This window comes from Astatotilapia calliptera, chromosome 12, assembly GCF_964374335.1.
Source record: "Astatotilapia calliptera chromosome 12, fAstCal68.1, whole genome shotgun sequence".
Taxonomy (NCBI): Eukaryota; Metazoa; Chordata; class Actinopteri; order Cichliformes; family Cichlidae; genus Astatotilapia; species Astatotilapia calliptera.
The window spans coordinates 4,402,256-4,505,242 of record NC_137433.1 but is presented as its reverse complement, the minus strand read 5'-3'; the positions used below and the strand labels follow the sequence as shown (position 1 = coordinate 4,505,242).

The 102,987-nt window shown below is 41.7% G+C and overlaps 9 protein-coding genes and 2 long non-coding RNA genes across 16 annotated transcripts; 7 read left to right on the top strand and 4 right to left on the bottom strand.

Moving 5' to 3' along the window:
• Window positions 1–2,744: 2,744 nt before the first annotated feature.
• crybb2 (crystallin, beta B2) lies at window positions 2,745–4,480 on the top strand. Of its 2 annotated transcripts, none has more exons than XM_026186464.2 (6): window positions 2,745–2,877; window positions 3,116–3,199; window positions 3,353–3,471; window positions 3,661–3,793; window positions 3,887–4,029; window positions 4,142–4,480. In XM_026186464.2, exons 2-6 carry the CDS (start codon window positions 3,137–3,139, stop codon window positions 4,308–4,310), a joined length of 627 nt encoding a protein of 208 aa, XP_026042249.1. In that variant the 5' UTR covers window positions 2,745–2,877; window positions 3,116–3,136; the 3' UTR covers window positions 4,311–4,480. The 2 variants fall into 2 exon arrangements, with proteins under 2 accessions (XP_026042249.1, XP_026042250.1); XM_026186465.2 differs by having other exon boundaries at window positions 2,859–2,882.
• Window positions 4,481–4,666: 186 nt separating this feature from the next.
• On the top strand, window positions 4,667–6,855 carry ctu1 (cytosolic thiouridylase subunit 1 homolog (S. pombe)). The gene is made up of 3 exons (XM_026186463.2): window positions 4,667–4,825; window positions 5,356–5,856; window positions 5,959–6,855. Exons 2-3 carry the CDS (start codon window positions 5,361–5,363, stop codon window positions 6,492–6,494), a joined length of 1,032 nt encoding a protein of 343 aa, XP_026042248.1. The 5' UTR covers window positions 4,667–4,825; window positions 5,356–5,360; the 3' UTR covers window positions 6,495–6,855.
• A 269-nt stretch (window positions 6,856–7,124) lies between these two features.
• Window positions 7,125–27,035, top strand: LOC113033101 (uncharacterized). Of its 2 annotated transcripts, XM_026186459.2 has the most exons (14): window positions 7,125–7,287; window positions 20,582–20,790; window positions 20,917–21,002; window positions 21,108–21,247; window positions 21,323–21,503; window positions 22,323–22,437; window positions 22,557–23,828; window positions 24,613–24,879; window positions 24,999–25,406; window positions 25,534–25,695; window positions 25,793–25,966; window positions 26,043–26,124; window positions 26,220–26,368; window positions 26,468–27,035. In XM_026186459.2, the coding sequence occupies exons 1-14, from the start codon at window positions 7,275–7,277 to the stop codon at window positions 26,732–26,734; spliced, it is 3,525 nt and encodes a 1,174-aa protein (XP_026042244.2). In that variant the 5' UTR covers window positions 7,125–7,274; the 3' UTR covers window positions 26,735–27,035. The 2 variants fall into 2 exon arrangements, with proteins under 2 accessions (XP_026042244.2, XP_026042243.2); XM_026186458.2 differs by lacking the exon at window positions 7,125–7,287 and having other exon boundaries at window positions 20,560–20,790.
• A 2,389-nt stretch (window positions 27,036–29,424) lies between these two features.
• rnf181 (ring finger protein 181) lies at window positions 29,425–31,753 on the top strand. Its single transcript, XM_026186467.2, has 6 exons — window positions 29,425–29,554; window positions 30,249–30,350; window positions 30,434–30,570; window positions 30,702–30,817; window positions 30,916–30,990; window positions 31,087–31,753. The coding sequence occupies exons 1-6, from the start codon at window positions 29,526–29,528 to the stop codon at window positions 31,144–31,146; spliced, it is 519 nt and encodes a 172-aa protein (XP_026042252.1). The 5' UTR covers window positions 29,425–29,525; the 3' UTR covers window positions 31,147–31,753.
• Window positions 31,754–35,668: 3,915 nt separating this feature from the next.
• On the bottom strand, window positions 35,669–45,569 carry LOC113034225 (transmembrane protein 150A). Of its 2 annotated transcripts, none has more exons than XM_026188624.2 (8): window positions 45,439–45,569; window positions 43,321–43,591; window positions 43,113–43,160; window positions 42,897–42,983; window positions 42,042–42,109; window positions 40,458–40,585; window positions 39,390–39,567; window positions 35,669–36,343 (listed from the first exon to the last, which is right to left on the bottom strand). In XM_026188624.2, the coding sequence occupies exons 2-8, from the start codon at window positions 43,383–43,385 to the stop codon at window positions 36,045–36,047; spliced, it is 873 nt and encodes a 290-aa protein (XP_026044409.1). In that variant the 5' UTR covers window positions 43,386–43,591; window positions 45,439–45,569; the 3' UTR covers window positions 35,669–36,044. The 2 variants fall into 2 exon arrangements, with proteins under 2 accessions (XP_026044409.1, XP_080164864.1); XM_080308738.1 differs by lacking the exon at window positions 45,439–45,569 and adding an exon at window positions 44,998–45,246.
• A 349-nt stretch (window positions 45,570–45,918) lies between these two features.
• Window positions 45,919–46,900, top strand: LOC145432136 (uncharacterized). Its single transcript, XR_013912414.1, has 2 exons — window positions 45,919–45,984; window positions 46,113–46,900. It is a non-coding gene; the product is annotated as an uncharacterized LOC145432136 (long non-coding RNA).
• A 7,189-nt stretch (window positions 46,901–54,089) lies between these two features.
• LOC113032924 (potassium voltage-gated channel subfamily V member 2-like) lies at window positions 54,090–58,429 on the top strand. Of its 2 annotated transcripts, none has more exons than XR_013912413.1 (2): window positions 54,090–55,683; window positions 57,105–57,192. XR_013912413.1 is itself a non-coding variant. In XM_026186059.2 (2 exons), the coding sequence occupies exons 1-2, from the start codon at window positions 54,256–54,258 to the stop codon at window positions 57,369–57,371; spliced, it is 1,602 nt and encodes a 533-aa protein (XP_026041844.1). In that variant the 5' UTR covers window positions 54,100–54,255; the 3' UTR covers window positions 57,372–58,429. The 2 variants fall into 2 exon arrangements, 1 of the variants encoding a protein (XP_026041844.1); XM_026186059.2 differs by having other exon boundaries at window positions 54,100–55,590; window positions 57,105–58,429.
• A 7,454-nt stretch (window positions 58,430–65,883) lies between these two features.
• On the top strand, window positions 65,884–67,724 carry LOC113033838 (purpurin-like). The gene is made up of 6 exons (XM_026187972.2): window positions 65,884–66,017; window positions 66,205–66,319; window positions 66,682–66,818; window positions 66,910–67,022; window positions 67,105–67,317; window positions 67,427–67,724. Exons 2-6 carry the CDS (start codon window positions 66,206–66,208, stop codon window positions 67,435–67,437), a joined length of 588 nt encoding a protein of 195 aa, XP_026043757.1. The 5' UTR covers window positions 65,884–66,017; window position 66,205; the 3' UTR covers window positions 67,438–67,724.
• Window positions 67,725–68,466: 742 nt separating this feature from the next.
• Window positions 68,467–75,632, bottom strand: idua (alpha-L-iduronidase). Its single transcript, XM_026187971.2, has 14 exons — window positions 75,284–75,632; window positions 74,292–74,432; window positions 74,037–74,119; window positions 72,748–72,855; window positions 72,325–72,420; window positions 71,715–71,917; window positions 71,348–71,527; window positions 70,740–70,956; window positions 70,428–70,637; window positions 70,203–70,324; window positions 69,381–69,506; window positions 69,004–69,080; window positions 68,775–68,875; window positions 68,467–68,682 (listed from the first exon to the last, which is right to left on the bottom strand). The coding sequence occupies exons 1-14, from the start codon at window positions 75,421–75,423 to the stop codon at window positions 68,582–68,584; spliced, it is 1,905 nt and encodes a 634-aa protein (XP_026043756.2). The 5' UTR covers window positions 75,424–75,632; the 3' UTR covers window positions 68,467–68,581.
• A 2,367-nt stretch (window positions 75,633–77,999) lies between these two features.
• Window positions 78,000–92,583, bottom strand: LOC113033497 (poly [ADP-ribose] polymerase tankyrase-1). Of its 2 annotated transcripts, XM_026187337.2 has the most exons (28): window positions 91,793–92,583; window positions 91,015–91,239; window positions 88,681–88,776; window positions 88,518–88,554; window positions 88,201–88,276; window positions 86,768–86,788; window positions 85,155–85,249; window positions 85,009–85,075; window positions 84,571–84,757; window positions 84,318–84,439; window positions 84,079–84,170; window positions 83,677–83,755; window positions 83,415–83,586; window positions 83,217–83,296; window positions 82,885–83,030; window positions 82,550–82,715; window positions 82,211–82,430; window positions 81,797–81,906; window positions 81,405–81,593; window positions 81,020–81,266; window positions 80,777–80,859; window positions 80,533–80,653; window positions 80,338–80,435; window positions 80,123–80,197; window positions 79,809–79,914; window positions 79,516–79,702; window positions 79,266–79,422; window positions 78,000–79,180 (listed from the first exon to the last, which is right to left on the bottom strand). In XM_026187337.2, the coding sequence occupies exons 1-28, from the start codon at window positions 92,241–92,243 to the stop codon at window positions 79,094–79,096; spliced, it is 3,792 nt and encodes a 1,263-aa protein (XP_026043122.2). In that variant the 5' UTR covers window positions 92,244–92,583; the 3' UTR covers window positions 78,000–79,093. The 2 variants fall into 2 exon arrangements, with proteins under 2 accessions (XP_026043122.2, XP_026043123.2); XM_026187338.2 differs by lacking the exon at window positions 86,768–86,788.
• A 1,930-nt stretch (window positions 92,584–94,513) lies between these two features.
• LOC145432134 (uncharacterized) lies at window positions 94,514–95,339 on the bottom strand. Its single transcript, XR_013912412.1, has 4 exons — window positions 95,106–95,339; window positions 94,934–94,994; window positions 94,752–94,832; window positions 94,514–94,668 (listed from the first exon to the last, which is right to left on the bottom strand). It is a non-coding gene; the product is annotated as an uncharacterized LOC145432134 (long non-coding RNA).
• Between the last annotated feature and the right edge of the window lie 7,648 nt (window positions 95,340–102,987).

Sequence of the window (102,987 nt, the reverse complement as noted above, 5' to 3'; positions counted from 1 at the left end):
AATGAGCCACAAACAACCTCACTGTTGTCAGAAAGCAAGCAATTTTACTCAAGGATTTGTCAATCCTGTGAGTGTGCAACCGGATATTGAGCCCAGATTTACTGCCCATAATCGCATGAAAAACAAATTAACTATTGATTAGTCATACAATCATTTCCTGAGTGTACTTGACTACACTTGACTACATCAAGTGTAGTCAAGTGAACATAACATCCCAACAAAACAGTCGCAGTCAGCATGTCTTTAATCGACAAAGTCGTTGACTGTTTCTCAGACGGACCATCTGGCTCATAAAAGCAGCCAGTCACTGGATTTGATTGCAGGACTCCTTCGGTTCTAATGATTGGATGTAACCGTGTTACATTATCTGTCTGTGTAATGTGTTCCCTGAAAGAGTCGTGTTTGTGTTTTGGAAATACAAGTCGTATACAATATTTTCAAGGGTGGAACGTTTGTACAGCATACATCTTTATTGACTTTGAATATATTCCATCCACTTTGTGCAATGTACCAGTACCACTGGCAGCAGAGTCATGCTGTACCACAGGATGATGCTATCACCATGCTTGACTTTGGGTAGAGCATTTGAAAGACTGACTTTTGCTCCCATAACCATACCTTTTGTTATTGTGGCAGAAAAGCTCTCTGTCTTTGTCTTGACTGACCATAAAACTTCCAGAAGGCATTTAGTTTGTACATTTGGGCAGCTGCAAATTACAGTTGAGCTTGATGGTGTTGATTTTGGAGCAGGGCCTTCTTCTTTGGTTGGTTACCACTCAGTCCATGGCGAGGTAAAACTGGCTTCCTGTAGACAGTGACGCTGGGGTTTCAGCAGTTTCCGGTTCATGACAGATTTGATCCTTTGTGGTTTCTGAATTGTTCTAGGCCATTGTGAACAATTTCCTCTCATCTGAGGGTGACAGTTTGGGTGTTCTTTCAGACCTTGGCAAAGTGGTGTCACACCTGATTAACTGTTAGCTCCAAGAGATCTTCCCAGCTTGTGTAAATCTAGCTTTCTTTCTTAGATCTTCACTGAGCTCCTTGGACTTTTCCATTGTTCTGAGCATTGTCAGTCCAATGAGTGCTGTCAAATAAATCCTTTTTATGTTGGCAAAGACAATTTGCATACAGATGAGGACAGAATTATTTGCCACACAGTACAGAAAAAGTCTGGCAGAAGTAGGAACCAAACAATTTCAAAGACTCTGGAAAGAAAACTATCGAAGATGTACCTAAAAACCCCAGAACAACTGCCAAGACTCTAGTGAATGACTTAGCCAAACCAGCAATTGTACTCTGAAAGAGGGCAATCACTAGAAGCCTGCACAGGAATGGACTGCAACGTTATGGACCAAGAAAAACTCCACATATAGTGTCAAAGTTCCCAAGTCCTAATTCGAGACACCATCAAAGCTGGTTGAGAACAACAGGGCTAAAGTCCTGTGGGACCAGCAGCTGCTGGTCAACCAACCAGACACAGTGGTGGTTAATAAAAAGCAGAAGACTGCAGTTGTGATAGATGTTGCAATCACAGCAGACAAGAACATCAGGAAGAAGCAGCATGAGGGAGCAACAGGAGCAGAATTGGAAGGTAAATTCTAAAATGGTCCAAAATGTTCCTGGTAACAGGAGCATTGGGAGCTGTAACAACAATACTAAAAGAGTGACTTCAACAGATTTCACGCACAACAACAGAGGTCTCTCTCAGTAGGGAACTTATAAGCAATTCAAATTCAATTTCTTCTTCTTTATTCTTGGACACTAATAAAGTTGCTTAGAATGATTCGCAGTTCAAAATAATCCTTATTTATCATATACCGTGTCTTGGTTCAGCCTCATATGTCCCTTTAAGGTCCCTGAAAAGCTGCAGCTTGGTATTGTAATTCTGCAAAGGCTCTTGGCCACCGCTGAAACAGACCATCAGGCAACACCACAAAACCTCAAACCCAAAAATCTCAGCTCCAGTTCATCTGTTGTCCGTGGTGATGCATGCACATTATGATCTCATTAAAATGTTTCCTTTTAGCAACACTAACAATAAAAAGATCACCTCGATAGCATGATGCTTCATTTCAAGCATCCATTTGAAATCCTACTGTGGTGAAAGTACCGATCTTAATGATAATAATAACAAACACACCTAATAAGAGCACATTTTTAGTAGGAAATCACTCTAGTTTCATCTGAATCACTGTGAACAATATAAAGTAGATGTAAAAAAATAAATAAATACGAGTATAGAGTATAAATAGAAGTGTCTAAAAACTTTGTCCCAAAGTATAAAAATGTTAAAGATGGATTGTTATGGAGCTGTTTTATTGCTCCCAGTAGATGGTCAGCAGGTTTAAGTCATAAATCCATTCTTTAGAGCTGCTGTCTTTCTTTGCAGCCAGCAGCATTACCATCTGCCTTTATTTGATTTGATTTTTTAACACCATACAGTAAAAAAATAAAATAAAATCAACTCAAACATATGGAAATGTTCAGCAGCATCTCTTCTGTTATTCACATCCCTCCAGCACGGTAAAACCCATCTTTTACCGTCCTTCTCTCTCTCACTCTCCCTGCTCATTGTAGGTGTGGGTCTCTTGGCACTGTTTGTGCTGAATCATGAGGACATCAAACAATGACTGGCTGGACAAAACTGACAACTAATGAAATAACTTTGTGGGAGTGTGACACTCTGGGGTGGGGTGGGGTGGGGTTGGGTGGGGGTGCACAGTGACCCCTGATTTCATTCTGCTGGGCCTATGGCAGGCCGATCTGCCGGCCAGCTTGGACACTCTCGGTGCTGTTGGCAAAGTTTCCACCCCTGGGCGTCCCGTATATATTGAGCTCATTGTGCCATCACAAACACACTGGCACAGACAGGTACTGGTAAGGTGATCATGTCCGTCACGCTGTATTTTATAAAAAATTTTTTAATATATATATTTATCAGTATTTGTCTTCTTTTTGCCACTGTAATTTAGGTTAAATCTTAGAAACTTAGAACAATAACAGCAAACAGAATCAATCAACAGCTTCTCAGATTTTAGAAAAAGCTACCAAAAAAAAAAATTACAGAAATACCTCAAAATTATTCAGAATTATACTTTTACCTGTTTCTTTTCAGCATCATCCTTATCCATTCAATATGGCCACAGACCACCAGAGTCCTGCATCCAAGCAGCAGCAGCCAGGCACCAGTGCGTTTAAGGTGAGGGAGGACAGGCGCACACTGGCAGCGAGACCAGTTCACATAAGTTCACATGAAATCTGTGCACTCCGTATTTGCAATTGTTTATCTTCCAAAAAAACACAACTCCTTTCAAGAGCTAAAAAAGAAGAAGAAATTTTTCCTCTTTTCCAGCTGGTTATCTATGAGCAGGAAAACTTCCAGGGACGCTGCCATGAGCTGACTGGTCCCTGTAACAACCTTCAGGAAGCAGGCGTGGAGAAAGTGGGCTCCATACTGGTGCTGTGTGGACCGTGAGTGTGGGTCAGAGACAGACAGAGAAAACTAGCAAATGACCAAAAAAAGAGGGAATGGAATAGAGAAAAGCAATCAAATTTAATGTGTGATAAGCAGACAACCAACCATCTTTCCAGCTGAGCCCCTGCATCAATCACAGCCCCATTTGTTGTTGTGGTTGTTGTTGTTGTTTTCTGTCTTCTCAGATGGGTGGGATATGAGCAGGCCAACTGTAAGGGGGAGCAGTATGTGTTTGAGAAGGGCGAGTATCCTCGCTGGGATTCCTGGACCAACAGCAGGCGTAGTGACACCATTGTTGCATTCCGCCCCATTAAAGTGGTAAGAGAGATTTACAAATTTATACCTCCATCCCATAATCAGCTGCTTCACATCTCACCCTTGGCTTGATTTTTTTTTCTTCTGATTCATCAGGACAGCCAGGAGCACAAGATTGTCCTTTACGAAAACCCCAGCTTTGCAGGGAAGAAGATAGAAATCATAGATGATGATGTCCCCAGCTTTCACGCACACGGCTACCAGGAGAAGGTCTCTTCTGTTCGGGTCCAGAGTGGCACGTGAGTCCATCCTCTCAGCAGGTGCTGTATATCATAGAAATAGCTGCCACATGCCCTTTGACCTCTAATTGGCTAACATTTGTTTCCCCTCTCTTTGCTTGTGGTGCACCAGCTGGGTGGGCTACCAGTATCCAGGCTACAGAGGCTATCAGTACCTGTTTGAGAAGGGGGAGTACAAGGACACCACTGATTTCGGAGCCCAGATCCCTCAGATCCAATCAGTCCGGCGCATCAGAGACATGCAGTGGCATCAGAGGGGTGCCTTTCATCCCGTCAACTAAGCTTGTGACTCTCTCCTGTCAGGAATCCTGACCTCAGCATCCTCTGCTCCCTTTCTGGCAACAAACCCTTTGACCTTCATTTACCACCACCATGCAGCATTTTGATATCAGCTGAGGCAGTAGTAACAATCTTTGAAGCAAACTAATAAATCCTCATTGCTTACATTTGACTCAATCATGGGATTGTCTTCTGTTTTTCCCCTCCACACAAGTCCTTCAGACTGCAACACCTGAAAAACAGACACCACCAATGCATCTAAACTGTGCTTAAACCACCAGAGTATATATGGGTATTGTGAAGGCATTACATGGGTTGGTTTGTGCACTGGCCCACTCCGACCAATAGGCTGCGCTGTAGGGTGTTTACTGGAGACGTCACTTCCTGTTGTCCCAGTAAAGAAGAGGCAACATTACAAGATGAAAAATATTCTCCTGCTTTAGCGTGCTAACGGTTTAATTTTTAAAAGCTATTATAGTAACTGCATATATTATCCCCACATTCCCCGGATACTTTGGTAAGAAAATGTTACAGCTCACGAGTTAGCTTAGCTTAGCTAGCTAATGTTAGACCACGTTTAGGTTTTGTATGTGTTGTACTACTCTTAAATGTGGCATGTCTTGAAAATATAGCCTGATAATCCACTAATATGACTGAAGTTGTGACTAAGTTATCCGCTTATTTCTTTGATTGAAGTAACGGGGTGTTTTATCGACTTTTATTTCGATAAAAATGAAGCTAATGTAGTAAGAATCCAGCGTATGAAGTAAAGTTTCTTATTCTTCAGGGCTGACATCTCACCTACCTGGCTATGTAAGGAGCTGTAAAAGTGTTTTTAAAGCACTTACTAGACCATTAGACTAAAGCCAAACTTTAAATTGGGATTTTCAGGTTACAAAACGAACATGATAAAGATCACTTTAAGGAGATCAGCAACGAAGAAGTTGAGCTTTGTAGATTTGTATGGCTTTGACATGAAATATTTAAAGTATTTGTTATATTAATTTTGGACATTATTGTTCTTTTAATAAACCACCTTTCCAACAGTCAAGATGCCTGTCCAGTGTAGCAGCTGCTCTGAAAAGCGTGCCGTGCTTAAACGTCCAAAAACCGGCCACTCTCTGTGTAAGGAGTGCTTCTTCTGGGCCTTTGAAGAGGAGATTCATCAGACCATAGTGTCAGCAAAGCTGTTCAAAACCGGGGAGTCTGTGGGAATCGCTGCCTCCGGGGGAAAAGATTCCACTGTGCTTGCACATGTAATGAAGGTCCTGAATGAGCGATACAGCTACGGCCTTGAGCTCATGCTTCTCTCGGTGGATGAGGGAATCACGGGTTATCGAGATGACTCCTTGGAGACTGTGAAGAGGAACCAGCAACAGTATGAGCTGCCTCTGAAGATTGTGTCCTATGAGGAGCTGTATGGCTGGACAATGGATGCTATAGTGAAGCAGGTTGGGCTGAAAAATAACTGCACCTTCTGTGGCGTGTTCAGGAGGCAGGCGTTGGACAGAGGAGCCATCATGCTTAAAGTGGACAAGATATGTACAGGTAGATTCAAATGACTGAAAATGTGAGCAGTGTTAGCTTTAATGTGTTGTTTTGAATAACGAGATGTCTCTGTTTTGTTTTCTTTTTTTCCCCTCTGCACAGGTCACAATGCTGATGATGTGGCAGAAACTGTTTTGATGAACGTCTTGCGAGGGGACATAGCTCGGCTGCGCCGCTGCACCACCATCTCAACGGACAGCGAGAACGAAGGGGTCGTGCCACGCTGCAAGCCCCTTAAATACGCTTATGAAAAAGAGATTGTTCTGTATGCTTACTTCAAGAAATTAGACTACTTTTCTACTGAGTGTATCTACTCTCCTAATGCTTACCGTGGCTATGCAAGAACCTATTTAAAGGATCTGGAGAGTGTGAGGCCCAGTTCGATCATGGACGTTATTCACTCCGGTGAGAACCTGTCTGTGCGCGAGGGGGTAAAGATGCCTGTCCAGGGAACCTGCAGCCGGTGTGGCTACATCTCCAGTCAGAAACTGTGTAAGGCATGTGTGCTGTTGGAGGGGCTGAACCGAGGTCTGCCAAAGCTGGGAATAGGCAAACATCACCGCTTCCATGATAAAATCCTCTCCCAGCAGCCTCTTACAGAGGAGGAGGAGAGAAAGCTGAAAGCAGTAGACTTTTGAATCATAAATAATGTTTTTTTTTTCTTTAGAATAAATGACATTTGTTGTCTTTTATAGGAGAGCGATCAAATCTTATCTTTCCATTTCATATCATTGAAGTATTTATTGACTGTTTATATGGAATTTTAATTTGAAATGCTATGTAGACTTTTTACACTTTATACAAAAGAGTGTGACCAGCTGCTTTTGTTGTCATTTGCCATCTAAAAAAAGACATTTGAAGGTGCATTTACTTTATTTTTGTATGTCCCAGTGTACCAACCTTTGGGGAAGGGTCTGATAACAGTTATGGTCATACTTCAAAGTATTTTATGATCTATAATAAATGCATTGATCTTTATCTTCAAACTTGTCCCAAAAACTTGAGTATGCAGTCTGATTTGTTGTGCCTTTCATGATTCTAATGGTATAAAGTTTATTCTTCTCTGAGGTTATGTGAACAGATATGCACTACATGATCTAGAAGGTTTATAAAAAAATCACGGTTGCTTATACAGCCATGACATTATTTGGATATTTGGAGATATTTATTTTAAACGTGTAATTCCGGTGTTTGGCCGCTAGATGTCCCTCATCACCGCCATTCAGTCGGCGCGCGCCCTGGAAAAGTACACACAGTGGTACACACAAACTGCCGCGCGTTCACGAGAGCCATCCTGACTGACCAACTTCCAGGGCAGCAGTGCTGGTGAAGTTTGAAGGGGGAAAAGTCAGATTTCACAAACCATCCGGAAGGTCGCCAAACAAAAAACTGACGCAGTCCACAACTAGGCAGCAGCTATGGACGATTTAGGTAAGTTATGAGGTTTTTTTTTTTCCCCATATGTGGGTTTTCTGCCCCCAGTTTGGAGCGGATAGCAGGGTGGAGGGGTAGTCAACGTTACGAAGAGATTTTATGCTGGCTGTTTGTCCAATGTAGCTTTCTTATCCAGGGAAACTTGCGAATACCTGACAGAAATGTTACAGTGACGAGCGAAAGAGTGAATGTTGTACCGACTTGACTTTCTCCTCACACTGTTGTAAAATAAGCAGCCTAGTAGGTTAGCAGCTGGACATCGCTAGCCTTTAACTCTACCTACTTTTTAACTCTCCCTCTCCGAGGTGAAGCGAACGTCTCTGGCAATACCACGCCGCCCTGCTCGTCTAAATCAAGGTCTTTTTTATCAGTATGTGTGCCGGAGGGAGGAGTTATTTAATGACATTTTGACATTAAGCCTTAACATTACCTTCTCAACTTTTGCCCCAAGGCTACTCATTCCAGCTTTGAAGTGGTAGAGTCAACAGGCCTCCCTGTACAATGTGTGCTCAGCCCTGGCCTGGCTGACTTCTAGTGATCCTCCAGTGTGACAAACTTAACTTGCAGGGATGTATAATTACTTGGTATACTGGTACACTTTATCGTTTTATATCAAAAACTAAAAACTGAGGTATAGGAAGCGGAAAGATCAGGTCTGAAAACTGTTTGATTAGACATGTGCAAGTTGAGAAATGCTGTAAGAGTTGGACAATCAGTACATCTTTAGGGATCTCCTGATTGGGAAATTCTGTGCTGATACTGATAATGAGCTCATATTCAAACATGTGTTTATTTACCTAGCAAACAAACCTTCATCATAAGAAATAACTCTGTGCTGATGGAGACTTTAAACTGTCTTTAAACATTTGTCACACACCAGATCAAACTGGCCTCTACCATTAGGCCGATATCTTGATGTATCCCTGACAATTTTGCACAGGAAAATATACAACATGTTTGTTAATGGCCGAATGTCATTTTCTCTTAGCTGCTTCACATGTCTGTCATGACTCTTTGTGCATTTTCTGTTTTTGTTTTGTGTTGGGAGACACTGTCTCTTAATAGAGACTGTAACTTGTAGCTGAGGCTTTTTTCAGTGTCTGTTAATATAACTGTTATTTCTGGACTGGTGTGGCATCCCCTTGTATTACTAATTTGATCATCACAAGTCATGAAAAAACAGTGATGTCATCAGATAGCTTGTGGATGACTTTAACTGGTTAATTTTATTTCTTTTAATAATTTAATCAGTTTTATGAATCCTTTCATCGGTACTACAGGTTTTATCTGCCTTTTATCAACGCCAGTTCTCCTGACGTTACCAGCGTCATCTTTTTTTTTTTTCTTGTTCTACTTTGGCCCCACTTTTAACCTTTGACACGCAACGTCTGAGTTTCTAATTATGTTACACTTTTAGCAGCTGGCAGGTTTCTATATTTGCATTACTAATTCAGTACTTGTGAAAAACTTGTTTCACCAGTCAAATATCTGTAGGAATCTTCTGATCTCTGAAAGTAGACCAGCAGTGAAATGGATTTGCGAATTGTTTAAGTGTAGAGATGATGGGCCGCATTTCCCATTTGTCTGTTGTGAGAATACCTCAAGGAGCCATTAGACACTCTCGCTGCCTTATGAGGCTGAAAGGATTGATTGTTGGTTGAGAGGGAGCCTGTAGGCTCGCTGAAGGGCTGACGGAGGGGGCGAGGCTGCTGAGGAATTTCGACCATCACTTTCTGACACGGTCCAAGGCCGAAAACTCTCTGGGTCACGACTCGCCTCCTGTCACTACTATCTGAGAGAGGGATGTTGGTTTCACACGTGTCTCATTAGAATATGGGTACCCTAGTAATTGCAGGCACTGTTTAAAAAATTTGACCTTTGGGGTCAATCGCAGTCATCCCACATCCTCCCTAAATACACAAAAACAAGTCAGTGTAAATATTTTTAAATATCACATCACTGAGGTTTACTCTACTGCTATTTACCTGCACCTGCAGGTCCTGATATTCAGGGTCACTGTTTGAATACTATGTTTGTGTATAGTGATCTGGTGTTGCTCACTGCTCGAGGTAGAGAATTCCATCAACGGATTGTAAGCATTCTTCCCATTTGTTCCTCTGAGTCAGATTTTTCCAGAGGACCTGCTTGATCTGTGAGTTAGCACAGATCATACAGCACAAACTAGAGATGGGATCACAACAACCATGAGGCCAAAGATTTCCCGGACTACACCCATAATGGAAAATGTTGTTTATACACCAGATGTAGATCCTTAAGGGGAGTTACAAATACATTAACAATGCAAAAGGCTGTGTGACGGGGGCGTAAACACACATAAACACCTGCCAGGGTGTTCATAGCCATCTCGGTTGTAATTACTGCTGGAGTAGGTGAATCAGGGGTCGTGTTTGGCCATGATAACAGACAAACACAGTCATACTGTTGTGGCTGGTTACCAGGTGGCAGCCAGGCTTAGCCTTCACTTCTGATGTGGCCAAGGGGGCGGCGACTCATGCAGATGTGGCTCTTAAACCACATGTGACGTAGTGTCCTCTCTGTTGGCTCTGTTGTGCTGCATTTCATGTTTGTGGGGTGTGTGCAGCTAACATTCAGCTCTCTGTGAATTCCTGACGATTGTGTGACATTCAGGCACACTGACCTCACTCAGTGAGCTGAAAACCCCCTGTTCCACCTCTGCATGTTAAGAATGCGCATACTGACCTAATACGCACGCATGCAGTATGCTCAATGGTCACAAACAAAGTGAGAATAATATTGAGTAACAGAATGTACTTTTTGCTTGCAGTTTCCCATTGAATGGTTTCTTTGTTAATTACTAGAGAATCAAACTGAAAGATTAGTGACTGGACACAGAAGGGAACTTCTCCTATATACTGCATTCTTGTTAAATATATTATTTCAAAGTACAACAGAAACTATAATTCCAAGGGCCTAAAGGCAGCTTCTTCATTTTTAGACTTTGTTTTGCAAAATCTAGGGTCACTCCCCAAAGCTGTTAGTACTCATCATAGCTTTTTTGAATATATGTCCACTTACTCAAATTGAAACCAAACTAATGTTGGCAACCAGGATCAGTAGGAGTCCTTTTGTTTGTTCGTCCACAGATAATGTCAGTATGTGTACACTCCCATATAAAACCTTGTTTTCTTAATCCAGGGCTGACCAAGTAAAACATTGACGCAGTTTCTTATGATTCTAATTTTCATTTACAGGTCCTTCTAGTAAAGCTTAATAATATTTAACTTTTAAAAAAACAACACTTTTTTTTAAATTTCCAAGAGATCACTTCATCCCCTGTGTAAAGCTTTTCAGTTCAGTTTTACTTTATTTACATAACGGCAAGTTACAACAGCAGTCACCTGAAGGAGCTTTATATTGTAAGATAAAGACCTACGGTGATACAAAGAAACCCCCAAATATCAAATGACTCCCTATGAGCAAGCGCTGGGAGACAGAGAGACGATCCAGCAGGACCAGGCTCTGGGAGGGGCAGCCATGTGCTGCGAGCACGTTCATGGAGACGGGAGGAAGACGGGACCAAAGACGGACTTCTTGAGGCATCGCATCCTGAAATCCCAGCTTGTGCTGATTGATCAGTTCAGTCCTTGGAAAAACTGCAAGACTGGTTACATAATGTATAGGTCTTGAGGTTTTGTAGACATGACAAATAACTGTGTGATGTTACCTTGTCTACCATTTTTCATATGTAAGACCATGTGACGAAGGCCCCAGTCACACAGTCCACAACTGGTCAGTAGGTGAAGGATTCCTCTGAAGTGATTGATTGAATGACTGATTGATAATAGACAACTGAAGTAGGCAGCTGTAGAAACCAGGGATTCTACTGGTATTTCTCTGAAATCCACCTGAAGGATGCCTGCGTAATCCGCACCTTGCAAAAATAAAGTCACTGTTTGTAACAAGCCAAAGAGAGACTTATGAGAGAAGTTTCTCTGTTACACAGTGCACAACACTTTCTTGCAACGATGTTACTATTTTTGAAACTGCTTACTTCATTCCTCCACAAATTTGAGAACCAAGTTGAACTTCTTTAACCTTACTGTGGCGGTGGAGCAGTTTTCTTTGTTTTTGTGTGTGGTTTATTTTTCCTTTTGTTTTTTGTTTTTAAATGCACGGTCTATAGTTTAGCCATGTAGCTTAAGGTAATGCTTAAAAAAAAGCTAGTTGCGGTGAGGGTACCACAACAGTACTGAAGGTGACATACAGGAACATACATCTAGTCCTTGCTTCACATTTTTCTCAATTACTCTGTGACCTCAGTAAACACTTTCCTGATGTCTTTGTGGCCTAATTGCCACTTTCAAGTCATGTTGAATAAAAAAAAGAAGCCTAATGTGTTCATGATTAGAGTAAGAAAGGAGAATTATGCAGGATATGCTTATTGGCTCAGTGTGTGAGTTACATGTCCGTTCCCACTGAGCATGTGGTTTCACTGTCAGATCCAACTCATCACAACCTATTTCAAAACACACAAGATGGAGCTGACAAAAACACTCATTCAGAGGCTTCATAGCAGGACTTGACTTGACATCAAGTGACTGTTGACTTGTCTTCATTGGTGCCCCGTATAATCCAGAATCAAATTTGATTTTTCTTCTTTCCCAATGTTGCCAAGTGCTTGCTCATAGGGGGTCGTCAGATTGTTGGGGTTTTCTATATATTATTGTAGGGCCTTAACCTTCCAATGTAAAGTGACTTGAGGTTACTGTTGTTGTGATTTGGTGCTGTATAAAAAAATAGAATTGAATAAGTCACAGAGAGACAGCGGTTTTCTATAGGAAACCAAAGCTTTGGGTTTTGTAACTTTGAAGATCGTCTACATGCGTGAAAAGCCATGTGAAAACTTAAATGAAAGGGGAAAGCCCTCAGAGCATTATATGGCCACTTTAAAGGAAGGATAAACATGGGCTATCTTTGCAAAGAAGCTGCAGAGGAGAGGTGCTCTTTATTGCTTAAAGGCAGACTTTAAAAAAGTGGGAGCCACTCGGCTTCGTTTCGCAGACATAATGAGGGCCATGTGGTTGCTCTGTGGAATGAAACACAGCGACACCTTATAAGAATGCCTTTGGTAAACACACAGTAGTCCTGTAAGATTTACTGTAACAATAACTGTTGATCACCTTGAAGAGGAAACGTCTTATTCTTGAGACAATCATAGGATGAGATGTGAGGCAGCTGTCTTAAATGTTTACAGCGTTTACGCAGCATACCAAAAACTCTTAGGTCTTTAGTGGTTTCTGTGTCCTAGTAATTCCACAGCAGAGTTAATGTTACCAGACTAGCTATCATCACCCCTTGAGAGCTGCAAGGTTGGTGCATACCATCCCTAACCAGTGGGCTTGCCTGCTAGGCTAGAGAGAAGCTCCCGACTGTAAATCAGCCTTGTTCCCGAGCTCCACACCCATCCTGTTCTGGGTCTGGGGAAGAGCTGCGTGGCTGACCTCATCGCTTGGGCAACAGAGCCTGCCCCACATCCTCAGGAAACAGAGGAGAAAAACAATGAGCAGAGTCAGCACTGGGGGCAGCTGGGGGGCCTTCAGTCTGTGATCCTGCTGCTCGAACAGCCTTTCCACTATTAAATGCTGTTGTACGATACTGTTCTTTCCACTCACAGCAGCCTTCAGTCCCTTCCTCTTCCCTCCCTGCCATACTGTTTCCATGCCTTCACTGTTCCCCACTCTTGTAACTTCTCTCGGAGAATAATGCTGATTATTTTCCTAACAGGTCTGGGTAATGTAGTGGGATTCTGCTGTATTCTTCCAACATTACTGAAGCCGGGGACCTCCGGGGCATATCGGGGGTTTCCTGGCTTTGGAAAAAATGGGCCTTTTGGGGGTGGCAGCGCACCTAGGAATAATTGATCTGTCTATAGTAAAGGCAAAGAGCTTCTACTGCCTTATGTAAGGGAAGCGGGTGCATTTTTCTGTTATTCCTGCCTATGTGATCAACAAAAATGTATTTTCTACTTAAGTAAATGAAATCCCAGCTAAAAAAATATTACTGTCCTGTTGTTATTCCTTTGGGGGGATAAGCTTGCTTATTCAGGGGTTAGCTGTCAGTAAGTCTCTGGAGAGGGGAATGTGTTTCCTTAAGCGGAGCAGGGAATCTCACTTCTTTTCTAAAGAGTAATTATGCTGTCATTACGTTTTGTTTTAGTCCATATTTTGTTACTAAGACTGAAACAAACACTGATACTCTGACGGTGACAAAATGATTTCCAGCTTTCTTGGTTCCAAACTAAGAGCTGCAGTCTGTAGTAAACATGCTGCCTTCAGCAAATGTCGACACATGAGTTTGAGAGCTGCTCAAACCTGATGAAGTGAAGAGGTGTTGGCAAAGAAGGAAAAGACGACGTGTAGCATAATAATAATGATGATGATGATGATAATTTGAGTTCTATAAATGCTGTGTCATTTATATACAAGCTGTTCTTGTATGAACTGATAAGATTATCAGTAAATTGTAGTCAATTTTCTTTATATCTCTGCTGGGACTCTTTTCTTTGAACTGCTATTTTTCTCCATTCAGTAGTTTTTCTTTAAAACTTGATCTTTTTTCTTTCTTTTTTTTTTTTTGCACATTTCCTTTTTTCTCCACTTCTCCAGTGAGTGTCTGAGTTTCATGGTTTCATCGTCATCAGGGTTTTCCCTGCATGCAAAATCGTCACAATTGTACAGTTTGAAAACATGAACCTCTATATGCACAGTTTTAGGAATATGGTCCCAGATCAGGTGATGTGGAGACGCTTCACCTACTGAAGCTTAAACCAGAGTGTGTCAGAGTTTCACTAGTGTTTGTGATTTTAAAAAACTGATATGAGGCTCAGCTCAACAGTTCTGTCTCATGTAGACATTTAAAGTGAAATACATCATAACATTTAGAGTAACTTTACTGCTGTAATTATTACTTTTACAGCTAAGTTTAATTTAATTTTTTTTTATTAGTTATAAATGTTATTAAAAAACTAGTGTGAATGAAACGGTAGTAGGATTATATTCATACACAAAAGCTGACTTGCAACTACAACTTGATTATATGGGAAGATGAGAAAACCACCAAGTGTACATATGAGGTTAAAGTAATATAATAATTACTTATTCACAAAAATTCAGTTGGAACAGGTGGTACACTTTCCATATTTAAATAATTGTTCACATTATGACACTTTCTTTTGTCCCAACTGTACATTCTTAGTGTTTAACTCAAAGCATTAAGCCCTGTTAGTTTGAAGCTTGGGTGACTGGTTTCAGTCGGTGTTTAAGAGGGACAAGACGGTCTTTCTTTGACCGTTCTTCTCATCCTACCCAATTACACTCTTATAGCACAAAAGGCTGCTCACTGACATGCAATTTATCTACATTCATGGCTATGAATGTGTCCTCAGTGACTGGGGTGTTACATCAGTCTCCACATGGTGCCATGTCATCTGATTTACTGGTCTGTGGGGAAGTTCTTTTATTTTGGTTTGGCGTTCCCTCCAAGAGGAGTGTCATCTTTCGGATATGGGATTGCTTGGCAGGATATTTTTAGATAGTAATCACCCTACAATGCTTTAGTCATTCTGATCCATTCATTCATCCATTGTCTGTTTGGGATCGTGTGTTGTACTGTATAGACAGGGTGCGAGCCCCTGCAAGGTTTGACCTTTATTTTTCCCCTGGTCCACTATTTAATCAAGTTTGCTTTTGGTCCATTTTCTTTCATTCTCACCCACATTCCCGCTCTGTGGTTTCTACACAGCCTTCCTTGTCTGTCTCGCTGGCATCTAACCCTCCACCCCCTCTCCGTGGCCCCTGCCTGTCTTGTTTGATATAAATATCATGTTGGGTTGGCCTGATGGGGTAGGGTTTCACCCTGGGATTGTGGCCAGTTCTGCTCTTTTGCTCCCTGGCTATAAACAGGTGAGCTGTAGACCTCAGCGGCCCATCACCATTGCCCACATGTTAATAAAAAACATTAGGCAGCCTTGGTTTCCACCCTGCATGGTACTCTGTGGGCAATGGGCAGTAGAAATTTTGACATCTCCCTTATCCTGGAATTCAAGGCATGCTGCAGTTAGTGGAATCCATCCTGTAATTGTCAACACATTATTTCATTTTCTGTACTGACAGATGGTGTTTTGTATCGGAGCACATTCTTCACAGGCTCACTACCTAGGATCCCGCAGCATTGAAGGAATGTCCTGCTTAAGTAGCTTTGATCACAAAGCGTCATTTAGATTCCAGTTGAGACTGGTTGGGTTTTTAAAATGAGTTTTCATTGGATTAGGGTGACTGTATGCTCCTGTTCCTGAGCCACCTTCTCTGCCTGCGTCCCTGCCTGATCTGCTTGCTTTTTGCCAAGTGGACAGAGGAATGTGTGGAATTCCCCCTGCACCTTCACTCCCATCTGATAAACACAGCAGGACGATGGCATGGCTTTGGGTGGGTGGATAGGGGTGCAGACAAGACTGTACATGCGCCCACTGCCACAAGAATGTGTACAGTGTCCACATGACTTCAGTTGTTTGTTGAACATAATAAAGATTAGTTGGCACAGTGTGGCCGCAGTTGAATCCCCTGAAAGCGCTGCTGTTGGTTTAAATCAGCACATTGTACGAGTGAAGCAGTTGGTGCACGTTACACCTCTGTCCTGCTTTCTTTTCAGGTTGCACACTGGTGTATCGCTGCTTTAATCATTCTCATCTATTCAGAGACATGAAGCAGGCAAACCTAATACCTGCAGAGCAACAGGTAAAACACGATATGCTGTATAATAAATTGCCTGAGCCTCTTTCTTCTCCATCTTCTTTGTGAGAGAGGAGTAATGACATGGTTTAATCTTTAAACTGTTGGATGTCGAACCTGTTTCTGTATTCACTGTGAAACACAGCGTTTAAATCATAGCTCACGACTTTTGCAGACACCCTTTTAGATGACAGCTTCATTCTCCAGATCTTGCACAATGGACCATTGAGTCAGGATGCTGTTAGAGCAGAATTGGACTTTGTCCATTGTGGCTCCTACCCCCTGTCTGGAATGGAAAAGATTAGCCTGTTGCTTGGCTTACAGTGCATGTTTGGATTCTCGGTGTTTCTAACTCTTTGTGGACTTAAGTTTTCTGAGGCTGGCGAAGGCTTGTTGTCTGTCCTCATGACAGTCAATGCTGCCCTCGTCAGGGAAATGAGGAGCAGCAAGCAAGTTTAACTCCCATTTTCATTCTTTCTCCTTTTATGAGCTGCAGTAACAGACATCAGAGATGTGCTTACAGGCCACCCACTGAGAATGATGTGTGTGGATTACAGGCTGCTTAGTCAAAAGCCACAAAAGGATGTGTGATGGAAATTTTGGATTTTCTTTCCTAATGTCCTGTTTTCACTGTCAGAGCAAATTTAAGGTACTTTTCTTTTCCTCAGACATACTTTCTACTTCTACTCTGTAACATGTCAGATGGAAATATTGTTTACTTCCCTAGAATGATCTCACATCTATTGTTACTTATTGTTTACAAATTCAAGTTTTTAACCTAAAGCACATAAATGTTTCGTGTCAAAAATTCTTCTCTAGCAGTTTATATAAACTGTCAACTGTTTTTTGTAAATGTTTTAAATTACAGGCATCAGAATATTTACAAACCAAACAACAGATTAAAAGAGAAGATAAATAGTTGAGATTATTCTATAATATAAATAATTGTTAACTTGAATCTAAAACAGAATCATTCTGTCAGTCAGTTTACTAGGCAATCGTTTTTGCTCTGGTTTCTGGCTATACTGGTTTCACAGAATAACATATTATGAAAATTTGACTGGTATAATAAAATGTACATTTATGTTTAAGTACAGCTGCATGGAGGTTCTTACCTGCAGAACTCCATTCCCCTAGTGACTATCTGCTGGACTGTTTCCCTGGCTATGCACACAAACACATATGCAATGGAGAAAACATCAGACAGAAGTGATATGAAAACACTGGTCTGTGTCCATGGCCAAAAAGAAGAAAAAATGTGATTTATTGGGACTGATTGCTTGAGGATGTGTATAATAAATCTGATATCAAAGCAGCTTTATAAATAATGAAAGACATTCGATATGTTTGCCCATGTTCTGTAACACCATCTGTCTGTGTAGTTAGAGGAAGTCTGTGTCCCACTTATAGCGTTAATCCATAATGTTAAAAAAAAAACTTCTTCTTCTTCTTCTTTTGTTTTTTTTTTTGTTTTGTTTTTTTAAATAGCCATCATGACTTGTACTATCCAAAAAGTGTCTACATTATGGCAACGGCTATACCTATATTTTCTGACAGTAACCTGTGACCTACATGCAACCACACACATGCACTGAACTCTGTCATATGAAAGAAACACAAACTTATCAGATCTAGAGTAGCTATGATACGTTGCATATATGGATAGGAGCAGTCTAGCTGAGCTGCTGTGCCTATTTTTCCTTTATGGGTGTAACAAGTTTGGAACTGGGACCAAAATGACAACACGAGGAGCATGCTACTCAGGTGCAAACATTTAGCATAACCCCAGTTCTTTGAAAAGCAAATGAGGGTTGAAAGAGAACTGTGTATCATTAAGGCCCATGCATCATAATAATGGAGTTTATATGTTATCCAGTCTGTGACTAATCGATAGGTTTTTAAAAAATGAATGCTCCCTTGTAAAGAGCAATAGAGGTATTAACCAGCCTCAGGTTTTAGAGAATCGTTATACCCTGTAGTTTCCTGAAAAGATACTACTGTACTGATAATTGAACTAGTGTCACATTCAGAAAACAAACTCTGATGTATCAATATTGGCTTATCACAGTAAAATGTACTAAAATGTATTTCCTATTATGGATACTCTGTGTATATTTATCCTGGAGATCATGGTCCTGTGTCAGGCATACATGTGTAGTATCACCAGCTGGGAAAAGGAATAATAAGTGCAGAGTTGCTGTGAAAGGAGTTGTCTTATAAACTTGGCTCAGAGGGCCTGAGGCAGCATGGCTGCCCTCTCTGTCAAGGCTGTGAAGAACTTTCTAGGAATACATGGCCATAATTAGTAACCTAAGGCATTTATTTATTCATTTATTTTGATTTGAAAGGCTCTAAGCTGCTGCTTCATGAGAAATGTAGATCAGTACCTAAATGCGCTATATTTCACATGACTCACCTTTGTCCCAAAACACAGTTGTGGTATTCTTTTTTTAATCTAGCGGCTTTGTTTCATGAGTGACAAAGTCAACTTCAGTGAGACCTTGCTCAGCATGTCAGCACCAGGTGCAGATTATTTTGGGCTGGTCATGATATTTCAGCACATTTGCACAGACATGGGCTACTCACAGAGCTTCCCGCTTTAAATAGATTAGAGCTCCCATGTGGTTTATGTCAAACTTTTCAGGGCTTGTGGCAGTGTCTGTGGATTGAGGGCTGTGATGAAGGGTTGAGAGAGAGTATATATGAAATTTGAAAGATGGAGACAGGTGTGAGTTTTCTTTTTGCGATATAGACCGCTCTGTTGCTAGAAGATGTACAAGATTTAAACTTTTGTCACACATTATTCTTGCTCTTGACCAAACACCTGTGAAGCTCAGATCTGTTGGTCATATTTTGTTAATGCATTCTCTCTCTCAAAGTTCATTTCAGCGTTTGTGTTGAGATAAGAGGGCACTGAGAGGATACTGTTTGGCCCTTAAACCACTCCCCCATTAGACTGGCAGCCTGTTATCGCTTCACGCTGCTCACACTCACACATTGGCACCCACACAGTCACAGTCCTTCATGAAGGATATTACAGATACAGGTGGAAAGAATGTAAGTACAGATACTGAACTTTGTCAGGATTTCAAAACTATATGGTTGTGTTGCATGTATGCGTTTCTCTCTGTGTTTGTGTATTTTATGCTGGAGGTTTCTCCATTGACTTCATTCGGGATGAAGTTGGGATTTAGTGGTGGAATATTTTGAGAATTTGAATTATTTTGTAAAATATAAACTTTTAGGAAGTTTTCCAGAATCATATGTAATCAGATGAATCTTGTTTCTTAACTTCTTTAACATTTTTTTTTAACTTGTCAGCTCTCAAATACTTTAGAGTTAGATATTTTCCCTTTGGTTGCTCTAAACAGGCGCAAGTTTTAATCCTATCTCACCAGTGACTTGGTTTGATGTTAAGAGATTAAAATATAAACTCAGAAGAGGCAGGAAATAAAACTTAACAAATCCAAATCTAGAGAGCCAGTCTGTGCTAGACAGACAGGTGGTAAGAGCTCCCTGTTTCCTGGATATTTGGACAGTTTTCCATCCTGCCTTTCAAAGATATTATTCTTTGTAACAGGGCCAAGCCTCTGTAGTGTAACACTATGCAGCCAGGGATTGCGGTCTATTCTAGACATGCTGCAGATGGATGGATTGTGTGATGTAAGAGTCTATTTTGTTCCTGCGTTCCACCAAACACTCGCCAGGGTAACACTGTACCCCCTCAACCCTGGACCGGATTCAGAAACATTTTCTGTCTCTCTGCTTCTTTGTTTTATCAGTCTGTCTCACGAAGTTCACACTCAGGCTCTTGAAACTAAGACTAATCATAGACATGAACTGGATGCATGGCACACGGAGCTGACAGATCAAATGCATGGTTGCTCTCATTGACTTCAAGTTTGTATCTTAATGTGGACTGTGGGAAAAACACATTGCCAGTTTCTGGGGGATGTTTTATGATTTAGAAATTGGGTGTAGGTGTTGTAGTGTGCCATGCTGTGGTGGTCACATTTGGCCATGTACCCACCACAGCATGGATGACCTGTGAGGAGAAACCAGTTTTGTTAACAGGCTGGAATGAAGGGCTCAGACTCGCTGGCATTGTCTGTTACAGCCTGACGCCAACATCAGTAGTGACCTCAGAGCGCCCATCCATCCGTCTGTCCACCCATTTTGTTAACCAGTTATTCAGCAAGAGCTGCAAGGGCTTACAAGGATAACACACTATATCATCCACAGCTAAGGCCAGTATAAAATCACCGGTTACTCTGATATTCTCTGAGCTGTGGGAGGAAACCTACACAGACACTGGGAGATTATATTTGCTCTTCACACAGAAGGGAGATCCCACTGAAGGTGTGATTGGTTTTTATGTTTGCAGGCTAAAACGTCTTGGAAAAAGACCTTTAGAATTTGTTTACCTTAGACAAATAGATCTATTCTGATTGTTGTTTTGGTTGGACAGATCATTTTTTATGTTCTCACTGTGCCTTGAAACATGAATGAATTGCATCTTTCAGACGCGTTGCTGGCAGACCTGGAATCTACTACATCCCACATCTCAAAGCGACCTGTATTCTTGCCCGACGAGACGCCCTACTCCATCCCTACAGGAGGACAGCCCTACCAAGATGTTACACTTCCACCTCCGGTCCCTCCTCCACCTTCAGCTGAAGCTCTGAACGGGTCCCTGAGAGATCAGCCTGATTCCCACCACTCCTCTCAGCAGGTAGATCTCTGCAATGTTTGTGATCTGATCTCACTTAGTATATCAGACTCTTCAAATGAGAAACAGTAAATGTTACATTAATTAAAAAAAAACCTCAGCAGTTACTGGTTGGTGTATTCTCTGCAGTCACTGGGTTCGGCACAGAAGAGCTCATGGTCAAGGGACAGTAGCAGTTCTCCATTATCTCACATTGAAGAGGACCACGTTTACAGGTAACTTCCACACACTCAGGATGTTGTGTATATAAACCTGATTGCGTCATCTGGCATTTTCTTTAACTTTTAGTTTCTTTCGGTAAGTTATCTCTGTCTCTTTAGTTTCCCAAACAAACAGAAGACATCAGATTCCTCTACAACAGCCATGACTTCTGCGTTGGGCAGTAATCTGTCAGAGCTTGACAGGCTTCTGCTGGAACTTAATGCTGTGCAACAGAGCTCCCCTTCATTTCCCACTACAGGTAGAGACAAAGGCTTCAGATTTATCGGTTCTAATGGGATTGAGCATCATTAGTTTCAATGTTATGTGTCCACAGAGGAGGCAGCTCCTCCCTTGCCATCCTGCAGCATCACTCACTACGAGAACGGCGGCACACCTGACATCTTGGTAAGCCCACCACCTCAGGAGAAACCAAAGAGGAATGGGAGGATGGAGGACGCCCGACCTACTGTGGAAAGTCTGCTGGATGAGCTGGAAGGCTCGGTGCCTTCACCCAGGTATCGCCACTACAGCTGGGGTCTAACTTGGCATTAAAGTCCCCTCTAATCAGTGTTGCAGACTTTGTTCCTTTTTGTTTTGTGTTTGATTCACTATACTAGTTCAGAGTTGGACACTAAAAACGGTCTTTATATTCTTCAGCAGAAAGTTTCTGAGACCTGGCAGAGTAGACCTGTGTGTTCATTTGCAGTTCTGTATTTTTATCCCTAGACTCTACTAGAATAGCTTTGCATGATTTGCAGATTAAATTAATCCTAATATATCTGATACAGAGTCTTTGTGTAGCCCCTTCAGTTCATCCACTGTCTCAAGATATTTGAGGGAGAGAACTAAAATGTCCTACACAATGACAAAATGACATTTTGTCATTGTGTAGGACTTAAGAGTAGAAAAAATATTTGCAGATGTTGGGCTCTTTTTTTGTGTGCAATTTCTCCCCTCATGCGACCTTATTGAAAAGGATTCCAGAAAAGTTCCACACAGGGAGGTATATATACTTAAAATGTATGTGAGAGTGTTGATATTGGGTCTGGTATGAGCAAATGGAAACATCTGAGGTTTCTGAATGTGTATTAGCATTTACAGCTTCTTAACAAATACATGCATTTTCCATGCGCAGTAAAAGATTAAGTAAGTTTACAGCAGCATTAAATGGTAGCTGTATTGCTTTGTGTGACTGAGACATTGTGGAGCAACACAGCACCTGTTTTGCTTTGATAATTAGAAATCATCAACTTACACAATTTTGAGCTTCACTATTAAAAACAAAAGTCAGTGTTTGCATGGATTTAATAATCACAATGACTTGTGTTTTCCAGCCCCCCCACTCGTCACAGTGACTTGGACACATCCTCTCAACAGCAGGCCAGAATTTCAGCTTCCTGTGCCACCAGAGAGCTCGATGAGTTGATGGCCTCTTTGTCTGACTTCAAGGTATGAGGGAGCATTGGAAAGGCTTTATTTAAACAACAAATCCCAAGCTTCTCCTGTCATGTTCTTCATGATTGCCTTCTTCTTCTTCTTCTCTCACTTGTGCTTCTCTGTTCCTCTAGCCTAGCTCTTTAGGCTCTCTGCTTGAACCAGCAGGAGCATCTTCCAGCTCTTGCCACACTCCAATGTCCTCTTCCATTTCCCCCATGGCTTCTCCTTCCTTGAGTCTGTCTCATCCGTCTGCCTGTGCCTCTCCTCTCTTCTCTTTACCTGCTGGGCTAGAGCTACATATAGATGAGGATGGAGGAGATGGTGGCATGTTGAGACCCCACCCTAGCCATCTCTCTCCACACAGTCCTACATCCTCATATTCTGCAACCAGTGAGCTAGACCTGGACTCTGTCATAGATGTCTCTGCCATCATGCTATCATCTCAAACCAAGTCTCTGCTAGTCCTCTCTCAGTCTGCTTCCTCGAACTCCAACCTGCTAAGAAGTAGCCCAAGTCCTTCCAATACCACTACCCCTTCACTTACCTCAGTTATCACTGTCCTGGATCACAAGTCCTCCAAGTCCCCAAGTCCATCTGTAGAACGGGTCTCACCCTCAGCTTCTGGAGGTAAATCCTCCTGTGCTCCTGAGAGTGTAAGCAAGGGTTCTCCTTGTTTTTATGATCTCGATGTCAGTTTCTCCTCTTCGTCTTTACCTACAACCCAAAACTTCACCCCTCAGGTCTCAGCCCCCTCACCCCTCCCCGTTTTTGTCTCTCTGTCTTCACCTTCAAAAACATCCTCACCATCTCCAGTCTTGCCACTAATAGTCTCTTCTCCAATGGCCTTTAATAACCACAACAGACAGTTGCTGGAGACACCACCTGCAACCCATACAACCACCAACTTCACTGTACAGCAACCCCCTGTGGTAGAGCCATCCCTGGATGAGGCACTAGACAAGCTTCTAGCAATGAGTTTTTCACAAAATCACACAATGGCGAATGTGGATGGACCTCAGCTGAAGAATGATGCAGAGTGTCTTGGCAGAGGAATGCAGGAGGTGCACGAGGAGCTCATCCTACCCTTGGACAGAAGCAGCGTCCAGCCAGACACTTTCACCAACACTTTTACAGACGATTCAGTGGACGGAGGCACAGATGGGAATGGAGACCTGGACTGGGCAGACGAAGAGCTGTCCATGTCCTTACATGACGGTCTGGATGGCACCATGACCCCTTACACTGAGAGGCTCTATACAGATGGCAGCATGACCCCACTGACAGAGGCCAGCTGGATGGATGAGTCCATGACCCCATCATCATGCCCCGGGACCCCTGACGTCACCCTGGACCTGCCCCTGCTTCAGACTCCCACTATAGACAGAGTCTCAGCGTCTGGACATGTACGCTTCGCCGGCCCTGCCTGATTTTAAAATGTTGTTTTGCTAGCTAATGAGACTGATGCGCCTTTAAATCCCAGCCTCTGCTGCAAGGGTTTATCTTGCATGTTTTTTGAAAAACTAAAACATGGCATCTAATATTTTATCTGCTATTTTGACCACTACTATGATCCTTACATCAGATACGATTATGATTGACTTGTTAGCTTTCAGTATCATCAGGGCTGTGATTGGCTTGAGCTCGATTCTTTTCATCCCTGTAAACAGACCTTGGAGGAGACGCGCCCAGTTACTTTAGCCAGGCAAATAAACCAGGCAGAAAAACGCTAAATTTTTAAGCTTTGATCGATATGTAGAAACTACATGTATTTATTTAGAAGAAAATGCCTTGTAAGGAAGAGGCTGAAGGAGTTGAAGCAAGCTAATTAATAGATTTTGCTTGGAAACTACTCTTACAACTAACCTGCTGTTTGGCAGCACCACCACTCTGCATGGCACCACTGCATTTGTGTGAAGGACCAAACTGAGACCTGATGTTTATGTGGCTGCTTGAGAAACTGAAGGATGAGAGTTAGATCATCGATAGCAGTGGCTTCTGCTGAAAGCATGCATGAAGTTCCTAATATGGGACTCCGAGCTCGTGACCACTGCTTTGCCGGCACGTCAGTGACTTTAAAACGGCTGGTGTGACTGACCTGCTGCCTCAGTGCTCTGCTGTAAGTGCTTGAGCTTGTAAATTGGAGTGGACATATGATAAGGTGTTCGCTCCCTCCCTCCCTGCTCTTAGATAAAATCAGTTATTAGGCGCACTAAGGAGACTCCCAATGTGCACCCCATGTACCGAGAGGCTCACCTGCGCAGGAAGATGGGACCCATCATTGTAAACAAGAACTCTTCCCAGGACCGTCTCATAGAAGAGCTTCAGGGTAAGCTTGGGATCGGCCGCTCAGAACGGAGGCGCAAACAGTCCGATGATTGGCTGACGGAGGGTGTCATCGTCACGTCCAAACCTCAGCGATATCGTCCCGATGGGGCGGGCAGTGAGGTCGACAAGGTTGGCTTCAGTGTGCTTGACAGTTTCCACAAATTCTCCTTTCGCAATTATTTCACTTTTTGTTTCCCTTTTCTGCACATTTCCTGTCTCCTTCCTTCTGTTTTTCCTCTTTTCTTCAGATCATAATTCCCCCCGAGTCTCCTGTCCCTGTGAGGAAGGTGCTGCCACCTCCCTCTCCCCCTACCCCTCGTCGCCCCCCTGTCATAGAAGAACCTAAGCGACCCCTCCCTGTACAGCACCCCCCTGTCCCAATACCACCCCCACCTCCTCCACCTCCTTCACCACCTCCACAACGTACCCACCACATTCACGAACCAGTTCCTGCTCCACCTCGGCAGTTCATAAAAGCCTCACCTCCACCGGCTCCAGTTCAGAACCCTTCTACGCCTAAACCAGAGCCGCCTCCTCCTGTCCTAAAAACCCCAACCCAGCCACCAACAGTGGACTCGGTTCCCCCAGTTGCACCCAAAGTCCTGGTCTCTGTAGGCTGCCAAACTGAGTATGACCCCATCTTCCCTCCAATGCAGGCATGAACCCCTCCCTCTTTTATTCCTTCTGTTTTTCACACTTATTTTAAAGTTAAGTAACCCTAAACTTAAATATTTTTGTTACATTTCAACAGTAAATAACTATTTTCATACTGAACCATTTCAGATTATGGCCCAAGGGAAGGGTGGTGTCTCCGGTGGACCCCCGACACAGGTCAACAAGCTGGACAACATGCTTGGCAGCCTGCAGTCTGACCTCAACAAACTGGGCGTGCAGACAGTCGCTAAAGGAGTTTGCGGAGCCTGCTGTAAGCCGATTGTGGGACAGGTGAGATGGTTCGGTTAAGGTAATCTTTTGTCTGTAACATAAATAGATGTTTTCTAATCATGCTTTGGTTATCTGTTTTTTGTCAATTATTTTTTAGGTGGTGACCGCCATGGGCCGCACATGGCACCCCGAACACTTTGTGTGCACACACTGTCAAGAGGAAATCGGCTCCAGGAACTTTTTTGAACGTGAAGGACAGCCCTACTGTGAGAAGGATTACCACAATCTGTTCTCTCCGCGGTGCTACTACTGCAACGGGCCCATACTGGATGTGAGTCACTGCTCTCCACACATGTGGTCTCTGCTGTAGACGTGTCAGCCTATAAATGTCTTCAATGTCCATTCAGAAAGTTGTGACGGCGCTGGATAGGACATGGCATCCCGAACACTTCTTCTGCGCTCAGTGTGGCTCTTTCTTTGGCCCTGAGGGTAAAGTGATACAAGTATATGTTTTGAATCATACTGCTTAGCAGTTTCTCTCTACTTTAGAGTGGATATAATCTCTTGTCTCGTTCTACTTTCAGGTTTTCATGAAAAGGATGGAAAGGCATACTGCAGGAAAGATTACTTTGACATGTTTGCACCGAAATGCGGCGGCTGTGCCAGAGCCATTCTGGAAAATTACATCTCAGCTCTGAACTGTCTTTGGCATCCCGAGTGTTTTGTTTGCAGGGTTAGTGTTATGCTTTAGTCAGGAACTTTTCTATAATAGTTTGCATGCCTTGTAAGAAAAAGAGTACTAAAATAATAACATGTGTGTGTGTTTCTGCAGGAGTGCTTCACCCCATTTGTGAATGGAAGCTTTTTTGAGCACGATGGCCAACCCTACTGTGAAGTGCACTACCACGAGCGCCGCGGCTCCCTCTGCTCCGGCTGCCAGAAGCCCATCACGGGGCGCTGCATCACAGCCATGTCCAAGAAGTTTCACCCGGAGCATTTTGTCTGTGCCTTCTGCCTGAAACAGCTCAACAAAGGCACCTTTAAAGAGCAAAACGACAAACCCTACTGCCACGGCTGCTTCATCAAGCTGTTCAGTTAGAGAGTTAGGGGGAACGTTTAACACTGGCACACTTGGGTCAGGGCTAAAATGAGAGTCTGAAGCATTTCTAGCACAGGGAGAGTGAGAACGGGTTTAGTTTGTATCGCAGGAAGCCGTCTCTGGATGATGGCGTTGGAAGTGTGTATGGGCTAAGTATGTGCATGTGGTTGAAGCGGTGTGCTGCTTCGGCCAGACTAAATGTTTTTCATGTCATTCAGAATTATTATTATTTTTAGATTGACAGCAGTTTATTTGTGAAGCTTTTTATGTGTTGTGAGCGGGTGACTATATCGGATGAAGGTATATTCGGTCTTTAAAGGAAAATCTTTTTCCCCCCCCCTCCAAGACAGCAACTTTTCTCCCAGTCTACTTAGATGTGCTGAAACAAGCAGCTGTCTTGTTTGTTTTGAGTGTGTATGTATGTGTATGTGTGTAACCCTCAAATCGTTTTATTTTTTATCTTTTTAGAAGGTGATAAATTGTTACTAAGCACACTGAAACTCTGATCTATGAAATGCTCGGTGTGTGGTAAAGTTACTCACTGGTTGAGTGCGTCATTTTAGAAATCAAAACAATGAACATATGGCAGGGAACAGGTGACCTGTTGTTTTTACACAATATAAACTTTTTTTTAACAAATGATCAGGATAAAAGGCCTTTTACGTTCTCTCCTCCCTAGTATAAAGTCAGATAAGGCACATCTTTATATAACTGATAGAGTTGTGTTTTATGGTGAAATGCATCTTTAGTGTCCCTTGACCAGAAACCCCTTTCTAGTATGTCATATTTTAATTAAAGGTGCATACTGTGTTACAAAGCAGTCAAGGGCAAACTGAGCATGGATTAATATTTGACTCAGCAGTCACTGCGGTGTTCACTCTTCATTACATGTGCTGCCAAATCATTCCTTTTGGTTCCTCTGAATTAAAGCGAGTCTAAAAGCAGTTTGTTGGATTTGCCTCGTACAGTAAAGTGAAGCTGCACAGAGATATTGGGTGTACAGTGTTTTTGTGCTACACTACCCTTACTGTTTCTGAGTACATCCTGAGAATTTTTGTTGTTGTTTTTTGTACATGTCCAATGCAGCTACATTGTAAGCATGTACATGTGTTTAATAACCACTCGTTAAAAGAAGGAAAGGGCTGCTTGGAAGGCATAGCGGAGATATTTGGATGTCTTTGCTGATATTACTGTATCGAGAAGCTGATGAATGTTTGTTTTTGAGAGAATGCAAACCGTACACACAATTTGCCTGTGATATTCCGATAACTATGCAACTGTGGATTAACAGCTTTGTATTTCAGCATCAGCATCTATTTCTTAGGCTGTCTGTGCCATTGTATCATGTCTAATAACACTGGCAAATTCAGCAAAAAATACTGAGAGCAGGTCAAGAGTCCGCTGTTCTGTTTTCATGTTATTAGTCTGTGAGTTTGTAAAAATGAGAGCCTGGTGGTCTGCTAGAATAACTGGTAGGACTAGGATGACTTGTCTCCCTCAGCGTCTGAGTAGCATCTACTGTATGACCACCAGGTTGGGGTTCTGTACATGGTTATTCATACACAGCAGACAGATTTGGCTTTTTGTCTTGTTCAGGGAATTCTAGAGCCTTAATTCTTTTTTTTCTCTCACTGTATTTAAGATATCCTGTAACAGTCGTCTTTTCAAAATGACTTTCGTAGAGGTTATTTAACCAAAGCCATACCTTCTTTCAGTTTTTCTTGTCTGTTCACTTTGTTTTTTCTTTTCACTTTGAATGTCAATAGATACAAATAGTGAGATTCCTCTGTTCTAGCCTGATTATGCCAATAAATTCAGTTTTGGTATCAAAATGTCATCCAAGGGTCTAATTTATGCTAAGCTTTTACTTTGTGTGCAGCTGTTACCCTTAAGCTTTGCAATTTCCAATGCTATAATTTTATTCTCAGCTTCTAGAGAAGCTTTGCATGATTCACAGGTAAAAATGACCCTTATTTATTTTGGTACAGTCCCTCAGAGCATCCACTGTCTTACACAAGCTGTTTTAGCTTTCTAGTCCTTCCCTTTAAGCTAGCCATCTTCTGATTGGCTGAATAGTGCAGACAAAAGGTTTAAAGAGAAGATGAGTGTGGCTTTACTAAGGATACCTGCTCTCACTAAAATCATCAAAAACACTCAGAGATTGTTTGTACACGCGACGACTTCATTATGTAAAGTTTAATTCATCACAGTTACATGGATAATATAAAATAAGGAAAATCATCATAGGTCCACTTTAATCAGACATTAGTCCAGCTGTAGAGCACCTCTTTCAGGATGAGGTAAGAGCCCTCTTCTTCTGCTTATCCACTTCAGGGTCACAGCTGGGTGATAGGCAGAGTACATCCTGGAGAGGTCACAGAGCTAATGCATAGATTATTCATGCTCACGTTTACGCCTTCAGCAAATATAAAATCACCAATGGGGATCAAGACACGCAGGAACAGTGGATTCAAACCCACAACCTTCACAGCACCCTGCTGTCCCTACTCACTATGATAAGTTAGCCCTTTTTATTTAAGAAATTCTACAGAGTCTAGGCAGAAGGCCCGTATTATTCATAACCTTCAGATAAGAAAAATGATGAATAAATGATTCGTTTTCGTACAGAAACCCTTTGAAAGTTCAGTGTTTGGGAACGTCTTTCACCGGTTGTGGGCGCTAGTGAGACATTTTGCACGCTTACGTAGACAAACAAAACAGAAGACGAGGAAAACCAAACCTCGACTGTGATTGGACGAGGAGTCACGTGGCTATCTTCGTACCCGGAAAGATGACAAATGTTTCTTTGCAAGATTTCAGGTGAGTCGACCAAATTTATCAGGTTTAGAATAGTTTTAAGACAACAAATTCTTTTTGTATCTTATGATTGTACAAAGCTCGTGTAAGGGTTGGTGTTTACGGTAGTTCCGTGTGGAGGCTATTTGTAATGTGGAAGAGCCTTTGAGCCATTGTTGGTCGTTAACGTCGAAGCGGCTGGCTCACTGTTTACACAGTTCGGCTGGAAAACGCTTTTTGCGATGGTCTCAGTTTTATATTTTGAAGTTTTATTTATATCCTTAATACGTGAACAGAATTTGCTAAAGTTGAGCGCTTTTCTCTTTTGTTTTCACGAAATAAAGCAAGTAGCGCAGGTCGATGGTATCTGCGCTGGCTCGTGTTGTTGTTGTTATCTGCCCCCCTCCCCCTCTATTGTGTTCCCAAGAAAAGCCTGTATTGTAAAACATGACTGGACTATCTTTCAGATCCCCATCACACTCTCTTTGAATGTTTATCCAGAACAAAACTGTTACAAAACAACATCAGTCCCTGCCATCAAGGCAGCACATATATCTGCTTTTGCAGTATGATTGGCATAGCTGTGTTTCTCGTACTTTCCTGCACGGTGCTCACTCACCAATCGCATTCCTCAGCTTTTCACTTTCACTGTCTGTTGTAGAGCCAAGCTCTCGTTCAGCACGTCTCATTCATGCCTGATTTCTTTTGTTGTGAACAGGACGTACTGGGCGGAAATGGCATCCTACTTTGATGAACACAACTGCGAGCCCACCGACCCCGAGGAGCAGTACCGCCAGAATGCTCTCCTTGAGATGGCCAGGTGAGGGCTAGCAAACAGAGAGGCTTTATTCTCATGTGTGCAGTGCTCTGACTGACTGTTGGTGCCTGCGTTGGTGTTTACAGGTATTTGATACAGGGCTTGGACTGGATTGATGCACGCTATGCTGGCATGTCAAGCTGGGACCAGAGGCTTCCTCCTCCGGCTGCCAAAACTGCCGTTCAGACCCTCACTGTGATCGTTATAACTGCTGAACAAGCAGGTAGACAGAACCATGAGAATTAACTGCCCTGACATTTAGGTTGATGATCAGCCCATGATCTATGTAAAATCTACGTAAGCGTGCATATCACCTGAGATTTTGATGTGGCTTTTTGTTTTTCGTTCTCACAGGCAGAGGTCTCAAGTGTCCTGTGTGTCTGCTGGAGTTTGAGGAGCAGCAAACGGCTCGAGAAATGCCTTGCAAACACCTTTTCCACTCAGGATGTATACTGCCATGGTTGGACAAGGTAACGCTCCCGTGTTTGTGCTTCTCTTTGAAATAGAAAACACACGAGCGTGACCTCTTACAAATCCTTTTTGCTTCTTTGTCGTCTTTAAACTTTAGACCAACTCCTGTCCGCTCTGCCGACTTGAATTACCCACCGATAATGCAGACTACGAGCAGTTTAAAAAAGACAAGGTGGGTGTGTTTGAGTGTGTCCTAACGTTTAACCGTACATTTATCGTGGCATTAGCTCTATATTGTTGTTTTTTTATTTATTTTTCTGATCTGCAGGAGAGAAGGAAACAGAGCGAGCATCGGCTGGAGGGCCTGCATGGAGCCATGTACACATGACGCTGCAGTGCTGTTGGGCAAGGTTGTGGCACGTTGACATTTTAGTTTAATGAAAGCTTGAGAAGTGCATAAAGCTGCATTCGCACACCATTTCAAACAGAGTGTAGTTTCACGCTCAAGGATGGGGAAACAGTGTGAAATATTTGGCAAAATATCAGCAAATCCTACATAAATTGTAATAATGAAAAAATGCACCACAGTAAAAAAAACACATCGGGTTATCTGGAATGACTTAATGTCGGGCAATCGGGATGACTGTCGAGGATTAATGTAAACAGGCTCCTGTTCTCCCCACTCTGTTGACGTGGTGTGAATGCAGTGGAAGCAACAAGGTCATTAAACATTTAAAATGCTCTTTTTCTCACTAGCTAGGACCATTATACTTCCACATCCTGTTGCCAGCAGAGCGCTCTCAGACACAGCAGCTGCTTTTTCCTTTCCTTTAAAAAAAACAAACAAAACAACAACTTTGTAGGCTATAAATGGACAAAATCTGTTCGTCTGTATTTGTTCAACGACCATGAAGTTATGATTTGTAATTTATGATTTTAAGATCTGTCTGCTGCTGTTCTTACTTCTTCATAAAAATAAAAATTGAAAAAATTGATTTTATTTTGTTTTTTTTAATCAAAAGCTTAATTTTAAAAGAATCGCCAACAAGCTTAGCGGACGTCAAATTCTGGGTTGCCCATTGTTCACTGATAAATGCCCGCACCTTTCAAACTCCATGTTCGCAGTAGAGAACGGGCTTTTTTGTACATTTGCGGTCTCAGCAGATTTTTCTGTCTGTTCCTCATGCTGAGTAATTTGATCTGTAATTGGGAAGATTTGTGGAGTTCCCCTTCAGCTGGTCCCATGATGTTTTGATTTTAGAAAAAACACTGGCTGTCCTGTAGCCTATCTGGAGCGAATATTAATAACACAATCTGCACAGAATTGGTTTTAATGCTCCTGAATCATATGACAATCTTCAAACTGCGTCCACGTCACAGTGATAATCTGGGAAACATTTAAACAGGCTTTTTCTTTTCTTTTTTAACCAATTATGAAGCTATTTGTGTCAGCTGCTCTGTCCAAAGTTGTTTCTATTTATGCTTGCAAATAAGTAGCTGGCCCTTTTTTAAAAACGTTAGAACGTATAGAACACTAACCATAGTTAGAGTGATGCTGTTATTATCTAACAAGTACGGCGTGCTATGATTAGGAAGCCATGTTGGTCTTTGTTTTAAAGTTTTAAATTGTGAGGTCGGTGTATGTACAAGTATTTCCTGTGAGCCAAAAGCTCAGACTGCTCTAAACACCATCTCAGACAAAAGGATCAGTGAACTCATGGAGTGCTGAGAAGTTCATCAGCTGTCCATATGTCCCTCCACTATTAGCAAGTACACAGTGACGTAATGAGTCTTAGACTGGCGGTCAGACTTTAGTGACATGAGATGAATGTGTCGTGGATATGACGGACTTAAAGCTTCTCTAACTTTTCATTGGTTTGTGCATCCAAGCAATGACAAAACTCTTCACTGTCTTTCTGCACTTTATACATTACAGTAACCTGTGAATTATGATGGATCATGAGCCAGCTGAGCTACTACGTCACTGACGTTCTGGTTTTACTCTTGGCTCGGTATGACAAAGAGAACAGATCTCATTACAGTCATCTCGATCACAGCTATGTGAAGACAGAAGCCCCACCCACCTGCTGTCCGAATATCTGTTTGCGAGGGGCAGCCAATCAGAAGACAGTTGCCTTGATGAAAGGCAATCTAAAACTGCTTGTTTCAGATGGTAAATAAAGCTCGTGTCATTATCTCATGAGTCTTGGCTGTATCAAAGCTCATTATGAGATATATAAGGCTTTGAGCTGTAAATCAAGCAAAGCCACTCTATAAAGGCCATTACACACCAAATGTGTTACAACACGATGCATTTTGTGAGAAATTCATCCTTAGGGAAAAAAAAAAAAAAAAAAAAAAAAATGAGAAGGGAGAGAAATGATTTGAGAGTCAACTGACCAGGAACAGTGTCTGTGTATATTCAGTAACTGTGCACAATTTGGGTTACAAGCTCTTTTGCCAAATGCAAAAAAAAAAAAAAAAAAAAAAAAGCAATAACTGCCACAAATTCATTCAGCATTTGGTGTGAACGGCCGCATTAAAGAACAGGCGAGTCCTAAAAATATTCCACCTGACAGTTTCCACAGTGTGACGCACCCAAGACCAAAAGTGAAATGAAAATAGAAGCTGATTTGTAGAGTTGAACTAATTTTGCCGTTTATATAATGTTGTAGTTTACACATTCACCCAACAAGAGCCCCGGTCTGATCCCAGGAGGAGATCTGAATTCCTTCGGGGTTGTGTCAGGAAGGCCATCCCACACAGAAGAAATATAATCTTCTAAATCAAAGACACAGCAGCTGAAAGTAACGTTGAGGAAACAAAGGGAAATCTGTGCGTTTAAAATAGTCCATGAAAGCCACGTGCTAATAATTTATCATTTTTATTTCATATTTGAATATAAATCTCTGTCAAATGAAAATACCTAAATGATAGACAAAAATCATACATATTTACAGAATTTATAAAAAAAACAAACAATTTGTGTTGACTTGATTTCAGGGATTTGTCAGACTCCGTGATTACCATTCATTTACATACTCTTCAAATTCAAAAGAAAAACAGGACCAGTAAAGTTTTTCTGTGTTGCTAAAGTTCAAGACGTACAGTTCAGGCGGCTTTTTGTAATACAGTGTTCCTACACAAACAACCCAATGATCTGACTGCTTATTGAAGTGCACATTTGGATAGAAAGAAAAGAAAACAAAACAAAAAACAAACTAATGAAATCCACTAATTTAATATTTGGCCTGTGGAAGATGGCATTATGGTATAGATGCTGTAACAGAATAATCCCAACCCCAATGTGAGGACTCAAACAAGCTGCCATTGGGAGTCAAACTGCATGACTCAGTAACAGTATGGCGAAACAGGTTACAGGTGAACACATGAGAAGAAAGAAAAAAAAAAAATAAAAGTACAAGATGTAATGCTAAAACGGAAAAGACACAAAAAAATTAACTCAACCTGGAGTAGATTTTAGTCTTTTTGGCAAGTTTTGCAGGACAAACAGGATTGACAAAACAGACACATGATTGTGCATCCTGTGTAACTGCATCCACTGTGCCGTTACACAGGATGCTGACACTTTTTAGGACAGACACTTGCAGACAGAGTCGCACACTGCCCACTCGCCATCACATTAAATACCTCAAACGCTGCCAGATGGAAAATGTTTCACAACTGTATTCTGTACCAGAAGCTTTCACCTTCTAGTAACATCCAACTGACAAAAAAATAAAATGAAAAATAAAATAAAAAATAAGAGAGGTAGGTGACCTTTTTTAAAAAAAAAAAAAATAATAATAATAATAATATTGCTGGCATCCAGTGTTTCAGACAGTTTAAAATGACTCAACACTATGCAGAGGGCAGAATACTGTGCATCTGTGAAACACACCTCACTCACTCCAACATAAAGAAATGTAACCTAAACAGGCGGCATTAGCCAGCTGCAGTTTGACCAGTGGTGATGTGTGGCAGTCTGGTGTTGAGCTACTACAAAGATAACAACTTAAGAGAAATTGGCAACACAATTTAAAACAAAAACGCATCACATAAAGCACTTTGACACCAGTCTACAGCCTGTATCATATGTACCTCTCCTGTGAATAAATCACACTACCTCGGGCTTCACATCACTTCTTACTGAAACAAAACGCTGGTCTATGAACTCAAATAAGGCTTCCAAGGGTCCAGCTTGGAATCAATGTGCGAACAAGAACCCTCAAACGCCAAAGTCGATTCTTGTTTTATCATAAAATGGGCTTTAAATATCTGTCAGAAGCAAAGAGAGGGTTTGCGTTAAACTCATTATCACATGACTGATGGCAGTTATTGCGTGGACATCGGTGAAATAAAGGGTGACATGAAATGTTAGCATTTCAAAGAAACTGTCAACACATTTATGGAACGACATACAGGAGATGACGATTATCAGCTAAGGGTGATTGATTCATTTCCATGCTGCTGTCACACGAGGGACGCAGGCCCAACATACACATTTACACGTTTTTTTTTTTTTAAATTATTTAAAAACTACCTTCACCATCTGCATTCAAATTATCTGTGCAACCAAACCAAAGGCAGGTGCGATAATTAATTTATGCCTGATTGATTAAAAAAAGCTTGTGCGCTCTCAAACTGTAAAACATAACTATTCATTTCTCAGACATTCAGTGGTTCCTACCTACTACACAAACTCAGAAATCAAACATGAAATGCTCTTCTGTTAAAAGAAAAAGACAGAAAGAAAGAAAAGCGTGCCATGCAGAGAAGCAAAAAGCCGAAGCAGGTCGGCCACGCAAGGTTTTGTGTAGGAGTCTGGGGAGAAGGAGAAAACCATCAAGAGATCAGCTATGCAGAGTAAAAAATAAAATAAAATAAACGTCTTGATGCATCCTCAATCATCCAGGAAAGTAAATCTCCAAAAGTTGATTCTGTTCATCTGGACTTTGCTACGGCCAGATGAACAGAATCAACTTTTGGAGAAAGTAAAATAAAAAATAAAAACTTCTCTCCCAGTCAGGCAACACTCTACCTAATGCAGAAGTGCCCAGATCAACAGCCTCCGAGGAACATTCATGGCTCCAAACTTTCAACAACACTACAGGAAACAACTGCAGCAGGTCACGCCAACAGTGGAGATTTAAAAACAAAAACAGGTTGAGGATATCCAAACGCCTCCTCTTCCTCCACGTGCTGCCTCTGTCAGCTTGGCTTCCTGTGGGAGCCCGTGAAGCACCTCTGCGGTGATGTTTCAGACCTTTCGGCTGGGCTGCACAGCTACAACATGGCTGTGCTCTCTGGGGTACAGTTGAGATGTGTCGATGTGCTGCTTCCCCCAGGGGACTTGAGGCCTTTGGTTGCCCCTCCTAATGTTGAGCCCTGGCCCCTGGAACCCATGATCACCCCTGAGCCGTGGTGGCTCTGCTGCAAGCCTGCCATCATGGTCTCACTGGTGACTGTGCCAAACTCATAGGTGAAGGTCCCGTAGAAAACCAGGATGTCCACCGTGAAGACCCACTCGCAGATGGCTGCGGCGTGCTGCAGGGTAAAGCTCTCGTGAATGAAGAAGATGCCGCCTTGGAGGACAAGTTAAGGATGACAAACGGCTCTTGTAGAGAGAACAGAGCATTTATCCTCACTGAAGCAGACAGAACATTCAAATCTCTACCAAACAGATGGACTTAAAGTATTAAATGATTGGTGTCTTCATTTTTTCTTCACCCACAGTAGGCTTACTTATAATGACCAATGTTCCCTCCAATATTTCATGTATCTGAGTGAACACACAAACTCCCTGAGTGTCCCTTGGACCACTGTGAGCAATAGCACACGTGTGCACTGTGGTCATGCCAGCATCGAATCAAAGTTACATGGTTTATTAAAATAATCAAATTACAGCATTTACACTTATGTTAGACAACGTTATTTAACTGCTTTAGCCCACTTACAATGAAATTAAAAAAAAAAAAAATCTTGTTCATGACCTGTGTAGGATGTTAACACTATTGAAGTAAAAATAACTTTAACTCCAATTTTGAAAACAACTTTTTAAAATTTTTTTAAATAAAACTCTTGACTTGTATTATGAGTATGAGTCTGTGGTCTGGGAGAGAGTCTGTAACTCTGTCTGCAAAATACAGCATATAAAGACCAATGATGGGCAATTAATTATATAGTTACTTCTTCAAAAAAGTAACTGAGTTATGCAAACAAAGTTTTTTGCAGCTGTTTACCTAAAAATGCAGCCAAGGCGTTTTTTAATTAAACATTTCAAACTATTTACAGAACAATCAGCTGTTCTGCATCAAATCTGATGCCACACAAATTATTTGTGCCGCTGCAAAAAATAATTTCTGTCCACTATGAGATAAAGGAGAACAACGGCCTGATACCTGCAGGCCTGACAACAGGAGATGTATCACTGCTGTAACACCTGTAACATTCAGCAGTCGCCTCATTGTTCTGACACACACAACTATTGACTACACTACACACTAACTACACACTAACTACACACTAACTACACCTAAACTTCGCAAATCTCTCACATCTCAAAACACGCCGTCACTCCTAAAACTTCCCCCCTTCCTAAACAACTAAATGCTATGTTGCTATATCGTTTTTTGATTGGTCGACACGGTACATTTTTCCACCAATAGGAAAGGGTGGGGTTTTTTTGGTGTTTTTGCTCACAGGCTTTTGAGTGTTTTCCTTATAAAACGCAGTTTTTACCGTTTCTTCCCACAGTAAATATAAACAACGACAGTATTCAGGAAGAAAAACAAACATTGCATCTATTTTTATCATAACTCTGGTTTTACACAGAGTTAAAAACTGTTATAAAGTCCACACTTTTTCCGTCAATTGTTCCGTCTGTCCTGCTCCAATGGTTGTGCACGTTGTCATTAACGTGGCTTCACTCCACATCAGCCACGCCGCTTTGCTAGCTAAAACACCGGTGTCGGCACATAAGGACGCTGTCATAGCCTGTCAGCCACGTTGATTAGCTGCGTGTATACGAATGTGAATCACATTATTGGCTGGACTATGGGATCAGGTGGCATCTTCTAATCCAGTCGTTCCCATTTTTTTTTTGCCAGGCCCCCCCTTTGTTTTACAAGAAAAATATTCGCCCCCCCCCTCCCAGCGCGCGCACATGCACGTGCAAACACATCCTTTAACCACACACCCATATTTTGCTCCATTGCAGTTTATTTCACATCTCAAACATTTAGTAAACAATTAACTAAATACAAGTAATCTGCAATAAATTACAGGTAGTAAGAAAATAAACTCTTTCACGCTACGTCCGCACCTACACGGGTATTTTGCAAACGCAGCTGTTTCTATGTGTTTGGACCTTTCGTCCACATGTAAACGGCGTTTCGAATCACCGAAAACAGATTTTTTTTTTTAAACTAATTTTTTGCGTTTAGTGTGGACGAGGAATACAGAGTTGGTCAGGCAACGTCAAAGGTATGAGCCTTTTTCACGTTGCGCTGTGCGCCATGTTATTGTTTACATGAGATGAATTGCAGAATGGCAGATAGTCAGATTAACAGTATTTTGTCTCTATCTGCAGGTTTACACGCTTACATACACACATGCAGTTAATGTCCCTCTGTTTACAAAGGCAGAGGCGTCACGGTGTAATTATTTTTCGTGTAGTTGTTTTTTTCCTGTGTAATAATGTTCAACATTGCTATCAATACATTTTTCAAAAAATGCCTCTCTGTGCAAAATGGGTTTAAAAACATAAACAACTGGGATACTGTTTGTCCGTGATTTGGAGAGCCCAGCGCTGCTCCCAATGAAGGGAAAACCTACCGCGGCACTTGTGCAGGTGAAGCCAAAGGGCAGATTTGCTTCACCATATTTTCTAGTCTTTGGCTTTGAATGAAGTTGGTTTGGAAACATATTCAGCGATGCTTCATCTCCTGATTTGCATTTGTGTGGGCGCCCCGTCAAAAACCTGTCCATTATGCTAGCAGTGTCCAAGCGGGTTTTTTTTGTTTTGTTTTTTCCTTTTCATACCGCGCCCCCCCTGCAATGGCTCTGCGCCCCCATACTTTGGGAAGGTCTGTTCTAATCCCATACGGGAGCAGCCGGTCACTTACTGACTAAACAATTCTGTTTTGCAGTGTCAAAGTTTTAATTTTAATTCAGGTTAGATTTTTTTTTTCTGTGCGCAGAGACCGTGCCAGCAGTGCGCACACGTGCAGCTTAGAGGATTGATGAGGACGGAGCTGAACGGTTCTAATTTCTGTTGCCAATCAGCCAATGAGTAGGCAGGTAGGCAGTTTGACATCAAAGGCTATTTTTCTTATTTAGTTCATAGATTGTTCCTGTCCCAGGTGAGGTGGCGAGAAAAGCAGGTTACACCCTGCTCAGGTCACCACGAGGTCCAACTGGAGCAAGAGCATCCATGGAGCACACAAAGGCCTCGTCTAAGTTTGAACCCAGGACGGTCTTACTGTAAGGCACAGAGCCACCATGCCTTTAAATGACAAAATCATCAGTGTGGCTTTAAAGGAACTGAAAAAAAGCTTATAAGAGCTGAAACCACATTCATACGTTTATCTGCATAATAACAAGGATCTCACTCCAGTAAGGAAAGGATACTGAAGACGAGGGAGATCATGGCTCCCAGTGCCAGAGCCACTCGGAAATGAGCCATCCAGTAGTCGAGGGCCGTGACAGCCAGACGGTAGGTCAACACACACTGCAGGCACACAAACAGCAGCCCTGCTGGAAAGGCCACACCCGCTCCCACATAGTGAAGAGATTTGGCATGATCAACCTGTCAGATGGAAACAATGTCAGAAGAGCCGTTTGAACTGTGACATCCACGAGGTCTTCACTTATTGTGATCAGCATCACTATAAAATGAAAATAAAAATAGAATGCAATGATTTGCAAGTCTCATAAGCTCATTTTATTCACAACACTGAAACATCAAATGTTTTTAGAAATTAAGGTCATTTTAAATTTGATGGCAGCAACATGTGAGTAAACACATAGCCGTCTTCTCTGGCTAAAGATGATATAAAATTGACCCTGGTAACAAAAAATGCTCTGTGGTCAGACAAACTGACGACAATCCAGCTTATCAGCAGCACTCAGTTCAAAAGTCTGCATCTAGATTGTATTGAGGCACATCAGTGCCTGTGAAATAAACAGCTTGTACAAACAGAAAGATCCCATCAATACTGAATGATATGTACACTGGTTTTAGAGAAACTTATCCTCCCATTCAGGCGATGGCTTTTGTTTTGTTTATTTTAAAAGAGAAGGCCATGCAAATTTGAGCAGAGACTGTTAAACCATCGACTGCAGCCATTTTTACATGAGAACAGAAGAATGTAGGTGCTGAACTGGCCTGCTTGCAGTCCAGACCCTTCAACTAAAAAACATCCGACGGATCATGAAACAGAAGAAAAATCTATTTCAGACAAGAATGAGAGAATACTGCTGTTCAAGTTCAGCAGCTGCTCTCCTCGGTTCTCAGATATTTACAGACTATCGTGGAAAAACACGAGGGCGCTTTTGCGCGCCACATTCAAATGAGCAAATATGGGTTTTTTCTTAAAAGTGGTACATTTTCTCATTTTAAACATTAGATGGGTTTCTATTGTGAATAAAAACAGGTTTATGATATCTGCCAATCATTATATTCCTTTCTTTACTTACCTGAAAGTTGCCCACCATGACAAGACCAATGGCATTGGTGCAGCCAGACACCAGAGCGCTGGTGTTGACCCAGCATCTGTGGCTGTGTTCGATCACTTGGGCGTAGCGCAAAAAGCACACCATCACAACTGTTGGAAACAAATTTAACAAGTATTAATAATCTATAATCTTTTTGATTTGAAATTGGAACGAAGCGGTCTTAGTATGAAAAGTATGCTTTTGTTTTCCTAATTTTTTAGAATAAACTTGAACGCCTGAGATTTGGACACTCGCTGTTCTGCATCATGAGAAAGGCAGCTGGGAAGTAGCTTCACGCATTCTTCCAAAGGTTAGACTATGTGATTCATGTAACTGCTGCCCTAGACAGGATGCTGGCTTTCAAATACTGACATCTCTGCTTGCATAAGGGTCAATTTTCTCAGCAGGCTTAAAAACCCAGGTTGCAAGTCAGTAAAACAGAGCCCAACATCACAAGCTACCAACAGGAAGGAATTGGAGGGTCTAAAACGGCTTCTGGTCTACTGAGGAATTGCAGAAATGCATTATTTACTAAAAATGCAAGGAAACAAAATAAAACCATGACAGCTGGAATATAAAGGAAAGACATATGAGAAGTAAAGGTGACGTGAATAATGAAGTAGAGCTGCAGGAGAGAAGCAATCAAGCAGCTGTGGGAAAACTGGGACAGAAGTGAGTGGTGATAAAACGAGAGAGGGGGAGGAGAAGGAATGGAGGAAAGCCACAGAAGGTGAATGAAGGGGAAGGGACAGAGGGGGAAGGAAAGCTGTATTCATTATTGATTAGAGAGCACAGGCTATTTCCAGCCCCTGCATAACTCTTGTGGCTAACGTCTGTGCCTGTGGGAAACTGTGGAGAATTAATAAAATATACAGAGTGGACTGTGGAGACAGTGTTGAGATGAAAGGTGTCTACTGCCTAATTTTGTTTAACAAACAGAAGCCAACAGGCTTTTCACTCAAGTGTTGGTAATGAATATAAAGACAGATTAGAGATTTAACCAGTCCACCTTTTATTCCTTATGAAATGACCCCACACCTTTCTTCTGTGTGTCATTTAAGATGCTCTTAAATGTTTTAAGACACTAAAGACTAAAAAAATAAAATAAAAAAAATACACCAAGTCATACTTTGGTAATCAATTACAGAGGGTATCATTCTTGCTAGTCGAATAAGTTTGATGTTCTTACAGATGATTATCTCAGTTTAACATTAAGACTTGAAACAGAAAGTAGCTTAAAATGATTATGTAATCATTACAACAACAAAAAAAGGAAGTGTTAAAATGTCAACTGGTAGTTTTACAGGAAGTAAAACTTGGGTACAGTCGCTTCCTGGTGTCTTCAATTGGTGATACATTGGCTAACACTAGTACATAAACACTAAAACCCTGTCGTTGGGTGTTGCTAAAACTTAACATAACAATAGAACATAAAACATAATGAGGAACAGATTTTCCCCATTGTTTACAGACTACATGTCACACTCAGCCAACTCACTGCAAGCTACATCGACATCTATTCACACTGTAAAGATATGCATGCATACTGCGTTTAGTTAGGCTTACCCATGAAGGCTCCAACATTGCCTATCAGGCTGAACAGACAGCTTTCAGGAGGGTAGGAGCCACATTTACTGTGAAGACAAGATATAGACAGTATTTACAAAGACACACACACACAACAAAAATTACATAAATTATTCTAATTTCTGAAACGCCAAAGATGGCAGCTGTCCTGCCTCTACCCTTAAAGAGCAAATCAACAATGTAATGAACTGAAAAACATGAGTTAATCATGTTGTTGCAGTGTCACATACTGAGATTCAAAACTAAACCGTTCTCAAACCACTCGATATACTAAAAACATGGAAAAGTGTACTTATTGTTTTTTGTTAACTGCATCCATTTGTTCAATGATCTGGTGTGAGAAGGAGGAAACACTGTCTTAAGCAGTTATTTATAAGACTAGCCATGGCCCCTTCCCCATTCATTTAGATAGGATCTTTAAGATAAATGCCCAAATAACTTCCCTGAGGTGATGACAAGATGGCTGCTGAATAGTGAGACTTACTTTAAAAGGACTACGCATGTATTTTACCTGACACTGTTTAACAGTATGCTTCTGCCAAGGGAAGCTTCTCTAATAAATTCAAGTATGACACCAAATGTCGGCTTACACGGCCTGAAACTTAGATGAGAAATCATCTAAACGTACGGACTGCAAAAACTTGTTTGGAGTGATTAGTTTTTACAAGAGCGCTATTGTACTCGCCTGTGGTAAGTGCTGTATTTGCAAATTAAACAAATGCAATTTATGCAAAACGATGACATAATAAGATGATAATTCATGCTTCGAGGCCTTTGCTAACACAAAATAGCTTTTGTACTCTGAAACAAAGACATTAAGTGTAGCAAAGGGACCTGATGAGGGGGATGTCCTGGATGGTGCAGCATGACTTCGGGAAGCCTGGCCGGGGCAGCTCTTCTATGCATGTTACATTGTAAGACCTGTAGGAGTGACACAAAAAGCTCTGTTTATTCCCTGCTCATAGCTATGGAGTTAGCTCTGGTTTATTTTTGTAACCCATTAGATATTTTAGCCCATTTCATCACCTTCATAGAAGAAAAATCACATACCAGTTCTCCACAGGACACACATGGTGATTCATCACAGCCATGGCATACCTGTAGAGTAAAAAACCCACCATAATTTAAAGAAAGAAACAAATCCCCAATGACAAAAGCCCATTTGCTCCGTCCTTTCCCACAAACCCTTCAATTAATCGACCCATCATGTAACACATTTAAATGTGACAGCATACAAGACCCAGGCACTGTGACTCACACTATCCATATTCCTGTGATGGAGAAGGCAGACAAGCTGACAGGTAGTACAATCCAGGCAGTCATTGGGCTGGCAGTGAGCAACCTTTGTCCCAAGCATGGGGTGAGAGGGCGACTTTGGGCTGGAGCGGCAACGGATCAGGTTGGGGGTGGGTGGGGTGTGGGGGCACTAACACACAGGGAGACACACGGGGGAAAGGGGGGCATGAGAGGGCAAAAGGGGGAATGGCACAGCTCTTCTGCTCCACACGTTCCTGCAAACAGCAGCAACCCTAAAGAAGGTGAGGAGTAGAAGGACAATTTTATTAAACAGATGAAGCATTCAGATAGATTTTTTACAGACACATCTTCAGTGTTATATCATCTGGAAAAATCTTGCCTTGGCATGCATATCACAGAAAAAAAAAAGCTCAGTTCCCTCACATGCTCTGTTAATGGTTGCATTTTAAGACATAAATGCAAGCGGCCAACTGTTAAGTACATACACACTGTGCTTGTGTGGCACGAGGGACAAAATAAGCAGTGACTGTGCGTACTCTTATAGTAACTTGAAGGTCCCCAGCATGCTGATAAGAAAGAAAGAAAAAAGACAAAACAAAACAAAGGAGGATGGCCAGCCTATCAAACTCTTTTAGGGACTCTTAGATTCTTGATGAACCTCAGCGCAAAATAAAGTTTACATGCAAGACTGTTCCATTTACAGTAAACAAAACACACATTCAGCAATAAAACCTCACTGCATTCACTAAATATCTTCCGTAAGACTGCCCTATGTCACCATTACCAATGTCCATTTGTAACGGCATCTGTTCCCCACATGACGCAAAAACTGACTGCACCTCTAGAAAAGAAATGAGCAGCAACATGAAGCTGTTAAACTGTCTGGGAAAGGTGTACCCAGGGATAGCTCAGTAGGTAGAGTGGTTGCCCCATGATCGGAAGGTCGGGGGTTCGATTCCCCTTAACAGCTACCCTGAGGTACCCCTGAGCAAGGTACCGTCCCTACACACTGCTCCCCGGGCGCCCAATGGCTGCCCACTGCTTCACTGAGTGAATGGGTTAAATGCAGAGAGCAATTTCCCCACGGGGCTCAATAAAGTACAATAATGTACACACTTTCTTCTTCTTCTTCTTCTTTTGAGAATGTAGACTTGGTCAAGGTCAGCTGTGTGGTGGAGGAAAGCATGCCCCAACACAGATGTGTATCACTTTACACAGGGTACAGTTACAAGTGTGCCCTTAGCTCAGAGGGACTATACAGTGGCATTAGATGGAGTAGAAGCTCTTGTACCCAAAGAAGGGTTGAACCCACAAATGAAGCAGTGTTAAAATTATTGTTCTTTTTCTACTATGTAATGTAACAACAACAACAACAACAACAATAATAATAAAACTTCCCACAGTGACTACACCCTACCATTTGCAATTACAAAACTCTACAACTTAAAAAAATAAATTAAAAAAAATCCCAAATCACTCATTTAGGTTTCCTATCTTTTAGCATTTGCCAAACACAACTTGCCTGTTTGTTTGACGAGACCAATTGGCTTCACAACATACATACTTACTCATACAAGTAATTTTAATTATGAAAAACTACTAAAAGTTAGCATTTATAAATGTAACATCGTAAAATATGCTGTAATGAAGAGGATGACTGGCCTTTTATTATTCTTACCTCGCCTCTACGGAGAAGGACTTTAGCATACTGAACAGAACCGTCTATGTAAAGGAAATGCCCCCCTTACCGCCCGCAGCCACTCACAGCAAATATTCGCCACTGTACTTATAAAAGGCAAAATACAACCGTGACAGTATGTTTTTTGCGAACAGCCAACAACACTAACTTTTCCACTGTCTACTCCGGCCAACCAAAGGCAGTAAGATCCCGGAGCACGGCAGCCTTCTTTGCAAACCGCGGAAATCCAACCGTTAGCCTCGCTAGCTTCAGCCTAGCTAGCTAGTTAGCTCGCACTTTACCAGTTCGTTTGACTTGACACCTGCACGCATCTCGGTTTCCGCTAACCCCAGCGATAAGCTCCGAAACAAGAAAAAATTAAAGACTGAGAACATCTGTGGTAACTGGACAGCTATAGTGCAAAAATTAGTTTACACCTACCTTCCACCTGCTATGCCCACCACAGACCTCAACAACCTTGGTTTCCCTTTAAAAAAACAGCGTTTTCTTAGCAAACGAGGTAATTGCTTAAATAAGTTCCGGTTGGGCGTTTCAAAATAATATATAGTGGCCGTTGCTGTTAGAGTTTCCTTAAGAATAAATAAATTATCAAATAATTTAGTTTATCTTTATAACAATAACTATTTCATTGGTAATAAAATACAGAAGATGCTCTGCACCGCTAAGAAAATAAAAAATATATATATATATAAATCACCACCTCCGTTTAATGCACATCTCCTCAGTTTGCCAATCAAGCCCGGAAGTCACACCTTTGGGGCCAGCCGACAGAAACCTTTTTACATGTAAGCCGATTTTGCATAAAAATATTAATTAGACCTTCAGTCTTCATTTTTTTTGTCTGCATATTGGAAATAAAACACTTTTATTTTCTTACAATCATATAATCTTTTATTCTAGTGTAACTAACTTGACAGAGCTCACAGTGCTGTCAGGCCCCACTGTGCGACCCCGCTGTAGTTTTTGGTGAGGTGGTTAAGTAACAAACGTGATTTGAATGTGTTCAGAAACGTAAGCTGATCAAAATTTATGTGTGCTTTGTTTCTAAAATAATATTGACTCATTGTAGTTTCTTCTTCTTCTCTTTTTCAAAGTTTCTACCACAAGAACTCATCTCTAACAAGTGATGGATTTGGCCATAGGGGAAAAGGGAATACCATAAATGATGAGTTGCCAGCCTGATACAGAACAAGCTGAAACTTAAGCACATAAATGGTGTTCAACCTACATGTCAGGACAGCCCTCCAATAATCAGTCAACAACCCTGGCAATATAAGAGCAGTGTAATTCACTTGTGTGTCTCAGCAGCGAAAGCACACGTGTAATTAATAAGTAGAATTAGCTCTGACAAGCTGTCTCAAGAAGATGGAAGTAGTATTTTGAGGAGCTGATGAATGAAGAAAATTCATCAGAGGACAGATGGAGAAAAATGAGTGAATCAGGAAGTTTCACACATGTCAAGACAAAGCAGTTGGTCCACACGACATATCTGTGGAGATAGTGAGATGCCCAGGAGTGAGGGCAGTGGACTTTTTACCTCAGTCTTGGAGAGTGAGAGGATGCCTGAGGAATGCACAAGTTAACCATTATTTTCCTGTGATTGCATTTGAGTATCACTGATAATCTAATCTATTCCTAATCGGTATCTACTCAGTATTTTTTACTGACGAACACAGAAAAGTGGTGTTACTAATAACATTACTGATGACTTGATTCTGTCACACACAAGCAATCAGATCTCAAAGTCGAAGCGCCATTAATTTGATTATTCTGTTTCCTATTGTGATGTGTTAAATTGTCTCTGAAAATGATGTATTGTTGGGAATCATTGCAATAATTCTTTCAAGGCTTCAAACCAGAAAATAAAAATATCTGAAATATCTCCAAAGCTACTTCATGAATACTAGAGGTAAAATAACCTGTGCACAGCAGAAGCGGGAGAAGCCAGTCATCTAAATGTAAAAAATAAAAATTCTTAGTAAAAAGCAACATTTAGCAGAGCACTCTGCCCCCTTCCCCCATACTACACAATGTAAAACAGATAAATAAATATTTTGATGGGGTTTTGTTGTTGTTCCGTTTTGTTTTCTTTTTTATTTGAGGCAGCAACAAAATCTAACTCTTTTTAACAAACTGGAATATGAACATGTGTACAATTCACACATGCAAGTGAGAAAATAAGATTAGGTTGTTGTACCTCACTGTACCTAAAAAAAAATATTGACACCAAAACTGACACTGCGAAAAAGGTATACCATAAAGTATAATCTGCTGTGGAGTTTGCAGATTGCAAAGTTGTTCACTTTGAAATTATGTAATAACACCTTCAAAGGTCAAACGCCAGCATTTACTGTGGCTGAACAATCTGTGTTTGAATTTAAATAACAAGGAATGTATATGACCGGAGGCTTTAAAAAAGCTACAGGGCAGATTAAAACCTGCATTCTTGCTCTGCTAAACAGCTTTAAAGGGACTAAATATGATCTTGTGGACATTTGTGATTGACAACAAAGCATAGGCTTTGGGGTGTGGGGGGTCATATTAATCCCCAGATTTGCAAGTAAAAAGTTGTTTTGTTTTAGCATCTTGTATCATGAACTGGATCAATAGGGAGATTCAGCTGTAAATGAAAAGTACAAAGAAGTATGACCGATTATGTTTGCTAGCTATGTTTGTCACTATGTTGGACAACTTTAATTTAAATTCTTTCCATTTAAATCCTTTTGGATCTTTATCACATTTATTCTGAAATATTAAATTCTATGACAATCCATCATTTTTAATCACCACATTGTAAGTTAGAAATTTCAGCAATACTGTAAAAGAGGACTCACTACGGCCACACGTGATATTTACAGGAAAGACATTTGGATTTATTCAGCAGACAGTTGCATAAATGGTTTTGTGATAAAATCACTGAAAGATATATATATATATCAGAATCAGAATCAGAATCAGAAAGGGTTTTATTGCCAAATGTTGAGCGGGTTTACAACATTAGGAAATTGCTGCGGTGCTTCAGTGCAAACATACTGTCATAAATTACGCTTAAATAGACATGAAAATAAAAATGAGAATAAGAATTAAAAGTGCTAAGTAGATAGATAGATATATACATGATATATACATGAGTGCAGGTGGTGATCAGTGCCAAACATGGAATGATGCAGTGAACACAGCGTAGGGTCATGTGTTAGTGGTGGGAACAGTCATACGGTTATTGTTCATGTGTCCAACAGCAGAGGGGAAGAAACTGTTCTTATGGCGAGAGGTTCTGGTGCGAATGGACCGGAGCCTCCTGCCTAATAACAGATATGATTCAATGCAGAGAGGTCTGTTAATACATAGTGAGTGAGAAAGGTGACTGGAAAGGAAAAACTCAATGCATCATGGGAATCCCCCGGCAGCCTACGTCTATTGCAGCATAACTAAGGGAGGATTCAGGGTCACCTGGTCCAGCCCTAACTATATGCTTTAGCAAAAAGGAAAGTTTTAAGCCTAATCTTAAAAGTAGAGATAGTGTCTGTCTCCTGAATCCAAACTGGAAGCTGGTTCCACAGAAGAGGGGCCTGAAAACTGAAGGCTCTGCCTCCCATTCTACTTTTAAATACTCTAGGAACAACAAGTAGGCCTGCAGAGCGAGAGCGAAGTGCTCTAATAGGGTGATATGGTACTACAAGGTCATTAAGATAAGATGGGGCCTGATTATTTAAGACCTTGTATGTGAGGAGCAGGATTTTGAATTCAATTCTGGGCGATCGTGGCTCAAGAGTTGGGCGTTCGCCTTGTAATCAGAAGGTTGCCGGTTCGAGCCCCGGCTTGGACAGTCTTGGTCGTTGTGTCCTTGGGCAAGACACTTCACCCGTTGCCTACTGGTGGTGGTCAGAGGGCCCGGTGGCGCCAGTGTCCGGCAGCCTCGCCTCTGTCAGTGCGCCCCAGGGTGGCTGTGGCTACAATGTAGCTGCCATCACCAGTGTGTGAATGGGTGGATGACTGGATATGTAAAGCGCTTTGGGGTCCTTAGGGACTAGTAAAGCGCTATATAAATACAGGCCATTTACCATTTAACAGGAAGCCAATGAAGGGAAGCCAAAACAGGAGAAATCTGCTCTCTCTTTCTAGTCCCTGTCAGGACTCTTGCTGCAGCATTTTGGATTAGCTGAAGTCTTTTCAGTGCGTTTTTTGGACTTCCTGATAATAATGAATTACAGTAGTCCAGCCTGGAAGTAATAAATGCATGAACTAGTTTTTCAGCGTCACTCTGAGACAGGATATTTCTAATTTTAGAGATGTTGCGCAAATGGAAGAACGCAGTCTTACATATTTGTTTAATATGTGCATTGAAGGACATGTCCGGGTCAAAAATGACTCCAAGGTTCCTCACAGCGTTACTGGAGGCCAAGGTAATGCCATCCAGAGTAAGAATCTGGTTAGATACTGTTAGGTATTTTAGTACCATGGTAGCATTTACTGGATATTGTTTTATAGTGACATTATGCAGGAAAACTCTGTCATTCAATAAGGCCCCTTTGTTTTAGTTATTTTTCTCTTTGACCCAAGAATTGATGTGTGAGAATCACAGGCTGGTACAAGGTTGAAATACCACAGAGATCACTCCCTCAGCTACATTAGTTTCTTAATCTTTTAGACGCCTGTTGAAGGCCAAATGGTTTGTTTCAGATTTCACTAATGAAAGAACTCTTTGTTTTGTGCCTTGAAAATATGTCGCTGAGATAATCACAATTGTAGCTGAACTAATAAACTACACAAAGGATGCTTCTTCACCCAAGGGCAGGAAGACGCTCCCTTATCTTGGTCTGTACTGGTTTAAACTGATAATCTGCTGTCTCATGAATTTTACCCTCTATATAAACTGTTGTACTTGTGAATAAAGTTGAGTCAATTTGGGAAGACAATCTGAAGCAGTCTCTGTTTTCTTGTTCTCCCAAGCTGCTCCCGAGCTCGTACTAACACGCTGAATGGCATGCTTGAATATTGCTTGAGAATATATTTGACTGTGTTACAGACTAAGGGACATTCTCTGCTGATAGGTGAAGGTACATTCTCTGCTGATAGACGTCCACGCCTCGAAGGAAGTCGATCCACGGATTAGGCCTTGGAAACCGTTTCCTTCAGATACCATATTTCTAAGATTTTCAGGGCCGAGTACAATAACCTCAGTTTTATCTGAATTAAGAAGCAGAAAGTTAGCGGCCATCCAGGTCTTTATGTCTTTAAGACATTCCTGCAGTTTAACTCATTGGTGTGTGTTATCTGGCTTCATGGACAGATAGAGCTGGGTGTCATCAGCATAGCAGTGAAAATGTATGCTATGTCTTCTAATGATGCTGCCTAAGGGAAGCATGTATAATGTAAACAGAATTGGTCCTAGCACTGAACCCTGTGGAACTCCATAATTAACCTCAGTGTGTGAAGAGGACTCTCCATTTACATGCACAAACTGGAGTCTATTAGATAGATATGATACAAACCACTGCAGTGCAGTACCTGTAATACCTACAGCATGTTCTAATCGCTCTAATAGGATATTATGGTTGACAGTATCGAACGCTGCACTGAGGTCTAGCAGGACAAGCACAGAGATGAGTCCACTGTCAGAGGCCATAAGAAGATCATTTGTAACCTTCACTAAAGCTGTTTCTGTGCTGTGATGAGCTCTGAAACCTGACTGAAACTCTTCAAATAAACCATTCCTCTGCAGATGATCTGTTAGCTGTTTGACAACTACTCTTTCAAGGATTTTTGATATGAAAGGAAGGTTGGAGATTGGCCTATAATTAGCTAAGACTGCTGGGTCTAGAGATGGCTTTTTGAGTAAAGGTTTAACTACAGCCAGCTTGAAGGCCTGTGGTACATAGCTGATTATTAGAGATAGGTTGATCATATTTAAGATTGAAGAATTAATTAATGGCAGGACTTCTTTGAGCAGTTTTGTAGGAATGGGGTCTAAAAGACACGTTGATGGTTTGGAGGAAGTAATTATTGAAGTTAACTGGGGGTGATGGGGGTGTCAGTCAGGATGATGGGGGGGAGTGGAGCTGTGTGCTTCCTGAAGTCCACAATAATCTCCACTGTCTTCTGGGCATTCAGCACCAGGTTGTTGTGGCTGCACCAGGACACCAGACGTTCAACCTCCCTCCTGTAGGCAGACTCATCCCCGTCCGAGATGAGTCCAATAACGGTGGTGTCATCTGCAAACTTGATTATCTTGACAGACTGGTGGGTGGAGGTGCAGCAGTTAGTATACAGGGAGAAGAGCAGAGGAGAAAGAACACAACCCTGAGGGGAGCCGGTGCTGATGGTCCGGGAGTGACTCGGTCTGTAGGTAGGTAATGTTTGTCACCATGTCAGAGTAAAGGTCATAGTAAAAATTAACCACATTATTTCCTCCTTAAAAGGCAAGAGCTGCCTCTCATTTCTTTATGTTTTGCTGGGAAAATGAGAAAGAGGTGCAGGGATTTATTGAAACATGCAAACACACATCAAAATACAGCAGATAAGACAAAAACAGTTTGTGGAATTCTAGCAAGCTTGAAAGTCAATAATTGGCATGGCCACCTTTATTCTTCAACACAGCCTGAACTCTCCTGTGAAAGCTTTCTTATAGTTTCTTTAAGTACTCTTTAGGGCTAGTTCTCCAGGCTTCTTAAAGGATATTAGAAATGTTTTTCCTTGGATGTTGGTTGCCTTTTGTTCTCTTCTTTCTCAAGATGATCCTATCACAATGATCTCAGTCTCAAATCACGGCAGAGCTGTGTTTTACAGATTCCTGTTGACACTCACCGTTGTACCTCTCTGCTGAACTGCACTGTACATACTGACAACAATTTGCACCAAGGACATGACTTTCAGATAATGTTAATCAATGCTCAACAAATTATGTGCTATTGCAACAATTTAAAATGAGTTTTCTGTTGAGTTGTCTCGTATGTGTAGACACATTATTGGTTTATCCCTCGAATTGGGTGCCTTTCATATACTTAAGCACACAGCCCCACTCCCCCCATCATCCTGACTGACACCCCCATCACCTCTGTGGACTCATTCCGCTTCCTGGGTACCACCATCACCCAGGACCTGAAGTGGGAGCCCACCATCACCTCCGTCATTAAGAAAGCCCAGCAGAGGATGTACTTCCTGAGGCAGCTGAAGAAATTCAACCTGCCAACACGGACGATGATGCAATTCTACACTGCAATCATCGAGTCTATCCTCACCTCCTCCATCACCGTGTGGTACGCTGGAGCCACTATCAGGGACAAACAGAGACTGCAGCGTGTTGTGCGCTCTGCTGAGAAGGTGATTGGCTGCAGACTCCCATCTCTGCAGGACCTGTACACCTCCAGGACATTGCGGCGTGCAGCTCGGATCTCAGCTGACCCTTCTCACCCTGGACACAGTCTGTTTGACCTGCTCCCCTCAGGCAGGAGGCTCCGGTCCATTCGCACCAGAACCTCTCGCCATAAGAACAGTTTCTTCCCCTCTGCTGTTGGACTCATGAACAATAACCGTATGACTGTTCCCACCACTAACACATGACCCTACGCTGTGTTCACTGCATCATTCCATGTTTGGCACTGATCACCACCTGCACTCGTGTAAATGGTAAATGGCCTGTATTTATATAGCGCTTTACTAGTCCCTAAGGACCCCAAAGCGCTTTACATATCCAGTCATCCACCCATTCACACACATATTCACACACTGGTGATGGCAAGCTACATTGTAGCCACAGCCACCCTGGGGCGCACTGACAGAGGCGAGGCTGCCGGACACTGGCGCCACCGGGCCCTCTGACCACCACCAGTAGGCAACGGGTGAAGTGTCTTGCCCAAGGACACAACGACCGAGACTGTCCGAGCCGGGGCTCGAACCGGCAACCTTCTGATTACAAGGCGAACTCCCAACTCTTGAGCCCCTCGTGTATATACCTATCTACTTAGCACTTTTAATTCTTATTCTTATTTTTATTTTCATGTCTATTTAAGCGTAATTTATGACAGTATGTTTGCACTGAAGCACCGCAGCAATTTCCTAATGTTGTAAACCTGCTCAACATTTGGCAATAAAACCAATTCTGATTCTGATTCTGATTCTTAAATGATTCACAGATGTGAAGTGGCTTAACAAACAACAAAAAACATTGTTCTGAAAATGTATCATATGGAAAATGTTCTTTTCCTTTCTCTTCCACTTGATGTGACCCTACAGTTTGCATCGTCATCCCAGTTTACCCCTTGTTCTAATGACACATTATACTAATAAGGCTATCTTAAGTCTGAAAGTGGTATTTAAGTGTCACTTATTTAATGACTTCAGTCCTTAATTGATTTAACCCTCATGTGGTGGCTGGCAGCAGGAAGGTAAATAAAGGGTTGACATACTTTATGGCTCTTGTAATAAGCCAATAGTCTTGCAGAATGCCGTCATTGGTCAGCAGGACAATAATCTGATATCCAATAAGAGGATTCAATGGCAATCAAAGTCATGTTGGAGACACTTGTTTCTTCTGAGTAGAAATTTTCAGCCTGCTATTTGCTTATGTGAATGTGTCACAGCGTTGCTGCTGATGCTTGTCTGCTGCTTTAACATTAAAACCACATGTTTTAATGTTAAGGGCATGCAACCTTGATTCACTTCACTTCTGAGGAACGCCCCCACCCCCTCCCAGTCAGGAAGTAGGCTAATGCTTAAAACCTTTATCCTCTTTTATGTATGCACTAGCCTTCCTTTGTTTCCCTTTGCTATAGGAAACCAATACAAAAACATCTCACAAATAATTTGAAGTGAACTTTTAACAACACTTCTACTAGAAATCTACAGTTTTTCCTGTATTAAAGTAGTGTAGTTTTATTCAGACAGCATGCAAGTAACAAAGGTATACAGTAGTATTTCCCACACATAGCCTTCAGGTATAACTTCTTGAGTAAGGGATTTCAAAACACATTTTATATAAAACGAGATGTATTCTTATTGGTCATCTGTTCAGATATTCTACACAGCCAACATCATGTCACCAGGCAGCTCAGTAGAGGATAATGGTATTTATATGTCCTGTAAGCATGCGGATCCTCTCAGTCAGCAACATTAACAGGGCCATGAGGCATCCTGCTTGTGTCCTCCACTCTTAGGTAAAGGGGGTATTAGACTCCAGTAATGCTGGTCAGTCTGGCTGCTCTGTGTGTTGTGTAGTTTTTGAGGGTGGAGCACAGGAAGATGGGGAGCACCAGGAAGGTGGACAGCATACCGAACAGGAGACAGAGTCTCTTCCCCAACTACAAAGTCACAGATTCTGATCTTAATCGAAGACCTTCTGAGATCGTTTACCCACTAGCAAAGGAAAGCTGCGTGAAAACGTGGAACTCTCTGCAGGAGCTCAGCAGGGACATCTACGACATTTATGCAGAGTATGAGGACGAAGAGGATGACAGTACTCCATACGGCTTCACCAAGCACATTTCCCCCTCCAAGAAGAACTATGTGATCAATATTAATGTAGGAGGGAAGCCCTACAAGATAGCCTACAAGATGGCAGCGAAGTACCCCAAGACCAGGATAGGGAGACTGGCCACGTACACAGACCACAACATGAAGCTGGACCTGTGTGATGACTACATAGTGACCAGCAACGAGTACTTCTTTGACAGGGACCCAGATGTCTTTCACAGCATCTTCAACTTCTACAGGACGGGAGTGCTCTGGATCAAGGACGAGCTGTGTCCCCGCAACTTTCTGGAGGAGATCAACTACTGGGGCGTGAGGATCAAGACCACCCACCGCTGCTGCCGCATCGCCTTCGAGGAGAGGCAGGACGAGCTCAACGACCAGCTGAAAATCCAGAGGGAGCTGGAGGCAGAGATAGAGATAGAGGAGAACGAGGAGCTGTTCCACGACATGTTCATGGGCCAGATGCGGCGAGCCATCTGGAATTTGATGGAGAAGCCTTTTTCATCTGTGCAGGCCAAGCTGATGGCTGTGGCCTCCAGTTTGTTTGTCCTGATCTCCCTGGTGGCCATGACCCTCAACACGGTACAGGAGATGCAGTACAGAACTGCTTCAGGTCACCTCAGCGGCAAGACATACTGGGAGTGCGTGGAGTCCATGTGCATCACCTTCTTCACCATGGAATACCTGCTGCGTCTCATATCCACACCCGACCTCAGTTCCTTCAGCAGGAGCGTGCTCAACACCGTGGACCTAATCGCAATCCTGCCTCAGTATCTGCAGTGCATTCTGGAGATCTTTGACAGCCAGGATAATTACGTGAAGCATGAGGCTGACATGCAGGCGGTGGGGCAGGTGGGAAAGCTGGGGCAAGTGTTGAGGATCATGAGACTGATGCGGATCTTTCGGATCTTGAAGCTGGCGCGTCACTCCACGGGTCTGCGGGCGTTTGGCTTCACCCTGCGACAGTGCTACCAGCAAGTGGGCTGCCTCTTCCTCTTCATCGCCATGGGCATTTTCAGCTTTTCTGCTATGGTTTATACCGTGGAGCACGACATGCCACACACAAACTTCACCAGCATTCCTCATGCATGGTGGTGGGCAGCTGTAAGTGCATGTTTGTATTGAGGGGTATAATGAAGAATGACTACAGTATGAAGTAATAACAGAAAGGGTAGCAAATATAAACTTTATCATAAAGTAAGTATTAATGCGTCCTGTCCTTGAGTAACTCGTGTCTCAGTGCAACATTATTAGATTACACTGGGCAATACCACCTTACAAAACAAATGAGGTCAGCTCTGATTAAGGACATGTCTCCCTGCGCTTCCTAGGAATTGTGTATTGAATATTTTGTGGGGCACCTTGTCAAGTTTTAGAGGGTGGAACAGTCATAACTCCAGTAGTGTCTGTGCTGGAGTTTAAGAGGTTAACATCTTGATTCACAGAGTCTGCCTGCCACCATGAATAAACCCATTAACAGATCCTTTCCCTCCCTCCCCTAAACCAGGTGGTAGAATCTTACATCTAATCCAAAGGAAAGAAACAATAATCCTCTGAATGATAGTCATGTTTATAGAACTCTGAATGCTGCTCAAGGCTACCGACTCCCATTGCATTAATGTAAATTCACATACAGTGAGTCATCGAACCACCTACTTCTAAGACAGTTTACCTGCAGTCTGGTGGCAGGATACCTTATGAAAACTGAACTGGTGTCTGACAAAAGTGCTCATGGATCAAGGGGCAGCGTGGGTGCTTTCTAACTAAATGTCTGAATGTATTTACACAATACAGCCTGACTGTGAGTCTGTCAGCAGGAGGGGAGAGCAGTGAAATTCAGCAAAACTGAACCACTCTAGGGCAAGATTTATAACTACTACAAAGGTGGTTTGCTAGCCAGTGCATGTCCTGATGTACAAACAAATTGTCATGTGTCATCTCACCGTAAGTAGTCGTGTAGCAGTGATTATTATTAATATCTAATAATCAGATGTAATAAGTAGTGGCATGGTGTGTTAACGCTGCGATGGGCTGGGGACCTGTCCAGGGTGTACCCCCTCCTTTGCCCCATGGCAGATGGGATAGGCTCTAGCCTGGAAGCAACCTGGAATTTGAGAAGTGGTGGAAAATAGATAGATGAACGTTTGCATTTTTTTAACATAATTATTTTTAGCATACCTACAATTTGCAGCACTGAGATATACAGAAGCATTTACAAACTCTTGTTCATGGACGCTGTACTCTAAAGAGGAGGCCAGGCTTGTTGTTAGGACGGTTAAGAGAGTTACAAAAGAAAGTTCTCTTAACACTGTCCATAAGGTTGGCTGTAATGTACATTCTATCTTATGGCCAACAGGGGGCATCTCCTGTTTAGAAGTGAGTGTGAATATGAGCATGCTGCTCACTTCATCTATAACCTCAGTAAACACTTTCCTGGTGGCCTCAGTCATTCGTTTGAAGGCGTATTTAATACAACATGATGGTTTAGATTACAATAGGCAGCCAAAAGCAGAGAAAGCTTTAGGTCAGTTTAGCTGGGCCCTGGCTAAACGTGCCTACTGTTTATTTCTGGGATGTTTTTTCCATCAGCACTGACCGTTTTCCTGTCTTCGCTGCAGGTCAGCATCTCCACTGTGGGCTACGGAGACGTCTATCCAGAGACCATGCTAGGCCGTATTTTTGCCTTCATCTGCATTGCTTTTGGAATCATCCTCAATGGCCTGCCCATATCTATCCTCTTCAACAAGTTCTCAGACTACTACTCCAAACTCAAGTCCAACCAGTACACCGCCTCCCTGAAGAACCGAGGGAAGGTGAAATTTGGCAAGAGGACGGTGAAAACCCTGGAACACTGCTTTGGAAACCACCAATGTCATGCACACTGATTGTTTCTTCTTTATAGAACAAACTAATATGCTTCACTGTGAAACTAGAACAGGGACAAAAGAAAAGAAAAGAAAGAAACCACTCAGCTTACTGGAGTGGGGCGCTCCAGCTAGTTGGCAGCTTTTGTGAGGGAAGCATATGGCTGTCTACACCCTCCAGACTAGTTAGCTATTAAACTGAGTTCAGAGTGAAAATCTGGCACACAGTGTGCCGAGAAGAAGGGGAAAACTGGTCCCTTTAAATTTTCTTACAGGAAATTATATTTTTATTAAGGAATATTCAAGCATTAAAAGCATAATTTAGAAATATTTGTTTCAAGAATACCACAAATGTAAACATTCTTCAAATCTACAAGATATTTTGTCAACTATGCACTATATCAAAAGAGAGACAAAGAGAAACGTTTGTGGCCAACATTTATTAAATTGTGCACATCTACAGTATTTACCCTTGGTGCAAAAATGGGAATAATTCTCTCCGTAAAAGCATCTAGTGTGTAAAAATATGTTTACATATGATTGTTTTATCCATGCTGTGAAGAGGTTGTTTTTTTTTAACTTAAAGTCAAATTAAAATGCATAATTTTTAAGTGAAATGTTTTAAAAGCAGTACTCTTAATTTCCCAGAGTGAAAATCTGTAATCTCATCAACATCTAAATGTTTGGATAAAGAGGTCAGAGTTCACCTGGATACCTATAGAATGAATGAAAATCCTTTAATCCTTTTCTCTCGGGCATAGGCAGGGCATAGGTCCTTATACACATCTACAGTGTAGCTCAGTGAAATTTAGGAAGAGACGCTTTTAAGAGGCAGCTGAACAAAGTTTCCTTTCCTTTGCATCTGAAGTGCTTTAAATCAGTGTTCACACAGGTGATCTGTTTACTTGGTGAACTTTGTAGTGCAGCGCTGCTTTTCATGTGTTTGCAGTATTCGGTCATTTTGCAAATCTGCATGCAAAGCAAGTAAATCATTCCGCCAATGTACGCGGTATGATTTATTGGCTTTGAGACATATGCTGTCTCAAACACTGTTTTCAATAAATGCTGTTTTCCTCACAGAGAGAGTCTCCTCAGTGACTGATTGTAAACAAGTTCATTTAAACTGCACTTTTCAAGAACAAACATCACAGGGCTTTGCAGTACAAAATAGGATACAACAGTTAAAACTACAAATGGATAAAACCAATTAAAGCAAATCTCACACATGTGGGTCTTAAAGGGGGTTTTTTTGTTAAAAAAAAAAAAGAAGGTCCAATTACTGGAAGCGAGTTTCACAACTTGGGAGCCACAACCTCAAAATCCCAGTCTCCTGTTGTCTTTAACCTGGATCTAGGAATACATTAAAAGAGCTGGTCGGATTACCTCGGAGACCCAGCAGTTACATATACAGCTGTAGTCAGAAGTTCACATGTACTCAACATGAACATCATGGTAATTTTGGGCCCTTAACAATTTATTTGAACTGTTCTTTTTCCAGGTTCTAATGATTGGACAGCAAACATCTTTAATGACTTCTGGATTTTTCCTAATACACACAGGGTCAAAATATACATGCAGACTCAAATATATACACATGTTCTCTTAAATCTTTAATAATTGGTGCTGAAGGCTCCACACTGTCTTTTAACCTGACAAAGCATTTTAACTTCTTAGTGATCATGACTGACCACAACTTGTAGCTTTTCCTTGGAATTACCAACACTCAGAACAATGGGAGATTTCAAGGAACTCGGTGTCTAATCTAAGAACGGAAATTGTAGATTTACACAGGTTGGGAAGGCCTCTTTCTATATGTAGGTACATGCTGTTCAAATGTGACATCACTTTGCTAAATTCTTGAAAAAACACCTGAACTATCAATATCAGATGAGGGGAAATTGGTTAGGATTTTCAGGAACAACTCAAGAACCAGCCAGACTCAAACTGCTGGAACACCAGCATTACTGTCCACAGTGAAGTCAGTTTTATATTACCATGGACAGAGAGGGTGCTGACCGAGAAAGAAGCCCCTGCTTTAAAATCAACATCGAGGCAAATCGAGCCTTCTAACAAATGTTTTATGATAAGAATGAACAAATATCAAGTGATTCGGCAACAATGATAAGAGGTATGTTTGGAGGAGTAAAGGTGTGGCTGTCAAAACTAATACTGTACCAGCTGTCAAGCATGGTGGTGGTAGCATCATGTTATGGTGCTGTTTTGCTGCCAGTGGTTGTTACATTGCACAAAGTTGATGGAATAACTAAGAAGGAAGAATACCTTCAAATTCTTCACCTCAAAACAGCTAGAAGGTTGAAACTTAGACAGAGTTGGGTGTTCAAACAGGACCATGATCCCAAACCGAAAATAAAACTGGTTTAAAATGAATAAATCAAGCTAACGCTAAGTATTATTGACATATTTAATAATGGGCTTGGGTTTTGATTTTCCATTTAGCTCATAGACCTTATTTCTGTGGAAAACGTGGATTATGAAGTATTATTATTATTATTATTATTATTATTATTATTATTATCATTATTATTATTATTATTATTATTATTATTGCTGGATGGCAGCATCAGTAAGGGAATGAACCCAGTGTTATGTCTGTGCTTCAAGTCTGAAGAACAGTTTCTACATTATTTTCAGATGTAGACAAACTCTATGACTGAATATAGACAGATAAAAGAAGATCAGATGTTTGCATTTAATTAGAAAAACAGTCCACAGGGTGGCACAGCACTGTTACATGGAGGCATGGTTGAGGAAGTTGAGTAGTTTAGTACATATCACAGCACAAAACAGCATTTGCAATGCTAAAGACATTTCGCATCAACTTTATTTTTGTTTTATTGTATTCAGTACAGAGTTGATTGCTTTTTATAGTTTTTCTCTTCAAATATTTTTATTGTGAAGCACAAATAACAATCACAAATTGTCCCATAGACTGACATTGCTTCCTTTTTACAGTTTTGGCATCAAGAAAAGGGGAAAAACAAAGCGAACAACAACAACAACAACAACAAAAAAACAAACCCAAACTCTTTTTATAGTTTTTATCAACTACACTCTTCAAAAAACTTAAACACATTCGGTCTAAATGAGAAAAAGACATCATGCTCATATCTGTACAGTTATGGACAGGTTGATGTGTTTGGAACAAGTAGACGGGCTAGTCCATTTTGCTGAATTTTCATTGCAGTAGCTCAAAAATAGTGAATACATGAAAATGTCGGGGCATGTTCCTAATGCGATGACGGATGGTGTCCTGGGGGATCTCCATCCAGATCTGGACAAGGGGATCACTGAGCTCTTGGACAGCCTGAGCTGCAGCCTAGATCAGGCGTGGGGAACTCCAGGCCTCAAGGCTGAAGAGGACCACTTGTTCCAGAAGGTGGCAGCAGTTCACCAGCGGCAGAAAGACCTAAAGAAGAAGACACCTCTGCTCTTCCTCCTGTTGGTGCTAAAGTGACCTCTGCTGTTAATCGTAAGCCTGCCGTGAAACTATGGTTCCTCCGGTTGCAGTGTCACCTCTGATTAAGGTTTGCATTGACACACATTTTGTTATAAAACTAGTGTTTTATAGTCAGACGGCACAAACCGCCGTCTTTTAGGCTGCTAGTTAGCTACCGAGAACACGCTAACCTGCTAACGTTTAGCAGGGGCATGCTAGCTGTCAGCTGTGTCACTAAAACTATGAATGAGCAGCTGCAGCCTGAGTTGTACTGTTGCTTGATTGTGCCGTACAGCTCAGCTTGCACTGACCGTACATGTGTGCGGGAGAACAGTGACTGTTACGGAACATCACGCTTGATTTGACTGATAGTTAATACAAGCTGCCTTCATTTAAACGCCGCAGCGCTAACTGGCTGGTAAAGTGGAGTCACCGGAAATGACTAATTCTAAAAATGTGTTGTTTTTGTATTTGTCTCTGCATCAAACAAGTTTAGCTGCTGTTCGCCTTCTACTTCAGTTGTCAGCTGTCAGAAAACTCTTGTTTTGGAGCGAAGCTGTTGCCCCCTACTGGTCATACTGTGAATGACAGGTGGATAAGGTTACTGTAGACTAGATATTTTTTTACTGGAACAGTTACTCTTTGTGCCCTGTCGTTAATGCCCTTTAAATCCTCAGTCAAATGTGGGTTTTGTACTAATGAAAGCTCATCAGGTGTAGCGGCTGGTGTTAGAAAATACAGCCTCAAAATGATAAATACTTTAATCCCACAAGGGAAGTTTGTGTTACAGCAGCAGGATAAAGAATACAAATAGTACAGTCTTTATTAAACATTGAGCAAACAACAAAGTTAAACTAAAAATGCTGCAGGCGCCTACTAAGGGCATTATTCTATGAGAATGCAAAAATGTGTATATATATACTACAGACTGACACTGTGTAAGACAATAATGAATATTGCATTCATAAATAATATATACACTATAAATCTACAAAACAAAAAGCTGTGTGACGGTATAATACACAATATCAGAATATTTCAATAAATTTGCCATAATTGAAATGTGAATCTATTAAAACAAGGTGCATTATAACTGTTAAGTATAACTGCTTAACACTTTGGTTATTGTTGAACTAAAGTGTAAACTTAACCCTTCAGGAGCTGCACCATGCTGTCATATAATAAAACTGAAAAATATTTTCTGTCTTGGATCAAGCTTTTTAACCAGCTGCTTACAGCCTTGTTTTTCCACCATGTGATCACATCAGTCACTTCCATCCACGTTTGCCCTTCCTGTCATATGGAGGTGCAGTCAGCGAGTTCCCCAGCGATGCTCAGTGGAGTCATTTTACATTTGGGTCACACAACACCAGCTGCTAGTATCTCCCTCTTTATGGCAAGGTTTTACTCGGTGGTGTGTTTTTTGCCTCAAGTGGTGAAACACCTTTTGTTGTTTCCACTTTTACTGGGAACATTTTTCCTCCTGTGTTTTGTTGGAGGGTTTTTGAAGTAGCTCGCTTTTTAGGTACCAAATGGTCATCAGAGGCTGATGGATGGCTCTCACTGTCAGACATAAATCATTTATCATTTACAATTGTATCGTTTTTTTTCTTTTGCGGCTGAGCCGGCTCATTGTGGAGTTTTTGACACTAACATGTACACATTTTCTATTGCAGACAGCCAGGTACTCAGCTTTGATTGCTGGGATCATATATGGCAAAAGGAGATATGGTAAGTTGTTACTAGAACTGTCCTTTACTGCAGCTGTGTAGTGTAATGAGGTCAAACACTTCCATTCATTGGGCAGAGCTTCTTATATACTACGTGCTGTGTAAGACAATAGTTGTATCTCATAAATCAGGAAACTGCGTGTCTTTTTCTTCCACCTCAGCTTAATAAATGTTCTGATTTGCTCAGATCACCTGAAGCCTATTGCAGCGGAAGAGAGGAGGATTGAGGAGGAGGAGAAGAAGGTCCGTGAAGAGCAGGAGCGCATCGCCAAGCAGCTAGCAGAAGGTACCTTGTTCACGCAGACATACTGTACAGCTCACATGTGGACGTCTCAATCACGACTGCATTGTCAAATCTCATATTTTGCTCTCGTCCTCACAGCAAATGAAGACAGCATTCTGAAGTAAAGCGTTGGAGTGCTGTTCCAGGATGTCCACGTCCATGTGCAATTTCCAACCTCTTCCACTCTTTCTGGAGTAGCTATGGCAAAATGGGGTCACTGCCACTCAAAAACACTCCTATTTTGTGGACATGTTCACCGTTACCTTTGATAATACAGCAGCCCTTTGGTTTTCCAGATATTGTGATTTAATGTTAGTCATGGATTATTGAGTAAAGCTTTTGAACTCTTAATGCCATATATGCACTGTGGTCTTTGTTCTCCTTCAGTCAACTGAATTCCCGATTGCTTCTGCATTAACACTTTTTCATATTAAATGTAGAAATATATCATTATTTACAGTTACCTTTTTTTTTGTTTTACTGCCAACAACTTTTTGGATCACTGGTTTCCATTTACAACATCGACTTAAAATTTGCACAGTTGTCTGGGAACCATTTATGAAGGGGTGCTGGTTAGTTTAGTAAACCTCTCATTTCTTCTTCAGAAATGCTGATGAAACACGGAGTGCATTGATTTATTTTTTTCCTCCACTTTCGTGCACCTCCGTAATGCTGCTCTGTGTAAGTTGATGATGAAAGCACTGTTCCCTCCAACCTCACTCCAAGAGCACAGGTTGTCAATACCCAATTTATACAAATCCTGTTCAATCCAAGGAGCTTTTGAGGTATTATGTCCACTTTCTCCAGCCTTCACTTTAAGCTTTTCAATAAAGACATAAGAAGTATAACTCTGTGTGCGTGTGAACCACATTTCTTTAAAATAATTTAACAGGTGGTCACACGTCTGCCTGAGAACTAACTGGCAACATGGCTGAGGTGATCTGTAGTTTTTGTTACAGTGGAATGACTTATCCTCTTAAATCCTTTTGCCAGGCATTCACAATCTTTTCTTTGAAAGCCTGAAAGAGCCTTTTAGATGTTGGCACGGTGACATGCCACCAGGCCCTTGATGTCAGTTTTAAATAAGACAGCCTGGAACACTTTATTATAATTTTATAGATTTAAAGGTAAAAATTTACTTATTTTGTGGCTGATCTTTAATTTAGATTTACTTATTTAAATGCATAAATATGACTCCAAAGTTTGAGTCATATGCTCTTTATTTGAGATTCACATGTCTGTCACTCTGCTCAGTCCTGCTGTATTTCTGAACCTGTGGAAAAGTTCATACTTATTGTCTAAACTTCCCATTTAATTAAGATTACAGTTCATGTGGAAATTCATTTTCACTTTTAGTGTGACCCACATTGGTTGGGTGTTAAAACAATTTTAACAACCTCTTACTTTTGGTTTAATTGCATCGCCTAAAAATAATTTCTATTGTTTCCAAAGTCCAGAGTTATGTCATTAATTATTTTCACTAATGCACAAAAAGATAGTTTTGTAAAATGAAATTTTAATTGGGAGAAAAGTGAATGGCTAGTTGAGTATCAAAATAGTTACTGCAGCCTATGATTAAATAAGACGGATGCATATATTTCTACACTCAGCTGCTTGTTATACAACTTGAACCAGTCATCAACCTGACATGGCTCTGGTCCAGATCTGATCAACCTGAGCTCCCTTCCAGTTAAGCAAGTGCGCGTCTGTAACAGGATCATTTAAACCTGTCGTTTGTTTTCAGATTAGAGATGCAGAGTTAACACTGCTGACACGTGACTGGTCACATCAGTGTCGAAGATTTGACTGCATTTAAAAAGGTGAGGACGTTGGGCACAAAGGTCTTATGTAATATCTTCAGGACAGGTTATTGTTAGAACGACAACAATGACAGGGCTGCCAGAAAAATGCAGCCGGATTTACCGACACACTACTCGTCTTAAATTGGCTTCCTTACCTTACAAAAATATCTCCCAAGAGCTGTTAGAGGGATTACAGTGATCTGGTTACGTTTGGATTCTGGGACACAAAAACTGAAAAAACAAAACAAAACCAGTTGCTCGACATTTGACTCCAAAATTTGTAAAATCAAAAGAAGAGCTTTTCTTTATCCTTTTTTCTTCTAAATAAACCATGTAGACGATATATAATATCGTAAAGTGAGCGCTTTTGGAATATAACTTCACCTTGATACCTGTAAAACAGAAGCTTGTGCATTTTTAGACCTCTGCACATGCAGGATGCATAAGTGGTGTAAACTTTCTATAATGCAGCTCAGCTGTTTCCTGTGTGACACATTGCAGGGCGAAGCTGAAGAAGAGACAGATTACTTAACCAAGTAAGTGGCAGCAGCCGGGAACACCTGAGCCTGTGCTGACCTAACATGACCCAACATCCAGTACATATATATAATTTTTTTCTTTTTTTGCAGTTTTACCAGTTGTACATTTGTACTGTTTGTTGAAGGTGGAAAACAGATTTTTGATTTCTTTCCACTGGTTGTTAAAGTTTAAGAACTCACAAAATACATAATTTTAGGTTAAAACATCCTGAATAAAACAGAACAGGCAAAAAGGCTAAAGAGACGGAGCAGTAATGCTTAATGTACAAATAGACTTGGCAGAACAAAACACTAAGTTAATTAGTGCAGTGATTTGTTTTATCGTGTTAAATTAATATTAATAATGATAACAGAAAGCATTAATGCTCTTGGAAAAACTGTCCCTGTTCAGGGTTTTGGGAATATTTTGAACACATTTAAAGGAAACACAGATGCAGTAGAAAGACAGAATCTCTCTTGAACCCTGCATCTTTCTCAGGCTGGGTAAATCTGTACACTTTATACATTTTCATGTATCCTCAGGGCTAAAAATACATTTGCCTGCTCATGTAAACACCTTTGCTGTGCATACGTGACCTGCGGCTCAGCCAGCCTTATCCTGCCGGGCATCTGTTATCTTGTATTCCATTATGTAGCCCTGCACTGAATTACATAAAGCCTGCTGAATCTGGGGGTTCATCAGCTTACGCCGGCGGATTTTGTTAACTGGATAAGCCGTAGATTTAAAATCTGAAAATAAGCAGCGAGCCTGTCTGTGCGTCGGGTATAAAAGGCTCACACAGCGTCTTCTCACCACAGTTCACTGCAACAACTCTGCACTGAAAACGTCTTGTGGCTTCTTCATTCCCTACTTCAGGTAAGGAGATGCTTCTTTTAAGGGACTTGCTCAAATTTTTACAAATAAATATGGAGCTCAAAGAACAACCCTTTCTTGTTCTTAAACCATTTATGAGGATTTTAGTGTCAAAATGATTTAGGAATGCTGACTTTACACCTTTATATAAACAAATCATAATACAGTGTTAATTTGGGTTTTGCGTTAGGATGAATTTTCAAATCTTTGCTCTGGTGATGATGCTTCTGGCCTGTGTGGAGCACAGCCTGGCCTCCTGTGTGGTGGACAGCTTCACAGTCAAACAGGACTTTGACCCCAAAAGAGTGAGTACGCAAATGTGTCTTTTAAGGATACTTCTTAACCCTTTCATTACGAGATCAAAAATTGAAATATATTCTAAGACTTTTTCTGTGTATTTTTGAACTTTCTGTAATCTGAATTAGCTTGACTGTATTTATAGTAACACTGGTGTATAATAAGTAGTTGAAAAAATAACCAAAACAGGAACAAAATGATCAATGTGGCTCATGTATAAACCAGAACATCATCGGCATACAATCACACATATGAACTTATGAACTATGTGCTACTTACTGTGATATTCACACATTTCAGTGTGTATATCCATACTATAGACATGCCAATCAAAATAAAGCTCATCTTTGCCCTTTCTTCCCTATAACAGTACGCAGGGAAGTGGTACGCTCTGCAGAAGAAAGATCCTGAGGGTTTGTTCCTGCAGGACAACATCTCTGCTGAGTACACGGTTGGCGATGATGGCTCCATGGTGGCCTCCTCCAGAGGCAGAGTCACTCTCTTTGGGTGGGTATTTGCAACATACTTGGTAGCAGCTTCAATGTGAGGTCATGAATACGCTTGCATTTGCTGCATATTTCCTCTCCTCTGTATTCAGGTTCTGGGTTGTCTGTGCTGACATGGCTGCTCAGTACACAGTCCCTGACCCTGGCAACCCTGGTAAAATGTTTATGGACTACCAGGGCCTGGCCAGTTACCTGTCCAGTGGCGGTAAGCCTGCTCATCATGTTCTCTTTGTCACTCTGTCTTTCCTTCGTGGAGCTGGGACTAATTTCTCATTCCTGACTTCTAGGTGACAACTACTGGGTCATTGATACAGACTATGACAACTACGCCATCACCTATGCCTGCCGCACCCTGAAGGATGACGGAACCTGCGAGGATGGCTATGCTCTAGTCTTCTCCCGCAACCCCCGTGGCCTCCCCCCTGCCATCCAGAGAGTGGTCCGCCAGAAGCAGGAGGAAATCTGCATGGCCGGACAGTTCCAGCCTGTGCTGCAGTCCGGTATGTAAAACAAGGACTTGTGTTGAGGATTGTTTAGCTTAAGCTCTGATGCAGAGAAAGAATTTTAAGACTTAATCTGACACTTGTTCCTCCTCTCTGTTTTCAACAGGAGCTTGCTAAACAAATGCTCATCTGGGGCATGTTGAGCAACCCTACATTAAAGTGGATCCAAGAGAATAAGCCTGTCACATTCCAACTATGTGACCAACATCAGATAAATCCAATCCAATCCATAACCCTGTGAAAACTTTAAACCTGCCACGACAAAAATACAATTTAAATCCACTGGAAACTATTAGCGATGGAGTGGATATCATCAAATAACCAGCTGTATCAAACTGTCACACTGGTGGGTAACATCTGCACTGTGCCATTCTGCATCGGTGACAATAAATTTTGTAAAGAAACTTGTGGTGGCTTTTTATTTCCCTTAACTGCACTTCATATCTACTGTTCACTTATTTATCCAATCCCGTTTATTCACTCTTTTGAAGTGATTCGCTTGAAAAATTAGAAACCCAAATTTTTGAAGTCACAGAGGATGTTTCCTCCAAGGCAGAGGAGAAAGAAAGAAAAGGATGTGTTTAAAGAAAAGTCCTAAAACTTGTGCTTATCTCATCTGAGCCTTAATCAAATCAGCAAAGATGTACAGGAAAGAGTTTCAAACACCAACCAGGCAGAAATAGAACAACATTGTGGTCCCACGACTTCCCCCTGCACTTCAGATGTAGCAACACCCTCAGACAGAAACTGGTTCATCTCAATGCACTCCCAAACACAAGCTGAATAACACAATGTATGTTGTGCGGCGCGGTGAGTAGTGCTCGGACTCTAAATAGGAGAAACCAAACAGCCACCGTAGAAGAGCCACCTCAACATGACAACATCTGCACCTGAACGATAAAGGTCACTCTTTCAAGGATGCAAATGTCCACACCTTGGACCGAGAATACAGATGTTTTCAAAGAGCAGTAAAGGAGACGATCTGTGTCCACCATCTTTGACCAGACACCGGATATTAGAAACCAACAATGCAGTCTAGAGATCCCTTCCCAAGCGTCTCAAACCTCACTTACACCTTGCCTCAGGTGACCTCAACATGATGGGGTGGGGCGAGGATTCAGTGATTTCACACCTTGACTCACATGATTACAGCTGACCACATACAATGCTTTATTAAATACAAAATCCACCAATCCAAAAATTTACATTATATAAAACAATAACAAAACATAACATAACAGCCAGCAGACCAGATCTCGGACTAATGCTCCTCTGAATATCTCTCTGGCAGCGAGTACTCGCCGGGCCTTCCCCAGTAGTCCACAGCTCGAACTCTGTACAGACCACTAACCTCCTGGTCCACTACAGAACACAACAGAGACCATGATATTATTTCTCTGTACAGTCAGACTCTAAAGGTCTCAGATTTAGAAGAATTTAGTGTGAATTCTTACCTGGTGAATAAACATAAGAAGTAAAAATAGTGTTCTGGGTGCTGATTTTGCCGAATGCCTTGCCGCCTGTGGATAATTCCACTTCATATGTTTTGATGCATCTGCGAAGCATAACATAATAAAAGTGGTGTTAGCCTTACTAACGTTGTCCAACCTTTAAAGGATAAAGATGCATATAATACATTTTAAAGCAGAGTGAAATGAAATGTTTTGGATGAGAAACACCTACTTTGAATTGACACAGTGGTCAGACCAGATAATAAGGACTTGACCTTTAGTGATCCTAATGAAGCGTAACCCGTTGACCTGAAGAAGGTCAAATATAACGCAGTGTAAAAATATAAATCTGTGATTAATTTTATAGACAACAGAGCATTTAAAAACATACATTTATTACAAATTTAGCAAATAGACCTACTCATAAAAACTCGCCTTGGCTCTATAGACTTCTTTCTAGCTTAAAATTAAAAATATAATCAATTAAAATATTTTAAAGCAGCTTCAGCCTTCTTACTATTTTCTAATATTGTCTTTCAGACTCATTTATGACACGAGTGTAATATGAGATATTTTATCTATACAACATTGTGTTGTGTTGGTACTAACCTGGTCTGGCACAGCTTTCGGCCGGGCACAGACGTGGATGAGGAGGACGGAGGGCACCGGCAATTTGGCTTTCAAAATCAGACTGTCTCCTGCAGGAACGTCCAAGGGTCCGTCAGTGTGGGGGCCCTGAGACAATGACACATCAGGTCAACGCGTGTCTCAGTGCACTTGAGAGAGCAGGAAAAGGTCAAAGTGATCTGTCAAATCAGTTCAAGTCTTAAAGACTCACAAAAAAATAATCTCACAGGCATCAACTAGATAACAAAAAATGATGAGAGTTCATACTGGGAGGAAATCCATGCTTTCACAGTGTGGTGTGCAGAAAACTTCATCAAAAATAAAAAAAAATAAAGGCAGAGAAGCCTGTTTAACTCGGTGGAATGAGGGAATCATTGCACGGCGTAAAGTGTGCCACAGCCTTCGAGGCTCTTTCATGCCTGTCACGTGTGCTCACTGACAACCTGCTCTCTTCTGTAAAGAGAAAAAGGCACCAGTAGCTGTTCTGCTGATCTCTCGGGAACACCAATCAAGCCGCACGGTGCTGGGCTGTGACCATAGATGCCGCTAAAGAATATCAGGACCACATGCAATCCTGATGAAGTCCGATTTTGGCAGTATGCTCAGAAATGGACATTAACAACTCGCTCAAGGTAATTTTTTTAACTGACATGTGGTGATGATCAAGTCTTCCCCTAATTTTCTCTGAGTAGTGTATCAAACAGGATAGATAACTTTTAGCTTTCGTGTTTTGCTGTACACTGAAAAACATACAATTATAATTGCAGAAAACTAGAATATATACTGTCCAGCTGTCCTGTTTACCTCCACACTCCTGAGGCGTCTGAGCTGCTCTGCTGTGGGGTAGTCAGGGCTCCCCGTGTTCTGCCACAGCTCGTAAGGGTTGGTTACATTATTGTCCAAGTAATATGTGACATACATTAGACCTGGATAACAAACAGATAGCAAAGAGGAGTAAAATTAACCAAACAGACTTACAGAAATCATCACAGATAAACAGAAACACTCCAAATCCCTTGACAGTGTTACCGTTTTGTGCAGGCAGTCCTTTCAGTGAGACAGTGACATCGTCGGTGATGGTAGAGGTGCTGTTGTCCTCACTGTTGTACACCAACACTGCTGCCTGCCAGCTGTCTGAGCCACCGGGCATTACGGGTTTGTGGCTACTGGCGAGAACTCCCAGTGTGCCGTTGTGGCCTCCTGATGAGTTCACAACCTGAGCCAGAAGCTGGGTCTCTCCTAAAATTTGAATCACAGGGACACATACGAATTAAATCATGTTTAAACGATTCATCCCCTTTTCCCCCCGAGGGAACATGTGTTCTAGGGTAAAGATGTCACCTAGCAAAGCCAGCAGGGCCATGACTGTGAGGACGGGCTTCCTGATGAGTTGAACATGAGGCGGCTGAGTGTTGTTGACCTGGAAGCGGGCGGTCAATGTGCGCTGGGTGAAGGGGTGTGGGTGGTAGCTGAGGAAGGCATTGTCGTTGCTCAGCAGGGTGTAGTTGATGGTGCTGTTTGGGTTTGCCATCAACATATCCTGGTGCTGGTTTATAATCTTTTGAAGGTGGACAGCAGAGGATTTGATCAGGGTGATTTAACTGGCAGAGAGAAGCTCCTCGTAACACACCGACAACAAATTAGTTCTTTTATCCCATACACACATTTAGACTGGTCTGATGAATACATTTTATGAAGTTGTCGGGGTCATTTCTATGGGAAGAAGATCATACACAAAATATGGGGGCATTTGCTAATCTCTCCATTACCGATTAAAGTTTGATGTCCGGCAATTTAGAGCTGCCGTGCTCACATCAGCTATTTGGTGCGGTCCTTTTCAGGTTTAAATGAAAGATATTGTTCTAGACTGGACACTTCTAACAAACATAAATTCCCACGTGAAATATTTTTTTCCACCCATGCTGTTCATTTAAATGTCTTCGCCTCACCTTTACCACCATTGCAGCATAGGTCACATCAGCCCTCCACTCCTGAGGCCTGGACCACCCTACCAGAGGATCAGCCTCGTCATTGTAAACAGGCAGGCTGCGAAACTTAGGGAAATGCTCTTGGATCTCTCCTACAGTCTTGATCTCCTGCTGGAGGATGGGGAAGGAGTAGCCTCCTCCCTGTAAGATCGAAAACAGGAAGTCAGCCTGGAATTAAGCAAGTTTGTGTAGTAATAGCTATAGTTTTTCCTAAAACAGCTGAGTCTATGAACATAATGATAATTATATTTTTCTGGCAACTATAAGCACAAATCTAGAGCATAATCAAGGCTGCTTTGATTTTCTATTTGCTAAGAAAAGAAAACACCTTTTTGTGCAGGGCTATATAGTCCAGTCTGACCCCAGTCTCTCCAGTGAAGTAGTTGGTGCCGTTGTAGCAGTGCTGCAGCATGGCCCAGCAGTACGGGGAGTGTGGATGGGGGTGACAAGAGTCTCCTGGACCTCCAAACCTCAGGAGTGTACTGGCAGCACGCAGACCCTCAGAACAGGCGTCATAGTAGTTTAGAAACCCTTGAGAAAAAAATGATAATCCACAGCACAGCACTGTCATACTGTCTGGCGAGAACATTTGAATTTCCACAAATTTATAAAAGAAGCTCCAGAAGAATTGGTTTAGTGCTTTTAGGCAAAAGCAGCTCTTGGAACATAACTGCATAACTTCATATAATGTGTGTGCCCGTTTACATTCACATTAAATAACACTATTATAAACACAAGAGAAAATAAGTAGGGGGGGACCCCAGACTTACCTTTCATCAATGGTAACAGTTTACAAACACAAACACACACACACACACACACACACACACACACACACACACACACACACACACACACACACACACACACACACACACACACACACACACACACACACACACACACACACACACACACACAATGTCTCACAGGTTTACCTTGAATTGAGACAGTAACATTATCAAAGTCATGGTTGTTGGGCTCATTCCATGTTTCAAAGTTCCATCGAGAAACACTTCCCAGGCCATATTTGTCTGAAATTTACAACAAGCAACGACAGTCATCACAAAACGCATGAGCAGGGTGACACAGTGCAGATTAAGCCATTTAGTTTCAGCTAAATCACATGTTTACATGCCCGCCACAGTACATTTTCTGATTGATTTCTGAATACTTCAATTGGGACCATTTTAGTCAAAAAATGACTGTTATTCATTATTTTAATGCATAGTAATTTGTTATGGCTCTCCTATTGGACTTCACTGTTCTTCACTGTCGTCCTTTTTAATATTCTTATTGATTATGCAAAAAAAGTACGAAACAAAAAACTAAACTAACAATGTCTGCTTCAACTCACTCACCAATGTACCTCTTGGCTATGAGATAAACCAGATTTCTCCACTCGACCACTTGTGATTTATCCTCAAAATCAGTGAAGTAATTAGAGACACTTCCCATCAGTTCAAATCCTGCAACAGAGAACAGGAAAATCCAATTACGTTTTCTGATATACAAATTTCTGATGTTTAGCTAACAAATTAACTAAATGGTAAATGGACGTACATAGCACTTTTCTACCCTCCTGGAGCACCTAAAGCACTTTATACAACATGCCACATTCACCCATTCATACAAGCACTTTCTTCGGTGCTTCCTAACCTCCTAGAACCTGGCGTCCACATATGTGGACATCACATTTTGGGTTGTCTAGACCAAAATACACAACTTTGCAATACAAGGAACTGATAACCACGTACGAGGACACCATACTGCCACTCTTCTATCAAAATTTAAAACAAATGTCCTCATATGTGGATCTAATTTTTCTCAGAAACAAAAATCAGTTAAAAAAAATCATCAGGTAATTCTTTGTTTTTACATTAATCAGGTCCCAATCAGCCCAAATAGCAAACAGAAGTTAAAAATGCATGTTTGGGTCTTAGGAGGTTAAGCTAACATTCACATAAATTCATACTCCAATGAATGCATCGGAGAGCACCTTGGGGTTAGTATCTTGCCCAAGGATATTTAGCCTGCAGACAAGGGCAGCCAGGGATCAAACCACTAACCTTCCAATCAGTAGATGACCTGCTCTATCTCCTGAGCTACAGCCACCCCAAGCAGGCTAGGCTAGGCAAGGCTTTAGATTTTGTTGCAAGAGAATGTTTTTCTGTCATCTGACCTACTTCAAAATTGGCTGAGGTATTACTCGAGTAATAATAATAATGGACTGCATACAGCGCTTTTCGAGATCCTCAAAGCGCTTTACACTATTCATTCACTCTCACATTCACACACTGGTGGAGGCAGCTACAGTTGTAGCCACAGCTGCCCTGGGGCAGACTGACAGAAGAGAGTCATATTGCACCATCTGGCCATCACCAGTAGGTGGTAGGTGAAGTGTCTTGCCCAAGGACACAACGACCAAGACAGACAGAGCTGGGGATCGAACCGGCAACCTTCTGGTTACAAGATGAGCTTCCCAACCCCCTGAACCACGGTCGCCCGCGCTGGGTCAACTTTTGTGGTAGTCGTGACCACAGAAATTATGTTTTACTCTTCCATGACCTCATAACGAACAATAAAAAGGTATGAAAACAGATGACAAATGTACATCAGGAATAAATATAACAGGACTGTAGTACAGTACCTGGTTGAAGGCCATTCATCCATAATAGCTCTATCAGCCGGTCCAGTCTAGTGAAGTTATATTGAGGTTTTCCTCCAATATCTCTAAAATTAAAAAAAAGTTAGATGAGACCACTCTTAGTACTACCGTAAGTTATAACCTACAAAAACAACATTCAAAAAGCTTGTCTTCGATCGCGAGCGTGTTATAGCAAACATGACCCACCACATGTCATGCTACTTGCTACCTACTTGCTTGTTCATTTACTTCACTTACTGTGCAGTCACCAGCTCCAGCATCCAGTGTATCCTGACCTGCTGGATCCCTCCATGAGGAACAGAGCCCACATAGGCCAAATTCAGCTGCTGGTCAATGCTCAGGTCATACTCGTGGGCCTGCGTGTGAGGGAGCGGGGGGCTGGACACAAAACACAGACAAACATTTAGCTTTGTGCTATATCTACACACACTCACTGGGCATTTTATTAGGTACACCAGATTGGACCCCCTTTTTCCCTGAACTCACTTAGTTCTTCATGACACAGATTCAACAATGTACTGGAAACCATCTTCAGAGACTTTGGTCTGTAGTGACATGACTGGCATAACATAGCTGCTGCAGATTTGTCAGTGGGCTGGTGAATATGGAGGCTATTTGAGTACAGTGAATTTTCAAGACACCAGTTTGGGATGATTTGAGCTTTGTGGCACTGTGTGTGATGCTGGTGCTGACAGATGTGATCAAAAAAGGATGAACATCGCCAGCAACAATACTCAGGTAGGCTGTGTCGTTCAAATGATTCTTAACGTTTAGTAAGGGACCCAAAGCATGCCAAGAAAATATCTCCCACACCATGGCACCACCAGCAGCAGGCAGGGCCCTCATGTTGTTCATGCCAACCCTGAATGAGTGGCAGATACTGACACTCATCAGAGCATGCATCATTAATGTGTTCTTAGTTGTCAGAAATTTGGTCTGCTGCTGTAGCCCATCCACTTCCGGGTTTGATGTCTTGTGTGCTCAGAGATGCTCTTCTGCATACCTTGGCAGTGAGTTACTCCATAGTCTACCTTTCTCCCTTTACGCTCAGAGAAAGTCCTACGTGTTCCTAGTAAGTGCATCGTTTTTTAAATACTTCCTCTGAAGTATTCTGCTACAGTGAATATAAAAATAATTCCACAGTCAGTGTCCCGTTTCAGTGAATCTCTGCTTTCTGGCTGACACTTACTGCTCGGCGCTCACACGGGAAAAGTTAAAACTGGACCTACCAGAAACCAGTGCTTCTCCAGAAGTGTTTAAGATCTCCTGTCGGCCTTTGCACGTCAGCTGTGATAACATAGGAAGCGCTTGAAGTTTCGGAAATGCAAAGGAGCAAAGCTAGAAATGTAAACGTTTTCCACACCATCATATTTGCGACCCGCTAGCTTAAACGGCTACAATAAAAAAAACAAAAAACAAACACGGTGTGTTATAAAGAGAGTGGGGAAGTGTGACTTAAACGTCGTCTGTGAGTAAATAGGAGAAAAAGCTCTGCCATAGCTCAACTAGACACACTTAAGACACCAACAAGTGTTTCTAACAAACTAGCAAAGTGCGACTGCAGTCATGTGAACACAACAACGTAGATTACATGCGACAGTGTTGTAGTCTTTTAGGGAAGTGAGCGGTGCATCAGTTGCATGGATACAAAACCACTGCACATTCAATTAAACACAACATTCTGCAGAGTATCAATGATGTAGCTTCTTATTATATTATCGATTATTATATTATCGAGGCAGAAGATGGAGAACCAGCTTCAGCAAAACAACGTTGGTGAAGTCTGGAGAGGCCTCAGAACCATCTCAGGCCACAAACAGCAGAACTCTCTGCCTGGGAGGGATGTGAGATGGGCAAATGAACTGAATCATTTCTTCAACAGATTTGATTCAACCATGAGACAGTCTACAACATCGGCTGCAGACTCACCCACCCCCACTGCTGCTGTTCCACCTCAGACACTTCACACCTCCTCTATTCACCCTGCTCACTCCTCCCCACCCCCAACAACAGCATCCAATACACACTCATCCAATACACACTCAACACAAGGCTCCAGCCTGTCTCTCTCAACCACCCAGGTTAGGAGGGAACTGAGGAGGATTAATGGCAAGAAGGCAGCGGGCCCAGATGGCATCAGCTCGAGGTCAGGTCCTGCGCGGACCAACTGTGTGGGGTGATGGAGCACCTCTTCAACCTGAGCCTGAGGTTGGGAAGAGTCCCACAGCTCTGGAAAACCTCCTGTGTTGTACCAGTGCCAAAGACTTCACGCCCCAAGGACCTCAACAGCTACAGGCCGGTGGCTCTGACATCCCACCTGATGAAGACCCTGGAGCGGTTGGTCCTGGCTCAGCTTCGGCGCCTAACAAGCTCATCACTGGACCCACTTCAGTTTGCCTACCAGCCTGGCATTGGAGCGGATGATGCCGTCATTCACCTCCTACATCATTCACCTCCTACATCGTTCACCTCCTACATCGTTCACCTCCTACATCGTTCCCTCGCTCACCTGGAGACCGCTGGAAGCACTGTGAGAATCATGTTCTTTGATTTCTCCAGTGCCTTCAACACTATTCTTCCCTCGGTTCTGAAGGACAAGCTGGAGAACTCTGGAGTGGACCATCACCTCACTACCTGGATCCTGGACTACCTCACCGACCGACCACAGTATGTGAGGACTCAGGGCTGTGTGTCGGACAGGGTCGTCTGCAGTACGGGGGCCCCACAGGGAACGGTTCTGGCTCCGTTCCTCTTCACCATCTACACTGCAGACTTCTCCCACAATTCCACCCAGTGCTTCCTGCAGAAGTTCTCTGATGACTCTGCAATAGTCGGCCTCATCACTGATGGGGACGACAAGGAGTACAGAGGACTGACTCAAGACTTTGTGGACTGGTGCCAGCTGAACTACCTCCAGATCAACGCCAGTAAAACCAAGGAGCTGGTGGTAGACTTCCGCAGGCACAAGCATTCTCCACTGCAACCACTGAACATCCAGGGTATGGACATTGAGGCTGTGGACAGCTACAGGTACCTTGGTGTTCATCTGAACAACAGACTGGACTGGACTCATAACTCAGACGCCCTCTACAGGAAAGGGCAGAGCAGGCTGTACCTGCTGCGGAGACTCAGGTCGTTTGGGGTGGAGGGCCCACTCCTGAAGACCTTCTATGACTCTGTGGTGGCTTCTGCTATCTTTTATGGTGTGGTCTGCTGGGGCGGCAGCATCTCTGCTGGGGACAGGAAGAGACTGAACAGGGTGATCCGAAGGGCCAGCTCTGTTCTAGGATGCCCTCTGGACCCAGTGGAGGTGGTGAGTGACAGGAGAATGGCGGCTAAGCTGTCATCCCTGTTGGACAACGTCTCCCACCCCATGCAGCAGACTGTGACAGCACTGAGCAGCTCCTTCAGTGGGAGACTGCGGCACCCACGGTGTGGGACGGAGAGATTTCGCAGGTCTTTCCTCCCCACTGCTGTCAGACTCCACAACAAAGACTTTAACTGAACAAACACACACATCCACACATGTGCAATAACACTAAGTGCAATAATCTTTTCTGGCATCGTTGTATTTTTACTCAGTTGTATATAGCATTCGTATTCTATTTTTATCTTATTGTATATTTTTATTCTATTTTATTCTACTGTATATAGTATATTATTTTATTCTATTCTGTACAGCTGTGTACTGTATTTATTCTTATTGTATTCTAATTTTTGCGTCATAACTTTTGCACTGTCCACTTCCTGCTGTGACAAAACAAATTTCCCACGTGTGGGACTAATAAAGGTTATCTTATCTTATCTTATCTTAGATGCCAGTTATTTGACTGCAATTTCAATCATACTGGTTTAGTTGCGCATCAAGCTACATTAAATCCCTAACCTTCGACTTTACATATCATAAAAGAAATGGATAATAAATCAGACGCTCAAAACACAAGGAGCTGTTAATGGGACATTTATTAAAAAAACAAAAAACAAAAACGGTATAGGAGAATCAGAAGGCATTAAAGGAAAAATACAGATGTCATTTACAGTTTAACTCAAAAAAATTGTTAAACAGCAACAGTTATACACAAACATTTACACAACCTGTACAAATATTTTTCCTCCGCAAACTTGCAAGTTAAATTTCAAAATAACTTAAATAGTTTTCTACGTAAAAGTGCAAATCCATATGGGTGTGATGTCTGTGAGTAAAACCATGGCGACAGAAAGGGTGCTTTGAGCTCACTGGCTGTAGGATGTCCACTTGTAAGGAAACACAAACACATTTAGCTGCGTAGTTATGATGCCTTGCACTGACCAGCAAATCAGTACTGTAATATCCCAAACAGTCCCAAACTCTGTGACGCCCTTTCTCAACCAATCGTGCCCAACCCTAAATAAAGCCACCGTTAAACATTGCAGTTCAGTCTTTGTAGTGTTCTCGGGTTCAAAGTTTGGAACGTCAGCATTACAGTATAGCAATGACAACCTGTTACATGTATGGTAGTGTTATAGGTTAGCATTAAAGTCACAGTTAACCACAGACCATTCTATACAGTCTTGAACCCCAAACACGACAGGGTTGTAGTAGTCCACAGGTTTGAGGTTTCGACAGCAAGTGTGAGTAGAGGTGAGGCGAAGGCGGCTGCTGCTGATTCTCCACAGTCACAAGGTATGAGGCGACAGAGAGTGGCAAACTGTTAATGCTGAAACTTCAAAGTCTCTACAGGCATCCTTCTCACTGGTGAGGAGGGGAGACATATTGAAAACAAAAAACTAACCCACACACGCTATTGGGCTTTACATGCTTCTGTAAAATCATGCAGCCGAGTCCAAAACAGAAAAAAGGAAAAAAACTAAAAGAAAATCACCATGAGGAGTATTACAGCATATCTGCTCATGAAGCACTGGTCACCATGGGCTCTACTGGACAGAAAACTGGAAATGTGTTTGGTAAATAAAAACGGTGTTTAGGCATTTGCAATACAAATGGGGGAAAAAAGAAGCAAGCATCGAGTCTTTGTGTGAGTTTGTGTAACATGAAGTAACTACGACTTCTGCTCGGCTCCTGCTGCAGACTGCCCTGCGCTCTCAGGCTTAAGGATCTGGTAGGTGATGAGGTACTCTGGGTAGGCCTAAAGAAAACAAAGCAGGGTGTCAGCCAATATTACACAGCACGTGTTGCTTTTTGCTAACGCTATGGCCCGAGTTCTTAATTACCTGCTCTCCTCTGTAGATGACGTACTCGGCGTAAGCTAGGCCGTTAACGCTGGGCCGCCCGATTACTGAATGATGTCCTGGGGGAGCGTGAGCCATCTTCATGGCACTGAACTGTAGGAACGACTTCCCCAAAGTCACTCGGCAGAAAAGCATTTGCCTGAGAAGTCACAACATATGAACTGAGTACAGGAACAAAACTTTGCTACAACATCTTTGTGCTGCAGTTTAATGGGTGACAGCCAAAAGTTACCTGTGGCACAGGTAGCAGGATCGGTCTTTGTGTGTTGGGCAGCCAGTGCCTCCACCAATGCCGTAGACGTATTGATTGCTTTTTGAGGAGTTCTCTGCAAAATAGATACCTGCTCCAAACATCCCTCCTATGTAGGCGTGACGCTCATCAAAGCCTTTGTGAATGATGGCATTGATAAACGGGGAGCCTGTAAGAAATTGTGGCAGGATGAAGTTACACAGTAGTCAGGTTTTCTGTTATGTCTGCTGCAGACACACAGAGCACATAGATGGTGTGACAGTGGGCGTGGTTACCGTGAAACAACATCCGCTCATTGTGATGGTTGTGGTTCTCATCTGCGATCTCCTTCTGCCTGTGGGTGTAACGTTCCCTCAGCTTCTTGTTTACCACCTTTTGAATCTGTGTGATACAGTAGGGTACATTTCAAACAGGATGCAGGGAGTTGTGTTTGTTTTACACCATAAACTAATGACTCCTCCCAAACTGCTGTAATATTGAGGTTTGTAACCCCAAAAATATACTAAATAAAGATTTTAAAAAATAGCCAACACTTGGTCAGTATTTTGCTGATAATCAAAACAGTCAAGTAAAGAGTCAGCATTCAGACCTTAATGATGTTGTATCTGCTGAAGACACCACCAGCATTGCCTCCATCTCTGTGCTCTCTGATGGTGCTCTGCATCTGTGTGACACACATGAACAACAAGATTTGTTATAAGGCACTCTGTCCAGCTATCGCTACATAATAATTTACCAGGTATTTAGAACAGCTGCATTAAAAAAGAGACACTATTTTTGGGTAAATGCAGCTTCTCAGCTCACCTCCTCCTCCACTGACTGGTACTCCTTGTCTTCTGGGGCGAGGTCTATAAGAATGGTTCCCTGGCTGGCACAGTGGAATGTCAGGTATGGGTTGCCACCTGAGAAGTGATCAAGATTCAAAGTGTAAAGATGCACACTCTCTATTAAAGTAGTACCAAAAAAAATCCCCCCAAAAGCCACTGGGTTACACCTCACCTTGTTGGCCACCCAGCAGCCTCTCAACTCCCTTGATGAGCTTGTGTCGGTGGCCATATGCATTAATCCCGATCTCCTTCAGCTCCTCATGGCCCATGTCAGCCAGCACATCCAGTGTGATCTGAGAAAAAAAGAACCCCACAACAAATTGAGACCTTTAATAATTTAATTTTGGTCAAACGTATAACCAGCGGGTTACAGGTCCAGCGTAAAAGGTGTGTTTGCTAGAAAAAGCCATTATGACCTGCTCTCTCTCAAAGATGTCCCTGAGGTGCTCCAGGCCCAGACTCTTCAGGAATTGACTTATGTTCATGTCCAGCATTGCCACTATGAAAAAAAATAAAACAACAAAACAAAAAACCCAGAAGATTTAATAAAACAAATAATTGTAACACAAGCTCCCCAATCTCTTTTATGTCCAATTTGTCTGCTTAACAAGATTTTATAAACTGAGCAGTGTTTGATATAAGGACCGCAACAAACTTACTTTCCCCTTCCTTGCGGTCAGTGCCAGTGGCTCCATCTGCCACCCCGGAGGACCCTGTAGCAGCGGCAGCAGCCAGCTCAGTGAGGGGCCCGGCAAGGTTGTCTATGCTGCTGGCAGCTGAGAGACAAGAAGGCGTGGAGGCAGGGGAGATGACAGAGGCGCTGACCACTGTGGCCTGAGGCTTAAAGCAGCTGGGCAGGGCATCCGGTGGCATGGCATCCATCAGCAGGGCTCGGATGTCATCAGCCTGCAGGAATATACAAGTTAAAAAAATTCAGCAAAGGAAACAGCCTGAGCCTTTCAACGAGCAAACATATTGAAGTACAGAATTTCATTTTATGGTGCGTTTAGTATCACAGTTATTCTTTCAGACAGGAGCCATTACCGTAGCCAGATCCAGAGCAGTCTGCCCCTCCTGGTTCTTCATGGTGGGGTCGGCTCCATGAGCCAGCAGCAACGCACAGAGCTGTGTGCGACCCTTCTGAGCTGCTTCATGGAGGGGTGTGAACGCCCATTTGTCTGTGGCATTCACACACGTGTTGTATTTGATCAGAAGGGCTGCAATATCCACATGCTGCGAGGAAGAGAGGGAACAGATCACAAGTTAAACCCTGAACTTCAAGTTAAATAAAATAACACAGTTACTGACACAGTTTTCAAGAGCTGATGGCAAGGTCATCAGCTCAAGTATCTTTTCATCTACAATGTTTACACTTTTCATGTATCTACAGCTACAAAACCCACAAAAATGTTTCTGTTTATGTAGCTGAGACTGACCCCGTAAGAGGCAGCATTATGAAGAGGGATAAGGCCTCCTTTGTCCTGTGCGTTGACGTCGGCCCCGTGTTCTAATAGATACTCCGCCACTTCAAGGTTGTTGTAGCCAGCTGAGAGAAGAAGAAGAAGAAAAAAAAAAAAAAGAGTCAGTGCAACTTCCTTCATATGAACACACTTCGAAAAGTCTTTTTTAATGCATATTTAATTAGATGAGATTAGTCTCATTGAGCTCCACTCTTTTTACAGCTCGACATGAATAAAATGCAAAGGAAATACTGTGTAAATACAAAACACATAAGACCAACAGCCAGAAAAACAGGACATATTATGTTCCAAGTTTTTATGTCAAACAGTGTGTGAGTTAGTATTTTTACTCAGTACAAAAGTATACAAACACATCAGAAGAGCTTGTACCTGCGAGGTGAAGCGGTGTGGAGTTGCGCCCCTGTGTGTCTCTGCAGTTGATATTCTCCGGGGAGCAGAGCTTCTGGACCCGGGCCAGGCAGCCCTTCTTGGCAGCATCCAGCAGGGCGGCATCGCCCCTCAGCAGGTCCTGGATGTCCGTGTCCCCATCTTTCACCATGTCCAGCGGCATGTTGCCATCACGGTTCTTCTTGCTTGGGTCGGCTCCATGCTGAACAGAAAGGTTTAGTTGATCGATTTTATAAAAATATTTGTTGCACATGACACTGAGTGACTTTCCAGGCCAAAGTGATTCGTTTTCCTGTCAGAATCATGAGGGTGGGCGCTTACTTTGAGTAGCAGTTTGCAGATTTCATATTTTCCTTTGGCCGCAGCCTCGTGAAGAGGGGTGAACTTCCAAAGGTCGGCCACGTTCACTGAAGCTCCATGTCTGACCAGCAACTCGGCCACTTCATAGTGACCATAGGAGCACGCATTGTGGAGGGGAACAAGACCACTGAAGGAGGAAAACCGGCAGAAAAAAAGATCACATTTAAGAGGGAAGAAAATGTGTTTAAAGTACTGATAATTACGGCTTAAAAGGCTTTAAACATGATAACTTCTGATGTCTTTTATGACATTTTTAGTGAACTAACAGACTGTAAGATGGTAGTTTAAGAACTCACCCCTTGTCTTTGGCGTGAACGTCAGCTCCATGGTGTAGCAGGTATTCAACAACAGCCACTCGATTGTAACCGGCCGCAAAGTGCAGAGGAGTGGAGTGGCGCCCCTCCAAGTCCCGACAGTTTACGTTCTGGGGGGTGCAAAGTTGCTGCCAAACGTACATTTTCTAATTAGCCAAGTTTACAAGACATTACATTTTATATCACTGCTACTAGTGAGCATGTGGAACTGATGTGCTACAAATTTTACAAGTGTACAATAAAGATTTTATCACAGTAATAAGTCTCTGTGAAACTCATCATGAATGATCAGGCAGAAGAATCAGTGAACTTACTTGCACTGTATCCAGATCTCCTGCTTTGGCCGCCTCCAGAAACCTGTAGTCCACGTCAGAGTTACGTGTGGGAACATTTTCTGGAAAAGAGAAAGAAAAAAAAAAAAGCTGTCAAAGAAGGACTCACATACACCATGTGATGATCAAGAAAAATAGTGTTTTTTCCATTTTCTTGAAAGTTAGAAGTGCGGTAATCACCGTTGAGGATCTGTTGCACAGCTTCGTTGCCCATCTGAGCAGCGGTGAAGCCCTGCAGAGACACAATGGAGGGGTCGGCCCCGTAACTCAGCAGCAGCTTGCAGGTCTGGATGTGACCAGCCAGCGCCGCTCTATGAAGAGCTGTCTGACCCAGAGTGTCCACAGCATTGACCTGGAGTCAGAACGAAAGAGGTTTCTAAGTTTCATACCAACAACTCTCCCAAAGACCACATTTTTTCAAAAAGGAAATGCAAAAGCACACCTTTGCTCCATGTTTCTGCAGCACCTCAAGGATATCATTGTGAGCTCTCTCGGCAGCGACGTGCAACGGGGTCATGAAGCTAAAAGACGTCACAGATGAGAACATGTCACCATTATCACTCTTTAGTGCTGAATCAGCAGCTTTTCGTTTTTTTAAAATGTTTTACATCACGGTCTCACGTCTTTGCGGCACTTTAATGTGTTTTTACTTGCAACACATTTTTTTGCAATTATGTTGTCACATCTTAGACCACAGAGATTAAGTTGCTTAATTTGGAATAAAATGCTTATAATAATTATTATTATTATATCAGCTACATTCATTACCTTTAAGATGAACTCCTAGTTTATTTGCTTCTTACTTTTAAAAATACAATCTAAAAACTTTTTGTTGTTAACTTACTCTTTGTTCTTCTCATTGATGTTGGCACCTTTACGCAGCAACAACTCGGTCACCTGCTTTCTCTTAGGGTGGGGTGAAGCCACAGCACAGTGCTGAAATACACATTAACATTATATTAGTGCCGAGCTTCATCTTCATTATGCAGAATTATGCAAAGAACTGCTGGTAGCACAATGAGAGAGAGAGAGACAGGCATGTTAAGAGAAACTACTGGCAAGCTCCATAGACGTGATTCTGACCAGAGCTGTTTCGTTGGTCTGAGGATGTTTGAAGCTGATAATTTCCAGAGCCAGCGTCTTCTTCACTTTGGCCACGTCCGCCTCCCTGGCTGCCTGCAGCAATGAGTGACCTTTGAACTCATCTAAAAAGAGATGTGGAAATGACAAATTAGGTATGGTCTAATGATTTGGGTTTCTAAGTACATGAAAGCTAATCTTTGTGGAAAAAAATGCCTGCTGATGAAGCCTTTTAGGTGGCTTAGCGAGAACTCACAGGTAAGCCTTTCTTTCAGCTCTGGAGTCGGAGCCATGTCCACAGCACTCTTGCTGTGGCAGTTTAGGAGGGTGGGGTCAGCCCCGTGGCTTAGCAGCAAGGAACAAACCTCCACTCGGTTCTTGGATGCTGCCTCGTGGAGGGGAGTGAACTGCCACAGGTCCATGGCATTCACACAGGCTCCATGCTGCAGAGAGAAACAGCACAAAACGTGTACAGGAGAAGGAAGAAACATTTGTTTCATCACATCAGTATCTGACATAACAAAATGTAATTAGTGTCTGATTACAATTCCTAGCACTACGTTATTTCCTAGTTATAACTCATGACATGATTTTACAAAGCGAAACGAGTTACACTTATTCATTGCTCAATAACATTTCAACCAACCCAGAGTCCTAAAAGCACAAGCTCATCAAATAAGAAATCGTGTCTTACTTTAAGCAGAAGCTCGGTGACCTCGTAGTGACCGTAGGAGCAGGCGTTGTGAAGAGGAACCAGACCACTGCCGGACAACACACTCTGGTTAGTGTCGTGACTTATACTTAAAAGGACAAAAGAGAGAAGAGAAAAAAAAGCCTCACCCTTTGTCCTTGGCGTGAACATCAGCCCCATGCTGAAGGAGGAGCTGAACGATGCGGACCCGGTTGTACCCAGCAGCCAGGTGCAGCGGTGTAGACTGCAAGAGAAAGAAAGCCTGTTAACATCGTTCGTGGGCCGGGTCGGTGCATACTGCCTTTGATGGCCACATGAGCGAGCGGCTGATTAAGGCCAAAAGCAATTGTGCTAGAGCAGGCTATGCTCGGTGAGTTGCAGATGAATGGCGGACATCGTGATGCAGAGTCAATGAGTTTGTGGGGAAAATTCAACAACAAAATTCAGTTGCTGTTGTTACTATGTCTGACCTGAGCGACGACGAGCAACTTTAACCTCACTAGTCATCTAACTCGATTTCCAATTGATAAGATCACAAAAAAATAAATCTTTTAGGTCTTAGTACTTCGAAAATAGGTTTGATGCAGTAAGCTGAGGAGTAGTAAAGTCCAAAAGGCTGCTTGTGAATTATGGTTAGGATACAATATCTGACTTACTTTCCAATTCCAGTTATAAAATAATTAACAAATAAATAAAAAGAAAAAAAACAATAGAAACATACAAAAATGCTTCCAATTTTAATTTCTATTAATTTTTCAATTACCTGTGTATAAAAACAATCATTCAATACTAGCTATTGAGTAAATAAAATTATATTGAATCCCAACCATAATAGGATGCAGTGAAGCTACAATAAGCAGGCTGAGAAAAAACAAAAAATCAAATAGCCTAATTTCAGCCAAGAAAAATGAGAATTAGTATAAGCAAAGCTGCAAATCCCATTTCAATTGCATTTGTTCACTGTTCAAAAATCTGGCTCAGGTCAAGCTCACAATGAAAAGAAGGGACATTGTTTCATTTCAATCCATGCAGTGATGTTAATATAAAAATGCAGAAATGTAAGACTATTAAGTGACAGTGAAAAAAAACAAAAAACAGCTCTGAATAATGAGAGTTGAATCATGGAGGCTTCATTCAGTTTGGGATGACACAGGCAATTTAGAAGCAATCAACATGGAGGGAAGAGCATAGCACTAGAATGGCAGGTTAAGTTTAGACCATTCATTACTGCATACCAACTAATCCAACAAGGACATGTGAAGTATACACAAGTTACAATGACACAAATTCAAGATTCGATTGACAAACAAAGTGCAGAGGGGCAGGCCTTCAGGCATGCATGAATTATCACCATCATCAAAAACAAAATTAATGAAAAGATAAATCAGACACTGATTTATGTGCAAGTGATCGAAAGCTGGAGAAGTGTGGGTGAGTGTGCAGAGGAGAGAGGACAGACGCTGAAGTAGGCAGGCAGTGGGCATTTTGTGCTCCTCTCCAAATCCAAAAAGATGAGTCGTCACCATGACACCAACCCAGTTCAGTCGCTCACTCACATTCACGCACACACAACAGAGGAGCATCAGGGTAGGATAAATGAGTGACCCGTACACCCAGGTCCATGATGTGCAATTAACAAGTGACAGCCAGCTTATTGGTCAAATAAAAACGATGGATTAAAAATAAAAGAATAAAAACAAAAACAAACAAAAAAGATCACAACAGTGCATCAATTAAGTGGCCGTTATCAAGGTCAACTTACCAGCATTTTTTGTGATGTTGACTGATCGACAAATGTTGCCAGAGTCACACGGAAAACAAAATGAAACAAAAATTACAAAATGACAGTGTCTTTTCACAGCAATTTCTCTCTCTCCCTTAAAGTCAGTGAAACATAAAGCGCAGTAAGACAATAACCACTGTTTGATCCGTCAAAGACGGTGTGAGATTAAATGTGACACGGGGCCAGAGAGGGTAAGTAGCTGGAGGATGCAGTGGAGACTGCTCCTCCTCTTCTTAGGTCTGCTTAAATTCCAGACCACATCTCCAAAGTGGCTTACAGACCTAGATCATGCAAACATCAATTCTACTGCAAAGAGGTAACACTTTAATTTCTGATGGAAAAAAATACGGTTAGAAGTGAATGACATGTGCTGAAAAACTGTTAGCAACAATGAGTTTTCATGGAATAATGAAGGTAGTAGTTATGTTTTGTTTTAAGCTGGTTAGAGAAATAAACACATTTATTCAGGATAAGAAAGCTAATCATTCAATAATTTGAAAATAATGCATGAGGGACCAACCCCACCCCCCCTCCCAAAGAAAAGAAAAAAGAAACACACACACACACAAACAGTAGGAGTAAATGCTCCTGTTCATAGGGATGCAATGGAAACAAGATCCCTCACCTAAATCAGCCATGATAAACAGTGTGTAAAGTCTAAAAGAGGAGTGCCAGCTGTGTTTGTACCATTACACATGTAGTTCCCTCAACCACAAAGAGGAAGACAAAAAACAAAACAAACAAAATTAACAGGAGGAAACCTGCATGGTGATCTAAACACTGCTTACAGTGTAATCACGTCCCACTAACAAAGACTAAGAACTGAAAATGACACAGAAATAAACTGTGCAGAATACATTAAGCCTAGTTCTTTGATCTGACCAGATGTGCTTCCACAGAAAATAGATTTCACAACTGACCAAACATGCTGGAAAAATATAGTTTTGGGGGTTTTTCGTGTAAATTTATGTCTACTTTAGCTTCAAGAGAATGTATACAGAATCAACTAGCCTGATAAACTGGGTTGAAATAGTGCTTTTAGTGGTTTCCTTGAAAAAGGCTGGACAATTAAAAGCCAAGTTGAAGAAAACGGATGCTGTTAAAATGAGGATGATTTCACAGCAGCAAATGGATTGTGGATGGTCTCATGAGAGTCACGCATGCATGATTAGAGAATAAGAAATGTCTAAAACAGGTATTTCCAAATTAAGATGGCCCCAACATAAATCCTCTATAGAAACACCATTCAAACTAATTCAGACTCCTTTAAACACATGCTGACTGAATTAAAAAACAAACGAACAAAAAAAACACAACGTGCATTTTCCCCCTCAAAATCTGAAGTTTTGGAAACACACTAGTAAACGTGTATGTATGTATTTGGTGTAATGTGCTACTTGTGGCTCATTTACCTTGCGACCATCGCTGGCGTGACAGTTGACATTTAATGGAGTCAGCAGTGCCATCAGTTTTTCTTCATTTCCACTCCTGTAATTAGATGGTTGAAAAGACTCAGATGTTGTTAAATCAAAATAAATTGATGGAAACTAGCAACTAAGATGAGGTCAATTAAAGTCAGATTAAAAGGATATCACATGCAATCATTTTTCTCCTCCTTCATATGTTTTAACTCTTAAATGTGCTTACAGAATCACAGGACACACCAGCATCGTTTCTATAACTGCAGTTTACCCAAGAACTTCATGTCATCAACTATTGACACACTCACCTTGCTGCTTCCAAAAGTTCATCCTTCTTGTATTCACCTGGAACAAGAAAAACTCTCAGATTAGAGAAACGTGTGAAACACTTATACATAAATATTGGCATGTGACTTAACTTTACATAGCATTTATTGCTTATGTTTGTTTGGCACATTAACCGAGACTGACCAGTGAGAACCGCCTTAGCTGAAGGGTCAGCCAGATCCAGAGCAGACTTGCCATCGGTGTTGCGGATGTTAGGATCAGCTCCGTGTTGCAGTAACACTGCAAAAGATAAGATGAAATAAACAAAAACTTGCATTTTAACGTTCCTTTTTTGTGTTACTCAGAATGCTGTGCATATTAATAAAGAGGAAGGCTGGTTAAACAGCATAGATAATAATAAAAGACACAAAGTTGAAAACAGTGTTCAAGCTGGCACCACCTCTATATTTTAAAGAGCCCCAGGGGAGAACGCCACCTCGCACAATGAATGCTCCAGCTCATCAGACGTTTGCACATACACTCAAAGAACTAGAATGACATCAGTCTTGTATTCATCTGGATGAAAATGAGCGCTTAGATTAGAGCCTGGCATGCAAAACACTTCACATAAATGTTTGCAGTGGATATAACTTTCCATGGGCAATTACAGTCTCTGTTTGTTTGGCAAGTTAAGTGCTGAGAATGAACCCGGCTGATTTATCAAGTAGAACCTCAGTTATTTCCACACAGGCACATTTTATTTATACAAATAATCCAAAGACTGAGGCTTAGGATGGCTCATAATGCCAGTTCAAACTAGGGCTGGGCCATATTATATCATTCACGGTAATACCAGTATAATGTTAGGCAACGATAGGAAAATGAAATATCGCGATAGAATATGAGTAAAACGCGCATGCGCAGTGCCCTTGTTTTCATACGCACATGGCCGATTGTTGAGCGAAACAGATGAACCAGAATTGGTTTGTAAAAATGGTGCAACTTCAGTGATGTGGAACTGGTTTGGTGTTTGTCCGTCAGATACATGACAAAGCACCTTTTTTGCAGAACATGCAAGCGGCCGTCGTTATTGTCGGACTAAGATGCTTAAATCTGGGAGTAATCTGGGTCCCAAACTCCGTAATCTTCAGGTCAAAGAACACTGCAGCATCACTAAGAGTTAAAAACTGTCTAAATTCTTTCATCTTTAATAAAACGATGAGCATTGCTGCTTTACCAGGTGTAACTATGAAGTCTAACTTCCAGGCATCCATGAAAACAAAATTTATTACATTTAACGGAGTTAGAAGCTAGCAGGAAGCTAGCGGAAGTTAGCTCGCTAGTTTCGCTAGTTGCCTAAGCATGATATTGCATGTTCTGACTGAGAGATTTCTGAAAAATTCAAACGTACAGCTCTGCTATCACTTCCAACATAAATGAAGACAGAAAACTAAACAGCAGTGACGTTTGTAGGGTTACTGAAGTTGGGCTAGCTGCTATATAATGATGTGCTACGTGATCGCTAGCGACACAGCTATGTTAGCATAAACAGTGAAGCTGGAGGACGAACACTAACACTTTTACACTTATAAAAGTTAACGTTAAGGTTCCTGATAGTTGGAGGCAAATGCAATCGCATGGCAGGGTGCTGTAAACGGACCAAACTTCAGTCAGGAGAACAACTGAGATAATCCATCCACAATACGAGGTTAGTCATTAATATACTGCAACATGGGAATAGAGCAGCTGCCAGAGAATTCAACATTAATGAATCAATGGTACAGAAGTGGAGGAAGCAAGAATGAGTTTAATAAAGTTTGATTTATCTGACTGCTTTGTTTCGCTTAATGTGCCTTATAATCCCATGTACCTTATGGTCCGAAAAATACGTACTGCACACTGCAGTTTAATGTTGCAAAGCACCTCTTTTTAACTTCAGTGGATATTATACATGGTTATGCTCAGGATATGTCAGCCCATTTCTACTGGAAATGCCTTTTGGTTAAACTTTCAGCAAGGAATTTGCATTTGCACTGTTACATTTTTATAAAGCTTTAATGTACATAAAAACCAGCTTCTTGTTTAAGTGAAAATAAATGGAAGGTTGTCTTTTTGCGCTAGTAATGTTGTGGAGTTGTATTTTGTCTCGCATCAATTATATCGTCGGTTATATCGTTATCGCAAATTTTCAAATATATATCGTGATAAATATTTTTGGCCATATCGCCCTAGTTCAAACTGTTTCTTTACTCTTGAAATGAGTCCACAAGATGTACTTCTACATGGCAGCCATCCCTGCATAGGCAAATGTTTATGTAAATTAACAAATAAAAAGGTTATATAGGCTATAGAAATTTGATAGGGAAAAAAAAAAAACACTAAGGCATTTGTTTGTGTGTCACCCCAGTGTAAGTAATGTTTTCAGCCTGCTCTGGCTGTTTTTCCTGTCTCACACACATATTTATTAAGTTTATCACTCCCACACATACACAATTCCATATTTGCCTAACCGTAGATATAAACGGCTAGCATCCTTACCAATGCACACATCTATCTTTCCCTTGATGGCAGCCTCATGTAACGGAGTGTAGTTCCAGTTGTCTCTGGCATTTGGATCTGCGCCTTGACACAAGAGGAGGCTGACGACTTCTGCGTGTCCAAAAGAGCAGGCATTATGCAGGGGGATGAGACCTCCATCATCCCTAGCGTGAACATTGGCCCCAGTCTGCAGAAGGTGCTCCACAACATCTTTTCTACCAAAGCCTGAAAGAAGCACGTGCGTTGAGTTTTTCCATCTATATTACATTAAGCGTTTTGCATAAGTATCCTGCTAACATTAATAGCTTTTAGCCATTCACAGGAAATATCCCAACAAAAACAACACTTTATAACTATATTAAAATATAAATACTCTTTATACGATTAAGCATCCGTATAGATACACAAACTTCTTACCTATAATAATTGCAGAGGTGTTGTATTTAATTTAGGGCATGGGAACTTAGCAAACAACATACACGTAGTAGCATACTGTTAGTTTTTGTTGTAGTTCATGCTAACGTACGGTTATCCTAACTAAAAGATACGACGGTTTGCGTTTCCTAGCTAAATGTTATTAGCGGCACAGCTTATAAAACAGTTATAAAACGACAGCTTAAAATTATAGTTACATTTTAAGGAATATATAAGAAAGATAAATGTAAATAAAATGTTAGCGCTAGCACTAAACAAGTCAAGCAAAACACATTATCTAGCTAGCCGCCCGCAGTATGTTAGCTAATAACAAGATGCTGTTGCTACTTCATTAGCTCGTTACCCGCAGCGAAATGAAGGGGGGTTGATTTTCGACCAGCCATGTCCTTCGCGTTTACATTCACCGAATCCACAAGTCTCTTTACTCTGGATACGTCTCCATTACGACAGGCCTCGAACAACTCCCTGAACGCCCCACCGATGCCGCTGCTGCCGTCGGTGGGACTGGCAGCTCCAGAGCCAGGGCTCGAAACGCTGCTGCTACCTCCGCCAGAGGTTGTCGTGGTGGAGCTCGCACTGCTCGCTAAGGCCGGGGCTGGTAGGTCTGGGGAGGCCAAAGCCATTTCAATCCCTCCGCTGCACTCCCTCTCATTCTCCGAAGGTCCGACGGCCGAGGTCAGCAAAGCCATCGGCGGAGAGCCCGGAGGAGCGCCAGAAAGAGAGCCGTTTCTCGGCGGAGACTGTAAAGTATTTTGCTGTTGTTGCTGCTGCGATGAACGTCGAGACACCGCCATTACAGCAGCTCTCAGGCGATAATAAAAGCAGTTCCTCCTTCTTTCCGGTGAAAGTGGTCGTTTTTCCTGTCAGCTGTTTTCTTAGTGGAGCCTGGCAGTGGACCCCCTCCCCCTCTCCGACTTAAACTTACTATAATGCATTGCAAAACACATTAAAAAATATCGTCTTTAGGTATTACATTGCTTTATTGCCTTATTTAAAATTGATTATTTAATTTAAAAGAACGTACTAAAAGACTGAAAATAGGTTTGTGAGATTTGGGGGGAGAATCTTTTTAAATAGTTTTTTTTATGTGAAATATATATTTTATATTTCACAGTGCAATAAACAATTAATAATAAAAAATAATAAACGAACTTTAAAAATAAGAATTAATTGCTTTGGGGGGCTTATGCCTGGGGCGGCAGAGATAATTAAAAAAAAATCTCAAGTAATTCTCAATTGTTCCACTGGCAGACTTCTTTTCCGTACAATAAACCGCAAAAAAACTGAAGGGTTTTCATAATGTTTAAGTATAATATGACATCAGATATGGCAGCTTTTGTTCTTGATGTTTGTTTTTTGATCTTTGGTTCATCTATGTTGACCCGGAGGTCCCGGTCAACACAGGTGCACTGCACTTTGAGCTTTTCCAAAAAAAGATCAATAAGAAAAACTACCACAGACCTTCCACGGCACAAGAAAGACTGAGCGGACTGGCAGTAATTAGTATTAACAATAAAGTTGGCCATCAGATTTCTTGCAGTGATGTAATGATTTTCCTTCTAGAAAAGCTTGAAAACAAAAATGCTAAGAGGACGGAGTGTTGAGGAAAACCAAAAAAGTCAAAAGTCTGGATTCCAATCATTCATTTTCAAATGTAGTTCTTCTTATTTTTACCAAAGTGTTTAGACATGTTTACATAGTTTTCAGAACAAATTTATACATCTTGTTCCCTTGTTTCACCTACGTCTATGAATTTACAATACTGAAGTATTTCTCTGATATATTTTTTATTATATTTAGTAGTTAGAACTTAAAACATTAACTAGGGACTGTTTAATTGAAGGGATTTTAATTTTATTTCTATTTTTATGGCACTTTGTTGTTGCACACTGCTCTTACACTTTATTTAAAACTAGAAATAATAAAGCAGTTGATGTGTTTCAGCCTGTAACGTTTAGTGTCTGTTGGTACTTCATCACTTTGAATAAGTGCAAGTCAACACCAGGCCCCACTTTCAGTCTTTCCATTTCTCCTTTCCAAACACATGAATAACAGTCCATTATTTTCACCGTTAAACACTAAAATATTCTTGACTTTTTTAATAAACAAATTAAACGACAGCCAGCATCCCAGTTATTTCAAACTTTAAAAAAAATCTCCATCCCCGTGTGGAAAAGTTTCACCTTTGCTAACTGCATGCTAAAGGAAGTAAAGATATTTTCCAACTTAAAATCTCAATTATTTTCCAAACTCATTTCAACCAATTTTTTAATTTTAATTGTACCTTATGTTCATGTAGGACTCAAGAAAGCGTACTTTGAACTAGGATCCAATCATGTGATTTGTCATCCACAGTTCTCATCATGAATGACGTCTCCTGTGACACTGAGTGCTTCAACACTTTCATCACTCCTGACAACAAGTGATTTCTTTGTGTAAAACCAGGCAGTTATGCAATTGGTCAGAAATGATCTGTCCCATAGACAGGGATGCAGGTGCCCAGCTACGAGCTGGTTTATTAATACTAAGCTAAAGAAGAAAAGGAACTCACTGTAGTTCTCACAGCTCAGGACAAGCAGACACCTGATGTTGAGTGACTGAATGGAACTAAAGCAAGAATTCATGATGATGACAAAACTCTGCATATGCAGTCAGGAGACTGATGACCTGTGAAATGAACTGTTAGAAATGTGCAGATATGTGTAAACATTGATCAACATTTAACATCCAGCATGGAGCAAAACTTCTGACCGACATCTATGAGAACCTTTAATCTCGTCATCTTTGTAGTGAAATATGACTCATTAAACCTTTCCATGTATTTTATCCACAGTGAAAACTATTCACTTTGCTGGACCCCAAAATCACATGTGTTCAATTCATTTCATTAGATACTAGCAATACTATTAAATTGGACCTCATTACTATCATATAGCAATTAATGTGAAACTGAGTCATATCATAATCTATATATGTAATATGTTTTTGCCTGAATCTTCCACCACAAACAGAAAGAGGACATGTGAGCTGCTGTCTGAGTAACAATGCAAATACACACCAGAAATTGTTTAGTAAAGACAAATTTAATAAATGAAAGCTGGTGAGAGGGCCTTCAGTGCATCCATCCATCCATCTCTTCTGCTTATCTGGTTCAAGGTTGGAGCCATCCCAGCTGTTATGGGGTCAGAGGCAGGGGCAAAACCTGGACAGGTGGTCAGTCTAACACAGAGAAACACACAACCATTCACACTCACATTCAACCTAACTGCATCGCTCTGGACTGTGGGAAGAAGCCGGAGTACCTGGAGGGATCCACAAAGGCATGAGGACTCTCTTGCTCTCAGGTCACTGCCGTTCACGCTGCTCTGAACACTCTCAGTTGTCTTTGGAACAAATAACACCAAATGAGAGTGAATCACTTCAGAACAACAGGAACACTCCTGGTTATTGTGAGCAAACGTCATAACAAGATGAATATATTTACCATTTTAATGAGGGAGAATCTTCTGTGTGGAGTTTCTTCTCAGCGTGACTCTTTTTCCTGACTTTTAGAAACAAGAGGCAGAAAAGAAAGAATAAAAGTTAAAACCTCCACAATTTTCAAGTATTTTAGGACAGAATTTTAGAAACAACCTTAAACACTATTTACTACTTACCACTTTGTTCAGGCTTGCTGGTGTTCGACATGCTTCACTTTATATTAAATCCTGAAGTGCTTCCTCAGTGGAGTCGGGCTCTGGATGCTGTTGTCTTCCTCTTAGCACCCTTTGCCGACGTCTTCAGAAAACGGCAGAGAACCGACATGAGAACTCTGCCGTCTGCGCTGTAGTCTGTTACTCTCCAGCGGTTCGTCATCAGTGTCCTCTGTTTGGTAAACGGTGGAGATGACTCTGGTTGGGAATGTAGTGAAGAGAAAAGAGTTTCCAATTGCTTTATTTTTGTTTCTCACTTTAGTCACAGATCATCTTAGATGAACACCTGGAGCACCAGGAAAGACATTGCAAGCTGTACCTCCTTGTATCTGGAACCAGCAGGGAGGCCATTAACATATACTACCTTGTGATGGATAAGAAGCTCATCCCCTTCCAGGAAACCACATCATTCGTAGCCATTGATGAACGCTTTAAACATTACTGTTTTCAGTTTATGAAAACAGATGATGCTCCAACAAACTTTTAGTTGAAGTTTTAAAGTGAATGAAAATAATTGTTAAAAATAAATTCTTAAAGTAAATTCAAGAACAGCAGCTAAGACCCAAATTAATATGCAGTGTTACTGCCCATTGAGGTCATTGCAGCATGCACTTTGTGTGGTTTTGACTTTTGTTATGAGTCACTTATGGCTAAAGAATCCTTGTGTAACGCAATCTGTACTTACACCAAAGCTTTAATGCTTGGAAATCAGGACTATTGACCTTGAGCAATTCACTAAGTGTCTGTATCATCAATTTCACCACAACACAATGTTTTAGGCCCCAAAAAATCTGTTTCTATAGAAAGAGGTTACAAGAATTGAAATGTGTCCCAAAACTCTGTAACCCATCAGAGGCTAGTTTTGTAAAGGAGTTTGGTAGTAGCTGCTCCACCATAGGAACAGTAAGACCTCCAGCACACAACGAACACCACACTCACTTAACATAGACACATTTATTAAAACACAATTTTAAACAATAACCCTTTTCTTTTACTGTCTTTCCACTCAGTGTTCCCAAAAAAAACAAAAAAAAAAAACAAAAAAAATTTATCAAGGTCCTTTGGCCAAAAAACAAACAAACACCTGAGCTCAGGGAAAGGTAAAGTGCAACGTTGGGGCCCTCCAATTTGTTCCTACCACCCTGTTGGAACAGTGTAGTATCCAGTAACAGCATCCAGAAAGCAGAAGCATCCACTTGCAGCAACGACCATCTACCAGGTAGGATGTTTCAGTGGAGTCATCAGATGAGGAACATCATCCAGTAGGAACAGGATACCAAAGGAAAAACCAGCCTACACACACCCGGATGCTGGAGAATTAACCAAAGCATATTCATGACTTCCAGTATCACTAACAGCTCATCTAGCAGTCTCAACATCAAAAAAAATACAGGCTTGTTCATGTAAAAAAACAAAACAAACAAAAAAACCGAAAACAAACACTGTTCAACTTTTTTAGGCATGAAAACATCAAGGCCTGGACCTGGACTAGGCCTATCCGGTCTTTAAATGACGTGATGAATCCTGCTCCTGGGTTCAGACTACTCTGTTTATTAAAGCTGTTGTGTTTTTAACATGTTGTAATGCTTTGTATTTTGTTCCATCTTAACAAGGCCCAAAAAAAAGAAAAGAAAAAAAAGTCAGTGATCACTGTGGAAATCTCTCGGGTTTTAAAACCTTATGATTTAACTACAACCTAGCTCATGCAGCAGTAAATAATGACTAACCTCGTATTGTGGATGGATTATCTCAGTTGTTCTGACTGAAGTTTGGTTCTTTGCAGGATCCTGCCAAGCAACTGCATTTGTCCCTAACAATCGGGAACCCTCGCTTCAACTTTTATTTTTTAATTTTTTCAGATATCTCTCAGTCAGAACATGCTATATTATGCCTGGGTGAAAACTAGCGAGCAAATTCCCTGCTAACTTAAATTTAATAAATTCTGTTTTCATGGATGCCTGGAAATGGCTAATGACGTGCTGTGATGCATTCAATGACTGCCAAATGATCAGAAATCTCAATCTTCGGAAAACCTGAGTTACACTCAGCATTTTTGCTTACACAACAGTAGGGAGCCTAATGGTAAAGACCTGTGTTCTTCAGAGCAAGCTGAAAGACAAATACTTGATAGCTTTAAATACTGTTAATTACTTCTTGGACACAGATTACTTTTTGGCACAACATCACAACATTGGCAAAGAAGTCACTTGGATGAGTGACGAAACGTTTCTCCCACTCACTACGTCCAGATGAACAGAATCAACTTTTGGAGATTTACTTTCCTGGATGATTGAGGCTGCATCAAGTCTGAATAGTCGTTACGAATTTCAGTAATTTTTTTTATAAAGTGGTGATTTTTTTTTTTTTTTTTTTACAGCATAGAAAACCACAAAGATTGGCAAAAAAAGAACATGCAATAGTAAAATTAAATGAGAAAAATAATTTTTTCTTTTGAATAAATGAAATTGGTTTTAGGTGACACTGGGAGTCATGGTGATGAGGATGGCGTGTTTGAGCTATGGATATAAAAACAGAAGGAAAAATTGGAATTCGGTTTCACATTTCAGTGCAAACAGCAGCTTTTTCCTACTAGTGCTGTGAAAACTCGGATTTTCCGAACTTTTCAAGAAACGAAGGAATTGCAAAATGATTTCTGCCGACTTAGATCGTTAGATGCACCTGCTATCCCTTTTGATTGAGCGTGAGAAAGATCAATGCTATGGTAAGTACAGCAGGCTAAAAGGTATAATATAATATGTCAGACTGCTGTGCGCCTCCAATATAGAGGTGTGCAGCTGCTTTATTCTCAGCAGATTGTTGCTCAACTAATATGAAAACGTTAGTCCTTAATGTGAATGCGTATTAAAACCTCAATGAGAGTCCATGCAGCCTTACACCACATGAAAATGTGAAGGCTTTCATAAACAATGAGTTCTGCTGGGAGCTTCTTACTGTGTGTGGAATAACATATGATGATGTGAAGCCATGTCTTGACAATTTAAATTCAGGCTTTAATTTGTGCGATCACATGATTAATGTAGACGCACGCTTTGTTTCCTCGTAGCTGAGCTGGTGAGTCCAACCATTTCACGTCAGATGGTCGTCATTAACTTGAGGAACCGTCAACTGACCAACAGCAATCTGGACTCCATGTCCCACCTGGTCCTCACTCTATACCATAACCTGGTGACGGGGTCCAAGGACTTTCCTCACATACTGTTTAAAGGATTGCTCCACCGGGACCAGGTGACGACACCATTTGTCCATGTGAGGCTGAGCCAGAGAGAGAACACCGCTCCTTCTCCTCCTACGGACTCACCAGCTGGGATGATGCTGCCGCCTGCGGGCTCCAGCTCTCATCCACGCTTCCTGACTCCAGTTCTTCCCGAGAAAGCATATCTCGCTGTGCTGAAGGCAGACCGGAGGAACTGCGTCCGCACCCTGACTGTCGACGGCCCCCGTCACCAGAGTCATCTCCACCGTTTACCGAACAGAGGACACGGAGATGACGAACCGCTGGAGAGTAACAGACTACAGCGCAGATGGCAGAGTTCTCATGTCGGTTCTCTGCCGTTTTCTGAAGACGTCAGCAAAGGGTGCTAAGAGGAAGACAACAGCATCCAGAGCCCGACTCCACTGAGGAAGCGCTTCAGGATTTAATATAAAGTGAAGCATGTCGAACACCAGCAAGCCTGAACAAAGTGGTAAGTAGTAAATAGTGTTTAAGGTTGTTTCTAAAATTCTGTCCTAAAATACTTGAAAATTGTCGAGGTTTTAACTTTTATTCTTTCTTTTCTGCCTCTTGTTTCTAAAAGTCAGGAAAAAGAGTCACGCTGAGAAGAAACTCCACACAGAAGATTCTCCCTCATTAAAATGGTAAATATATTCATCTTGTTATGATGTTTGCTCACAATAACCAGGAGTGTTCCTGTTGTTCTGAAGTGATTCACTCTCATTTGGTGTTATTTGTTCCAAAGACAACAGAGTGTTCAGAGCAGCGTGAACGGCAGTGACCTGAGAGCAAGAGAGTCCTCATGCCTTTGTGGATCCCTCCAGGTACTCCAGCTTCTTCCCACAGTCCAGAGCGATGCAGTTAGGTTGAATGTGAGTGTGAATGGTTGTGTGTTTCTCTGTGTTAGACTGACCACCTGTCCAGGTTTTGCCCGCCTCTAGCCCCATAACAGCTGGGACGGCTCCAACCTTGAACCAGATAAGCAGAAGTAGGGCTGAACGATATATCGCATTTGCGATAATATCGCGACATGATCAAGTGCAATTTTCTAACCGCAAAGGCTGCGATTATACTCTGGACATGTCCAAATTCATGGGCTGCATCCTCCTGAGGCCGCATTTGTAGACCGATTACGTCACAGCGACGCGCCGAAGGCTGTCCAAATTACTACCATATCCCAGAATTCATAGCGCGGCCCAGCCAAACTCCAGTTTCCAGCAATGGCGGCCGCTACTAAGTTTTAAAATTACTCATACTAATCTTTCTGGGTCACAAAATAAACTTTTAACATATTTTCAGGTGAGAAAGTAGTTGTGTAAACATCAAATATCTGCTCGGTTTATCAAGATATCCCATATTTGCAAAAGTGCTTCGACGTTTTCAGAGGCGTCTGCTACCCACCAGCTCGACAGCTAGCCGGGAGCTCGAGGGTTACTGATGCGGCCGAGAACGGCACAACTCCCGGCACATCATTTTCAGATCACCGCGGAGTTTCGCTGCTCGGGTTAAACGTGATATATAAGTCACTTAGACAACCTAAAAATGTTATTGTTGGGCTTTTTTCAGTGTTTTGTTTGTTCGTGAGTAAATCGGTTTGGCTGAGATTAAAGTTATTAGATTAGATAAAATAAAACTATTAATCCCCCGGGTGGGTTCCTCCTTGGTTTTCACACAGCTGACTAAACGTCAAACAGAAAACTTATTAAACAGAAGTATGAGACAGTCGAGATTTTACACCAGTGTCTGGTTATATTTTAGATAGCAAGAAGCAGACGGCCGAGTTTATTAAACTCCACCGAGACAGCGGTGACGCTAATCAGAACTAGACCGTCCAATTTCACGCCTTTAAACTTTAAAGGCGTGTTTGTGTGTGTGTTTATACAATTGCTATTATGTTTGCACTTTATGTGTAATGTTACTGACTGCAGAGATCAGTAAGATGTGTGTATTTTTTATTTATTAGTTTTATTTATTTAATATTATTTTTTAATTGAATGACTGTCTAGTAGTTCACAGATGTCGAAAAACTGAGTGTGGTAAAGCCACTGATTTTGTTTATGTATATTTCTGCAATCTGCACATTGTACTGACTTTCATTTTAATGTTTACACCAGGGTTCCTTGTCAGCACTTTATGCTCAGATGTTTGTAAGCTAAAAATAAACTATTGTGTATGTTCAAATATACTGTTGTGATTGAAGAAGTTAAATAAAAATGTCAGTCATCAATTCATGCATCACCTCATGTCATCATAACAGAGGTCTGTCTTCCAGGAAAGAACAGTTTAAAATTAATGTAATATAGTATTGGCCATACTATATGATGTATTGCTTGTCTTTGTTTAATAATACAGAAGACAAAGACCTTAAAAAATAATCGCATATCGCATCGCAATCTTGGGGCAAAAAAAAAAAAAAAAAAAAAAAAAAAAAATCGCAATTAGATTATTTTCCATAATCGTTCAGCCCTAAGCAGAAGAGATGGATGGAAAGATGGAAGGATGATCCAAAGAGAAACATTAAAGGCCCTCTCACCAAAACAAGATAAGAATGCATTTTACATATGAATCTTCATTCATTCATTCAAATGTTGAAACTAGGGCTGCCACAAACGATTATTTTGATAGTCCACTAGTAATCAATTATTTTTGCAATTAGTCGACAGCCTATTGCACCAGCATGCATCTGCTCTAATATAACTATCATTAGCTTACAGCATGAAGTGTTTAAGAGAACAGCATGCTCCTCGTCAGATTGATGGGAGGAAAAGAAAATTCTAGAGTTTAACTAGGTGGCTGCTATGCTCACAGAACTGGGATGGTTTCAATGAGCATGTAACCAAAATAACCAAGGTAGGTAGTGGACATGCTGTTCACCTGCTCCCTCAATCTCAAACAATGCTTCAATTGGCTGAATGGGGAGATGTGCAAGTTTATCTTTCTGAAACAATTAGCACATTGTAGTGACTTGTGAACCACAATCCATCATGGAATTGCATTGCACACCCTCACACAAAACAGAAGCTGCACAATGAGGATCTAGCAGACTGGCTGGCAAGCGAGATTTGGAATCAAAATCTTCAACCATTGTCTGGGTTTTTATTTTTCTCTGAAAATGAATGCTTTGGTCAAATAAGGTGGGATTGATGCTGGTCCCACAACAAGAGCTGCTACAAGTTTAAAGTAAAAGGCTCAGTAACCTGTTGGGCTTGGAACCTTTCTTGCTTTGCCTGACAGACTAGTGTCTGGTTAGGTTCATTCAGACGTCGAGCAGCAGTATGGTCATCTTCACCACATCTAAAGCTGAACCACACTTCTGGCAGACAGGGAACCTTAACAGGTCTCCTGCCACTGCTGTTTCTTGCCATTAAGTAATCTTTGCCATCACTTATTTTCTTTAGGACATTTCTGGTACCGAGCGAGCTCTCTAAGTTTCTTAGACAACTGATCTGTCTTATTTTGAAGTTTAACAGTTTGTTTTCTCTGTTTTGACGCTGCACTAAGCTCACTGTCAAAAGGAGGATTCATGGACCTTTGGCTCAGTTTCTCTACTTGCTTTGCAAGCTTATCCAATCTCCTTTCAAGCTTAGATGCCTTGCTCTGTTTTGTAGTCTGTATTGGCACAGGCTCATCATCATAGGAGGGTACAACGCAATTTCATTGTTCTTGACAATGACAATAAATAAATAAATACTAAAATACATCAAAAATGGAGTGGGCATGTACAGCTGACTTTTGTAGAACCAAGATATTTTTTCATCTTGTCTAGCTTTGCAGATCTAGCACCTTCCTCAGTTCTCAACACAAGGAGTATTTCTGAAAATGCTGGTGGACTGTTCTTTTTGTTCTCTAGCTGGAGAGCTATGATGAGACTCATCCAAGCAGCCTCTATTGAACTGTCTTAGCAGGTGTTTCAACAGAGACTCCCCCTCTAGAAGTAGAAGTAAGGAGGCTATGGAGTCTGTTCAAATATGCTGAGGGCTTTTCTCTGCTATTCTGACTGGAGCTGAGAAAGGTTGCCAAAAAAAAAAAAAAACAAAAAAACAAAACAAAACCTCTTCTCCGTTATCTACAAGACTAAAAGCAGAATCAAGCTGCGTAATATAAGCTCTGGGTGGGGAGCTCAAACCAAACAACTTAAAAACATCTGTTGCTGGACTGAGCAAACTTTCAAGAATGTTCCTAACCCTAAAGGAAGAATCACTGAGGGGAAGATCCACTTGTATACCTCTTCCTGAGCAACATCTCAAATGGTTTTAACAAACGAACCAACAGCAGGATTCTTGGGGCTAGGCTAGTCACCAAAGACCTTGGTTGATCTTGGGAATGGCTTGATCAGACGAATATTCTACCAGGACTCTACCTTCTGGATGGTTTGGTTCATCAGGAATCCGAACTATCCGAGAAACTTCACCATTAACTGAAAAAAAACACTAGCACTGTCATCATCTGTTTAAATCCTTTCAATTCCAGTCACAAAAAGTGAGCATTAGCTATCTACATCAGCGGTCCCCAACCCCCGGGCCTCGGACCGGTACCGGTCCGTGAGTCGTTTGGTACCGGGCGGCGAGAGTTGAGGCTCAGGTGTGAAATGAATGGTTTTCAGGGTTTTTATCA

Coding starts and splice junctions, on each gene's coding strand:
- LOC113033838 (XM_026187972.2), top strand. CDS start 66,206: ATGAATTTTCAAATCTTTGCTCTGGTGATGATGCTTCTGGCCTGTGTG. Junction 66,819..66,909: donor GGCAGAGTCACTCTCTTTGG/GTGGGTATTTGC, acceptor CTCTGTATTCAG/GTTCTGGGTTGTCTGTGCTG. Junction 67,023..67,104: donor CAGTTACCTGTCCAGTGGCG/GTAAGCCTGCTC, acceptor CCTGACTTCTAG/GTGACAACTACTGGGTCATT.
- LOC113033497 (XM_026187337.2), bottom strand. CDS start 92,243: ATGGCGGTGTCTCGACGTTCATCGCAGCAGCAACAACAGCAAAATACT. Junction 82,716..82,884: donor GTTCACGCCAAAGACAAGGG/GTGAGTTCTTAA, acceptor TTCCTCCTTCAG/TGGTCTTGTTCCCCTCCACA. Junction 79,703..79,808: donor TGAGCGGATGTTGTTTCACG/GTAACCACGCCC, acceptor AATTTCTTACAG/GCTCCCCGTTTATCAATGCC.
- LOC113032924 (XM_026186059.2), top strand. CDS start 54,256: ATGGGGAGCACCAGGAAGGTGGACAGCATACCGAACAGGAGACAGAGT. Junction 55,591..57,104: donor ATGCATGGTGGTGGGCAGCT/GTAAGTGCATGT, acceptor TCTTCGCTGCAG/GTCAGCATCTCCACTGTGGG.
- LOC113034225 (XM_026188624.2), bottom strand. CDS start 43,385: ATGACTGCCTGGATTGTACTACCTGTCAGCTTGTCTGCCTTCTCCATC. Junction 42,110..42,896: donor CAGGACATCCCCCTCATCAG/GTCCCTTTGCTA, acceptor TTGTCTTCACAG/TAAATGTGGCTCCTACCCTC. Junction 36,344..39,389: donor CATGATCTCCCTCGTCTTCA/GTATCCTTTCCT, acceptor TTGTCCTCCAAG/GCGGCATCTTCTTCATTCAC.
- ctu1 (XM_026186463.2), top strand. CDS start 5,361: ATGCCTGTCCAGTGTAGCAGCTGCTCTGAAAAGCGTGCCGTGCTTAAA. Junction 5,857..5,958: donor AGTGGACAAGATATGTACAG/GTAGATTCAAAT, acceptor CCCTCTGCACAG/GTCACAATGCTGATGATGTG.
- idua (XM_026187971.2), bottom strand. CDS start 75,423: ATGATGGTGTGGAAAACGTTTACATTTCTAGCTTTGCTCCTTTGCATT. Junction 70,957..71,347: donor ATGCTGCAATGGTGGTAAAG/GTGAGGCGAAGA, acceptor CACCTTCAAAAG/ATTATAAACCAGCACCAGGA. Junction 69,507..70,202: donor GACGCCTCAGGAGTGTGGAG/GTAAACAGGACA, acceptor TCATTGTCTCAG/GGCCCCCACACTGACGGACC.
- crybb2 (XM_026186464.2), top strand. CDS start 3,137: ATGGCCACAGACCACCAGAGTCCTGCATCCAAGCAGCAGCAGCCAGGC. Junction 3,200..3,352: donor CAGGCACCAGTGCGTTTAAG/GTGAGGGAGGAC, acceptor CCTCTTTTCCAG/CTGGTTATCTATGAGCAGGA. Junction 4,030..4,141: donor GTTCGGGTCCAGAGTGGCAC/GTGAGTCCATCC, acceptor GTGGTGCACCAG/CTGGGTGGGCTACCAGTATC.
- LOC113033101 (XM_026186458.2), top strand. CDS start 20,560: ATGAATGAATTGCATCTTTCAGACGCGTTGCTGGCAGACCTGGAATCT. Junction 21,003..21,107: donor GAAGAGGACCACGTTTACAG/GTAACTTCCACA, acceptor CTGTCTCTTTAG/TTTCCCAAACAAACAGAAGA. Junction 24,880..24,998: donor CGGGCAGTGAGGTCGACAAG/GTTGGCTTCAGT, acceptor TCTTTTCTTCAG/ATCATAATTCCCCCCGAGTC.
- rnf181 (XM_026186467.2), top strand. CDS start 29,526: ATGACAAATGTTTCTTTGCAAGATTTCAG. Junction 30,351..30,433: donor GCTCTCCTTGAGATGGCCAG/GTGAGGGCTAGC, acceptor TGGTGTTTACAG/GTATTTGATACAGGGCTTGG. Junction 30,571..30,701: donor TATAACTGCTGAACAAGCAG/GTAGACAGAACC, acceptor TCGTTCTCACAG/GCAGAGGTCTCAAGTGTCCT.